Source organism: Labeo rohita, chromosome 16 (genome assembly GCF_022985175.1).
Source record: "Labeo rohita strain BAU-BD-2019 chromosome 16, IGBB_LRoh.1.0, whole genome shotgun sequence".
Lineage (NCBI taxonomy): Eukaryota > Metazoa > Chordata > Actinopteri > Cypriniformes > Cyprinidae > Labeo > Labeo rohita.
Window position 1 is genome coordinate 11652616 of NC_066884.1, and position 144179 is coordinate 11796794.

General features: G+C 35.9%; 6 protein-coding genes across 8 annotated transcripts in view; 5 read left to right on the forward strand and 1 right to left on the reverse strand.

The window, feature by feature from the left end:
* The first annotated feature begins 15642 nt into the window (after window positions 1–15642).
* Window positions 15643–32314, forward strand: capn7 (calpain 7). Its single transcript, XM_051131210.1, has 21 exons — window positions 15643–16045; window positions 16240–16348; window positions 17833–17990; window positions 19522–19589; window positions 19751–19957; window positions 20982–21068; window positions 21721–21847; window positions 23332–23417; window positions 23661–23754; window positions 23884–24030; window positions 24538–24644; window positions 25923–26043; window positions 26143–26287; window positions 26369–26468; window positions 26562–26697; window positions 26787–26862; window positions 26967–27112; window positions 27195–27257; window positions 27355–27485; window positions 28712–28804; window positions 31324–32314. Exons 1-21 carry the CDS (start codon window positions 15944–15946, stop codon window positions 31466–31468), a joined length of 2448 nt encoding a protein of 815 aa, XP_050987167.1. The 5' UTR covers window positions 15643–15943; the 3' UTR covers window positions 31469–32314.
* A 970-nt stretch (window positions 32315–33284) lies between these two features.
* On the reverse strand, window positions 33285–53160 carry sh3bp5b (SH3-domain binding protein 5b (BTK-associated)). The gene is made up of 9 exons (XM_051131212.1): window positions 52862–53160; window positions 52023–52085; window positions 49203–49331; window positions 38913–39077; window positions 38708–38838; window positions 38164–38206; window positions 37457–37676; window positions 36004–36315; window positions 33285–34776 (listed from the first exon to the last, which is right to left on the reverse strand). The coding sequence occupies exons 1-9, from the start codon at window positions 52940–52942 to the stop codon at window positions 34580–34582; spliced, it is 1341 nt and encodes a 446-aa protein (XP_050987169.1). The 5' UTR covers window positions 52943–53160; the 3' UTR covers window positions 33285–34579.
* A 3265-nt stretch (window positions 53161–56425) lies between these two features.
* On the forward strand, window positions 56426–66146 carry mrps15 (mitochondrial ribosomal protein S15). Its single transcript, XM_051131299.1, has 8 exons — window positions 56426–56701; window positions 61955–62017; window positions 62126–62201; window positions 62369–62417; window positions 62589–62673; window positions 62775–62833; window positions 65550–65741; window positions 65836–66146. The coding sequence occupies exons 1-8, from the start codon at window positions 56551–56553 to the stop codon at window positions 65947–65949; spliced, it is 789 nt and encodes a 262-aa protein (XP_050987256.1). The 5' UTR covers window positions 56426–56550; the 3' UTR covers window positions 65950–66146.
* A 1879-nt stretch (window positions 66147–68025) lies between these two features.
* oscp1b (organic solute carrier partner 1b) lies at window positions 68026–78168 on the forward strand. Of its 2 annotated transcripts, XM_051131298.1 has the most exons (12): window positions 68026–69469; window positions 70993–70995; window positions 71275–71313; window positions 71791–71945; window positions 72290–72457; window positions 72634–72714; window positions 73478–73581; window positions 74709–74837; window positions 75068–75137; window positions 75335–75474; window positions 76827–76890; window positions 77109–78168. In XM_051131298.1, the coding sequence occupies exons 1-12, from the start codon at window positions 69154–69156 to the stop codon at window positions 77226–77228; spliced, it is 1389 nt and encodes a 462-aa protein (XP_050987255.1). In that variant the 5' UTR covers window positions 68026–69153; the 3' UTR covers window positions 77229–78168. The 2 variants fall into 2 exon arrangements, with proteins under 2 accessions (XP_050987255.1, XP_050987254.1); XM_051131297.1 differs by lacking the exons at window positions 70993–70995; window positions 71275–71313.
* Window positions 78169–81939: 3771 nt separating this feature from the next.
* stk40 (serine/threonine kinase 40) lies at window positions 81940–104756 on the forward strand. 2 transcript variants are annotated; one of them, XM_051131314.1, is made up of 11 exons: window positions 81940–82136; window positions 85739–85865; window positions 86209–86294; window positions 87693–87836; window positions 88777–89001; window positions 89996–90048; window positions 95137–95252; window positions 99244–99388; window positions 99763–99882; window positions 100148–100232; window positions 101459–104756. In XM_051131314.1, exons 2-11 carry the CDS (start codon window positions 85748–85750, stop codon window positions 101675–101677), a joined length of 1311 nt encoding a protein of 436 aa, XP_050987271.1. In that variant the 5' UTR covers window positions 81940–82136; window positions 85739–85747; the 3' UTR covers window positions 101678–104756. The 2 variants fall into 2 exon arrangements, with proteins under 2 accessions (XP_050987271.1, XP_050987269.1); XM_051131312.1 differs by lacking the exon at window positions 81940–82136 and adding an exon at window positions 83023–83236.
* Window positions 104757–140354: 35598 nt separating this feature from the next.
* eva1ba (eva-1 homolog Ba (C. elegans)) overlaps window positions 140355–144179 on the forward strand; it is an 18318-nt gene continuing 14493 nt past the window's right edge. Inside the window, 1 exon segment of the mRNA XM_051131012.1 lies at window positions 140355–140644. The gene's annotated coding sequence lies outside the window, so the exon portion shown is untranslated.

The window sequence follows — 144179 nt, forward strand, 5'->3', positions numbered from 1 at the left end:
CAAAACAGATGTGTTCATGTCTGTAGGGAGTAGCATGTGTAATAACTTCTCTCGTAAATGTGCCATTGGTCATGTGTAAGTCATTACAGTAGGGTCTGGCTGCAGACATGCAATTGCATTTCAGACTTGCACTCTCAGACAACTGCACTTCCGAAAGTCTTTTAAATTTGTATTTCATTTTATTTATTTATTCATTTTTAATTAAATATCTCAACATTTTACAACAGTAGCCAGGTAGTGAAGACAAGAAAAAAGAAACTAAATTACAATGTCATTCGCAATCGCCATTTGCATTCTCAGCTACCTGCAACAACGCTTGCAATCCACACAAATCATGCGTGTTGCCAATTGAGACAAGACACTGTGGTGGTTAAACGATTAAAACTAATTTAACAGCATAACGTACAGGGTCCTGCAAGTCATCTGTAGGAAATAAAAACAAGACCCGCAAATCCGTGGCCACAGAACAGCAGAATATGAACGCAATGTGCAAAGTCTCTCATTAAGCGTTTCCCTCCTGTAGAAAATGATTAACACTTAATATGGATTAATGTATTGAGATAGTGATATTAAAAGATCAAATTTGATATACAGTTAAGTATATGTGATATACAGTATTAATATGTGACCCTGGGTCACAAAACCAGTCATAAGAGTTAATTTTGCAAAATTGAGATTTATACATCTGAAAGCTGAATAAATAAGCTTTGCATTGACTTATGGTTTGTTAGGATAGGACAATATTTGATTGAGATACAACCTGGAATCTGAGGGTGCAAAAAATCTAAATATTGAGAAAATTGCATTCAAAGTTGTCCAAATAAAATTCTTAACAATATATATTACTAATCAAAGATTAAGTTTTCATATATTTACAGTAGGAATTTTACAAAATATCTTCATGGAACATGATCTTTACTTAATTTCTTAATGATTTTTGCCATAAAAGAAAAATCAATAATTTTGACCCATACAATGTATTTTTGGCTATTGCTACAAATAGTTTTGTGGTCCAGGGTCACATATAATGTATATAGTGTTTTCCTTCACAAAACGTGGCACAATGTGGCATAACGGACGAAGACGATAGACTAAATCCAATATGCTCCTCTTCATTATTAAAACCACTACAGACAAGCAGGTGAGCACAGAATAAACATTTTCCCATATAGAATAATCTCTACAGCCCTTTTATATTATTGTCTTTGTCCATTATGCTATATTATGTGTTTTATTTATATTGATTTTCTTCTGGAGGAAAACGTCTATTTAACACATTGTGTTCTGGGCTCATCTGCTTGCCTGTACAGAGTTGGTCCTTTTAATATTACTTAATGCATTTCTTATTGCACGTTCACATCTGCTGGTATATAGTTTGCCATACTGAATTTGGTCTTTATCATCTTAGTCCGTTTTGCCACATCAAGCATTTGTTGGGCAAGTAGGTATAAAAGTGAATGTTTGTGCATTGTGTTCATGGCCATATGCTTGCCTTGAAGTACATTCAGTTAATAAACTATATATCAAAATTGATTTTTTAATGGCACTTATTCTAACTAAATACATTAAGCCATATTAAGTGTTAATGGTTTTCTATGGGAGGAAAATGCTTAACGAGAGACTTTGTTCTGTTCTGTGGCCACGGATTTGCAGGTCTTGTCTTTATCTCCTACAGATGACTTGCAGGACCCTGTACGTTCTGCTATTAAATCGTTTAACCACCGCAGTATCTTGTCTCCATTGGCAACATGCATGATTTATGTGGATTGCAAGTGGTGTCGCAGGTAGCTGAGAGTGCAAGTGGCGATTGCGAGTGACATTGTAATTTAGTTTCTTTTTTGTTGTCTTCACCACCTGGCTACTGTTGTAAAATGTTGAGAGATTCCATTTAAAAAATAATAAATAAAATAAAATAAAAATAAAAAGACTGCAAGTGACGTCAGACGGAAGTACAGGCGTCTAGTGCAGGTCTGAAATTGCAAGTGCATGTCTGTAACCAGACCCTTCTCCATATAGCTGGTGTTAAAACGACTAGTTTAAGTCAAGCAGACTGCATATTTCTTTGGGTTTGCACCTGGCTCTGCTTGAACCACAATGTACATTTAATGCACTGAAAAAAATGTTAGAAACAAATGTGAGATAAACAACACCCAGACCACCAGCTAATCATTGCCATATGAACGCTTATTTACATAAACCCAATGTGTTGCAAGGACCTCTCTAATTAGTCTCTGAATAGTTTCAGTCTAGTTTAAAGTTCTGAGTTCAGTTCTTCTCAGTGTTGCAAGACTTATATGGATACCAAAGTTGAGCGGTTATTAATCAAAATTTGAAAAGTCTGTCAGTGACAACCAATCACAATCAAGAAACCTAATAATGTTATAGTATAATGCAGCAATAAGGCACATGAGGCCATCCTGTAAAGTGAATGTACAGATACTCTACGTGGCATGGAATCAATAAAAGACACACATTATCGACACAGGAACTGTCTGCAAATTTTTTTATCTAACAATATGCAGAAAATCATTCTACTCACCAAAATATAACACTAACATATCTGTAAACAATAAAAATGCAAACCCTGTTTTAAATAATAGTGAAAAATCACTTTTTAAAAACTTGTTCCGTTATTACCACTTAGCAGATTTTTTATACATTTCATTGTACTAAAACAATACAATTAAGGATGTATTAACTGAGAATAATCTGTTTTAAAATATACATTCTAGTTATTGATATACACAGTTATTGATTTCACTGACACAAAAAAAAAATACTGTCCTTCAGGATTGTTTTATTTAAGATCTTTTAAGATAGCAGGGACATTCAGTGTCTCCTTAAACATTGTTCTCTGATTTATAGTTTTATTTTGTTTCTTTTGTGACATGAAAAACCCTCTGGACAATCTAAGAAACCAACAGTGGACAGTTTTCACAGCATGCATCTATTTTAAAATCAGTATGTATAGTTTGCACAAAGATGAGGCATTTGATGCAATTATTATTGTTGTTATTATTAGTTTAATTGTACACTGTAAAAATGACTGTGAATTTAACGGTAAAAAAAACGTAACATTTACAGTGAATAACCATAAATTGACATTCCCAGAATTTCCTGTTACATTTATTTAAATTTGATGGGGTTTTTCTGTTTATAAAATAACTCTTTCTTCTTAGTTTTTTCTTAGCAGTTTTGTACATTAGGGTTGTATGTTACATGTAATGTTGTTAAATGAATGTTTATTGCATTATTTCAGTTTCATGTGTGTTACCATGATAGTGTTTGTGTGAATGACACTGTGCTCCTTCTATATATGTTAATATTAAAAGCCGTTTGTGATGGACTTTGGCTCATCATGTGACTTTCTCATCATCACCTGGTTTCGGTGGTTATCAGTGTATTACAGAGGTACAAAACAGATTTTTAGTACTTCAGTAGGTTGGTACATTAACATTATATCAGCTAATAAAATTACAGTATTTACCTGTAAGCCGTAAAACGTTGCTACCTTATTCTTTATAGTAAATTTCCAGCAACTACTGCTGTTTTTTTACCGTATTTTTTTTACAGTGTAGGTACAGTAAAAACATCAATCAACCGAGCAACACAAAAACAGGTTAAACCAAATGCTATTTATTAATGAGTTACAGTAAATGCAGCCTTTGTTTCCTTCAAGCCAGATCTGAACCACTGTTGTTTACATTATTTATTACTTCATGTCTGTAGCAGTTGTAAAATAGACCTCATGTCTGACAGCGGATTTCCTTGTCTCATAAAAGGGAATTGTGGCTCTCACACAGAGATGAAAACATGTGAGGCAAACAGACCTAGAAATATTTAGCTGTAGTGTCAGTAACTTTAAATACTTTGTCTTCAACAAATGTGTTTAATATCATGCTTTAACAGCTCCCTGCCATACAGCTCATAAACACATTACTCAAATCAAATGACTTCTGACTTCCAGAAAAGAGTTTCTCTGTATGGCATGATGCCTTGCAAGATTGTAAAGACCAAAATGATTAAGATGTCAGAATAAAATTTTATGAAAACGAATGCACTGCACACTGCTCGTTTATCTTACAGTAGTGTTTTTTTTCGTCCTCCCTTGTGTCCTTACGTTGTCAGTGTAGCTTTGTTGTTCTCTATTATTCACGGTCTCTTGCTAAGCAATTCCTGGAAATTCAATCTTGAACTCCCTTATCAGCTTGCAAAATCCCTAACCCAGGCGAAGCCTGAAATTTGGCTTAAACTTTCTTGTTTGTCCTTTTGGATTTTGCCTGTAATTTATAGAATGACTTCATATTCCAAATGTGTCTGATTGGAGAATGTTAATCACTCAAAGTGTGACACTGAGCAGTTCTCCCTGTTCAGAGTCTGCTGCCAAAAGTTACTTGGCAGCTGAAGGATAACAGTCCTTTCCAACATTCTTTGCCTAGAATGTAATGTTATTTACTGTACTGTTACAGCTTAGTTGATGTTACAGCACCAACAACTATTTCTGCAAGGTTCCTTGGCATAAGATACTAGAAATTACTTTTTCTTCAAACGCTGGTCTTGTTTAAGCACTGTTTATACATTTGTCATAGCCCAGCTAAGGGATTGCTTTCTGGATCACAGATGTTGTATTAATTGGCTGCTGTCGCTATTGCAATTTGTTTTGTATTTGTAGATTCCAGAATTTGGAAGTTTTGTAGACAATGATTTAAGTTAGTATCTAATATGAAAATAATGTTTGTCTGGACTGAGGGCGGCCTAGGAAAAAAAACAGATGTGAGGCCAGTAAAAAGTGAACAGATGAACTGAATAAACAGTGGCTACATCCGAAAGCTCTAAGGCTCCAAGGCAGGAAGGCATCAAGACACATCCGAATCCAAATTCAGCTTCTTTTCCTGTCTCCGGAGGTACCTTCTTCTGATCGAATTTTAAAGGCGGCATTCCCTGCCTTCAACTTCCCACAATTCTGTGCGTTTCATTTCATGCCAGTTGAGCTTAAAAAAAATGCCGTCTGAAAGTTGCGCTTGGTGGTCAGTTTGTGTCCACAAACTTTCAGTTTTTTTTTTTTTTTTTTGCACTTTTGGTATTTCTAGCGAATAATGTTATTATAGTATTATAGTAATTAAATGTTCGTTTAGTTATCAAAGCTCTTCTATTTTGTTGTAGATCATTAAACCATTATGCTGCCTCAGAAGCTTGTCCGAAATCAGTTTCATGAGATGTCTTTGTGCAAAAACGCTGCCTACAAAGTCATTGACTGATAAGGTAGCTAGGCAGCAAGTCAGCTTTCTAGGTTTTCGACCACAGCTAGTGATTTATTTTGATGGATAAAAATAGCTTCGTACCTACATCAAAAAATAGATGGAGCTAAGGCAACAGTGAAACGGAAATTAAAATTCATTGTAATGTTGCTTGTTATCTTTGGTGCGGTTTGCTTTCACACCGCAAAGTTTTGCAACGGACCAAATTTGTCACGTGCGAGTAAACTGTTCTCTCATTGGTCTTTTTGGTCACGGTTTATTTTTCGGATTCCGCTAGCCGTCAAGCATCATTGAATTGAACCAGGAGAGCTTCGTTGGCTTATTGTTGCTTTTTTTTTTTTTTGGTAGGTGTCATTACATTATTTTATCATTTTGAGCAGGAGTCGGTGTTATATGAAAAGGCGCGCTTTGATTTTGAAAGCAAAGACGTGCTCACCCACAGACATTCACTGGTTCATTTTAAGAGGTACTAGCAAAACAACATAGCTACTGCTTTTCACTTAACTTACGTAATTACCCATCATACATTGTGATTCATACATGGCAAATGACATGGAAAAGTAAACAGTTACTTTATTACTTTATAACAGCCACCAGAATTATAGTTTCTAAATGTTTGTGGGTGTGTGGTTTGATGTCTTTCTTTTGGGGGCCAATAGTTTGTTGAGCAAAACAAATCATGAACCATGTTTATTGTTGTCGCAAATGAATCTGTATTTAATGCAAGTAATAGCTTTGCTTTTAACTTAATAACATGCTGGTTTCATTGCATAATTTAGCAAGCTTTTACCAAAGGAGAGATTTATTTGTGCCAAAATATTGTCAGAAAAAGAGATGGAAAGTGTGTTCTCCTCCCTTTTAAAATATTTAGGTCTATTTATTTTGCTGTCCTGTGTTCCATTTCATTTTTACTTGTATAGCGCTTTTCACAATATAATCGTTTCAAAGCAGCTTCTGAGAAAATGCAATTTCGATGATACAATGTGACTACGACCTAATGAACAGGAAACAATGTATTACATCAAGAAATTACCTTAAATCTTTTTGGGCCCCACTGAGCTGCCACAGTTGGCTGTGTCAAGAAAAAAAATGTGTAGTGCGGAAACTTTAAAGGGAATCAGACTCACATGGGGCCCATCCTCCACTGGCTCCAAAATCATCTCATATAACAATGCCATTTCACTGGATATGACTGTAATACTAGGATTTAGGTGTATGTGTTATTTGAAAGCTTGGGCTAAGAGATGATTCTGTAATCTAGATTTGATCTCGATTCAGAGTTTAGGAGCCAAATACAAGAAAGCTCTATTCCTGCTTTTGTTAACATTGTTATATTTTATTATTAACATTTAGCATTTTTTGCAGAAATACAATGTGCCGTTTGAGAACACTGTTCTAGATCATTCGACATGACGTAATTGTTTCTTCGAAGCCTGTCTGTAACCAATTAGGGGCCTGTGAAGTCACTTAATGACTAAAGCCCAGCTGGCCTTTTAGTTCCATGGTGAAGAAACAACATTTTGGAATTCTGAATAACCAAGTCACACAATTTCTTTTCAAATACTTGCAAAACATTTTTTTTTCACCATCATCTGTTTAAAAATTTAATGTTCAGAGAGCACCAAATGGCAAGGGAGATACTGAAATGAACATCTTTTTAGCCAGTTGAATCTTGTTTCAGTTGCTTCTGGTTATATGCCATCTTTCTTGGGCTTGGATGTCAACTGTTCTGTTGCATATATTATACTTTTTTCACACAACTGAGACTATCTTGTGTAATAACATCCCTGCATAGCCAAAAGAATAGTGAGAGATGTATTACTGTGGCCAGCAACTCGCTGTGATTCCACAGAATTTTGCTAATGCACCATCTGGCCTTCAAGTATGGTTTTGATTTACAAATGATAAATTTAAAATGATTATAATACCACCAAGCAAGATTAGCTTTCTTTTTTTCCTGTGGAACATACAATACAGTCATGTGAAAAAGTTAGGACACCCTATTGAATTTCATGGTTTTGTGTATCAGGACATAATAAAAAATGATCTGGTCCTTGGCAGGTCTTAAAATTTGGAAAATAAATCCTCAGATAAACATCATCACATGTCATATCACACTGTGTCATTATTTATTTAACAAAAATAAAGCCAAGAGGGAAAGGCCATGTGTGACAAAGTTAGGACACCCTATGAGTCAACTGCCTGTAGATCCACTTTTAGCAGCAATAACTTGAAGCATTCATTTTCTGTGTGACTTTATCAGTCTCTCACATCGTTCTGGAGGAATTTGGACCACTCTTCTTTTCAACGTTGCTTCAGTTTATTGAGGTTTGTGGGCATTTGCTTATGCACAGCTCTCACCACAGCATTTGAGTCAGGATGAGCTCTGGACTTTGACTGGGCTATTGCAACACCTTGATTATTTTCTTTTCAGCAATTCTGTTGTAGATTTGCTGGTGTGCTTGGGATCATTGTCCTGTTGCATGACTCAATTTTGGCCCAACTTTAGATGTCGGACAGATGCCCTCGCATTTGACTCTAGAATACTATGATATACAGAGGAGTTCATGGCCAACTCAATGAATGTGAGGTGCCCAGGTCCTGTGGCTACAAATGATCAGCCCCCCTCCAGCATGTTTGTCTTTTGGTATGAGGTGTTTGTGCTGATATGCTCTTTAGGTTTTCACCAAACTTGGCACTGTGCATTATGGCCAAACATCTCCACATCGGTCTCGTCTGTTCAAAGGACATTATTCTAGAAGACTTGTGTTTTGTTCAGATGCAACTTTGCAGACCTAAACTGTGCTGCAATGTTTTTTTTTGGATAGAAGAGGCTTTTTTTCTGCCAAGCCTTCCAAACATGCCATTTTTATCCCATATTTTTCTAATTGTATTGTCATTAACTTTATCATTTAACATGTTAACTGAGGCCTGTAGAGTCTGAGGTGTAGTTCTTGGGTTGTCTGCTGTTTCTCTGAGCTTTACACGGTCTGATCTTGGTGTGAATTTTTTGGGACGTCCACTCCTGGAAGGAGAGGTGTCTGTTTTAAATGTCTCCCACTTGTGAATAAAGGTCAGATTGTTTGGAAATGGCCGTATTACTCATCTCAGATTGATGGCAGCAACAATTGCTTCTCTAAGATGATTGCTGATGTCTTACCTCCTTGGCATTGTGTTAACACACACCTGAAGGCTCCAGACCAGCAAACTGCCAAAGCTTATGCTTTTATAGAGGCGCTCAGAATTGCCGATGATCAGTTAATCAAAGGTATTTGATTAGCAGTGCTTAATCAATGCACACATGGCTTTTCCATTTTGGCTTTATTTTTGTTCAGTAAATAATGACACAGTGCAATTTCCCATGTGTTTTTGTTCATCTGAGGTTTTATTTTCAAAATTTTAAGACCAGCCAAGGACCAGTTTTTTTAATGATGTCCTGATACGGAAAACCATGGAATTCAATAGGGTGTCCAAACTTTTTCACATGACTGTATATTTTGGTAATTCATGAAAAAAAACCCAGACATTTCTTGAAAAACTTCTTTTATATTTCACAAAAAAACAGAAAGCCATACAGGTTTGGAACGACAACATATGGGTGAGTAAATGATGACAGATTTTTCATTTTTGGGTGACCCAGCACTACCAGTCAAACGTTCTTGAACAGTAAGATTTTTAATGTGTTTTAAAGAAGTCTCTTCTGCTCACCAAGCCTGCATTCATTTGATCCAAAGTACAGCAAAAACAGTACAATTTTTTAAATATGTTTACTATTTAAAATAACTAAAAATAATAAATAACTAAAAATAATTCATTCCTGTTTTTAGCATCATTACACATGATCCTACAGAAATAATTCTAATATTCCAATTCGCTGCTCCAAAATTTGTATTATTATTATTATTATTATTATTTTTATGTTGTTGAAAATCTTTTGTAAAATTATAAATGTCTTGATCAATTTAAAGCATCCTTGCTAAATTTAAAAAAAAAAAAAAAATATGCATGTTAACTTAATAAATGTGAATTATGGGTCTTTATTTAATCTAATAATGACAATATTTCACTGATATTTTTGACACAAAACACTTGGCTGAATTCATTGTTAGAATTCCTCTGTAAAGCCAAGATGATAACACACATCAGTAATGTTCTGCAGATGTTTCAATTTCCTCATTAAGCCAAATATGGATAAAGTGAGTTGTGATGTTTGGATGGAGAGAAGCAGAACAAAGTTAGCTCTGAACACAAGTTTCTGTTTTGTCAAAAATAACTGAAAAAAGTAACAGAAAGTGATGTAGCAAAACAAAACACTGAAATTATACGATATATAGTGTTTGATGCACTTGAGAGGAAATATTTCAAGTAACTTAAAGGCTGCAACTAATTCTAGTGAGAGACAGCAAGGAAGTGTTTATGCTCTTTTGATCAAGTTTACTTAATTACAGCAATCATCCACTGCGGAAATGAGTTTCCTTTGTTTACCGCCTAACTTAGAGGATAAACAGTGAAAAAGAAAACTTCCCATTATTTGCATTTCCAGTTTATAGTGAATAGACTGAAGAGTTTAGTGTTTCCTTTGCAATTCTAATAAAGGATGAAATCCATCATGTTTGAGAGCTTTAATGAAAAAGATTAGGGATAAACTCGAAACCTTACTCCCTTTTTAAAAATACTCAAGTCTTGAAAACCAGCTTGGACATTTAACCTTATTCAAAGTCGTGTTAAAATTGATATTGTTATAAAAGGAGCAATTCTTTCAGCACTGTATGTTCTTCGTGCAGCAGTTGTTGATCTTGGCTTTTAGATAATACAGTAACATTTTGTCAGTACGACTGATAAATCAGTTTTGATTCCCAATCTGAAAATAAAATAAAGGTTGGAGATTTTTCTGTACTTAAGGTCACTGTATATATCTAACTCTTTGTTTCTTGCTCACAGAAAGAAAAGCACATGATTTCTTTTTCTCATAGTCTCCAATGGGTTGGGTCAAAGACATTGATTTATAAACCTCGAAGTGTTTCTTGTGTTCTCCAGTCTTTATTGTAAAGTCTGTCAAAGGAGAATGAATAGGCTTCTATTTCAACGTGAAATTCTTTTGTTGTTGTTGTTTATAAAGATTTGTTTCGCCTGATCTCTAACAAATGATAGTGTTTATAAAGTTAAATATGACGTAACCACAAACCAAACTTGGCGCAGCATGAACAGACCACTAATCTGGAAAGGCACAAAAAAGAAACAGAATTCCAAAAAGGGTCAGAGAACTAGTTTTAACAGACCTGGGGCCAGATTTACAATCTAGCAAAAACAGAACAACACAAAGGGTATAAATATTAGGCCTACAGGTCAAAGATGCATAAGGCCAAAAATGTAACATAAAATTTAGTTTAGTTTGCAGTTGTGCTGCTTAATTTTTTGTTGAAACTCCTACTTTGATATTCTTTTTTTTTTCTTTTTTTGTGTAATCTAAGTCTTTCTAGCACATTTGAAGGCCACCCAGAGAGTGCATGTTACCAGAAATGTTCCAAGATGTCGACCATATATGGGGCTGTAAGCTGTTCTAGATTAGGGGAGGCATTGACTGGAGATATCCCTCCCTCTCTCAGTCACTCTTGATAACTTTTTGCTACCTTTCTGTTTCTACTGAGAAAATCACCCAGTGGATTGCCCAAGTGAATTTCATGCCTAACCAACAAGCCGTGATTTATATGGTTCAAACAAAGTCTAGCGATTTGATGTTTCTCACACTGTTAAATGTAGCTTTTTGTTCTGTGTATGCTAAATTTTTATTTAGCATACACAGACAAAATGCACAGATGAAAAGTCGATTTCGTTTTTATCTTAAATTAAGCAACTTTTTTCTTTTTGGAAATTTTCCCTCGAGTTTAAAATGAATGTTTTGACAACGTCAAATCATTGTTATGTCTGTTTCCTCTTAAGTCAGAGGAAAAATGTAGACAAGCCATTTTTTCTCAGTGACATGTTTACAGTCTTAGAAAAGGCACTTATATAGTCTGCATTTAATGGACTAACAGATAATGTCTGAAAAAGACTGAAGGAGATTATAGACTAAGTGCGTCCGTCTGCTGTGGATATGTGTATATACTGTGCCTTGCAACAGTTTGACTCAGTTGGTATTTAAAAATCAAGAGATGATCTTTAACAGTATGGGTTAGAGTTGAAAACATTTTATTAATTTCTTTTTCAACATAAACAATAAAGTGTTTTCCTTGTTTATTTCTAATGAAATCATTAAAGCCACATAGAGAATCAACAACCGGATAACAAAGACCAGACAGATTTAATTGACATATCTTGTAACACTAGGGGCCATAGTTTACAAGTCCATTACTACCTATAAAACAACATTTATTGGTCAACACAGCTCCTTCATATCAAAAGCTTCCAGTTAAAATTACACAGCATGAGATGTGTTTGTTTATGGATGTGTGTGTGTAGGATGTGTCTACAGGTGGAATAGTTCAACAAGGTGAAATCAGGTGTAAGCAGGGCCTAAATCACACATACTACCAGATTCTGATGCTGCTAAAGCATTCTGTTGGCCATATTTAACTAGATAGATAGATAGATAGATAGATAGATAGATAGATAGACAGACTGATGCAAAACTATATAAAATATTATTTTGTAAACCATAATATAATATAGCCTAGACTGTGTTTTATATGGTACCGTACCAGTTGTTATTGTGGTGTGTTGAAAAACATTTTCATCCAGATTTTGTTTGAAGTTGAGAAATAAAGACTGTACACAAATTTTACACATCCAGTTTTATAGGGCATAATTAAACTAAATGGTTTACACATGCATGCTTGTGCACAGATGTTTTTGAACAGCTGCAACATGAGAGTAATATTTAGTCATGGGGAACTTTTAAGAATTTCACAAATGATGCATTTTATTCATTTCTTGGGGTTTCCCACAGTCTGCTACACGAATCACGACTATGTCCGATTCGCAAACGAATCGTTCTTTGAGTCGGATCTTTTCAGAGGATTTGGTTTACATTTGTTCATGAATCATACTGAACGTTTTGTTCAAATCGTAGAGAAGTGGTCTTCTCGAAAACTCATTGAACCAACCATTTTCTGTCAAACATGTTTTTTTTATAGTTACAAGCAGGGTAGACCGGGCAAAAAAACTTGACAAGTTAGCCCTTTTTTAACCACAAATGTTCATCCTGCACTCGCTCTGCGATGCGCATGCTCATCTTCACACATTACGTAATCACGTTGGAAAGGCCACGTTTGGTTAGTTCTTCATCTGTGTACTTCGGTTCAAAAAGGTAGGGTAGAGCGAAAAACTCCATCTCATTTTCTCCTCCAGCTTCACAATCTTCCGACATCAGTGTTTTACCTTTTTTGTTAAGGGCGTTTGACCTTCTTTGCACGTTCACTTTGTAAACACTGGGTTGGTTCTTCTGCTTACGTCACATGTGACCTTTCCAACATGATTACGTAATGCATGAGGTCAAGCTAGTGCAAGACAAGCATTTGTGGTTAAAAAGTATATAATTTTTCTTTATTTTTGAGAAACCGAACAATCATTTTGCTAGATAAGCCTCTTATTTCTCAGCTGGGATCGTGTTGAGCCCTTTTAAGCTGCACTGAAACTGCAATTTGGACCTTCAGATGGTTGACCACCACTGAAGTCCACTATATGGAGAAGAACACTGGAATGTTTTCCTCAAAAACTTTAATTTCTTTCTGACTGAAGAAGGAAAGACATGAACATCTTGGATGACATGGGGGTGAGTAAATTATATGGAAATTTTCATTCGGGAAGTGAACTAATCCTTTAAATCTCATTTGCTTTTACAAATAATGTGGCTTAAAAGCTACTTCTAATAGTATTATTGCTTTGTTTTAGTTTTAACCTTTGGTAAACATTACAGCATATTATGCCTTGATTTTTACGTTGATGACATTTACTGTATAATTTTATTCTGGAGAGTGATGGAGAGGTAACCCTTATGAAAATTTAATATGATTTTACTACAAATAAAATCAAAAAACCATGGTTACTATAGCTAAACCATGGTAACCACAAATTAACCATGGTCTTGTTACACTAATCATAGTTTAACCATGGTATTTGTAGAAAAACTATGGTTCTACAAACGGTAATTAATGCGGCAAAATAACATGGTTACTACACTATTACTATAATAAAACCATGGTTAATTTTCGTAAGGGTTAATATGGTTTTCTTGTATTTAACCCTCAGGTATTGGTAATGTGACCATACAGTTTTTTAACTATTTTTCAGTTAAATAAATGTTCTATATTTTAATTCAGTAATATTTATTTAATATTTTAAGGAGATAATTTAGTACTAAATACTATTTGTCCACGAATTATGGTCCATATATATATATATATATATATATATAGTACTGTGCAAAAGTATTAGGCCAGTAGTATTTTCATCAGCTAAAAAATGGTTTAAAGTAAGTTAAAGTCAGTCTTTTGCTGTAGTGTGTCAGTAGGAAATATCAGTTTACATTTCTAAACATTCATTTTGCCATTAATTATAATAATCCAGTGAGATTTTTATATGGAGCACAGGCTGTTGTCAGACTCCTTGTGCAAACAGAGATATGATCTCTCCATCATTCAGTCCAGTCTGTTTTAAGAAACAGAAAAAACGGAGACAGACTAAATCCAGAAGAACTGTGGCAATATCTCTAAGATGCTTTAAGAGACCTACACCTACAAAGCTACAGTACTGTTAAAATTTTTAGGCACATAAAATGAGGATGCTGTCAAAAACAATGTCATAAATAGATTTTCTTTATCAACTTTTTTTAATCTAAAATAAATCAGCATTTGATGTGACCATCCTTTGCATTTAAAGTAGCTTTTGCCCTAGGTGCACTTGTGCATAGTTTTTCAGGTAGCTTTGCAGGTAGGTTATTTGAAACATCTTGGAGATGTTGAAACAGTTCTTCTGGATTTAGTCTGTTTCAGTTATTCTGTTTCTTCATGTCATTCCAGAGACAGACTGGATGATGGTGAGGTCAGATCTCTGTGTGGAGCACTGGCTGTTGTCAGACTGTCTGTGCAAACAAAAATCTCACTAGATTATTACAATTAATGCCAAACAGAATGGAAATGTAAACTGATGTTTCCTACTGACACACTACATATATACATATAATATGGGTCAGTACATTTTTATTGTTTCTTTTTTTTTTTTTTTTTTTTTTAAGAAATTAATACTTTTATTCACCAAGGATGTATTAAGTTAATAATTAAAAGTTTATTAAAAGTTAATAATAAATAATTTACATTGTTATTAAATATTTATATTTTGAATAAACACTGTACTTTTTAAACTTGTTATTCATGAAAGAATCCTGAAAAAAAAAAATCACAGGTTCCAAAAAATATTTGGCAGCACAACTGTTGATATTATCCAACATTGATCATTCTAATAATAAATCCGCATATTAGAATGATTTCTGAAGGATCATGTGACACTTAAGACTGGAGTAACAGCTGATAAAAATTCAGCTTTTCATCACAGGAATAAATTCTATTTTAAAGTATGTTAAAATAAAAAACATTATTTTATATTGTAAAAACATTTTGCAATATTACTGTTTTTTTCTATATTTTTAATCAAATAAATGCAGGCTTGATGAGCATAAGAGACTTCTTTAAAGACTATTACAAGTCTTACTGACCCAAACTTTTGAACGGTAGTATATATATATATATTAAAATTAATGTAGTATTTAAGGTTAAGTAGAGAAAAGTGTTTTTAATTCCAATGCAAAGAGGCAAATTAGAGTCATTTTGTGGTCGGGAAAAAAAAATTCATTTGTAATGCCATGGTTGACCCACTAGGTACCTGTATGGCTCTTTACTAAATATACATGTATCTAGAACATAACAGGTCATACCAGTTTACTTATTTTTAAGTTTTTCATTTGAATAAAAATTTAGAAATTATTAAACACTATATTTTCAAATGTGAAATTTAAAAAGTTAATAACCTTTTCTAATGATACTTGTTTAAGTACACACAATGAATGCAAGCAAATACTGAATTTAATTCAGCTGCATTGTTATCCCCTTATATGTACAGTATATACATATAAATAGACATGGAATCAAAGCATCCTTGCCACTCAAAAAAAAAAAAAAAAAAAAAGAACTCACTCCAAGCTGAACTTAAAAGCTGGCAACCCTGTAGAGGTAAAAAATGTCGGGCACCATGTAATGAATGAAATAAGAACCACTGAGTTGTTTTTGAACCGAATCTATGACATATCTGAAGGAACCGATTCGCGGAAATGACTCGGACGCCATCGGCTCTACAAGCAATGACGTGTCGTGACAACGTCAGTACACGCCCACCGTATCCGGAAGTACTGCGGGCTTGAGGATTTGTTTTGATGTCATCATAGCAAGTTAAAGCGTTGTGTCTTCTCACCTTATATAGAGTAACTAAGTTTAAAAGCTGCTTGAAATCAGTATTTTTCAGTCTCGCCTCATTTTATTTCGGAGTTCGAGGTCGGGAAGTTCGCGTAACGGGAACAACTCAAGAAAGAAACGCAAATCCTCGGAGGAGCTGCTGCCTGTGATGAAGAACAGGTTAAAATGATTTGCCATACGCTCGTTAAGCTGAACTCAGTTATCAGCCATTAAACGTCAATCATGGATTTTGCGGCTCTTGAACTCGATGCTATTAAATTTGCCAAATCAGCTGTACTTCACGATCAGAAGGGGAAATACAATGAAGCTGTTTTCTTCTATAAGGTAAGATTCTCCCATTTGACATGTAGAGCTAATTAACCTTAAACTGGCTACCTTAAAAGGCTTTATTCTTTAATGAAATTATCCCATTGTCCTATGTTATGACAATAAAAGCAGCCATTAAACAACTTTCACTTTCATGTATATTTGAATTAAACCCATATCATATCACATATTTTCTTTTGGGTTCTAAACAGGAGGCAGCCCAGGCTCTCATCTATGCAGGCATGGCTGGATCCAAACTAGAGAACATTCAAGACAAGGTGAACGAGTACCTGGACAGAGTACAGACCCTACTCAATGCCGGTCAGTTTACGTGAACATATCTATTATGATTAACACCTTCTTTTTAAAGTTTTCTTTAGGGCTAAATTTTTTCTGACGTTCTCTGTGGTCAACAAAAGTGAAACCTCCTCGTTGTTGTAGATGGTGGAAATTATGCTCAAATTTTCCGCTGCCCAACCTTTAGAAAGCTTACATGGGTCATACCTCATTTGAAAGTGTTGTGACTAACACAGCATTTGGGAATCACCAGCGAATGCTGTCAGATTTTTTAGTACGAAGTTAAATGTAATTCTTTTCCTCATTTTTCTTGCGTTATGTAATTTGAGAACAGCAGTACAGCTGAGTAGTCTACGTTAATGTTCTCTCATTAATTACTCACCTTTAAGTCATCGCAAAATTATATGACTTTCTCCCTTGGAACACAAAAGAATTGTTTTGGTTGCTTTTTTTAACAATGATTGGATAATGGAGTTTTCAAGCTTTAAAATATATGCAAAAGAGCCATAGTATCATAAATCATATCATATCATAAAGTATCATAAAAGTGATTTTTACAGCTCATGTGCTGTATTTCAAATACTCTGAAATATTCTAAATGTTAGCTTTGCGTTAGGAACAAACTAGAACACACATTCATTTATTCACTTACAATCTGCATTTCAGTGATCTTTAATTATAATGCTAAAACACAGAAATCAAAATAAAAACTGAAATCAAATTTATTTTACACCCCCTTAGTGACTACTTTTTCTTTAAAGACATTACCAAATGTGACCCTGGACCACAAAACCAGTCATAAGGGTCTGTTTTTTTAAATTGAGATTTATACATCATCTAAAAGATGAATAAATACGCTGTCCTTTGATATTTGCGTTGTTAGGACAATAGGACAATATTTGAAAATCTGAAATCTGAGGGTGTCAAAAAAAATGAAAATACTGAGAATCACCTTTAAAGTTGTCCAAATGAAGTTCTTAGCAATGCATATTACTAAGAAAAAATTAAGTTTTGATATATTTATGGTAGGAAATTTACAAAATATCTTCATGGATCTTGATCTTTACTTAATATCCTAATGATTTTTGGCATAAAGGAGAAATCGATCATTTTGACCCATACATTGTATTTGTTGCTATAGCTACAAATATACCCGTGCTGCTTAAGACTGGTTTTGTGGTCCAGGGTCCCAAATGAGAATCCCGGCTCACACAATGAATCGTGATTTAAAAAATGTAGGTAAATATATACATTTTTCCAGGTTCTCTTAATGAAAATGTTTAAAAACAGGCAGCATTTTTATAAAAAAAGAAACATTGGACATAACTATTTCAGTGAATAAGAACCTAAATATGTTATTTTCCGCACACTTAGCCACCATATGACTTTAAAAGATTTAGAATATAGTACCACTTTTATTGTGTTTTTGCATACTTTTCAACGCTTAAAAGCCTAAGTCTCCATTCATTTTAAATTAACTAATATTTTGACTGAATCCATGTGATTAGTTCAAGCACAGAGCACTGACCCTCTTAAGAGTAAACATCAGCTGGATCTGGAGAGAGCGTACTTCCTGGTGACACAGGCTTTTGAAGAGGATGAGAAGGAAAACGCAGATGAGGCCATTGAGCTCTATACACAGGCTGTGGAGTTGTGTATTCAAGCGGTAAGTCATCACATAAGGGAAAATGCTTGAAGTTTAAGTTTTAATGATACTCTTTTGTTCAAACATATCAAAAAATGGTAATAAAGAGCCATTAAGGTTTTGTTTGAAAGAGTGAATACTTTTTTTTAGCAAGAGCACATTAAATTGATCAGAAGTGACACTAAAGACATATTTGCGTTGTTACAAAAATGTAAATTTCAAGTACAAGTACCAGTGAAAAGTTTTTGGACAGTAAGATTTTGAATGTTTCATAAAGAAGTCTCTTCTGTTTATCAAGCCTGCATTTATTTGATCCAAAGTACAGCAAAAATAATATTGTAAAATTAAATTATTTAAAATAACTTAAAATGTAATTCATTCCTGTGACCAAAGCTAAATTTTCAGCATCATTACTCCAGTCTTTAGTGACACTTTAGTATGATCCTTCAGAAATCATTCTAATATTTTGCCCTTTTTATTATTATTATCAATATTAAAAACAGTACATTTTGTTCAGGATTCTTTGATGAATAGAAAGATCCAAAGATCAGCATTTATCTGAAATAAAAAGCTTTTATAACATTATACACTATACCATTCAAAAGTCTGGAGTCAGTACAATTTATTTTTTGGGAAAGAAATTACAGAAATTAATACTTTTATGTAGCAATGATGCTTTAAATGGATCAAATGTGCTTATAAAGACATTTGTAATGTTACAAAGATTTATATTTCAGATAAATGCTGTTTTTTTTAATTTTCTACTCATCAAAGAAACCTGAAAAAAATCTGTTTTCAGCATAATAATAATAATAATAATAATAATAATAAATGTTTTTTGAGCAGCAAATCAGAATATTAGAATGATTTGTGAAAGATCATGTGACTGGAGTATTGATGCTAAAATTCAGCATTGAAATCACAGGAATAAATTGTATTTTAAAGTATATTCAAATAGAAAGCAGTTATTTTAAACAGTAAAAATATTTAAAATTTTTGCTGTACTTTAGATCAAATAAATGCAGGCTTGGTGAGCCGAAGACACTTCTTTAAAAAACATCAAAAATCTTAAATACTATTTATTTATTATTTTTTGTAATTTTTATAAATGAATTCTAAAATAATGTATAATGGTTCCCACCAAAAAATTAAGAACTCACAGTTAACAACGAATAACTATTCAGCTTTTCCATAACAGGAATAAATTACATTTTAAAATATATTCAAATATCAATGTATTTTTTATCAAATAAATGCAGTCTTTGTGTGCATAAAAGACTTCTTTCAAATACATTAAAAAAAAATCATACTAACCCCAAACTTTTAAACAGTAGTGTATATAAAGCACTGTATAACTACATCATAACTATACGTGTGGACTTAGATTCTAGAAGCAGTTCTGAAGTAATAGTTGTCAGTCTTTGGAACAGGTGGTGGTGTTAAATTGGTTGCTCTGGTTTCATATCTCTCACTGCCGATTATATGGGCTACTCTGTAACCAGAAACTGAGCCAAGCCCTGTAATCTTTGAACTCTTTCTCTCTCCCACACAGTCCAATGAGACGTCAGATCAAGCACTCCAGGGGAAACTGAAGCAGCTTGCTCGGCAGGCTCTGGACAGGTGCTTCACTGTTTACTCCAATACTGAAATACTAATACTCCAGTGTATTATTTATGAAATACCACATAATAAACAGCTTTTGAAAATAGAATAATGCACAATCAGTACAATGCACATTATACCCATAATCCTTTGTTTTCATCTCCATTTCTTTTTTTCAGGGCAGAGGGACTGAAAGACTCTCTTAGTAAACAAGCGAACCAGGACAAGCCCATCTCCTCAGCATCCAAAATCCCGGCTCAGGTGAGGCAGTTCCTTCCGCTAGGCCCAGACTTCTCCCTCCAGGACAAAGCGCAGCCGGTTCGAGCAGCGCAGTCCAGTGAGCCGCAGGGTCAACGTTACACAGCGGAGGAGATTGAGGTGCTCAGGTAGGCTCAAAGCAAGCATGATGTCTTATACTCTGTTGTGCTTTCTCAGTTACCCTGCGTGCATTTTGATCACTGTTACCTGGCATCTAACATTCACTAAAATTATTATTATTATTATTTATTATAGTGTAATCTTTTGTAAATCTCAAAAATTATTTTTATTTATTTATTTATTTATTTATTTTTTTGTGCTGTACATTTATAATGTTGTGATGCTTAAATTGACTTGTAGCATTTAAAACTTTTTTTTTATTTTTAATTTTAATTTTATTTAGACAAAATATTATAGAATTTCAATATAGGTCTTGTAGATTTTTGTAAATCTGTTTTGTAAATTTCAAAGTGAAAATATATATATATATATATATACATATTGTTTTTTTTTTTTTTTTTGTGCTGTATAGTTATAATGTTATGATTTCTAAATTGACTTGTTGCATATAAAATAATTATTCTTGTAATTTTTAATTTTTAATTTATTTAGACAAAATATTATATAATTTTAATATGGGGCTTGTAAATTTTTGTAAATCTCAAAATGAATATCTTTTTTTTGTTTGTTTGTTTTTTGTGCTGTACAGTTATAATGTAATGCCTAAATTTTCTTGTGGCATTCAAAATAATTATTTTTAAAATGTTTAATTTTACTTAGACTAAATGTTATATAGTTTTAATATGGGTCTTATAAATTTTTGTAAATCTCTTTTGCAAATCTCAAAATGAGTATCTGTTTTTTTGTGTGTGCTGAACATTTATAATTTTGTGATGCCTAACTTGAATTTGTGGCATTTAAAATAATTGTTTTTTTTAATATTTAATTTTATTATTATTACTTTTTTTTACTTTTATTTTACTTTAATTTATTGGTTGTCATCTATAACCAAAAAAGTGCAAAAATAAATAAATACATAATTAAATAAACAGCTCATTTATATCAGCCACAATTGTATTTTTTATTTATTTATTTTTTTGTCATTTTTAAAATGTAATCTTATGAAATTATATTCTTTTTTGTGTTTTGTAGGAAGACCTCCAAGATAAATGGAATAGAATATGTTCCATTCATGAGTGTTGACCTGAGGGAACGTTTTGCTTTTCCTGTTCCATTCTCGTGAGTATTTTATGTAAGACTGCAATTTTTTCAAGTGCAGCTGTTTTTTTGACATTTCACTGGTATTTTTGTACCCTGCAACAGCTGTATCTTGCTTTAACTTACATTACCTTTTAAAAGTTTGGGTTTAGGAAAAAGTTATTTTTTAAAAGAAATTAATACTTTTATTCAGCAAAGACACATTAAATTGGTCAAAAGTGAAATTAAAAACATGTTACGAAAGATTTCTACTTCAAATAAATTTCCATTCAGCAAAGAATCCTAGGAAAAGCAAAAGTATCACGATTTCTACAAAAATAATGAGCAGCACAACCATTTTCAACGCTGATAATATTAAACTAATTTTTTGAGCACCAAATCTGCATATTAGAATGATTTCTGAAGGATCATGTGACACTGAAAACATAAGTAGCTGAAAATTTAGCCTTGCATCACAGGAATAAATTACATTTTAAAATATGTTAAAATAGAATCCAGTTATTTTAAAATGTAATGATATTTCACAATATTACAGTTTTTACTGTATTTCTGATTAAATAAGTGCAGCCTTGGTGAGACTGCTTTCAAATATATCAAAAAAATCGTACCCATCCCAAACTTTTGATCAGGAGCGTACTCAATATTTGGGTAACATAATTATGTTTTTACATAGGGACAAATGTGGTAAACTGGCTCTGTCGCCGAAGCAGAAAGCCGTATTCTCACGCTGGGTTCGACCGGATGACATCTGCAATAACCCCACCATGATCTACACCGTGTCCAGCTTCAGCATCAAGCAGGTCACATTTTATGCACCTCTTTGCTATCTTTAGCAGCCGGAAAACGGGAAACAACTTAAAGGAGAACTCCACTTCCAGAACAACAATTTACAAATAATTTACTGAATGGACTTCACTGGTTCCCCCGATTTTGAACTTTCAAAATGCAGTTTAAATGCAGCTTCAAAGGGCTCTAAACGATCCCAGCCGAGGAAGAAGGATCTTATCTAGCGAAACGATCTGCCATTTTTTTTTTTCGAAAAATAAAAATTTGTATACTTTATAAGCTCGTGTAGCACAGGCTCTGGGATGCGCATCCACGATGCTACCAATTAGTAATGGGTCGTTCTTGAACGATTCTTTCATTTTGAACGAATCTTTAATGTGACTCTGGAAGAATGAGTCGTCTTGGGGAGTGATTCGTTCAGTCGCGCATGCGCAACATCCTATTAGGTTCTGTACTGGAATTAGTTCACTAGTTTCGAGTCTTCGGGTTTTTTGAGTCATTCATTCATCTTATGGGGCTGTCACATGATAAGCGAATGACTCAAACCCTAAAACTTGTCAGATAAGAGGTGAGGTTGAGCTAATCATAGACTAAGGACCCAGGTAAACAATGAATTAATCTTTTCTGTTTCTTATAGCATTATAGTTTTGTCTTGTTTGTGGTGTGATCAACATTTGTGTAAGCAGTAGATGTGTTAGGGAAGTAACACGTGACATTTTAATTATATTTTGCTAAAATGAATGAAGTACCTCAAAAAGATTTGTTTATTTTGCTGAACAAGACTCAAAGGTCCGAGTCGGTAAAATGATCCGAACTTCCCATCACTACTACGAATCGTGTAAGTTCATCGTTTGTGTACTGAGTATGGCGAAAAACTCCATCTTATTTTCTCCTACAACTTGAGAGGAGGACATCGTTGTACCTTTTTGTTTGTAAACAGCGTTTACAAACTTACTTGCACTTTCTTAGTCTTTGCATGATCGCTTTGTAAACATGGGTCTGTAGTTCTGCCTATGTTCCGCGTGACCTTTCAACGTGATACAATAGTACGTAGCGTCTTGAACGTGCATCCCAGAGCCTGTGCTACATGAGCTTTTGTGCTTAAAAAAAATATAAAAAAATTTATTTTCCGAAAAAAAAATTTCACCGATCATTTCGCTAGATAAGACTCTTCTTCCTCAGCTGGGATCGTTTAGAGCCCTTTGAAGCTGCACTTAAACTACATTTTGGAAACTCAAAATCAGGGCACCAATGAAGTCCATTATATGGAGAAAAAACCTGAAATGCTTTCCTCAAAAACCATAATTTCTGAAGACAGAAAGACATGAACATCTTGGATGACAATTATTTGTTTCTGTTGTTCTGGAAGTGGAGTTTTCCTTTAACCGGTAATAGCTAAGCCTTTTATTTAAAGCAGTTTTGCCATTCAGAAAGCTCTGTTGTTTGTTCATGTGACTTTTCGCTTATGTAACGTTCTTTTGTTTGTTCATGTTTACAGACGGTTGTGTCAGACTGTTCCTTCGTTGCCTCATTGGCCATCAGCGCAGCATATGAGAGACGCTACAACAAAAAGTTAATCACAAGGTATGGCGGGTGTGCTAGGCCTCACAATTTACACTAATAGTTTGTCTCATGTGTAGCCCTTGGATTATGAATCTGCTTTTTGGATGCTTCACGGACTGAATCATGCTTGAGAGTGTCAGGTGTCCTCAGGCTTTTGAGCATCTCTACTATAATTGATATGAATAATCATTAAATAAGAAGAATTATAGAAGTCAAAGGGAGGTTCCCTCAATGATAAATGTTTGTTTGCATGTTTGTTTGTAGCATCATCTACCCACAGAACAGGAAAGGAGAGCCAGAGTATAACCCTTGTGGGAAGTACATGGTGAAACTGCACATTAATGGCGTTCCGAGAAAGGTGCTCATCCTCCCTAAGCCTCTCCTTTACAAATAAACTGCAGTTTTATTCTATTGTCGTCTTCATTGTTTGAAGACGAACAGGTTCAGGATTGTATTGTTATAGTTCAGGTGTGTTTCTCTCTGTCAGGTGATTATTGATGATTTCCTTCCGGTGGATCGGAATGGCGAGCTGCTTTGCTCCTACTCCAGTAATCGCAACGAACTTTGGGTGTCGCTCATCGAGAAGGCCTACATGAAGGTCATGGGAGGATACGATTTCCCAGGCTCCAACTCTGTGAGTGGCACTTCAGACTCTTCAGACTATAGATGCTGCTCTAAACATTTCTGTCACCAAAATTAAATTAAATCACCAAAATTCAAAGGAAGATATTTTGATGAATTCCGAGAGCCTTTTGACCCTGTCAAGGCACAGAAATGTAGTAAGGAGATTGATTAAACTAGTCCATGTGACATCAGTGTCAACCATAATTTTTTAGGAAGCTATGAGAATGCTTTTGTGCACAAAGAAAACAAAAATAACTCTTTATTCAGCAAATTCTTCTTAATTTCTTTAAAAAATGTGCTGACCTCAAACTTTTAAACAGTAGTGTATACTATTTTTTGTAATTTTTGTAAAAAATGAATTCATTTATCACATTAACAACACTGATTTACACTTAAGGGTCTAAAATCAATCATTTTAAATGCTAGAAGTGATTTTATGCTGCATCAATTTGGGATTCTATTGTGCATTATTCTGAGTGATACTGTTTGGTGACACTTTTATGTTTTGTCTTTGTAGAATATTGACTTGCACGCTCTCACTGGCTGGATCCCAGAGCGTATCGCTATGCACTCAGACAATCAGTCCTTTAACAAAGATGACACTTTCCGCATGTTATACCAGAGGTAAGCAAACATTCACAGTACAAACACAATCCGCTTGTATGTATTGATTTCTGACCACTGTAAAGTCACATGTTCCTATAGATTTGATTGTATGTACACCGCCCTAGAAAAGTGGGGTTTTGGACAATATTGGCATGAATCCTTTTTAATTTGTGATAATTTTGCACTGATAAGGGACAACACAAACTACGAAAACATATTTTATTACATAAACAGTTTATACATCAAAAAAACTTACATTTTAGAGTCATCAAAATATCCTCCATTAGCAGCTATTACAGCTCTGCATAATCTGGGCCTAAATTCATTGTATTCTAAACTTAACTGGCAATCAATTGTTGAAGCTATTAAGGTGTGCTGACCCAAAAATCTTTTAAAAACCTGGGCCAAGTTTAAACCAGTAACAAGGCATCACAGCTGACAAGTGGGCATGTCTGACTTTGACATGTATATATTGCCATTATTATGTAATCAAAATGAAAATGATTATTGCTGGTCTTCAATGATAATGTCAAGTTACTTTAATGTATTTGCACCAAAAAATTATAAAGATTTATGCTGATATCGTCCAAAACCACACTTTGCCAGAATGTTTCCAAACTTTTGGAGGGCAGTGTATATAACATAATATTAGTAATATTTTTAATTAGCTTCTATTCTTATATCTTATATTATTGTAGTTTTAATTTTCATTTTCATTTGTAATTTTATGCTGTTGCCCTTCTTTTTTTTTTTTTTTTTTTTTTTTAGTTTAGCTTTAACTTATATTATTTCTGTTTTAGGTTAATAATTTTGGTACTTAAAATTAGGCTTATTTTATTTAATTTCTCATTTTTTAAATTCTTTTTTAAGTTGATCTAATTATATTTTATTTCAGTTTTCGATTAAAAAAAAAAATAAGTTTCAGTTTTAATTAACATTAATATGTAACAAAATATGTACTATTTTTTGATTAAAATATCCAAGATATGCTGACTTGTGTACTCTCAGCAGCCACTCTAGCAGCCTCGTTTTACTTCCACGGCTTTCAGCCCCACCCTGTTTCATACTACAGTGACGTTAATAAATCTTTAGTACATTAGCTCATCCATCAACATGATTTCTGCCCAAGTCCCGTTGGCTGTGGGGATGAAGTCGACAACTCCCATGATTCCATAATCAATCATTGCATCATTAAACTATATCTTTGTTTGTTCTGAGTATGCGCCATCTAGCGGCATAAATTACATACTGTGCCTCTAACAGTATTGTTACTGTGTTGGTGATCTATTCTGGCAGGTTTCACAGAGGAGATGTTCTCATCACCACTGCAACAGGGGTCATGACTGAGGAGGAGGGTGAGAAGTGGGGTTTAGTGCCCACACATGCCTACGCTGTCCTAGACATCAGGGAATACAAGGTGAAACTCACTCCCTGATCTGTATTAAAAATCTATAGCTTAGTGAAGCCTCATGACTGTAGTATCATCATCATCAACATCTCCTGCTTGTTCTCTCAGGGTAAACGCTTCCTTCAGCTGAAGAACCCATGGAGCCATCTCAGGTGGAAAGGGCGATATAGCGAGCGTGACGAAAAGAACTGGACACCAGATCTTCTCAAATACCTCAACTTTGACCCCAAAACTGCACAGAAGTTTGACAATGGTAAGAGAGTGCTAAACTAGCAATGACACTTGACAGATATTGCGAAAGTAGTTGTTTTTGACTTGTGCATTGTTCTTTTAGGTGTATTTTGGATCATCTGGGAAGACTTGTGCCAGTATTACGACGTCATCTATTTGAGCTGGAATCCAGCACTGTTTAAAGAATCCTCATGTATTCACAGGTCAGTCTCCTTGTCATTACATCTATGTGAATGTTTATGAAGTCTGATTATTATAAGATAATTAGAAAATGTATGTGAATTTTGCTATTGCAGTAGCTGGGATGGCAAACAGGGACCGGTGAAGGATGTCTACAGCTTGGCCAATAATCCTCAGTACAAGCTGGAGGTGCAGTGTCCTCAAGGGGGCGCTGCAGTATGGGTGCTGCTCACCAGACACATCACTGACAAGGTACTGCAACCGATTACAGTGCAGTGCATTACAGTCATTGTATTACAGTGAGTTCTTACGATTTTCTTACTTTCACATTGACTCTCAAGGATGACTTTGCTCAAAACCGGGAGTTTATTACTTTAGTAGTTTACAAGACTAGTGGAAAGAAAGTCTATTATCCAGGTAAGCACACAATTCAAGATGTCATATATATTCTTTATTCTTTATAGTTTATAATGTAATTCATATGCTTGATTTTTTTTTTTTTTTTTTTTTTTTTCCTGAAGCGGAACCTCCTCCCTACATTGATGGCATCAGGATCAACAGTCCTCACTACCTAACCAAGATCAAACTCACTAGTCCTGGAACTCACACCTTCACCCTGGTGGTTTCTCAGTATGAGAAACAAAACACCATCAACTACACACTAAGGGTAAGACACAATAAGTATGATGGTTTTTATTTTCATAGTAATTTAATTATGTTAACCATTGTCATGAATATGCCTATTCCAGGTGTACTCCGTGTGCAAGTTTAATTTCTCCAAAATCCCAACACCCTTTATCCACACCAAAAGAGTGAGTTCACACCTCTACTTTCACTGTTTAAAGTATTCTTAATGGGTGTTTTTGTTGGAAACTATTTGCAGATGTTTTAACATTTCTCTATGTGTAGATAAATGGCCAGTGGAAGGGGGCCAGTGCAGGAGGTTGTGGAAACTACAGAGATACCTTCAAGAACAATCCCATATACCAGTTCAATATGGACAAAGCAGGCCCTCTGTTGATCGAACTTCGTGGCTCCAGGTCAGAATGCTTCAGATTGTTACAATAAGAGTACTAAAATGATTGTAGTAAGCATATACACTACTAGTCAAAAGTTTTTGAACAGTAAGATCTTTAATGTTTTTTAAAGAAGTCTCATCTACTCACCAAGCCTGCATTTATTTAATCCAAAGTACAGCAAAAACAGTAAAATTTTGAAATATTTTTACTATTTAAAATAACTGTTTTCAATTTTAATATATTTTAAAATGTAATTTATCCCTGTGATTTCAGAGCTGATTTTTTAGCATCATTACTTCAGTCACATGATTCTTCAGAAATTATTCTAAATTATTCTAAACTATCCTAAATTTGCTGCTCAAAAATTTATCATTAGTAGATTTTTTTTTTTTCAGGTTTCGTTTATTAATAGAAAGTTCAGAAGAACAGCATTTATCTGAAATAGAAATCGTTTGTAACATTATAAATGTCTTTATCAACACTTTTGGTCAATTTATAGCATTCTTGCTAAATAAACTAGGGCTGGCAAACGATTAATCGTGATTAATCGCATACAAAATAAAAGTTTGAGTTTGCCTAATATGTGTGTGTACCGTGTGTAATTATTATGTATATATAAATTCACACAAATTAATGTATATATTTAAGAGAAATATGTTATGTATAAAATATTTTTATTAATATATAATATAAATTCTATAAAAATTATAACAAATATATATACTTGTAAATATTTCTTAAACATATACACACACATATATTAAGCAAACTTTTATTTTATATGTGATTAATCACGATTAATCGTTTGCCAGCCCTAAAATAAATCTTCCAAAGAAATTACATTTTAAAATATATTCAAATAGAAAACAGTTATTTTAAATAGTAAAAATATTTCAGAATCGTACTGTTTTTGCTGTACTTCGGAACAAATAAATGCAGGCTTGTTGAGCAGAAGAGATCTCTTTAAAAAACATTTTTAAAAATTTTTATTGACTGGTAGTGTATATCCCACCTATCAGTCATCTTTTGGCCATTAAAAGAGGGTCGGATTTCATGGGTTGTTGGATTTCCCTTAATATGACGTGGGCAGGGCCATCCTGTGCAACTACTCTGTTATGGAAGAAACACCTACACACATTCAGATCCCTTCTGTCTTTCTCTTTCTTTCTCTTTTGCTGGAGAGTGTGAGGATGTATGATGTAGCGTGATGCCTGTGAATATAAATGAGTTTGGCTTTCTCTCTGCAGGCAGTACAGCGTGGGCTTTGAGGTGGTGACCGTTTCTACTGCGGGGGATTCTGGATCATCAGGCTCTCAAAAGAGAGGGAGTGGAGATTATCGGTAAATAAATACTCTCTTTGTGATGGAAAAAAAAACTAGATAGAAGGTGAAGCAAAGCCCACTGCATTGCTTTAAAGAAAATCATAGTGTCAGAAACCTTATCTCAACTTCCTTTTCTCCATATGAGAGACATCGGTTGCTGTATTTAGAATGGGATGCTAGTGTACTGCTTATTGCATACTGCACTCAAATACTGCCTACTACAGTATACATTTAAAATTATTATGGAAAGTGCATAATGATTGCACACTGTTACATAATTCCCAATCAGTAGTATGCTAAATGTCGTAATTTACAAAACCTCAATGTTTCATTCTGTTCTTAGCACCTAGCTACATGTAAAATAAAGATGGTTATGTGGCCTTTTTTAAAAATCATTTTGTGGAAACATTATCTGTTTTGTGTGTAAAAATTAGTATAAATAATTATTTAAGAAAAAGCAGCACAACTGTTTCCAACATTTATTTAAAAAAAGTCATAAATCAGCATATCAGAATGATTTCTGAAAGATCATGTGACACTGAAGACTGGAGTAATGGCTGATGAAAATTCTGCTTTATATCACAGGAATAAATTCTATTTTAAAATATATTAAAATAGAAAACCATTATTTTAAACTGGAATAATATTTCACAATATTACAGTTTTTTTCTGTATTTTTGATCAAGTTAATGCAGCCTTGATGAGCATAAGAGAATTCTTTATAAATATTAAAAATCGTCTGATTCCAAACTTTAAAACGGCAGTGATTATATTTTCCCAGACCCATATAAGACTGCAAAAATAGCAAAAGAAATATGGTAGCATCAGGATGCTATTCTGAACATAACCTTGTATATTTTATTTTGGTTTATAAACAGTCTGCTGGCGTGTGTTCCACTTTAGAATAAGCATGCAAATGCTTGAAACGCACAGCCTTGTCTCACAGAGAAATCTAGGTCAGAGATAGTTGATGATTTATACAATACTCATATGACTGCAGAATATGTTTGAGAAAAATATATTTCATGGTTTATCCATAATCTCATCCTGATAGTAGCAGCATGGTTGATATCCTTGTTGATGGTCTGCAGTAGTTAAAAGTATGGAAGCCCATTTCCATCACTGAATAAAAAAATTAAAAAAGTAATCACATTTTTTTTTTCATAATTCTGTCTTTTTTGTTTGCATCTCGCAGTTCTGTCTTTATAACAAGCAATTGTGAGTTATTAAGTCAGAATTGTGAGAGATAAAATTTGCAATTCTGAAAACATATCACACTTTTTTCCCCCCTCGAAATTGGATAACTCGCAATTGCTATTTTTTTTTTATCTCAGAATTCTGAGAAAAAAGCCAGAATTGTGAGATATAAACTCACAGTCCCTTCGCAGGGAGATAGACAGACAGTAGAGTGGATTAATGTCTGTGGACTTGAACTTGACAAATCTTGCTTGAAAGACATCTTTCCACGGTTGAAACAAGATACCTTCTGATGTTCATTCATGTTTATTTTATGCTATAACGTGCCATTAAAGAGCCATAAAATATTTTTCATTGTTTAAATTTCTTGAAAAGTGACAAAATTCAAAAGCTGAGACTGTTTTATACCTAAAGTAACCTGCTCTCTTCTCTGTTGGAGCATTGTCAGTTTCCTTTGCCCCGCAATGTATTTTTCACTGTGTGAGGATATGATGTGTGGCATGAGAACGCTATGGCTTGTCGGACATAGCAACAGTAACGAAGGAGGACGGGTCTTTGCAAACAGTAAATTGCGAGTTTTTATCTCACAATTCTGAGAAAAAAAGTCAGAATTGCAATACAAACTCGCATTTGCAAGAAAAATGTCAGAATTGTACATTTTTATTTTTATTTGTACATTTTTATATCAAACTTAATTGAGTATATCTCGCAATTCTGACTTTATAACTCCCAATTGCAAGTTTATATCACGCAAATCTGACTTTATAACTCCCAATTGTGCTTGATATAAACTTACAATTGTGAGTTATAAAGTCAGAATTGCAAGTTTTTCTCACAATCCTGAGATAAAAGTCAGTATTGCAAGAAAAAATGGCAGAATTGCAAGATATAAAGTCAAAATTGCAAGGAAAAAACTTATATCTTATATAAAAGCTTATATCTCACAATTCCGACTTTATAACTCACAATTGCAAGTTTATATCATGCAATTCTGACTTTATAACTCGCAATTGTGAGTTTATATCTCGCAATTCTGAGAAAGAAAGAATTGCTAGTTTATATCTCACAATTTTGACTTAATTTCTCAGAATTGCAAGTTTATATATTGCAACTCTAACTTTATAACTCGCAATTGCGAGTCTATACCACACAATTCTGACTTTAGAACTCACAATTGCAAATTTATATCTCACGATTCTGAGAAAAAAGTTAGAATTATGAGTTTGTGTCATAAAAAAACATCACTTTTTTTTTAATTCATTGGCTGAAATGGGCTTCCATATAAAAGATTTAAACGTGTAACATTTTTATATAAACAAATTTGATCTCTTTATCCTCAGATGCGGTTTCTGTTATATGGAGGTGGAGAACATGCCTGCCGGGATTTACAATGTCACCCCCACTACCTTCCTGCCCAAACAGGAAGGCCCGTTCTTCCTGGACTTCAGCAGTGCCACTCCGCTGCGGGTTTCTCAGCTGCAATAACCGCCCCAGATCATCAGCCTACCCACCGGATTGTTCTGCAGCTATTTGATACTGAAAATGCTCTAGACAGTGCTCATTGCTCACTACAGCATGGATACGCTCATTTACCAAAATAAATAAGCACCACCCACAGATGCTACCTGACATAGTGCCATATTTGTCATGTTAGCATGTGATAGCTCTGCTCTGACTCCTCTGCCGTCGCAGTGCCATGCTTGGAGGAAGTGTGTTCAATCAGCCAAAAACACACTCCTCTAAGTTTTGCAGTCCAAAGTTGCATTCAAAGACGACAGTGTGTGTGTACACTTGACCTGAAATGACTGTTTTTCCACTCAGGAGACTGCAATAAAACAGGGATGTATATTAATGATATCTGATGATAGATCAGAGGGATCTATTTCTGTGTCTCTATACTAAGGGCTCTTCCTCTGGTCTGTTCGCTGATGTCCAGGTAGAAAGACTTCCAAGTTGCAGGGCTTCTCTATTCAGCAGGCACAGAATGAGTGCACTTTTATCAAAATGTAGAAAAAGAACAATGAAAAGAGATACGCATCTATCTAAAGCATCGTAGGTTTTTATTTTTATTTTTTCAGTTCGGTTTGTTTTTAGCTTTTTTCCCCCCCCATCATGTGAATCAAATGTCAACTTGCTTTGTTTGAGTCACTATATTACCAGCACAAAAGAGTACTATACGTTTACAGAACATAATGGCGATGACCTGAATGTTCTTGCATCATAAATTATGACCGAAGGTCTGTAATGGGGATTGCTTAAAGTCTATTTTCATTTATCTGCTTTGATGTATTTATTTGCAGAGATTAAAATGAAGGTGTACATGTTATCAGACATTATAACACTTTTTTTTTTTTGTACCTCAGTAACTCTTACAATAAGATTCTATTAGATAATTAATATTATCATTACTGTTTCACTATTTGTTGTTCTTAGTTAATTTCCACATTTACATTAATCCATGTGGCACGTGCTTGGTTTATATTTTGTCTGTATGTGTATTCCCATTAGTTTTTTTTTTTTTAGATAATTAATGCTTCTATTTAGTAAGGATGCATTAGACTGATCAAAAGTAAAAGTAAAAATATTTATAATGTTACAAAAGATTTTTTATTTCAAATAAATGCTGTTCTTTTAAACTTAAGACTGGAAAGTGGCTGCTGAAAATTCAGCTTTGCCATCATAGGAATTACATTTTAAAATACATTAAATAAATTTATCAATTAATTAATAAATATATGTTTATTACCCAAGTCAAATCTCTACAGCATGGCTGGTCGTTTTTAAGGAGTGGGAATTTCGACGCTACGCTTCTGTTTTGTATTGTGAGGTAAGATTAATATAGCTAAAAATTAAATATTTGACAACTGTTTTGTGTTAGAATGTTAAACAGCCAAAAGTAATTTTCTGTGATCTCAAAATTTAGCCATTTTGAATACTAAGTTAATTTCTTTAAAATAAAATGAGTCTGTCTTCCGGTCTCATTTGCATCCAGCTCTATAGCTGTACAAAACGGCTCGTTTTGCTGCTAGATATTGCAAATTGGCGTATCTTACTGAATAATTTTAATGTATTATCCTAAATATAAGCACACTGGTTTGTAGTGCAAACAGTTTTACCATTTGCTGCACGTTGTTATCTTCGTTATTTAACCGGAAGTCTCACCCATAGACATACCTTCGCTTTAAAGAATAAGGTGGGTAAGATTTACGTTATTCACAACATTTTGCTGTTTTGTGTTGTCAACATTACACACAAGTTCAAGAATTTTTATGCTTATTTTAAAATAATAATGCCTCAGGTATCATTTCAGGTATCTTTATTTCAGTCTGAAAACAATTACACAAGCTTTGTAAACAACAGACTAAACGCCATAAATCACTTAAATACTGCTACATGGTTTCTTTCCTCACCATCGGTTCTCAAAACGATAACAACCAAAGAACTAACAATACAAATGGGAGACGGAATGTTTCAAAAAGGCTAAAAAAGAAAAAAAAAAAAAAGACACAAGGTCACACAAAAACACCACGCAGCCTACTGTCTAGACCTGAAGCTGTGCCATCTGTCTCAAGACCAGTGGCTGCTGCACCGCAGAAGCTGGATGGTACATTCAGTAATCGTCCTCTTCATCAGTGCAGCAAGTCCCCCACCGAGACACATCCAATCATTCCCACAAGCCTTCTGCCCCCCTCACAGTGCAAGTACAGTAGATCCAGCTTATTCTACTTCCTGAACCATTGGTTTTCACAAAGGCTGTGAATCTGCATCTATTGCTGTTTTTCTATTTGTATTAAAAACAATAATTGTTCTTTACACAGAGAGAAAGAATTGGGCAGCATGCGGTGGATTTGGCTTGTGGAGGACGGTGAAAGTGACCAGTATGGATCAGCCTGTAGCTGCTGCAGGTCTCCGGATGACATTGAGGAGGTGACCTGCGATGCAGGTGGTTGGCTTCACTTCCTTGTGAATCACTGTTACAGCGCAGAAGATTCTCTGAAGACTCTTGAGTGCTTTTTGAAGATGGAAGTCTTTGTGAAAGACATGCAGGTGAGTGTTGAGCACCAGGCTGAAGTGAGATCATGCGCAGATGTCCTAGATATACAAGAACTCAGTAACGGTTGTAACATTATGTTGCCACACAAATGACTCTGTATATTCTCCATGACACGCTTACAAAGACATTAAAGACAACCAGTGGCATAAATCTAGAGCATAACGAAACTTATGCATTTTATAAGTAAAAAGACAAGTGCTCCTTATTAGAGAAGTGCTAACGCCATCCTTACGTGTCTTCAGTTTCTCTAGATCCGAAACGTTAATTGTGTTTCACAGAGATGTTTGTCTTCAAAGCTTAACTCAGTACTATGCCCCTCCAAATGGCAGATTTGTCTCCTCAGCACATTGCGTCACGGGTTGCTTTTCTCACACCCCCGTGAGATCGAGTGAAAGTTCAGTCTGAAATTTGGCGGAACATTCTAGACAGTGAGAGGAATGGGCTGGGATGACACACTGGTGAAGTGGAGGACGGGTGGCTGCCAGTGCCTCTCGCACGGAATGTGGATGAATGCATCAGATACGTTGGCGTAGGCATTGCGGTCACATCCCATCGAGTAGGATTGTGGCTGGGGAGGGGTGCTGAGCCAGACCCATGTTTTTTCTGCTTTCATTTCGGCTAAGTTTTAGAGACAGCAGGCGGAAACGGCTATCCAAGCCAAAGGTTGTTTTGGTGTTGCTGATGCTGTTGTTATTGAGAACATTGTCCAGTACGGCTTCGGCACCTTCTGCTCTGTCACCTGTACACAAAGATTAAACCAATTAAATCAACCACAATAATTCCATAGCAAAACAGAAAAAATTAAATATCTTTTTACGCTAAGGACAACTGAGGGACTTATATGCAACTATTAAACAAGGTTCAAACGCTCACTGGTGCTTCAGAAGGAAATATGAAGCGTTAAGGGGGGTGAAAACTTTTGGAATTTGAAGATCAGCGTAAACTGAACTTATTTTGTCTTCTGGGAAACATGTAAATATAATCTGTAGCTTCTGAAGGGCAGTAATCAATGAAAAAATAAGAAAAAATAAGAAAAAAAGTACAAATCTTCTGTTCTTCACCTCATAATGCATTGTGTTTCCTTCTGGAGCATCAGTGAGTGTTTGAACCTTCTGTAATAGTTGCATACGAGTCCCTCAGTTATCCTCAGTGTGAAAAGATGGATCTCAAAATTATACAGTCATTGCTGAAGGGTTCAAAAATGCAAAAGATGCTGGGAAACCAAAGAATTTGTGGGACCTGAAGGATTTTTCAGAAGAACAGCAGGCAGTTTAACTGTTTAGGACAAACAAGGGACTCATGAACAACTATTACTAAACCAAAAAACACAGCTGTGGATCACTCAGGTAGCACCACAGTATTAAGAAGCAAGCGCATGTAAACTTTTGAACAGGGTAATTTTTATAAATTCAACTATTATTTTCTCTGGTGGACCATATGTAAATGTCTTGTATGTGAAATATCTTCAGGTCAGTACTAAAAAAATAACATGCATTTTGATGATCCCTCTTATTTTGGTAAAATTATTAACATTTTACAGATTCTGCAGGGTGTATGTACATTTTTTACATTATGTAGTAATATTATATAATGTAAATTATTTTTAATAATTGCACAAAATGCAGTCTTAAATGTACTATAAATGTTAAAATAAATGTAACAATAAAATATAATTATTCTAGATTTATATAAATGAATGTATTAAATGAACAGCCCTACTTTAAAAACAGCAAATTTTACCAAATAAATTTGTTTTTCTGTTTTTCTTTTTTGCATTGAAACGCCATCCAGCTATCCATCAGTAAGATGAATGAACCTCTCTAGAGGGCACAGGTGCAAGCAGGCAGGAAAATGACATCGTCTCACAGGAGAAACAAAACCAAGCCTAAATACAATCCCTCACGTGCAAGTGCAAGCGTTATTTAGGTCCCATCCGTCAACGCAAATGTATCTAAGAATATCTCACCCCTCTCTAGGTCGCACTCGGGGGAGGAAGCGCCGCTGCATTCGCTGCGTGGGCCGAGGATGGGAGACATCAGGCTAAAGTCAGACAAAGAGACGGTGCTGGGCAGGTCCAGACTGCAGGGGCGAGAGGAAGGAGTGGGGGAGGTGGAGGTTGGAGAGCCAGAGGAAGAGGAAGATGAGGAGGAGAAAGGACAAGGCAGGTCCAGAGGGCTGTTTGGCCCAGAACTGAAGCTACTGTTGGACTGAGTGTCCGAGTCTTCCTCGGACATGGCACTGGTGCTGCAGTTTTCGTCCTCAAAGGACCCAGATGCCACTGCAGGAATACAGAGAGGAAAGATCAGACATGATGACACTCTAAAACATCCTTAGGTGGGAAATATTTGATTTTTTGACTGAATTGATTGTGGGGGAAAAAAAAAAAAAAAAAAAAAAAAAAACACAAATCTTTTAATCTTTATATATTGAATTATAAATAGACAGACAGACCATCACACAGTCAAAAGTTTACATACACCTTGAAGAATCTGCAAAATGTTAATTATTTTAATAAAATAAGAGGGATCATACAAAATGCATGTTATTTTTTTTTTATTTAGTACTGACCTGAATAAGATATTTCACATACAAATGTTTACATATAGTCCACAAGAGAAAATAATAATTGAATTTATAAAAATGACCCCATTCAAAAGCTTACATACGCTAACATACGTAACACCTGAATGATCCACAGCTGTGTTTTTTTTGTTTAGTAATAGTTATTCATGAGTCCCTTGTTTGTCCTGAACAGTTAAACTGCCTGCTGTTCTTCAGAAAAATCCTTCAGGTCCCACAAATTCTTTGGATTTTCAGCATTTTTGCATTTTGAACCATATTTTTTTTATTTAGTACTGCCCTTCGGAAGCTACAGAAGATACTTACATGTTTCCCAGAAAACAAAATAAGTTACATTTACCGATCTTCAAATTTAAAAAGTGTTCACCCCCCCCAGCTCCTAATGCATCGTGTTTCCTTCTGGAGCATCAGTGAGCATTTAAACCTTCTGTAATAGTTGCATATGAGTCCCTCAGTTGTCCTCAGTGTGAAAAGATGAATCTCAAAATCATACAGTCATTGTTGGAAAGGGTTCAAATACACAAATGCTAAAAAACCAAAGAATCTGTGGGACCTGACAAATTTTTCTGAAGAACAGTGGGCAGTTTAACTGTTCAGAACAAAGGAACTCATGAACAACTATCACTAAACAAACAAAACAAGACATCTTTTCTGTGAAATACTTTATTCAGGTCAGTACTAAATAAAAAAAAAAAAAACATGCATTTTGTATGATCCCTCTTATTTTGTCAAAATAATTAACATTTTGCAGACTCCACAAGGTGTATGTAAACTTTTGACCTTAACTGTATATAGTTCTGCTTAAATGAAAATCCAAGCACAAGATAACTAGGACTCACTTGAGATTCCATCAGACTCTATTTTGAACCCAGACAAGTCTTCACCAATGACACCGTCACCTTCTGCTCCCACGCCTCTCTCTCGCGGGCCTATGCCACAGGAACGTCTGCGCTCATGGATCTCATCAGAGATCATCTCCAGGTTTCTTAGGGCTGACTTATATTCCCCTTTAGCCTGTGTCAGCTTGGCCTGGAGGTCATCCACATTCTTCTTCAGTTGCTTAAGAGAGAAGCACAGAAAACATTGAGCTGACATAAAAAGTATGTGTAAAATATATGGAAACATGGCCTAATAGATTTAAAATAAAAACTGCATTAATGTATATTTGAGAAGCACAATTGCCAAGATTTGTTCTTAATCCAGTGGCAACATTTTTCCTGGTTTTAAATATATTTTTAAAGGGATAGTTCACCCAAAAATAAAAATTCTGTCATTAATTATTCACCCCATGTCGTTCCAAACACATAAGACCTTCATTCATCTTCAAAACACAAATTAAAAATACTCCTCTCAGATTTTATCAAAAATGTCTTAATTTGTCTTCTCAAGATGAACAAATGTCTTATGGGTTTGGAATGACATGAAGGTGAGTAATTAACGACAGAATTTACTAACTGAACTAACACTTCAAAATAAGATAAAAACTTTTGCCAACAGGGTAAAGAAACAAACTTAATTCAAGACATTCTCAGAAAATATGACTTACCTCAAGCTGCAAGTAATATTTTGCCTTCATTTCAAAGTAGGGCCTGAATAAAAAGAGAGGGAGAAAAAGCGATTAGAGCTACTGTAAAGACCTATAAATAGCATTGTACATATCACCATGGCAACTGTGCACATATGCTGACACATTAGGCAAATGCTGAGTGAGAAGATAAGTAGGGTTGAGCTCCCCTATGATCCTGCTGAGTCATTATCAGTGGTGAGAAACCCACCCTCAACTAAAGCTCCCCTCAGATATTCACAGTTTTAACATGAGCCTAGTGTCACAGACGCTTTACTCTCAACATAAACTAATTATGGACAAAAACTACCTACTCAGACTGGAAGACGCTATCTAACCAGCATGTAAAATGACTAAACCACAGTTAGTTTACTCTGAATCTATTAAGTCTGAACTACAACAAAGAAAAACCTACAGTTGCCATAAACATAACCGAGTCACCTTACATTTTTGTGCAGTATGCATCAGACAAGCTCAGATGGTTTCACTATATGCTTGTGTGTTTAACGAAATAATCAGTGCATACTTAGACTTGTTGATGGTGCGTTTGAGCTTCTTCTCCAGCTGTTTCATACGACTCATGGCAGCGGTGTATTTCGCAGCGGTCTCCTTGTGCAGTAGCTCACTGCGTGTTTTTATCTGCTCGGCCTCCATCACCTACAAAGCAAAACATGCATTGAGTTTTTTCTGGCACACCTCAATCTATCATCCCACACCTTTGCATCACTTACTCGCTGTGTTGCATGATTGAGCATCTCCTGCCAGGCCGAGTCAAATTGCCGCTTATCGTCCTCCAACAGCCTCTGTTCAGCTAGGGCAATGGTCTCTTTGGCTGCCCGCAGTACCTCCGTGGCCCTCTGGAAGTCTTGTGTGGATCTCTGTGCTTCCAGCTGAGTCTGTGGAACAGGTAAAGGGCAGGAGCATCAACCTTGCGTGTCTAATGACAAAGACAGCAACCAGCGCTCTGTCATGATTAAACTTTGAGCAGGACAGTGCTGGCAGACTGTAAACCCCCTGCTCAGAGTACCAGCTGGCTGAAGAGCACGAGGCTCAATGCCTGAGCACTTCTATCAAAAACACTGCCTGGATAATGAGAAATCCTTTGCAGCATATTATGGAAGAGAGAAAAAAAAAGAAAAGAATTAAGTTGTTATTTTTCTTTTCTTTCATAACATTACAGTTGAACCACTGATGACCTTACTACCTTTCTGGGCCTTGAATGTGTTAGTTGCATTGCTATCTAGGCAGAGTCCAAAAGCGACGACTTAAAAAATATCTTAATTTCTGTTCTAAAGATGAACGTTTACTTACAAGTAAACAAACACACAATGCAGTGCCTTAGTAATCAACAATGTGGGTAATCTATGAAGCAATCAGTTCAAGAGATGGAGAAACTGTACTCATGCACAAAACATCCTGTATGGTGACACATTAAAACCACCCTTGAACTTGAACTTACTTTATGGTGAATTAAAGCCAGCCATGCTAAAGCCTTGCCAACATAATCCTTTTCTATTCCTTCACTTTTTAACTTTAATCTCCACATTACTCCCACTGACAGAAAAAGCCTGCAGAAACCTCTTACCGACTCAGCCTACTTAGCCAAACAAAACTGGATAAGTTTTCCAACCAACAGCAATGAGGCAGTTTTACATTTTGAAATGGTTTACAGTGTAGAGAGACCACGAAAATAAAGTCAATTTAGAGAAAATCATACTGTAATTCATACAAGGTTGATGTTCTAAATTAAAGCAGAATATTATTATATTATCTGTCCATCTACCTATTTATATCTATCTACTCACTAAAACATGATCTGTGGGAGTTTTTCATGCCATTTTAAGTCTTATTTTGACAAAGTGGTTATATCTAAGTGTGGGAGTTGTTTAATTTTTTTTTTTTAAATTAGTCTTCCCATTAACGCCTTTGTATTGTTCATTCAGATTGATTTGTGAACGCAGAACGTGCACAAACACAAGAGGCGGGATTTATCGCATGAACCAATCACAGCCGAATATAAGCAATCATACCCAATCATATCACGTTAGAGGCATTGCCTCCTCTTACATGACTTTCTCCTATTCATTCTCAATTACCCCAAGCCAAACTCACCGCACACTTTAGGGTATCTGTTAAAACTCAATGGGCTCAGGGGAGGCGAGAGAGACGTAAACTCCTGCTGTAACTTTACCTACTTTAAAGTTTACGTTTTTATACACTTTTTAATGTTATTGTGTAATATTGGCGTTGTTTTATTTTTGTACTACGAATTTTTTCCTCATCCAATAAAGACATATGACCCTGGACCACAAAACCAGTCAAATTTTTTAAAATTGATCACCTGAAAGCTTAATAAATAAGCTGAATATGGTTTGTTAGGACAATATAGAACATTTGGACAATATTTGGCTGAGATACAACTATTTGAAATTCTGGAGTCTGAGAGAAAAAAAAAAAAAAAAAAGAGATCTTTTTTAGAAGAAATCACCTTTAAATTTGTCTAAATGAAGTTCTTAGCAACGCATATTACTAATCAAAAATTAAGTTTTGATATATTTCCGGTAAGAAATAGACAAAATATCTTCATGGAACATGATTTTTACTTTAAATCCTGATTTTTGGCATTATAAAAATTGGATAATTTTGACCCATACAGTGTATTGCTGGCTATATCCGTGTTACTTATGACTGATTTTGTGGTCCAGGTTCACATATATAAAACATTATATGGTGCCTTTTGAAACCAAAATTAAACCGATTATGTTGGAAAAAGGAAAGTAATACAGGCTAGTCATTGCAAACAGGGTGACATTCATTATCAAACTAAACATTTTGGATATGTATGTGATTCACACATCTACTATAAGACCTAGAATGCTACGAGACCGAAAACTGAATATGGACAGTATCACACACTGCAAATGGCAGTCCCAGGGATAATCCTCTATTGTTCTTCTTATCCGTCACATCATTGTCTTTCATTCTTCATTTAACACCGCTCAATCGATTTACTTTTTCTTTCCCTCTTTCTCTATCCCTTCTTCACGCACACACAGGCTATTTTTAGCTCAGGCTTCAAAGTTGATGTGATGCTGCCGCATTGCCACGGAGAGCTGACAGCAGGGGATCGCTGCAGACGCCAGGACAGACCTCCAATCCAATCAGTAAAGGACACAGATGGATGGAAGTGCTGGTTTGGTAAGTTGTGAAATTAAATGAAAATAAAATAAAATGAGGCATGTGTATTTTTGCAACATAAGACATCGATTACGTTACTGTGTATGACTTTAAAAATGGCCAGTGCATTGTAAAGAATGTCAAAACTTTGGAAGCTTTCATGTTCATGCAGGGGATTTTTTTAAAAAATATTCACTAAAATTATGTTCAGAGGTAGTCTGAGGTCAAAATTTTCCTGAGGAGTAGCGTGTTAATATTAAATGCTTCAAATTGGTTCCACTGCACAGTGAGGCATTGAAAACAAGTATATCTAACAAGGGGTGCAAAGTTCAGCGGACTTTTACATAGTTCAGCTGATTTTACTGCAAATAAATAGACAGAAAAAGTACTTCTCTTTGTTTCTGAAAAAGTCCCATTACATCAAAGCTTTATCCTCTTTAAACCCCTGATTTTATTGACTCCAGCTTTAATCAGATTCTGACCAAAATAATGCAGAGGCAGTCTCAAAATGAGATGTTTTGGGTCGAGGGCGACCCAGATGACATGCTGCTTTGATGTCTTTAATCAATCATCTTGGTTCTGACATAAAGTCATTTGCGATGTTTTTATGCATCTCATTGCACGTGACATAAAAACAAGGTCATTGTGACTCCTGACCTGGAGATCACCCACTGAAGACTAATGCTTTTATTGCTTCACCGCACACTGGGCTACTTAGGTCGAATTTAAACGTGACACTTCAAAGTTTATCATATCAAACGTTTCTGGAGTAGAAAATAAACTGATTGCAATAAATCTGCTTTGGTGTCATGTGGTCAATCATAACAGGTCATGAGGCCTCCTGCAAACAGACACCAATTTTCACCCTCGTTCCTCTGAGTACTCTGGTTTATTAACTTTTTGCCAACACATATACCATGTGAGGATGGGTACAAGAAAAATAAGCAATCAGAAAAAGAGGGAAACATTATACATAGCCACGGATGACAAAAAGGCATTTATAACCATCCCTCTTGACTTACAGCCAAACATTGCAGAATATTATCTGAGGGGTTTCATCACACTGCCTCATTATGACTCAATGTCTTGACTGCCAAAATGATGTAATAAAGGAGACTAACAGATTTTCCCCACATAACAAAGCAAAGAAAACTGAATTTAGCACCGTTGCCAGCAGATTTCAGAGCTTTAGAAAAGTCTAGAGTTCAAAGAGGCACTGAACGATCCAAGAAAGGCTCGTTGTGGTTAGTAGGTGAATAAAAGGTCTGGTTTAAGCCTAGTAGGTGCTGTATAAGGATTTAGGATCATTAGGATACTAGTAATGCTAGTATTGACTCATTCTTTGTGAGTCAAAAGTTTTAGAACAGTAAGATTTTTAATGTTTTTAAAGAGGTCTCTTCTGTTCACCAGATCTGCATTTATTTGATCCAAAATGCAGCAAAGCAGTAATATTTTTTTAAATAGTATATATTTTTTACTATTTAAAATAAATGTTTTCTATTTGAATATATTTTAAAATGTCATTATTAATGTGATCAACGCTAAATTTTCAGCATCATTACTCCACTCTTCAATGTCACATGATCCTTCAGAAATCATTCTAATATGCCGATTTGCTGTTCAAGAAACATTTTATTACTATAATTTTTATTACGATAATTAAAACAGCTGAGTAAATTTTTTCAGGGTTCTTTAATGAATAGAAAGATCAGTATCAGTATTAATATACTAATATATATATATACAGTTGTGTTCAAAATTATTCAACCCCCAATGCTGTAAAGGGTTTTAGGGAATTTAGTGTACATTTGTAATTGTGTTCAGAATGAAATCTTACAAGGACTTTTTAAAGAACCAAATGCACCTAAAATGACATCAATTGTTTTTGTAATACAGTATTTAATGTTTTTTTTGTGATTTCTTCATTGACACAATTATTCAACCCCTTAAAGACTACCACTCTTAAGAACAGAGGTTCATTCAAGTGTTTTCGATCAGGTATTGAAAACACCTGTGGATGTCAACGAGCAATAATCAAGCATAATAAGCACCAATTAAGCAGATTTAAAATGACTGTGATACTCAGCTCCTTCTAGACATTTACTGGTGTGTTTACAAACATGGTGAAGTCAAGAGAATGGTCCAGGAAGACAAGAGAACAGGTGATTTCTCTTCACAGGAAGGGCAATGGCTATAAGAAGATTGCAAAGATGTTAAACATACCAAGAGACACCATAGGAAGCATCATTCGCAAATTCAAGGCAAAGGGCACTGTTGAAACGCTACCTGGTCGTGGCAGAAAGAAGATGCTGACTTCGACTGCTGTGCGCTACCTGAAGCGGAAGAGGAACTGAAAAAAGATTTGTCAGATGCGGGTACTGAAGTTTCAGCTCAGACAATAAGGCGCACACTGCGTAATGAAGGCCTCCATGCCAGAACTCCCAGGTGCACCCCCTTGCTGTCTCCAAAGAATAAGAAGAGTCGACTGCATTATGCCAAAAGTCATGTGGACAAACCACAAAAGTTTTGGGATAGTGTTCTGTGGACTGATGAAACAAAATTAGAACTGTTTGGGCCCATGGATCATTGCTATGTTTGGAGGAGGAAGAACAAGGCCTATGAAGAAAAGAACACCTTGCCTACTGTGAAGCATGGCGGGGGTCAATCATGCTTTGGGGCTGTTTTGCTTCTACAGGTACAGGGAAGCTTCAGCGTGTGCAAGGTACCATGAATTCTCTTCAGTACCAGGAGATATTGGATGAAAATGTGATGCAGTCCGTCACAAACCTGAGGCTTGGGAGACGTTGGACCTTTCAACAGGACAATGATCCCAAGCATACCGCCAAGTCCACTAGAGCATGGTTGCAGATTAAAGGCTGGAACATTTTGGAGTGGCCATCGCAGTCACCAGACTTAAATCCGATTGAGAACCTCTGGTGGGACTTAAAGAAAGCAGTTGCAGCGCGCAAGCCTAAGAATGTGACTGAACTGGAGGCTTTTGCCCATGAAGAATGGGCGAAGATACCCGTAGATCACTGCAAGACACTTGTGTCAAGCTATGCTTCACGTTTAAAAGCTGTTATAACTGGAAAAGGATGTTGTACTAAGTACTAAGATTGAATGTCACTTAGGGGTTGAATAAAACTGATAATGATGTGAGCACAGAAAAGACATTTGTGGTTATTTCATTATAAAAGTTATGTTATATTTGTCTGACTTACAAGTGCCTCTTTGATTTAATTGTAAACAAGATGACTGAAATGATCAAAATCAATGTCAAACTGGCCAAAACACTCAATTTCAGTGGGGGTTGAATAATTTTGAACACAACTGTATATATATATATATATATATATATATATATATTTCTATTCTTCAAAGAAACCTGAAAATCAGCAAATCAGAATATTAGACTGATTTCTGAAGGATCATATGACTGGAGTAATGATGCTAAAAATTCAGCTTTGAAATCATAGGAATAAGTTACATTGTAATATATTTTAATAGAAAACAGTTCTCTTAAATAGTAAAAATATTTCAAAATTTTACCACTTCTGCTGTACTTTTAAAAGCAGGCTTGCTGAGCAGAACAGACTTTTTTAAAAACATTAAAAATCTTACAGTTCAAAAACTTTTGACTGGCACTGTATATACACATACAACCAGGAAAAGCACAAACACTGCTATAATACTGGCATTAGGAGAACACTAGGTCACATTTAGGCCATCTGAGGTAGTCATAAATTGAAGGAATTTATATTTAAACTCATTTTTATGAGAAAGCAGAAGTGCTGCATCGGCACTCTGAGAAAGTTTGATGACACTCACACATAGCTGCAAGTGTTGTAGCTGTGCCGCCCATCTGACAAGAGCAATGGCCACTTCTCAAACTGAAGTGCTGAGTGAGACCACTGAAATCATTATTGGACATGACAAATCGACAGCATAAAGGTCCTTCCCTGTGTTCAAGTGCGCTCTGAGGACACGGCAAAAGGATTTCCCTGGCTCTTCTGAAATGGAAGAGTTCAGTATCATATGTAGACAGAGTTTAAAGTTTACAGCATAAGCGTTGGTACTCATTTCCACACTTTGCATTATGGTTATATAATGATTAGCTAAACACGAGGATAGCAAATCATTATGCAAGTTATTTACACACCGGAGTCTCAAAGGTACAACAGCAAAAACAGACCATTTATTCAGACCTTCTATTCAGCGAGGATGCATTAAATTAATCAAAAGTGACAGTAAATTTATAACTTTACAACATGTTTCAAGGCTCTTGAATAATAATGTTAATATCCTTGTAAAATCATATACAAGCATTCTGGAAGAGCATTAAACAGTAGCTAGAAAAATGATGTGCATAGGAGTGTATATGAGAAGGAATATGTGCATTATTCAGATGAGCTCTTAATGAGAAATGCATTCTGAATTATTAATATGAGAACAGTGCTGAAACATCTTTCAACCTCAAATCAGCAGACCAGTCATACGCAGTGATGTTACGGTTTTCTGCATTCATTAAACCTCATCACTGATTCCGTCTAAACTCAAGAGCCTTCAACTGCTTTCAAAGCTGAGAGACACTGACAACTGCTGCAGAGGCCTTGTGATCCATGCATTTTCTGATGGACAAAGTAGGCCAATCTAAACACATCAAAGCATAGATAAGAAATCCTATGTGTGTGAGAAAATATACTCGGCTTAAGCCGTTTTAACTTCTGAAAGTTACAGTACAGCTTTATAGTACTTTACAGTACATCAGACTGACCCGTTAAAAATAAGACAATGCCTTTTATTCAGAGAGACACTGGAATGTACTAGATTTACAATATGCTGTAGTCTAAAACAGCCACCTGCTTCTCTGAATATAGCACAGTATAAAATCTGAAAAAGGGAAGTGATAAACCAAGAACAAGCTCAGAAGATAAAGAATTAGCTCTAAATAAGGTATCATTTGAATTGGGGGGGGATTTCCACTGATGCTTTTGACAAAAACTGGCAACATAAGTAGCTATTGGAAATTTCTAAATATACTGGAGGAAATTTAGGTGGAGATGGTCAGCAAGAGACAGTGCAGGGGTGGGGGAAAGAAAAACACAGCAAAATGCAGAGACAGGCAACAGTTAAAGCTTTACTGCAGTCAAGTTCACTGCAGTGAGACACTACAGAGAAGAGAAGAGAGAGACATGAGAGACTTTATACATATGAAAACCATATAAAATGACCAAATTTCACATTAGGAGAACTTTGAGGCTTTTAGTAAGGCTTTTTATGTTTTTTAGCTTTGTGGCTAGGGCTGCAGGATAAATCGCTTGCGATATCAAATGCGCATCTTGTCAGTAAAGCCGGTTCTGTAATCAGTAGTAAATGTCCATCACGCGTGTGCTTTCAGATAGAGCAGCATTAACTACGCAGAGCTGTAGTTCATTAACAAGCTGCGCAAAACCATGCAGATGATATCACCAAGCTCACACAGCTTGTCAGTAAACAACGGCTTTGTGTAGTCAATGCTGCTCTATCTGAAAGCACACACATGATGGAGATTTACTACTGATTACAGACTGGCTTTACTGACAAGATGCGCATTTGATATCGCATGCGATTTATCATGCAGCCCTATTTGTGGCCATCTATACAGTAGTTTAATTTATCATTTAAATGTTACAATCTTGTTTGGACATGTTTCTACATCTATTTTTTTCAGTGTAGCTTAAAGAATTAGTTCACTCCTGAATTAAAATTTCCTGATAATTTACTCACCCCATGTCATCCAAGATGTTCATGTCTTTCTTTCTTCAGTCGATTTAGAAGGTATTTTAAGGAAAACATTCCAGGATGTTTCACTATATAGTAGACTTCAATATGGTCCAACAGGTTGAAGGTCCAAACTGCAGTTTCAGCGCAGCTTCAAAGGGCTCTACACGATCCCAGCCAAGGAATAAGGGTCTTATCTAGTAAAACGATTGGTAATTTTCTTTAAAAAAAAAACAAAAAAAAAAAAAAGTGACCCTGGACCACAAAACCAGTCATAAGGGTCAATTTTTTGAATTTGAGATTTATACAACATCTGAATAAATAAGCTTTCCATTGATGTATGGTTTTTAGGATAGGACAATCTTTGGCTGAGATACAACTATCTGAAAATCTGGAAACTGAGGGTGCAAAAAAAAAAAAAAAAAAAAAAAAAAATTGAGAAAATTGCCTTTAAAGTTATCCAAATGAAGTTCTTAGCAATGCATAGTACTAATCAAAAATGAAGTTTTTGTATATTTACAGTAGGAAATTTACAAAATATCTTTATGGAACCTGATTTTTACTCAATATCCTAATGATTTTTGGCATTAAAGAAAAATCAATAATTTTGACCCATACAATGTATTTTTGACTATTGCTACAAATGTACCCATGCTACTTAAGACTGGTTGTGTGTTCTACGGTCACAAATACTCATCTTGCATTAACTCTGTGATGCGTAATCACTTTGGAAAAGTCATGGCAGTTAGTTAGTCTGTGTACTTCGTTTCAAAAAGGCAGTGTAGGGTGAAAAACTCTCATTCTCAACTCTCATTTCACATCTCATTTTCTCCTCCAACTTCAAAATCGTCAAACATAATTGTTTTACCTTTTTTTGTAAAAGCCATTTGACTTTTTTTGCAGAAGTCGTGGACACAGAGCTAGTGCAAGACGAGTATTTGTGGTTAAAAAGTATATACATTTGTATTTTATTTTAGAAAATGACCAATCGTTTCATTAGATAAGACCCTTATTCCTCAGCTGGGATGGTGTAGAGCTCTTTGAAGTCCACTATAAAGGAGAAAAATTCTGTAATGTTTACCACAAAAACCTTTTTTGACTGAAGAAAGAAAGACGTGAACATCTTGGATGACATGAGGGTAAGTAAATTATCAAGAAATTTTAATTCAGGAGTGAACTAATCCTTTAATGCATGACAAAAAAAAAAAAAAAAAAAAGTCTTGCAAAGAGAAAACCAGTGTATCAAATTAAAATAACCTGTCAGTATGAAAGCACATCCTTTAACAGAATGAAGACAGTTTAAACCAGTTCAAATGTATCATCACCACATTTTTCATAATAAAGGACCTTGACAACCCAGACAGGACTGTTTCCGTAAAAAACACCGGCGTACGTCCCTGAGGAGAACAATAACTTCTAAGGACACATCGCTCTCTTTAACCACCAAGGAAACTGGCTAAAAAAAAAAATCCAGTGCTTTGTCAGTGAAATTAAATGGGCCATTTATAATTCTTCCTTCATGGAGTGAAAAACACAACACTCTAAACTACCTTGCCCCAGTTTTAGAGCAGGTCAGCGCTCACAGTGTAACTGATTCAGTCAATTAAAGTTCAGAAAGTGTTGTAAAAAACAAAACAAAGAACTTTGCTTTTATAGAAGTATAAGCAAATGTGACATTTTACACCCCTTTTCTTTTTTGAAAGCTTCAACACCCCAGCTGCAAAGGCGCTAACCGAGATAAACTGATAATCTGCTCTTAAAATAGCACAGGCCCTTGAAGAAAAAAAAAAAAAAGAGAACTGAAATTTGAGCATTTAAACATCCACTTTCTCTCCCTCTCAGCAAAGTCCTTTATGCCCTGCCGAACGAAGCCAACCACCTGTGACAAATCTAGAGTTAATGCTACTGTGCCATCCAGCTTATAGCAGATAACAAGATGATAGCACAGCAATCTCCAGAAAGGGATAAAAGAAAACAAACCACAGACAAAATGGTGGCATGCCAACTAAAAACAGACGTTGTGTGGGTGAAGTTGGCTTTAGAAAGATGATACCGGGTTTTTGTTTTGATTTTCTTGGCCTCACCTGCCGTGCCACCCGCCGGGCCTCCCAGTACGGTTTCGAGTCCTCCACCGCTTTCCCAATCTTCTTCACCAGCTCGTCTAGCTTTAAAGTGGCTTCCACCAGCACAGAGCGAAACTTTTGCCTGGCATCCTAGAGACAGACCAAATATAAACAATAGTTTTGTTATCTTTGCGCACAAAAAGTATTCTCATAGCTTCATAACATTACAGTTGAACCACTGATGGACTATTTTAACAATGTCCTTACTACCTTTCTGGGTCCTGAACGTGTCAGCTGCGTTGCTGTTTATCCAGGCTCAGAAAGCTCTTGGATTTCATCAAAGATATCTTAATTTGTGTTCTCAAGATGAACGAAGGTCTTACAGATTTGGAGTTATTAGAAACAAGGAATGTTATGCAACTACATTAATATTAAACACTCTAAGAAATTATGATAAGAATCAATTGTTTTGGAAATCTGGAAAGGTTTTGATTTGTCATGGCATCCGGGTCAACTGCTTTGCACATGAGAGTGCTATACATAAAAAGGGAGTAAAATCTGTTTATCTGTAATCTGATTTGCAAGAAGATCTGTGAAAATGTCTAAAGCACACAGAAAATGCTTTTTACTTGTGTTGTAAACAAGTTTCTTCATGAAGGTAATTCAATCATTATTTTATATTTATTGCCCAAGGCAAAGTAATTAAATTAAATTCCATTCGTCAAAAACACAGATTGATTATTTACAACGGACAAACATTCCAGGAAAAATAAAACACCAAGAGGTAAATCTTTGAAGCGCAATTTGGCCACTGACGCAAAAGCAACACTAATTTGGTTGACAGCCAAATAGCTTAGTTGTGGGATTCTCAGAACAATCAGAAAAGTTGGATTCATGAAACTCTGCATAAACAGAGCTAACATATTTCTACAGCATGAACTACTGGCATTTGTGTGTAAAACAACCTAGAAGCTGACCCTGATGTCTTAAAGGAGAAGTTCACTTCCAGAACATGGTTCAAAGATGGTTCATGTCTTTCCTTCTTCAGTTGTGAAAAAATTATGTTTTTTTTTTTTAAGGAAAACATTTCAGGAATGTTCTTCATATAGTGGACTTCTATGGTGCCCGCAAGATTGAACTTCCAAAATGCAGTTTAAATGCAGCTTTAAAGGGCTCTAAACAATCCCAGTCGAGGAAGAAGGTTCTTATCTAGTAAAATGATCGGTTATTTTCTATAACTGCCTTGACCCGGAATACACAGAATTCACACAAAGCTAGACAAGATGAGCATTTAAGGTTAAAAAGTATATAAATTGTACTTTTTTTTTTAGAAAATGACTGATCATTTCGCTAGATAAGACCCTTCTTCCTCGCCTGGGATCGTTTAGAGCCCTTTGAAACTGCATTTCGGAAGTTCAAACTCACGGGCACCATAGAAGTCCACTATATGAAGAGAAATCCTGAAATGTTTTCCTCAAAAAACAATTTCTTTACAATTGAAGAAAGAAAGACATGAACATCTTGGACGACAAGGGGGTGAGTACATTATCTGTACATTTTTGTTCTGGAAGTGAACTACTCCTTTAAGATGGTTAGAGAAGTCTCGGGCAATGTCTACAAGTCTCTCGTATTCTCATAAGTTAACATATACCCTACTGTATTTATTTCATCTAAAAGAAACAACTTGCTCATATGTTTAGTGTGGAAAACTGTGCTTTTGCTGATGTTTCAATATGAAGAACACAGTAAGAGTTTTGTTTAAGCCAAGTAAACAAAGCTGGACTGCAAACAGCAAACAACTGAGTATTTCTCCTTCAGCCTCTGTTTTTGACTTACAATCAGACTAGCCAAGTCATCTTATTAAGTTATTACATTAGGACATGCCCAAACAATAAACTCAGTGGCATTGGGACAATTCAGTGCGACCAAAGTGACCACATGACTGAGCCTGAACAGCTGAGTGTGTTTTTGTCTTAACATGTCCTTGTTTACTGCGTGCAGACAGTGTGTCTAAAAATGCTCTGCATGGGAAAAAATTAAAAGGATATCACAGCAAATAACAACACGTCATATGTGACCCTGGAGCACAAAACCAGTCTTAAGTAGCACAGGTATATTTGTAGCAATAGCCAACAATACACTGTATAGGTCAAAATGATCGATTTTTCTTTTATGCCAAAAATCATTAGGATATTAAGTAAAGATCATGTTCCATAAAGAGATTTTGTAAATTTCCTATCGTAAATATATCAAAACTTAATTTTTGATTAGTAATGCATTGCTAAGAACTTCATTTGAACAACTTTAAAGGCGATTTTCTCACTATCTTGATTTTTTTGCACCCTCAGACTTGAGATATTCAAATAGTTGTATCTCAGTCAAATATTGCCCTAGCCTAACAAACCATACATTACTGGAAACCTTATTTATTCAATTTAAAAAAATTAACCCTTTATGACTGGTTTTGTGGTCCAGGGTCACATATTTCTTGTCACTTCGTGACTGTGTATTCTTTTAATCAAGTTTACTTTTTACAGTGTGTGAAGCACGAAATTCTCTTTTTACTGGATACAAGTTCCAGTCATTTATGCTCAAAGAACACTTCATCTATTGCATAACCCGGACATAATGACACATTCCGTTCCTTAGTGTACCATGGTACAAAATCCAAACATAAAACGGATGACAGATTAACAATTTACCAAATGATATTATATTTAAACAGAATATGGATATGAAACTAGAATATGGCATTTTCCTATTATAAAAAGACTAGTTAAAATGGCAACATTCTTGTCTTTAGGAGTAAAAAAAACTTTTGGATATTGTGTGCAATCATACCTCAAGCTCAGTCTCACATCTGTTGATGTCATCTGTGGACTGATTCAGCTTCTCAAGCTCTCCCTACAAAGAAAAATCAGAGTCAGAAATATGAAATACAGACATATCCCAGGAAATAATCAATTTCTGTTGCTCACAGACTGCGGAAGAGAGACAATGCTACATATATTTTGATAAGGGAGAACTCTAAGCAGTAAGGCTCTAAAAGGCGACAATTAATGCAGTGTTGCCATGTCCACTTATTATAATCAGCTATACAAATCATTAAGTCGCTAAATGGAGTGTCTCAATTTGCATTTTTAAAGTGGGAATTCCTAGCTCTTTACATCAATGGTAGCCTATAATGAAGCATGATTAACCAATAACTATAGTTCTCACTATATACTAATAGCTATAATCATCATTTTATTCATGTTTCTCGGTTCTTATCTGAATTATGCATTATATAGTATGTTTATTCATCAAAATTTAATAAGGATATTTTCACTGCGATAAAAACCAAGGGTCGCTTCTTACAGACGTATTGTTTGTTTTGTCAGAGCAGGTGGCTCGTTTTTCCACTGAGATCTGGCAACACTCAATTGGGGCACCAGTGCACTCAGTGCCGCAGACGAGCCGTCAACAAAAAGCAAGTTGCGGCGAATTAATCAATAATTCCCCTCAGGATCAAGGAGTTAATATAGGGATTAACATGCAATCTCACCGATAAGCAAAATGTGATGTTAACTAACCATCTAAATCAATGTGTAAATGTAATGAGTGCATTTGAAACGATCTCTCCTTTCATCTCATTCGATAAATTGACATGCCTTAAAGCACAAATATAAATGCCAGTCTACCTGAATTCTCGGGTCCACCTCTTCTTCCTCGGGTGATTCAAATTCTTCATCCGACCTGTTCTCCTTGTCTGAGCTGTCCATTTTATTTTATTATCTTGCTATAGAAATTAAAGGAATGCTTTCCTGTGAGATGAATGTTAAGCGTCCGTTAGAGACTAGCTATTACACATGAATCGCCGAGATCATTCCTTCAGACAGTCTGGATTTCTCTTTTATAGAGATAAATGCAGAGAAGCACACGCGTGTCCGAATCCCCACACGCACAGCTGTGCCGTATGGGAGCCGTGAAGACAAGGTGAAGTTTGTCCCCGCCCCCTTTGCTTTTCACACTGACTCTCTCCAGCTCAACACTTACAGGCAGTGAATGTCAAATTGTTGACAATGACAAAAACGCTTTGTCTGAAGAGAGAGCGCCGGGCTTCCAGTGTTGGTACAGGTGTCATTCCGAACGAAATGTTGCCTGTTGTGAATATCATGAATATGAAAGCGAAACAATATAAAAATGAATAGCTCACGCAAACTTTTACAATGCTTTTTACAGGCATTATTACTAATATGTGACCCTGGATGTTCTTCACAGCGATGCCATAGAAGAACCATCTCTTTCTTACATTTTTATAATCTGAAGAACCTTCTTTTGCCAGAAAGAACCTTTGGTAAAACAGAAAGGTTCTTCAGATGTTAAAGGTTCTTTATGGAACCATTTAGACAAAAAGGGTTCTTTTTTTAGGAGTGTAGCATGGGTATTGTAGCAATAGTCAAAAATACATTGTATGGGTCAAAATGTTTTATTTTATGCCGAAAATCACGAGAGTATTAAGTGAAGATCATGTTCCATGAAGATATTTTGTAAATTTCCTACCGTAAATATATCAAAACTTAATTTTTGATTATTAATAACTTAATTTGGACAACTTTACAGGTGATTTTCTCGCTATTTAGATTTTTTTGTGCTCAGATTCCAGATTTTCTAATAGTTTTATCTCGGCCAAATATTGTTCTACCCTAACAAACCATATACATAAATGGAAAGCCTATTTATTCAGCTTTCAGATGATGTATAAATGTCAATTTCAGAAAATAGAGCCTTATGACTCGTCCAGGGTCTAATATAGCATCCGCAATATAAGGCAGAAGTGAATATTTCCTCTTTTTTTTATAACATTATCTTTTACATTTGTCATTTGTCATAGCTAAATCTCAACCATTTTACTGTTTCAAAAGAGAAGTTCACTTATAGAATAAAAATTGCCTGATGGTTTACTCACCCTCATGTCATCCAAGATGTTTGTGTCTTTCTTTCTTTAGTTACAAAGAAATAAAGGTTTTTAAGGAAAAACATTCCAGGGTTTTTTTCTCCATATAGTGGACTTCGGTGGTGAGCAACGGGTTGAAGGTCCAAATTGTTTCAATGCAGCTTCAAAGGACTTTACAAAATCCCAGCCGAGGAATAAGGGTCTTTTCTAGCAAAACCATTGGTCATTTTCTTAAAAAAATTAATATTTATATACTTTTTAGCCACAAATGCTCATCTTGCACTAGCTCTGTGATGTGCAAATGTGTAATCATGCTGGAAAGGTCACACGCAGTTCTTTCTTTGTCTGTGTACTGTTCAAAAACGTAGGGTAGGGCAAAAAACTCCCATCTCATTTTCTCCTCCAACTTCAAAATCGTCCAACATCGTTGTTTTACCTTTTTTTGTAAAGGGAGTTTGACTTTCTTTGCACATTTGCTTTGTAAACACTGGTTCGGTACTTCCACCGCCAGATAAGACTCTTTCGCTAGACGTTTTGCTAGGTAAGACTCTTATTTCTCAGTTGGTATTGTGTAGAGCACTTTGAAGCTGCATTGAAACTGCAATTTGGACCTTCAACCTGCTGGCCACCACTGAAGTCCACTCTATGGAGAAAAATCCTGGAATGTTTTCCTCAAAAACCTTAATTTCTTTGTGAATGAAGAACCTTCAAGGCAGCTATGTCCCAACGAATATTCATTAGCAACTGAAGGCCTTAAGGCCTTTAACAATCATCTTTTCAAAATAAAAAATGCACTCATTGCAGAAAATGACCCTTCGGGGAAGGTTTCCATAAACATTAATCATTAATATCTTCATTATATAATCATATATCTCTAATGCCAAAAAGTTCTAAAACACATAAGATTAGATGTGCCAGACAGTTTTGTTAACCTTCTTAAGACGCATGACATTAAAATCAATCTCAGAATGGTTTGACTTGTGATTAAAGGCCAACTGAACTTTATGTACAGATTTGCAGAGCAGCACTTCAAGTCTTGATATTAATGTACTGCAAAGTTTTACACCACAAGAGGGCAGCTTATGATGATATGCCCCCATTTAAGTAAATAATTAAAACTATTACACTTGTGTTAGTTTGGATATATTAGGTTTTTCACTAAGGCAATCACTAGTTCACTTTCCTGTCTCGTGTCTGTTGTCCATGAAGTGTAGTTTCTTCTGCACATCTGATCTCAGATAAACAGAAGTGCATTAATAATATCATTACTCAGTTGAATTTCTGATATTTTTCATACTCCAGCCACATCAACTATTGGTCTCTTGAAAAAGATGCACCATCCTCTGCTTACACGAGCTGCTTTAAGTGCAATCCTTTATTTGGTTTCTCTTAGTAAACACTGTATTTTCAGATCCTGTGTGTCCACTGTATTTTGTGATCCTGTGTTTTTTAAAGAACTGCTGAATCACATGTGCTGTTTGGGGACTGAAAAGCCCCAGGGCCCTTTTAATAGCTCAAAAAACAGCTGATTGTAAACGCCTTTTGATTCACGTTTTAATACATATCAAAACATCGTCCATTAAAAAATTCAACATCCTTCTTTCAGAGACTCCATAAAACATAAATGCAATGCATTTAAACGTTCAAAGCCCAGAAAGGAAGCAAGGACATTGTTAAAATAGTCCACGTGACATCAGTGTTTCAACCTTAATTTTATGAAGCTACACGAATACTTTTCATATGCAAAGAAAACAAAAAATAATGACTTTATTTAATAATTTCTTCTCCTCCATAGTGAAGACTGATTTGACTGAATTGTTGTTATTTTTGTTTTCTTTTTGTACAAAAGTATTGTTGTAGCTTCATAACATTACAGTTGAACCACTGGTGTCACATGGACTAGTTTAAAAATGTCCTTACTATCTTTCTGAACCTTAAATGTGTCTATGCAGGGTCAGAAAGCTCTTGGATTTGATCAAAACTATCTTAATTTGTGTTTTGAAGATGAACAAAGGTCTTACGGGTTTGTAACGACATGAGGGTGAGTAATTAATGACGGAATTTTCATCCCTTTAAGGCAAAAAAATTATCTGTTTAAAAAAACATCTCTGAAAGGACAAGTGTGGAGTGTCCTGGCCTTAAAAGGACGAAAGGCCAGATAAAAATAAAAGATAATGACAGAACTATACAGTCATTGTTCTGTTCTTTTTCTAGGTCATAAAACGGAAAACAAGGCGTATCTACATGAACACGAATGTTCAAAAAGCAAGGCTACATCGATTCGATCGTCACTCGATTATTTGATCTTACATAGAATTTTTCTGCGCCGATTACTAATGTTTGTTTAAAGATGGCGGCTTACATGAACTGAAGGGGCAAATGCGTTCTGCAAGCCTATATACAAATTAAAGGCGATTCCTATATATAATCACAATGGTTTTAAAAAACCTTTTTCGCTCTACAGTATTGGGTTTACGGACATGGAGTGTATTTTCAAGCGTGAGGCAGGGCAATTCTGTCTTGCCTGTTTCTCAATGCAGATTTTATGCGAACTGGACGTTAACCGGTAACGTTATTTGTAAACGTAAGTATTAATTTTTTTGACACCCGAGCTCTGACTCGACGACTTAACGGCTGCTTTATATACACATATTCACAGACACACGAGACTGTTACGGCCATTGTGATATTGATGGGTCATCTCAACGTTTATACGTTTTTCATTTTTAATTCGCAGACATAATTAAGCAGTTTCACTAATTTAAAGGTTGAGTTTTCATTATATTAGTCCAGATGGGGATTTTATTATGGTTGTGTGTTTAATTTTAATTTGTTTAGTGACGTTTTATACACAGTGTGTGCAGTGACAGTATTAACCCCTAGTGGGCTCCAAAAGCCCAGCATTTCCTGACTGAAAAGGCATCAAATCATCAGTTTCATCATGTATGACCTTTATGTTTTCTCATGTCCACATACTTTTAAGCTCTAGAGCTTGTCCTTTATGATCCTATAATACCTGTCTTTTTTCAAATTGTGCCTTTCATCGTTTGTTTGGCAAAAGCTATTTTCGTCAGCTCTGCACATATCCAGTTAATTTCTATATCAAAAAAAAAAAAAAAAAAAAAAAAAAAAAAAATATATATATATATATATATATATATGTGTGTGTGTGTGTGTGTGTGTATATGTATATATATATTATTTTTCATTTAATGAATGCAGCATTTAAATAAAAAAAAAATAGAGCAAAGATATCTCAAATTCAATGAGTGGAGGCAGATTAGTGCCATCTGGTGGAAATATAAATAAATAAATAAATTATAAATTTTATTTATATTACAATAATAATAATTGATTACATTTATATTAGTTTTTTATCACTTATAAAATAAATTAATGTATTTTATTTACTGAAATGTAATACATTTATTACTAAATAAATTCATTATTAAAAAAATACATCATATTTAATGCCACTAGATGCCTGTATACCTATATAGTCTATATATTTGGAAACTGTCAAAGTTTAGATTTTTTGTTTTGTTTTTGCTGTTTTCTGGTGTGGTTTTAATAATACAATTTCTTAATATCTTTAGGTCTAAACTGATCAAAGACCACTAGTGGGTTAAAACAGAAAGTGGTTAAGACAAGTTGAGGGAAGCAAAAGATGGTCACATGTGTGAGTGAGTAGCAATATGACTAAGTGTGAGTTATCGTCCTAGCAATGTGAGAAAATGAACGATTGTGGGTCTAATTTGATGTTGCAGACTTGTTAAGGGGGGCTGGTGTACATTTTCTTTTTGAGTTATTTAGTTTGAATCCCCCCATGGTAATATTATAACAATATGATCACTGTTTGCTACTAATGCATCAAGAATTAATAATTTATGTTTTGGAAAAGCACATTTTGGTTTACCAGTAATACTTAACTCCAAATTATTGTTATCAATTCGCTAGTTTTATTAGTGTATTTATGGGAGTATTGTTATAGTTTAGCTCTAGTATTTGTGTTCTTTATCTCCTTTTTAGGTAGTTGCTGTCTCTAAAAGATTACAAGCACTTCGCAGTACAGCCTTCACTAGACAGCATGTATTGTGTAGGATGATAGACAGGGTTATGAAATAACCATTCTCTTTATAGGTCGTGGTCTAAGTTTCTGTTGTGGGTTTTTTACTATTAGCTGTGCTTTTACGGATTATTTCTTATTCAAAGTGACTGTACACGTATTCAAATTGTACTGTACACCTACTACAGGGAAAGTCCCTCTGGAGTAAACTGGGCTCGCTGCGAAGTGATGGCTCATGAATTATTCTTTTTTTGGTGATTTGAAACATGGGTTATCGACCTAGCTGTTTAATCACCGAGCTACGCCACCACAATTATAAAAGTTACTAGTAGTAAACTAATGTTTTAAAGTTTGGGGTTAGTTAGATTTTTCAAAAATATATTTTAAGCATATTTTAATGTATTAAAAATATTAAGCAGCACAACTGTTTAGAAAGAAATATAAGAATAATTTCTATTCTAACGATTTCTATTATATGTAAGAAATATTAGAATAAGTTTTGAAGGATCATGTGACACTGAAGGCTTGAGTAGGAATAAGATGCATAAAAAAAGTAAACATTAGACTTAATTAAATCGTTTTGGTGAGCGTAAAAGACCTTATTCAAAAACATTAATAAATCTAACCGACCTCAAACATTCAGATGGTTTCGAATGATTTATCAGATGATAAGTATGCAGTATCTTTATTACAGGGGTAGTCCCGAAGAATATTGTGGTGTGTTGTTCATGCTGGCCTTTTTTCTTTTTTTTTTTTTTTTTTGTGGTTCTCAATCTGGCAACCCAGTTACAGGTCCTGAGCTTTGCAAGAGAGGTTGGTGCCAGTATATTTCGCTAGGGTTACATCTTTTTTTCCCGCGCATGTTTTCTTGTTATTGGGGCAAAAAAAAAAATGTGTGGGGGGAAATGTGTTATATTACCAATTCCCGCAAGACTTATGAACTATGAAGGAGTGGGTGTATAGGTGATTTAACACCCTAAAACATGTATTAAGCTGTTTTGCGAAACTGAACTTTGGAGATTTTCCCAAGAATTGAATTTGTAACTCACTCACATTTGCATAGAAATACAGCAGCAGATGTCTTAGGCATCAGCAGAAACACTTACCCATTTTTAGTGCCTGAAAGTCTTTTTCTCAGTAATCAGAGCTAAGTAGGTCACTGGTTTAGCATTCTATGACACTTTACTATTTTAGTAGTACAAGTCCACCCTAAAATGAAATTCTGTCATCATTTATTAACCCTCATGTTGTTGTTCCAAACCTCTTGTGACTTTCTTTCCTCTGTGGAACAAAGGTTTTTTTTTTTGTCTCTACTCTGGAAGTCAGTGGTAAGCTAAACTGCCTGATTGCGCAAGAAAGTCATTCAGGTCAGGTTTTGAATGACATGAGGTTGAGTAAATGATGACAGTTTGATTTTTAGGTAAGCTATTTGTTGAAAACGCAGGGTTTTTTTTATTCAGTATTAACATGGGCAATGTATATTGCACTTATCTGAGAAAGGAAGAAATCTGTTTAGAAAATATTTATAATAATTACATCATGAAAACATTTTGATAGTGATATTAAAAATAAAAAAGATGACAATAACTAGTAGTGCCATTTACAAGTGTTAAAGAGAGTGATGAAAAGACCTTCAACGCAAATTAAGATATTTTTGATGAAATCTGAGAACTTTCTGACCCTGCAAAGAAAGCAACACAACTACCACGTTCAAGGTCCAGAAAGGTAGTAAGGACATTGTTAAAATAGTCCATGTGACATCAGAGGTTCAGCCGTAATATTATAAAGGTACGAGAATACTTTTTGTGTGCAAAAGAAAACAAAAGCTGTTGAATTTCATCCAAAATATCTTAATTTGTGTTCTGAAAATGAACAAAGGTCTTCTGGGTTTTCTGGGTTTGGAACAACATGAGGGTGAGTAATTAATGACAGAATTTTCATTTTTGGGTGAACTATCCCTTTAATGTAAGTGACTGGATAGAGTCAAATATAAAATCCACTTCCAAAACAAAGATTCACATATAATGTACTCACCCCTTTGTCATCCAAGATGTCTTTTTTTTTTTTTTTTTTTCATTCGTAAAGAAATTATGTTTTTTAAGGAAAACATTGCAGCATTTTTCTCTATATAATGGTCTGATATGGTGCCCTGATTTTGAACTTCCAAAAAGCAGTTTAAATGCGTCTTCAAACGATCCCAAATGCTGTTGTAAATGATCCCAGTCGTGGAAAGGAGGGTCTTATCTAGCAAAATGATCTGTAATTTTCATTAGAAACAAATAAAATTTAAATACTTTTTAATCTCAAACACTCGTCTTGCCTTTCTCTCCCTGAACTCTGTGTATTCTGCCTCAAGACTGTTGTATGGTATGTCGAAAAACTCCAATCGTATTTTCTCCCTCAACTTCAAAAATCATTTCAAAATCATCCTACATTGCTGCAAAAGTACCGACCCAGTCTTTGGAATGTGAACATGCAAAGAAGATCAAACACTCTTAACAAAAAAGGTAAAACAGCGATATAGGATGATTTCGAAGTTAAGGGAGAACATGAGATGGGAGTTTTTCGACATACCCTAACTGTCATGAACCGGAACAAAAACAGTCCAAGCAGAGTGAGACACGACAAGCGTTTGGCATTAAAAAGTATATAGATTTTATTTTTTTTAAATGAAAATTACCGATCATTTCGCTAGATAAGACCCTTCTTCCTCGGCTGGGATTGTTTACAACCGCATTTGGGATTGTTTGAAGCTGCATTTAAACTGCCTTTTGGAAGTTCAAAATCGGGGCACCATACCAGTCCATTATATGAAGAAAAATGCAGAAATGTTTTCCTCAAAAAACATAATTTCTTTACAACTGAAGAAAGACAGACATGAATATCTTGGATGAAAAGGGGGTGAGTAAGTTACTTGTAAATTGTTGTCCTGGAAGTGGACTTCTCCTTTAACATGTAAAATCCAATAAAAAAAAGCACATGAAAAGGTTTTCAGTACATATTCATCTATGCTAAGAAAACTTTTATGGTGGTACATGACATCATTTCACATGTTAGATGCATCTCTGGCTGCAATACTATTATTTAACCATCAGGATGTAAAGAGGCTGAGATCAACTACAGATACACAGTTTACTTGCAAACCACTAAATCTCTAAATAGAGCTGTTTTTCTTCATGGTTTGGTAATAATTGTCTAAACCAGATGTATTTAAGACATTTTAGGAACTCCTTAAAATATATAGTATATGTAAAACTGTGTACATTAGAATGCATTGTTTGCCGGTTTGTGTAATTCTGTCAGTGCAAAAGTAATAAATGATGTAAGAACATTTTTAAGACAACAAGTTTGTCTTATTTTATCTCATGATGATGACACCTTTTTTTTTTTTTTGATGAGGTGTCATGATAGTCTCACAGACGTGTCTTTTCCTTGAGTGGGTGTGCGGGAAGGATGTGGCCAACCATATCACCCCCACCCTTGGTGACACTTTGTCACTACTGACGTGTGTTATACTCTTGAGCTGCAGAGACTATAAAGCTTTTTGACTATCAAATACACCTCCTGGTTAAAGGGTTCTGCATTATTAATAATTCTAATTATTAAAGCAGACCTGCAATGATACAACATGCACTAAATAAAAACAACATTTTCCTTCATTCTTGGAGCTCAGGAAATGTGGTTTCTTCACTTATGCATTATAGTTTGTTTTATTAGGCAATATTAAAGTACCTCAGGCTATACACACATTGACTGTACTGTTCATTTCAGGGGATGAAACCCTCCTAAACCAACCGGTGAGGCAGTATGCTCGGCCCTCTAGAAAGAAACAAGGTAAGAGGAAAAATAATGAAATCTCTACATACAGTTCATTTGATAGCCTGGCCATTTGATGTCAATTTTTGATAGGACTCATTGGTTCTTTTCTGATTTTCTTCCCAGAATTCCCAAGTCAGCTTCAGGACCTGCATCCATCCATGCTGAAGCATGAATATGCATCTGTCCCACTTGCACAATCGTATGTGTTTTTTTTTTGTTGTTTTTTTTTTTGTGTGTGTACTTTCCGTTTTTGCATTGACCCACTCATCCTTGTGATATTTGGGTTTAGGAAGTACATGATTTCTTCAGACTTCCTTTATGTGCTTGAGTGCACAACAGTATCAGTATGATGTCATATCTTTGCAGGGTAGACGATGTTGTGAAGAAACTGCTTACGCTGGAGCTTGCAAATCATGTACGGGGTTTCCTTTTGATTCTTTATTTAATATTTTTTAATAATTCAAAATAAGGTGGAAAACCTCAGCTGCAGTGCAGTTGTGGCTTTTTATTTTGCAAGTCATGATTGACTTAGGAGCTACAAAAAATGTTAAATCAATGTAATTATCTGTCATAATGTTTTCTTTAGAGTGAAAAACTGCGACTGAAAGAGGAACAGCTTATTGCCAAGGTCCGAAGGGATGAGAACGACCGCAGCTCAACAGAAGTCAAGGGCAAGTTCTCTTTTTTAACAGTTGACAAAGTCACTGTTTTAACCATACTAGAATCTCAGAACATGACTCAATCATGCGGACTGTCCTTGTTTGCATTACAGTGGCGATTTTGACAGCACGTATTCGCAACTTCCAGGAGCACTTGCACAAGCACCCTAAGGTAAACATAAGTTTTCAACAGCATGACTTTTTTTTGGGCCTTTAGTAAAGGTGTCAAAACATTTGTTCCCACTCTACTTGATTAACACCCACAGAGGCAAACAGGATATCCTGTGTATAAGCTCATGTGTTTAATAGTAATTGAAGTATATACACTGATGTTTGAAAGTGTGGGTACTTTACTTTTTTTTTTTTTTTTAAAGAAATGAATAGTTTATAGTTATATAGTTTCAGCAAGGACACATTAAATTGATCAAAATTGACAGTAAAGTCTAATATTGTTCAGTTCTGTTCTTTTGAGTTTTGTATTCATTAAAGAATCCTAAAAAGTGTATCACAGCTTCCGTAAAAATAACCAGCACAACAGTTTCCAACACTGATAATACAGTAGTCAACATTTGAAATGGATCAAAGAAGTTAATTAAAGTTGTCCTAAGATAAGAACGGGTATTGTTTTGGTTTTAGGACAACTTTGACAAAAGGTTTTAATCCACTTCAGATGTTGAATGCTGTAATAATAATAACAGATGTTTCTTGAGCACCAAATCAGCATATTAGAATGATTTCTGGAGGAAAATGTGACCCTGAAGACTGGAGTAATGGCTCATGAAAATTTAGCTTTGCCATCACAGGAATAAATTAGATTTTAAAATTAAATGAGCAAAATAGATGGTAGCTCTTCTTTAAAAACTGAACTTGAGAGGAAATTACTTAATACCTCGCCAAATAATAACCTTAGTAAAACGTTATTGCGAAACGGTTGGTAAAACGTTGCGAAAATAGCTGAAATAAGGAAGTTAGTTGTGGGAAAACTTTAGAAACATTTGTTTGCAGATGTTACTTTATTTCATATGTTTAAGTGTATAAATCATTGTATATGCTAGTTTATATGAGTAATTGTAAACACATTCATGTCATTAAACAAAGTTTTCTGTTCCTAGTCCTGTTATTTAAAGGGATAGTGATTTACTTGCCCTCATAAATGATTTACTTGCCCTCATGTTGTTCCAAACCCCTTTTGTTCATCTTTGGAACACAAATAAAGAGACTTGTTAGATAAATACCCATTTATTAAAAGTCTGTCCAAAAACAGTCATGTAATTTTAGAAGACTTATGCTAAACGGCTTGATTCATATGGATTACTTTTACAGTAGATTACTTTTTGTACGTTTTAATGTGTCAAGGTTTTGTTTAGGTGGACTTTTAATGGTTGGACAAAATTAATGAGAAAATAGTAAAAATATTTTTGTTTGTGTTGCTGAAGATGAACAAAAAACTCTTTATAGGGGACATCAGATACCCATTTTCCAGTTGGTATGATTCTTTAGGATTTTCATGAAATGTCTGCAACATACTTGGATTAAAAAAATCACTGGTTGTGTAAAACAGCTTTTTACCTTGTCAAAAACAGCTCTGTTCACAGTGACCCATTTTGGTAGTTTTCAGTTCCTAGTTCTGTTATTTAAAGGGATAGTTCACCCAAAAATGATTTTCTCAACCTTATGTTGTTCCAAACACCTTTTGTTCATCTTTGGAATACAAATAAAAAGTTTTTAATATTCCTTCATCAAATACATCCATCCATTAAAAGTGAGTGCAAAAGCTATCATGTCTTGCACTATGACTTGCTTAACTTTTACAGTGGATTACTTTTTGTAATTTTAATGCGTCAAAGTTTTGGTTGTGTGGACTTTCAGTGAATGGCCAAAAAAGGATGAGAGAATAGTAAAAATATTTTCATTTGTGTTCCAGAAGATGAACAAAAAACTCTTTTAGGGGACATCAGAGGCCCATTTTCCCCAAGTTGGTATGATCCTTTAGGATCTTAATGAAATGTCTGCAACATACTTTGATTAAAATTCCTCACTGGTTGTGTAAACAACACCTTTTTACCTTGTCAAAAACAGCTGTTCACAGTGACCTGTTTTGGTGCATGTCTCTTTAAATGATAATGAGCTACTGCTCACTCCGCCCCCTCAGTCATTTTTTCTGTATTCGGTGGTGTGTTACCATCAAACAGTAAATAAATCCACTGCGTTCCTCAGTGACTCTGATGTCGGGAGCTGCTTAAGCGCAGAGAAAATGGCAGACAGCATACAACTGGCTGAGGGCGGGAATATGCTAATATGGGACAGTCTGTCAACAGTTGTGGGTGGGGCCTGAGCAGTATGACATCATATTGCTCAGAAAATCTAAACGGCTTGATAATTGAGACTGTTTAGGTTTTTGGTGGTTTAAAAAAAACGTATTTTTATCGTTGTAGGGTGGTGCTAAGACACATTTATATGCAAACACCATGTAAAAGTTATGAATTTGGAACGACATAATGACAGAATTTCCATCCAACAGCATCAAAGCTAAAGCTGTCAAACGATTAATCGTGATTAATCACATCCGAAATAAAAGTGTTTGTTTACATAAATTGTGTGTATACTGTTCATAGTACATGTATATACACACACATATACACCCAATATTTTAAAAATATTTACATGTATATATTTATATTCATATAATTGACATTATGTATATTTTTAATATATAAACAGCATTTTTCTTAAATGTATACATTCAGCTGTGTGCATTTATATATACATAATAAATAGACAAAGTACACACATATATATCTTGTAAACAAAAACTTATTTTGGATGCGATTAATAGCAGTTGTTTGACAGCACTGATCAAAACCTCTTTTTTTTCCCCATTACATTAGGATAAAGCCAACAAAAGATGGATGCTCATGGCCATCGACAGCAGGAAGAAAAAGCTGAAGCTTCTGAGAAGGACCCGTTATGATTCCTTCGAGAAGGTGTGTCAAGAGCTCGGGATCACATATACGTTTCCTCCCGAATACTATCGGCGGGTCACCCGACGTTGGTTGGCCAAAAAGGCCTTCTGCAACAAGGTAATGTTCTCAGCTTGGCTTAGCCAAAACCTCTCAATGTTTTTGTAGGGTGTGTGTGTCACATGTTGTTTACATAGTATTTTCTTCCTCTCAGATCTTTCAAGAAGTCCAGAAACAAAAAGCAGAGCAGAGAGAGAAACAGAGAGCAGCGGAGGCTAAGGGAAAGGAGCCAACATCCTCTACAGAACCACAAGGAGCTGCAGCGTAGTGAGGTTCAGACAGCTGACAAGACTCGTGTGCTGACATGTCCAGAAGAACAATCTGATATATCCTCTTTTGATGTTACTTTCAAAGAAAAACTAAACAGAAACCTCAGACTCCACATCAAATTATTTGCATGCCACTTAGTTTCTCTGATTTTTTTTTTTTTTTTTAGATGCACCAAATAAAAGATCTTAAAATTCATTCTGTGGTCATTGTTTCTCAAAATACTGATAATTGTGTCAGAATTACTTCACAGAAATACTTTGATGACATTAGTTTCACATACTCAGGAGTTTTGGATTGACAGCTGATGAAGACCTGTGTCATATGCAAGACTGATGCATTGTGGTTCTTCGGCGTGTGCAAATAGTTAGGCTGCTCTCAGTTCCCTGAACTCTGTAATTTTACAAGAAATGTATGACAATCAGGTGAACAATCTGAGGTCAACTATCAATTCTTTACTCATGTGAGATTGTATATTGATTGTTAAGAATTCTGGTAGGTCGCATTTCCTATTACAACGCAGACCGCCCCCCTTTGCGATGAGCCTTTTGTGAAGCTTATATGCGTAAATCGGAAACGCTGCATACGAGAGTAGCAAACGCGGTGTGCTGGTGTGTGTCACAACTTCCTTTTCAGCTGCCCCAGATCAAGAGGCTTAGAAGAACACGAGGTACTTTTCGGAGTCTACTCTTTTATATTATGGAACTTTTTAAAGATATAAAAATACCACTTTCATAGCCTTAAACACGAAACTGTTTCTTATGTTACAATCAGCTAAAATGATTTATTTTGATATTACAAATTGGTGGGATATAGACTGTAAAAATCAGTTAAAATAACCAGTGTTGGTAGATCTGGTCTAGATTTGTTTGTTTTCTATAGACAGAAACACTTTTTACATATCAAAATGTCTATGGGAATGTATAATATTCTGTGCTGTAAGAATTAAAAAAAAAAAAGTACAGTTCACCCAATCTGTATGATTTTCTTTGTAAAGTGGAACACAAAAAAGATATTTTGAGCTGTTTCAACTACTTTTTGCAAAAAAAAAAAAAAAAACGCAGTGGGGTTGGAAACAATAATTGGACACCTTTGACTTTCATTGTATGTATAGAAAAAACACTGAAAGGATTTGTATAACCATCTTTTGTTGGGACGAAATGCGACAATTATGAGCGAATTTTCATTTTGGGGTGAACTGTTTTTTTTAGCACAAAGTACTCAAAAAGTAGAATGGAAAAAGTGATAAAATAAGTCTTTTTCTTTCTAAAATGGTGATTAACTGGCAATACGTAACTCTTATTTGTGTGCAACAACTGATAAGATATGCATTTGTCACTCTTCTTACAAACCATCTAGGAAGGAAACCTCACAAGCCATTTTCTCTTCTTCTTTGCTGGACTGTTTATTCTGACTAACATGTCAAACCCAGTCATCACTCAGCCCGGTGCTGGATCTTATGGTACAAATGTGCAGACTGGAGAGTGGAGCACCGGTCTTTGTTCTTGCTGCAGTGACCTACTTGTCTGTAAGTTCTGAGAGGAGTCAGCAAATCATCTGAAGCATATGCAACGTGAACTTCAAAGATACCGTATTTTAGATGTGGTTTAATATTTAGCCAAGGAGGACTCATAACGTTAGTCAGTTTACTGGTTTTATCAGTCGCAGAGGCATGTGGTCCATATAAAATGCATGATCTTTAAGCAATTTTCTGTATTTTCACTCTGTCTAGGTGCACTTGGCTGTATCTGTCCAATAGCTCTCAGCTGTTACGCAGCAAACAAGTATGGTGAGAATGTATGTCTAGCATGTGTACCTGGAGGAATGGCTGCAATGAGGACACACATGCGACTGACCTATGGAATACAGGTAATTTATGCTACAAATTAAGGATATTTAAGAATTATTATCCATGCATTTATTGCTTTTTTCCCTTGGTTTGTACATATTAAACAACCGCATTCATTTTGTTTCCCTGCAGGGCACAATATGCAACGATGCTTTGATGACCTGTTGCTGTGGAATATTTGAAACATGTCGAATGACCAGAGAAATTCGTATCAGGAATGGAGAGACCTAGTTACTGTCTTTACTAATAACTCTTGAAGATTTTTTTAAAATAAGTTTAGTACTGTCAAACAATTAATCATGATTAATCGCATCCAAAATATAAACGTTTTTGTTGAGATGCAGTCAAATCAAAAACTATCCAGACACCAAATATCATTTTTTTTTTTTTTTTTTTTTTTTTTTTTAATTAATGGGTACAGGACACTGTAGTAAGTGAGGATAGCAAAATAAAGTAAACTGTGACATATTACACCCAAAAATTCTTCATACAATGGACTACCAGTAAAAAATTTGGGAGCAAAAATTATTTAGACACTTTGACCAACCAAGTGTTTTTTTCTTTAATCGTTAATGCGACCTTTTTACACCACAGTCTAAACAAAATTAAGCATTGTTTGATAATTGGTCAACAAAGTATTAATAGTTGTGTAAATATTGTCACACTAACACTGTAATCCATTGCATACCTTTCTATCAGTGTTATCTGACATTATCAAGATGAATTTGTCATATTTTACCATTTTCTAAACTATAGTGAATGAACTGATAATGTGAAGGTGTCTGAATAAATTTTGGTTTGACTGTACATAATAAATATAAACCATTCACACAGAAATATTATGTGAGCAAAAAACTTGGATGCGAATAATCGTGATTAATCGTTTGACACCACTATTTTTACAAGCATTCAAATTCATTGAAATCAACTCTTGCCATTTGTTAATATTCTCTTAATTACTAAAAGATTAAAACCAGGATCGAATTCATAAACATACATTCTTTGGAAAAAAAAACAAAACAAAACAAAACAAAAAAACAACAACAAGTAAAACGTGTTACATCATTCCAGTTTATATTCAGTATTCATTAACACATTGTATGTGCTGACAATTTTGCTGTAATGCTTAAATGTGCCAATCTACAGCATTAATAAGTTACTGTACAGGAGCTGTGTGTCATATTTAATAATCAGCCAAACAGTACAGTGGGATCAATCATACTAAATCATATTAAATAAAACTATTTAAAAAAACACAATTTTTGTACGCTTAGTGTTTTGACTCGCTTATTGTTGATTCTAATACTTTTTTTGTTTGTTTTATTTAACGACCATAAAAATACATATTTGATTTTCATGGCGAGACGTATTACGTCACCGTCGCGCAGCAGTACGAGCGCCTCTGATTGGCTGTTGTTGGCGGTGACCTGGCAACCGAGAGAGGGCTTACAGACGCTTATTTATTCTGCAGGATCTTCAGAGAGCGCAGATCGCGGCTTTTTATTGACAACCTGTGATTGCTTACCGATACTAGCTGCTCTTCATCCATCTCCTGAGAGGATGTCGACGCGAACGCTTCCTCTTCTCTTCATTAATCTGGGTGGAGAAATGCTCTACATCCTGGATCAGCGTCTGCGGGCTCAGAATATCCCAGCAGATAAAGCGAAGAAAGGTAGATGGCAGCTAATATGACAGAGACTTGATAAAGCAAGTCATATAAAAACGTTGTATTTATGATCGTGGTTTAGTATCTTTCTAAAGAAGTTGGATTTTCTGCTATTGCTGTACGTGATTAGCCAGTTAGCCTGTGTATTTGAATACAGTGATCCAGTGGCCCAGTTTAGTCATAGGGTTTATGCAGGAAACGTGATTTTTTTTTTTTTGCAGTGTTATGTCATTCTTTGTAGATAACAGACACTAGACACACAGACAGAAACACTGTTTTTTCAAGCCCTGGTCAATTCTGATATTTTGGGCTATTTGGCTTCATAATGTGTCGTTTCAGATTAGGGGAAGGAAAACATCAAATACACCTTTATGTTTATTCTATTAAACTTTATCTATTTCTGTAGATTACAGTACAGTTTTTTAAAGGTCGTGTTTTCAAACTGAGGGTTTTCTCATGCACTGAGCCAGAAATATCTGTAGTTACACAGAATGCAGAGTGAATTTTGAATTAAATAATACCTCATTTTCACATTCATATATAACACATATACAAATATAGCACCAACACAGAAGATTTCACAAATAATATTTTATTTTAAATACATATATAAAATATATTTTTTTTTATTTCATATATTTTATTTTAAAAATAAGTAATAATTTTATTATATATATATATTTTGATTATTATTTATTTTAAAAATAAGTATATAAATTAATTAATATATAAAATGAATGATTTATGTATAATTTATGTAAATATATATTTACACACACACACAAATATACAAATGTAGCACAAGCGCAAACAAAAGATTTCACAAAAATAATTTTATTATATATATTTTTTTTGATTATTATTTATTTATTTTAAAAATAAGTATATAAATTAATTAATATATAAAATGAATGATTTATGTATAATTTATGTAAATATATATTTACACACACACACACAAATATACAAATATAGCATAAGCGCAAACAAAAGATTTCACGAAAATAATTTTATTTTATATACATATATAAAATAAAAATTTATATATGTGTGTGTGTGTGTGTGTATATATATTTTTTTTGTTTGTTTGTTTTGTTTTGTTTTGTTTTGTTTGTTTTGTTTTTGTAACTAAACAGAACACACAAGAAAAAAAAATGTTCTGGTAATTTTCTGCCAGGAAATTATCTGTTAATTTTATGTTAACCCTAAAATACAACCCAATGCAGTGCAAACTTAAGAATACAGGTTAATTAACAAAAACAAACAAACAAACAAAAAAACTATATGTAGTATTTTTGTAGATTTCTTAGTGTACTGTCAAAATACAATAGATGTGAACTACAGTATGGCCAAATATGTTGAGGGCCACTATACAGTATTAATATTAAAAAGTCAAAAGCGTTCAGTACATACATACTTTTGTAGTTTATAAAAACTTGGATGTCAAATGGACTGTGTGTGTGTTTGCGTTATTTCTGTTGCAGGCAACACTGTGGCTCTATTACATTTGCTCAACAGCTTGTCAGTAGTCAGTATCATGGTTTCCTGTTTAATATATGTTCCTGTATCAGGGTTTCCTGTGTCTTTTCTGCATTTTGAAATATTCTTAATTAACTTAACTTTGCAGTTTTGCCGACATCACACTTTCGTATCAGTTGCTGCAGAGGTCAAAAAAAACAAAAAACAGAATAAGTTGCTTAATGCTTGCAGACTTGATGTCTACACATGTAGCTTAGGCTATACCTGCTATTTAGTTAACTTCCTGCAAGGAACATTTTAAATATGTCCTTTTTGATTTGCAATCTTTGTAGCCACTGTAGCAGATTGGCTAGAGGAGGACAGAAAAAGAGGTATTGTTAATATTCTGCTTGCTTTGCTACTGGCTGTAGACCGAAGTAGTGCGCGTGTGTGCACATGCCACCTCTCATAGGCACTCGCTATGTAGAGGGAGACGGGGTTTCTGTGCTATTTTAATTATAATTTAACATTTTTGTGTGAGCAAAGCACTACTGTAGAATGAGAACCCCAAAGATACAGGAAGTAAATAAAAATCCTCCATATGGCAGTATGTTTATAGCACTTGTGTTTTCCTCAGTCAACATTTGATGACAGTTTCCAGCCCGCTTCTCTGTGAAAACATCTGCCAAGCCAATAAAGCTTGGTTTTTAACTACATTTTGATTTATGTTATTTTTGTGTATCTATGTTTCCTGGCAAACCAGCTTTTCACAGCACAGACTGCATTCTGCTTGCTTGGTTTTCAGCTTCATGTTTGCTCAGAATTGCTTTTGACTCATTGCAACTCTTTCTGTGTTTGTGTTGTGGTAGTTATGAATGATATCATTACTACCATGTTCAATAAGAAGTTCCTGGAGGAGCTGTTCAAACCACAGGAGCTGTACTCCAAGAAGGCCCTGAGGACGGTGTTTGACCGACTGGCTCATGCCTCCATCATGAGACTCAACCAAGCTAGTATGGACAAGGTGAAGACTAAAGTCAAGGATGCATTGTCATTTCTTGAATGAACTGACATCTTAGTGATATTTTAGTGCAATCCTTTCCACAAATTTCTCAATCTACAAGTATTCTTAGTAAACATATCACTTCTTCAGTCAGTCAGTTTTCTTTTTCACTTTTCTTTTTCACTTACTTAAGACAGCAACTTCCGTTAAACGATTATTGTATTTTGATTTTACTTTAAAATTCTCTTTAAATACTATTGCGTTATAATAAGCAAATAGTGTTGAATGGCTCCCTCTGGTGTGTAATATGATAAAATATGTAATGGCAACTGCATCAACTCATATTATGCTTGTCCTGTACACAGCTCTATGATTTGATGACCATGGCATTCAAGTATCAAGTCCTGCTATGTCCTCGTCCTAAAGACATCCTCCTTGTGTCCTTCAACCATATGGATGCCATCAGGGACTTTGTGAAAGACACTCCCAGCATCCTCAGCCAAGTGGATGAAACAAACAAACAACTTATAGAGGTAGCAAGGTCTTTTCAATCTCTGTGTAATGGTCCTACTGCTTTTCAATTATTTAATATGATTAACTATTTTTTTTCATTGTCAGTAAGTAACTGGTAAATGATAAATGATCATTTATATGAACTAGCACTGCTGTGATTTTGGATTTGAGAGTGTCTTTTGCTTGTAACTCCTAGATATATACCCCTTTATCTGGTGGAGAGTTTCAACTAATTAGACAAACACTCCTTATCTTCTTTCAAGATATGCATATAAGAGTAAGTCTTTTCTCTATTTTGATACATGTGCATTAAAGGGATAGTTCACACAAAAATGAAAATTTTGTCATTAATTACTCACCCTCATGTTGCTTCAAATCTGTAAGACCTTTGTTCATCTTTGGAACACAAATTAAGATATTTTTGCTGAAATCTGCAGGGCTTACGGGTTGGGAACTACGTGAAGATGAGTAATTAATGTAATAGCAGAATTTTCATCTTTAGTATAGAATACTTAAAAATACAATATGTGACCCTGGACCACAAAACCAGTCATAAGGGTCAATTTTTGAAATTGAGATTTATACATCATCTGAAAGCTGAATAAATAAGATTTTTTGTGATGTGTTGTTTGTTAGGATAGGACAACATATGGCGAGGTACAACTGTTTGAAAATCTGGAATCTGAGGGTGCAAAAAAATCAAAATATTGAGAAAATCACCTTTAAAGTTCCTTCTTAGCAATGCATATTACTAATCAAAAATTAAGTTTTGCTATATTTACGGTAGGAAATGTACAAAATATCTTCATGGAATATGATCTTTACTTAATACCCTAATTATATTTGGCATAAAAAGAACAATTGATAATTTTGACCCACAATATATTTTTGGCTATTTCTACAAATATACCCAGCTACTTAAGACTGGTTTTGTGCTGTAGGGTCACATATGTAAATTTAAAGTCCAAAAGTATTGGTCATGTTTATGAAGTTGCGAAAAAGCCATATATTTAAATATGACGTGAAACTTGTTTTTTTAGGTATCAATTTTCCTAAAGGACAAAGTACAGAACTCCAATGGGCGATTTGTTCTCCCCACATCGGGCCCTGTTCCGTATGGGACACACACCCCAGGACTCATAAGGTTAGCAGTATAGGATTCTGCTAGTGTTTCTAGAGTTAAAAGGAGAAGTCCACTTCCAAAACAAATATTCACATATAATGTACTTACCCCCCTGTATCCAAGATGTTCATGTCTTTCTTTCTTTCAGTCGTAAAGAAATTACGTTTTTTGAGGAAAACATTTCAGCATTTTTCTCCATATAATGGACTGCTATGGTGCCCCGATTTTGAACTTCCAAAATGCAGTTTAAATGTGGCTGTAAACGCAGCCCATTATATGGAGAAAAATCCTGAAATGTTTAACTCAAAAAACATAATTTCTTTACGGCTGAAGAAAAAAAGACATGAACATCTTGGATGACAAGGGGGTGAGTACATTATCTGTAAATTTTTGTTCTGGAAGTGGACTTCTCCTTTAATGGAGCAAAACCAGATTTTTCAAGTATTGACGTAACTAGAGCATTTAAAAAGGCTGAAAATGTCAGGATTTGATTTGAACATTATGAATAAATAGCCTCTAAATTCATAGCTGAAACTGTGCATATGTTTGCTCTGAAATCACTTCCTTCATTTAGAACTGACAAAGTCTGCCGGTAAGGGTTTATAGTTAATTGCATTATCAAGAGACTGGGACATTTTCTAAATATAGCAGGGTCTGTGCTTAGACTGTGACAGAAAGCAGTTATTTTAATAGAGGTTAGTGGTAGTTGGCAAATAAGATGTCCATGAACTGTTTTTCATCAACATCAGTATTTAGCTGAATAAATAAAGCTTTTCATTGATGTATGGTTTGTTAGGATAGGCCAATATTTGGCCGAGATACAACTATTTGAAAATCTGCTAAGGGTGTAAAAAAATCAAAATATTGAGAAAATCGCCTTTAAAGTTGTCCATAAAGGTTTTTAGCAATGCATATTACTTATCAGAAATTAAGTTTTGATATATTTATGGTAGGAAATTTACAAAATATCTTCATGGAACATGATTTTTACTTAATATCCTAATGATTTTTGGCACAAAAGAAAAATTGATCATTTTGACCCATACTTTGTATTGTTGGCTATTGCTACAAATATACCCATGCAACATATGACGTTGATTTATTCATGATTTATTAAATATTTTTTCATCGCTGTGTTTAATTTCCAGGCTGTTTAGCTGTAGTGGTGAGGAGGTGAGAAGGATGCAGTTCCGCGACTGTGGCAATTACAGCGCCGCTCTCCGTGAAGGTTCTTTTGAAATGTATGGTGATCGAGTCATCAAACTGGGCACAAACATGTGAGCATCATCCACCTTCTAATAATACTCACTTCTACTAATATTCAATAGGGAATCATATGACTCACACCTGTGGATCTTCAGATACAAGGTATAATTCATCACGGGTTACGGTTTATTTGTCGCAAATCTCATCTCTAATTGATATGTGAATAATTTAGCTGTAAACCTGAGCCAGGTAGCCTTTCACTGGAACATCATTTGTGCAATTGTCCTGTTTGTTCTTTCAGGTACAGTGTGAGCCGCCCTGTCGAGACACACATGTCTGGAACCTCCAAAAACTCCTCACAACACACCAAGGTATGATTATGAATTAATTATACTTTGTTTAAAAATCTAGTTGACAATGATGAATTTGATCTTTTTCATATATGCATGTATTTTGGAATGTTGGTTCATTAAATAGATCATAGAACATATGGCTAAAAAACTACTGAACATGTGTAATGCTAATATAGTTAGCATGCATATTTGACATGATTCATACTCTTCTGAAGGTCAACACAACTCCAAATCCTTTGGCAAAAGAAGAGCTCAACCTGCTTGCTAGACTAATGGGAGGTCTGGAGGTGCAGAAATCAGCTAACACTGACTCTGGCTTCCGTGTGAACCTTTTTGCTACCGACGAGGAGGAAGAGTGAGTCTTTATTTGAGTTTTGATACTTTTTTCCAAAGTCAAAATAGAATTGACTGTCAGTAATAGATTTAAGGCTGTGTCTCACTGAAACAATGAGTGGTATTTCACCCTAAAAATAAAAGCAAAATTATTAAAATTATTTTTAATTATTCTTATTATTCTCAGTAATTATTCTCATTAAACTGTTTTTTAGAAGATTTCTTTTTTAAATCAATTACAAATATTTTTTTTGTCAACAAGAATGCATTTAATTAGTCAAAAGACATTTATACGGATAAAACATTTATATTCAAATAAATTACAATACCAGTCAAAAGTTTTTGAACAGTAAGATTTTTTATATTTTTTTGAAGAAGTCACTTCTGCTCACCAAGCCTGCATTTATTTGTTCCAAAATACAGTAAAAGCAGTAATTTTTTGAAATATTTTTACTATTTAAATATGTTTTGTCTATTTAAACGTATTTTAAAATGTAATTTATTCCTGTGATCAAAGCTAAATTTTCAGCATCATTACTGAAGTCTTTAGTCCATATGCTGATTTGCTGTTCAAGAAACATTTTTTTATTATCATTATTATTGATATTTTAAACAGTTGAGTACATTTTTTCAGGATTCTTTGATGAATAGAAAGATCCAAAGATCAGTATTTATCTAAAATAAAAAGCTTTTGTAACATTAAACATTATACTATTCAAAAGCTTGGAGTCAGTATTTTTCTTCTTTTACTTAGCAAGTATGCTTTAAATTGATCAAAAGTTATGATAAAGACATTTATAATGTTACAAAAGATTTCAGATAAATGCTGTTCTTCTGAACTTTCTAGTCATCAAAAAACCTAAAAAATATCTCTCAGCTGTTTTCAATATAATAATTATAATAATAATAATAAATGTTTTTTGAGCAGCAAATCAGAATATTAGAATAATTTCTGAAGGATCATGGAGTAATGATGCTAAAAATTCAGCTTTGAAATCACAAGAATAAATTACATTTTAAAATATATTCAGATACAAAACAGTTATTTTAAATAGTAAAAATATTTCAAAATGTTACTGTTTTTGCTGTACTTTGGATCAAATAAATGCAGGCTTGGTGAGCAGAAGAGACTTCTTTAAAAAACATTCAAAACTTACTGTTCAAAAACTTTTTACTGGTAGTGTGTATCAAAAAATAGACTTTTAAAACATTTTATTTATGCAAAATATAATGAATGACTTTTTATTGTGGAGTAACGTGACCCTGCCAGGTTTTGTGAGTCAAACGTCACTGTACGAAGAAAGTGCAGTTAGACATGCTGTTTGTTTTGCACTCGATTTCATACAAATATTGAAATACAGATTATCCCCACAGGGAAGCTTTGATATCAAGACCTGATGAGCTTTCCTATGAAGTTATTAATATCCAGGCAACAAAGGTAAGGCTTCATGTTTGTATGCTTGTACAGTAACACACTTTTGATCCTTGGCCTCAGAAAACATTGTAATGCCAGATTACCAGATCCACCCACACTGAGACCAAGCTCTCAGTTTGTCTAATTGGTTTTTGACAGGCTAAAGATTTTCAGTCTTAGGTTAACTTGAAACTACCAGAGGACCATGAGAGTAACAACGCACCTCTCATTTTTCATTTCAGGACAAACAGACCAATGCAGAGCTGGCTAAGATCATGGGAGAGTTTGGAGAGACGGGAGAACCCGCCCCCAGTTCTAGCAGCAAGGGTGACGACCTCCTGGCCATGATGGATGGACTGTGACTTAAACTTGATGTTCCCTTTGACTGAGCAGAGTGACTGAGCTGTTAAGCAGGATAAAGTGCTACAGTGTCTTACTCAGCAAAGAGGCCTTTTGTCTGGAGCTACAGTGACAACCGTATATATTTAGAACGACAGCTAAGCTCAACGAGAAATTCTCTCTTTGAGAATTTCACGCAACGCAATTTTTGTCTCCTGCCACCCACCGAATGTGAGAAATGCAAATAGCAAGTGTAGAAATGTAATATGTGTCTTGATGTGGGACCATATTCAATTTTTCATATTCGTTCATATAAGCTTGGACTCACTGAGGCGGCACAGTCTATATCATCACATACTTCAGCGAATGGTTTGATATCAGTCTTCATAGACAGATCTGTGAGGCTTTGATGTCACAGACTCTTTTGTGACATTTAGATCTGTGGACAGAATAAAACGCCTTTTTTGAACTCTCTCAGTTTAAGAGGACAATCCGTGCACATGGAATTCATTTCAATCAGTTTGATGTGCAAAAACGAGGTGTGGGATATGCATGCACACAACAAGCGCTGATTAAGACAGGGTAATGGGGGAAACCGAAGTGCACTTGCGGTAAATATTTCGTGCAGATCCCAAAACTAGTTTACAGGAAGCCCCAGGACAATTGGTGTGTGTTTGTTTGTGTCTTTATTTAAAGGGAGTGCAACAAAGTCAGGTTTTCAAGCTCAAGAATTTAAAATGTCTTAAGAGTGTGCAATTGTTGCATCATGTAAAAAGGGAAACTGTAAACATGAAACCACCTTCCATGGAAAAAAAGCAATGCAATATGTATGGTGGATAAAACTGTCTATTTTTCATAACCATAGTAGAGCTTATTTATTGAGGTTAATGTACTGAATGTTCATTTGTGTCTGTTCACTGTTTCATTATATTGAAATAGATTTGAATGTGAAATAAAGTAGGTCTTTTTTGCAAATACTGCATAGACTGGTCTGTATACCAAAGGTTCATGTTTGTTTTAAAATAATACATCACAGAATTTGTAATGGTTCTACTGGTTACTGGGAATTGTATTGGTAGCAATGGAAAATGTAATGGTCACTGTGGGTCTCTACTGGTCATTTGTCACCTTCTACTGGTGGCTTGTTAATCCTAATAGAATCTGTTTCAAAACACACTACAGGAACCCATTTTTAGTGGTTTTGATTGTTAACAGTTGACGGTTTGTAATGTTTGAAATGGTATTTGTAGTGGAAACCATTAGAATTTCTGTGATGGTTTTGTTGTTTTTCCTTTTTTCAGCAGGGATGTAGGTGAGTTTGTTTCTTCAATGGTACAATTTCTAAGAAATTTAGCATTATATTACTTGCTCACCAATGGACGAATGGGTGCCGTCAGAATGAGAGTCAAAACAGCTGATAAAAAATTCACAATAATCCACAAATAATCCACACAACTTCAGGCCATTAATTTATGTTGTGGAGTGAAAAGTTGTTTGTTTTTAAGAAACATATACATCGCTAAGGCATTTTAACTTTAAACTGTTGCTTCTGAATAAAATCTGAGTCCACAGTCCATAATTATAAATGCTAATAAGCAGCGTTTGATTGCATATTTCTCTTCTGTTTCATACAAGACAGCTTTTTCACTGGAAGCATTACACTGGATTGAGCACTCGTATTTTAGCCGTATTTTTTACGTTTTAACGTTTTAATGATAAATTTATTTCTTACAAACATGCAGCTTTTAACATTAGAAGACTTTAATAGAGGGTTTGCACTTACGTCATGGTTTGGTCAGTTATGCGGATGCGTGGCCATATTGGCGATACTCGGATGTAAAAAACAGCACAGATTGCACATTAAATGTACTACTGAATACACTGTTCTGCTTATTTATGCTGTCTAAACTATGGGAAAAAATCGTGTGGAAGCTGCTAAATCATATAGAGAAAGACTACCAGGAAAGTGCAAAATAATTTGGCAAACTAAAGTTAATAGGTGGTAAAGATATATATGAGCACTATTAATTAAGATATTAGCCTAATATTTCACCTGCCTGACTGGAAATGATAAGAACAAACACGAATGTTGTCAAGATTCTTGCCCAGAAAATCCTGGTTCAGTTTGGCCAACTACAAAAGACTTTTGTTCCTCAGACAGTTTTTTGGCACTCTTCTCCTTGATTTGTTATAACTTTTAGCAGTCTGTATTGCTCCCAATGTTTTTCGTGGTCTGGACAATTAGTACAGCCCAAAACCTGACAATAATTGACCATTTTAAGCAGCAATAAGCAGACAAATTTGTGAGTTCCGTTCGGTTCAGTGGCATTTTTTTACATTCAGTGCCGCCAATATGGCTGAAAACATTCTATTGATAGATGAAGGCGTGTGGATTAAAAGTTGTGAATTATCGTGATGTTTGTATTTTGACATTTTAAATTTGTTTCAAAGAAGAAACAAACTCATCTACATCTTGGATAGCCTGAGGTGAGTTAAATCACGGGTCTGGCGGTAGCACTTTTAGCAAAGCTTAGCATAGATCATTGAATCCGATTAGACTGTTAGCATCTAGCTCAAAAATTACCAAAGATTTTCGATATTTTCCCTATTTAAAACTTGACTCTTCTGTAGTTACATCGTGTAAGACGGACGAAAAATGAAAAGTTGTGATTTTCTAGGATATGTATTCTTATTTCGGCGTAATAATCAAGGAACTTTCCTGGCTTACCATTGGTGCAGGAAGCGCAATAATATTGCGCAGCTCCCCCTCGCTGGAGGTAATGGGTGGAGATAGACACCTAACCACACCTTAACCCTACCCCTTACCCTATCCTAAACATAACTCCACCCATTAGTTCACGCAGAGGTGGAGCTGGACATCCAGGGGGAGCTGGAGGCCATTAGAGTCTGCAGTGAGCAGTACTTGACTCTACCGGCTGCAACTCTGTATCTACACAAACTTAGTGCCGGTCACTTTCAGGCGCTGCGTAATATTATTGCGCCTGCTGCACCCATGGTACGGCAGCAAAGTTCCTTGATTATTACGCCAGAATGAGAGTATAGTTCCTAGTCATATCAGCCTAGAAAATCATAACTTTTCATTTCAGTCTTAGTACACGATGTAACTACAAAAGAGTCAAGTTTTAAATAGGAAAAAATATCGTCATTATATATGGTCATTTCTGAGTCACATTTGTCTAATCTGATTCAATGATCTATGCTAAGCTATGCTAAAAATGCTAACGTTACCGCCAGACCCGGAGATCAGCTGAACGGATTCGAAAACGGTAAAACTCAACTGTTTTACGCTAAAGGAGTTGGAAAATGAGCCTATTTTCAAAAAAAGTGGAGTGTTGTTTTAAAAGTCACACAAAATCAAACAAGTTAGTGCTTCTATGTGAACACTAGATGGCGCAATGGAATAATGCAGCGTTGTTGACATTTGGGAAACATAAAGATTACCTTGGTTATCACAAATGCAGTGTTTTTAGCAGAAATAATTATAGAAATAGTCACCAAAAAGGAGTCGCTTCAATGTAAGCTTGTGTCATCAGATACAGTAGAGTTTTAGTGTGTAGGCCTACATTTAAACATGTTGAACACCCATCTGAATTTTGTAATTAGTCTTAATGTGGTTTTATGTGAAGGGAATTTAAACGTTATGAAAAGAAGCTCCTGTTGTTGCATTTTCCCCCTAACCCTCCAAGTCTCTATGGCACATGCTGTATAAGCACTTGAACTGTTATGACTTTTCCAGGCGAGCAATACTGAAAACCCCTGTGTTCATCTGAATAGTCGTGGGAGACGAATCTCGCACCCACACAGTTATGAATGAATCGCTGTCACATTTGTTCCTCCATGGGAACGAGCTTCTGTTTTAATTACCTGTGCTTTTTTTGACTCCCACAGCACAAAATATTTTGACACGATGCGACTGTGCACTGCTGCATTTGTGGGACACTTGATCTTCTAGGATATCATGATATTATTTTCACATATACACCGAAGAAAAAATACTTTGAAACTATTTGGGCTCAGAAATTGCACAATAAATATGCTAATAATATTAAAATAAAACAAATTATACAATTATAGATTATATTAATATACAAATGAATTATAAACTGTTTAATTGACAAAAAATGATGGCTTTCATATTTGGACACATCTCAGACCTCAGTACATTTTAACTTCTCAGAGAGAGTAAAGCTATAAAAATGAGTGACTTAATATTTCTTGGAAATACTGTGGAAATAAATTACATCATCCTATTTTGGGAAACCATCAGAAGGGTCACACAAAGCCTCCATGTTATACAAAACTGTGCAAAAACATACAACATGCACATTGAAATGTATTCATAATTTTATGATTTTGCAGGATAAAATTACAGTAATATTTTAAGTCACACAAATAGCCTCATTTTAAAATTTTAAATATATTATTTTCCCAGTAAAACACTAATTCCAAGAACAAGAGATGGTTATTTTAAGTAAAGAAAAGTAACGAGGAGGAATATAAAAGCTAAGTCCAGACATTATAGTAAGGTGTGCGCTCGTGAAATTTTCCTTGCAGTCTTTTTCAATTCCACTGCTTCTTTATCAGACATGGGCACTAGTAAAGTATGATTCACAGTTTCCACCCCACACACCGTGGGTTGGCCAATGTTTAGCCACAGGCTTATAAAAGTGTTTCATGTGGTTTAAGGCAAAGGCCATGCTGAGTCAAGACAGGAAGACAGCACAGCCTTAAATCAGTTACTGCCCTTTAAAACACTCTCTGTTTGACATGCTCTGCACCAGCCCACTGAATTGAAACTTGCTGTAGTGGGTGAAGCTGGTTAGTTTTGGGGGATCTAAAATTGGATACGATCTCGAGGGTCTTGTGCATGCAAGAAACCCCGGAGGTGTGCTGTACTCGCATGAACAGAGGTAGATTATTATTTATCTATTTACCCTTTAGTCTTGAATGTAATCATTGTGTCATGTTTATTTCACCTGGCACTGATTCTTGAGACACGTCCAACAGCTTTATCTGCAGCTTCTTAAAGTAACATTTCCACTATTAAATTAATTAAACATTATTTCTAGAATGTTTTACCACAAATGCAACATATATTTATGAATTCTCTCTCTCTAGCAAAATTATGACATATATGATAACTGTCCTCAATGTCCTCATATGTCAAAACTTTAATATTATAGTAATAGCTACTTGCATATTTTAAAGAAACGTTACTATGATGGAGCTTAAACTATCCTACACCGAAAAAAAAGTTGGTATATGAATTTTCACTCATAAATTTTTAGTAAATTTCACAAATTACAAAGAAGCAGCAGGTAATATATTGAATTATATAAATTCTCCAACAATCTGTTTTATTTATGTTGAAAAAAAAATAATTTTAATGCATTAATTCAGTGAGTGATTATTATATTTCTAAATATTTAGAATAAATATTTGCCACATTATTTTGTTTCTGGCAGCTGTTGAACCATATTGTGTGATTATAAGCAAAAACAAACGTGAGGAATATACGTTTTTGTTAGTATTGCTTATTAAGAGTCAGTTTTTTATATTACGTATGGCGATTGGTTTCCGTCGTAAAGCATTTAAAAAACCCTGCATATTTATCAAAACTTGACTGAAGTTATGCAGTAGTACTCTACTGCTCATTTACATAGTGCGTACGTTTATCATTCCACACTAGTCGAAGAATGCCAATCTCAAGAACGCACGTAAAGGGGCGGGAACACCAAACAGCGTTTTCTATTGGCCGCGGCGCTCCGTCACTCACAGCATGTGCGTCATTTCCGTTGTCAGGTGGTGCTGCTATGGAAAGATGTGATCAGTTGTCCTAAGAAGGCTTTTCCCTCAAAACCTCTGTCGGTAATCGTGAAATTTCTCCAGTTCGCTTGAAACAAACCGCGTCGTGGTGGAGTGTAAATGTCGGTGCACCCCTGCTGAACATTTAATCGGCCCGAAATGAGTGGGAATTAGTGTACGACAGAGGATTCCCTCGGTGGTTTTGGTAAGTTGTTAAATGGCCCGTCGGTCGGCTGAGGAGATTTTCACAGTCCGTTAAAGGGACACGGTGAACTCTTCAGCTTTCTGGGCTTTCATTTCGTCTTGAAATTCGTACAAACACGCTTTTGCAACGATTAAGCTGTCGTCTTTTTAAACATGCTGCGACGTAGACTATATAAGCACGAATACAAAGTAAAATAAGCAAGTTTCGCTTGCAAATACTGACGTTAGACGACTCGAGTAGGCTTGTTGCTTTGTTTTCTTACACACGCTTGTACAAGTCATTTATATTAGTGATTATTGTTATAATTTTACTTGTAAGTTAACTGGTTGACAGCGTTCGTCAGTGTACGCCGTGTACTCGGTTGTGATCACATTGCAGCGCTCCTGTCTCTATTCCCTTCGCTGTCGTTTTAGCTATAAATGGAAACATTAGTCACTTGTTTTTACACATCACAAATTCTAGACATCCAAATATCAAACAAAACGTGTGCAAAAACGCGCATCTGATACGGGTTGCATCGAGCTGCCAGCCGGTGCATCGGAGGTTGCCAGGTTCTCAAGTTTGCATGCAGTGACAGCTAGTATATTTAGATCTAATAAAATATTAAATGTTCTGCTACTGTGTGTATCAGAGCGTTTAAATCCTGCAGGGGTGATATTTCACTTCCCTGATGACTGCGATGTGTGTATAATGCCATAAGATGACCACACTGCACCCATTCAGTCTGAAAGCAGTATGAGTAATCCTTCATATATAGCGTGATTTCATCATCAGCATGTTGATGTTTAAGGGGTGGTTCGCCAAAAATCGTATGGTTGTTCATTGTTTAGTGTGATTTTTATTAGTTCAGTCGAACACAAAAGATGCTAGTATTATAGACTAAGCCCTGGTGAGACGTCTAGCATCTCTTTTTGTGTTCCACAGAAAAACGTCGTTTGAAACAACAGGAGGGTGAGTGAGTAACTGATGTGTGCTTCCTGAGAATTCCATTTATTAGCTTTGAATTGGATTCAAGATTGTATGCATATGTGCATCTTACGGTTGGTGAGAGAATTTGAACTGCATTTAGATCTGGCATGACGTGAAATGATTACAGATGGTTTATTACCAACCATGGAGTCTTTCGTTTCCTTTGAGGTTACAGGTCACATTCTCAGTCTTGGTTGTGCCAATGCAAAGACACGGTCTTTGCAACGAGCTGTGGCGTTTTAAAGATGTCAGATCTCCAATAATGCGTGTCAAAAGGGTTGATGAGAAAGCAATCACGTCTCTCACCCCCGTCTGTCACATTGTCAACAGTCTAGGTCCAGAAAGACAAAAAGCTGCAAACGTGTGAAATGATCTGCAATAACTGCCAACTGTACCCCCTCCTACGTCCTCGAGACAAGCTGTGTGATCTGTTGCAGAATTACATTTCAATATCTCTTTCATTCAAAATTACGATGTGACCAAGCTTATAGCTTAAATGTGAATCACAATTTAAAATTCATATGCCTTTGCATGTATTTGCTATTGCACACTGATTGTCATTTTATCAATGGGAATTCATGCCTAGTCTCTGTATTGTGCCTTAATTTAAACAGAGTTGAGATTGATTTTGAACAGCCCAGGCCCCAAGGGGTGCAGAACTGTCTGTGATGCTAAATGCGCTCTCCCACTCCCTGCTCGCATCGTGATACGATGTCTGGAGGCTGCGTGTGTCACGCTACCATTGGTGTCAAACAGCAGCATTTCATATTTCTGACAAATTGCTACCAGTGCAAACCCCAGGGCTTGTGTGAATCACGCTGTATCCTTCCATAGCACCACTTGCCTTTCTGTAGAACCACAGAAGCGATCATCAGTTTATACAAGAAGGCGTTATTTTGAAAGAACTCTTTCATCCCGAATGTTTGACCATAATTAATGCACTTCTTGTGATATCTGAATGTTTTTGTTTTCGAAACGCACCGGTCAGTATTGCAGTCTTGTAATATGCAGATTACGCCACAGAGATTTGCAGATAAACCCATGCAGATTAAGGAACGGAAGGATTACAAATAGTGAAAGGGAAAAAAATGAATTGCATCAGCAGAGGTTAAGATTCATGGGCTATTTTAGTCCATTTGAGAGCCGAAGGTGCTGAACGTTTGCCTTTCTCGAGCGACTTGTGGTCAGCGGCGCCATTTGTGAATGGGCTTCTGTTGTCTATCATGGATTGTCTATCATCAACAGTTCACACCTGCTGCTAATCTTTGCTCATGCAAATGCATGTGGACCTGATGGGTTGTCATTCATACAGGGACAGAGTTGTTAATGGCATCTGACTGTTTTGAGGTGTCGGGGAGGGCATGACTTTTGCTAGATCTCCTTCCCCCACCTGTTATTTGTCCTTTTTATAACTTACACCTTTGTGGTGGTGTACTGAAAGACCTCAGTGGATTGGCTGTTGAATGGAATGCATGTATGAATCTGGTTGCATGTATGAGTTAAGTATTGACGATTTCCCAAACCCTTTTTCAGATCTGCAGAATGTCTAAACGGCGTGCTTCGGAACGAGGGGCCGGAGAGTCATCCGGCAGACCCAGCAAGCTCCTTTGTCCTGGGATATCTGGCAACAATGCTAAGAGAGCCGGTCCCTTTGTTTTAGGTAAGCCGCCTAGGGTAATGCAAGTGAATCTTTAACATTAGCCCTATCTTTTTGTGTTTCTATGCAAGTAAGAGGAGGCCTCTGTTTGCAAAGAATTGCAGGAATGTTTTAGATTGACGGCTTCACTTTTGAATCCGCAGGACTTTCCCTGTATGCCACTATCACACTGCCATCTTGCCTTTGAAATGCACCCGTCACACTGCTATTTGTCGGGTGCTGGTGGTCTAGGGTGCTGTGATAAGAGTGTTTATGATGGGCCTTGAGGGGAATTGCTGTGCTCTGTACTGACTATACATTTTGCGTCTGTTCACACTTTTTTTTAAATTCCTTCCCATCTCAACAGGCCCACGGCTGGGAAACTCTCCCGTGCAGAGTATAGTGCAGTGTCTAGCCAGAAAGGATGGGACGGATGATTTCTACCAGCTAAAAGTGAGTACTTTTTTAGGCCTTGTTTACATGGGTGTTAACATCCAGCACAAGTGGTCAGGCGAGACAGATCACCGTTTATATCTGGCCCCAAATTTATGTCTTGTGACTATTTGTGATCAAATTGCATTGAGGGGGGGAGTTTGTTGAGTGATACTATCATGAAATGGTGGTGCTGGATATCGATACAGAGTTCCTGATTCAACTAAAAGTTCAAAAGTTTGGGTGTTTTATTTTTTATGTTTTTTATTCTTATCAAGGCTGCATTTTTTAAAATTAAAAATACATTTAAAAACTGTTTTAATAACTGTTTTCTGTTATTGTGAAAGCTGAAATACAATTTCAAGTTTCTAAGAATAGAACATTCTAAAGAACAGCATTTTTATGCGTTTTATTAGAAATGTTCTATCCACCTTTTTCCTCAATGCGGAAGTAAGCCTATGGGTGAGACTTCCGGTTTACTATCTGCTATAGGGAATAATGAGAACAACAATGTGCAGTAAACAGTAAAACTGTTTGCACTACAAATCAGTGTGCTCATAATGAAGATTATGCATTAAAATAATATGGTAAGACACACCAATTTGCAATAGCAAGCAGCAAAACGAACTGTTTTGTACAGCTAAAAATAGCTGGATGCTGATGACACTGAAAGGCAGATCCATAAAATTTACAAATGGCTGTGGCCACTCTTACGGGAAGAAAAAGGTGGATAAACATTGACATGTTGATGTTTATTCAGTATCTGCTATGATGGATTCAGTGAAAAATCAACCAGACTTCTATCTGAAGATCTAGATTAACCAAAAAAAAAATCAATGTTTTTAACCCAACCCTACAAAATTTTGTCTCTGTTTACATCTTTATTGGTTATTGGATCAGCCAGAATGGCTTTTAAAAACAGATGTGAGGCGATACAGAAAGAGACAGTTTACAGAACCCCTCCCATGTGATTCAAACGTGTCCTGGCCAGGGAAGTGAGACTGCTTCTGCACACAAAAGCCCCTGTGTGTCTCACTGTTTGCATGAACCTTTGACCTGCGTCAACAAATCTCCACAATACTGTCCAATTCATGACTGACTCTGGTTTGGAGATGACCATCAAACCTCTTTGTTTATGGACCAGAATGTTTGACTGAAAGGTGCTTGTCAACCTGGCGTCTAACCTTTTGACCCCATTCTTCCATGCCCCTGAGTCTAGTGTCCCTCAGATGTGTTGAAGGACATGTGAGGGACTTATCTTTGTCCTCTCTGTAGATAAAGCCTTTAATGGACCCTCTGTATTGCCTCAAGATCATTGATAGCTTAGTATGCCATCACAGTGAAGATAAGAGACTCCCAGGAAGGTTTAGAACAGGATCTAGTGGTGTGGTATCTTCTTACCTTCGACCTTTGTTGTAGATTCTCACCCTGGAAGAACGTGGGGACACAGCAGGAGAGACGCAGGAAGAAAGGCAAGGGAAAATGCTCCTGCATACAGAGTATTCCTTACTGTCACTGCTCTCCAACCAAGAAGGAGTGGTGCACCATCACGGCCTCTTCCAGGTAAGACCAATGCTTCAGTTCTGGTTTGAGGAACACAATTTTTTTTTTGTGTGTGTGTGTTCAACTTATATAGGCTTGGAATGTGAGGGTTTCGAATCTTATATTCATTAATTCTGTTTTTATTAGCTGATCAGCGTACACATCTGTCCACAATCCGCTTTCAAAATTGCACTAAGAGTTGTTTTGGAATCTGGCTGTGCGTCTTTGAATCAAAATTGAATCGATTTGTGAGATGCCTAAAGATTTCCTCCCGCACTGTATGTTCTCAGTCCCACGACTTAATTTGTTTTTTCATTGTTCCTTCAGTTGTTTTCATTTTCATCACAAAGTGTTCACAGTGACTCACCACTTACTTTCTCTTTAAGCGAGACGGTTTCTTTTTTCTCTCGCTCTCTTGTGGCTGTTTTTCAACTATATCTAGACCTCTCCTTTCTTCCCCGGTGGAAATCGGCTGCAGAACAAGCCGTACTGTGCTGTCAGGTCCATTCATTGAAGCTCACGGTATTGATTGGTTTATTATAGCTTTTCTCTAGAGTGGGCCAGTTAATTATGGATCGCCTCTTGTGTTCGAAGGCGCAGTCATTGCAAACACAAACCACACTGCCGATCGATTCGTGGCCCTCGTTTGACCCTGGTCTCAGGTGACCGAAAAACGGCTTTCATCATTCAAGCTGTTGCACATGGCGAGGCATACAGGAGAATCGCTGCTGTGCTTTTTGTAAAACTAGTCCATTAGCTTCATCTTGTTCTTTAAACCCCGTATTTTCTTCTTTCGCTCCATTCAAAAGCTTAATGGTGCGGCTATGTGGTCGTTTGCTTTGTTGCTCATTGTTAAATGCACTGCCGGGTTGTATGAGGTAAGGTCTTTTATGCCCTCCCTGCAATTATTCTCTGCACAAAACTTTTCTAACGCATTATCTCTTTCACTTCTCCGTCTCAGGACCGCTCCTGTGAGATTGTCGAGGACATGGAGGCCAACAAAGTGCGGAAGATGAAGAGACGAATCTGTCTGGTGCTCGACTGCCTCTGTGCCCACGACTTCAGCGACAAGACGGCCGACCTCATCAACCTGCAGCATTATGTCATCAAAGAAAAGCGACTGAGCGAGCGAGAGGCCATCGTTATTTTCTATGATGTAGTGAGAGTGGTGGAGGCATTGCATAAGGTGAGCTGCCAACTGGTTTGAAAGTCACTGTGAAATCAAAAGTTTTTCTTGACAACTTTCTTAATGGTGCTAGCAATCCCAAATTAAGGAATTTGTTTTCCAGGGAATGCAGGAACTGATAAAATGTTAGTTAATATATAGAAATTGTTTAAATCATTATTTAATCATTGTTTATTATATTTTGAATTTTTTTTATATATATTTTATTTCTATTTTAAGTGTTAGTCATTTTATTATTTGCTTTTTGACATATTTAAATATATCTCTAATTCACTTCACGTTTAGATTGTGTAATTTTAGTGCATAAATATTTATTTCAGTTAGTTGCCTAGGCAATATTTTCTAATTTTCATTTGCTTTTCGTATTTTCATGTAATATTTACACTACCAGTCAAAAGTTTTTGAATAGTAAGATTTTTAGTTTTCTGCTCATCAAGTCTGCACTTATTTGATCCAAAGTACATCAAAAACAGTAAAATTTTGAAATATTTTTACTATTTAAAATAACTAGGAGTAACTTCTATTTGAATACATTTTAAAATGTAATTTATTCCTGTGATTTTAAAAAAAATAAAAAAAAATAAAAACTGAATTTTTAGCATCATTATTCTAGTCACATGACCCTTCAGAAATCATTGTAATATTCTGATTTGCTAAAAAAAAAAAAAAAAAATATATATTATTTATTTATTTATTTATTTATTTATTTATTTATTTATTTATTTATTTATTTATTTGATAAAATGTAAAAGTGGTAAAATCCTGCAGTTTTTTTTCCTCATTGAAAGTTTTGTTTTATTTGGAAGTTTGTCATATTACAGAAGTAAAATGGTTGCACATGACATTTTATGTTTACTGTGTGACTCACCCTGAATTAAGTTGGATGACTGTACATGGCGTTTTTCTGTACTACACTGTAATGGTAACTTTTAGGTTGCATGCTCTCCAGAGTTTAAAAATATATAGTAACTGTTCACTGTTTTTGCCTTCGTAGAAGAACATCGTGCACAGAGACTTGAAGCTTGGAAACATGGTGCTTAATAAAAGGTAAGACTCCTCTCTTCCTTTCTCTTTTACCTGCTGTGCTGGTAGGGTTTTCTGTGCGCTCAGCCCTCTGTTGGGGTTTCATGGAGCACCGTCTGGCCTCATTGACCTCCCTCCTCTTGAGCTCTTAGCGAGAGTGTGATTCATCCCCACAGGCTGAAAAGGGAGGGGGAGGGAGCAGTGGGAAACTATCCCAGTTAAAACGAGTAGGCATGGAACGTGCCCCTGGTTCGTTCCCTGGAAAAAAGGAGAGGATGATGGAGCCAGGAAAGGGGGGCGGGCGGGTGATGAAACCGCACATGCTGGCTCGAAGGCAACTGAGGTCGGCAAGCATGGTGAATCGGATAGGCCTAGCGGAATTCCCAATCCCTCATCCATAAAGACCCTCTCCAAACACCATATGCGCCGCGTGCGTTTGTGTGTGTTTTCTGCCGCGTGTGTGGAACGGGTACGCTTCTAACCACAGTTCTGTTGTCTCTGCCATTTCAAATGTCCCCAGGAACGAGAGACTCACTGACTAATTGAAAATCTTCAGTTCTGCCTGTCACATTTGCCAGCATGTGCTGCTCGCTGCTGAGTTCTCGCATATTGTAGTTCGGTCACATAAGTGCACAGCTTGTCTAATTATGAAACCCGTCACACCGTATAAGCTCAGTGGCATGTGTAGTGAGAGGAGGAGCGGAGCTTGTTTCTTTCATCTTCTCGTCTTTCCTTGTCTCTTTACGGGCAACTGTACTACTTGCGTCCTGGCTGGTTGCATTGAAGGTATGCGTTATGTACCCTTTTTTTGCCATTACCCCTTATCAAGCTAAGATAAGGCAAAGCCTAGAGTTTTTCAGTCAGTAAATAATTTTTAGAGCAATTTTTCTTTCTTTTTTTGAGCAACTACCATGCTTTTGACTACACTACTTGACTTATTATTTGCGGTACGAGAAATTCCAAACTAAGTCAAATAATTTGCGATCCAGCACTAAAAGTCCTGATCTAAATTGATTGATCGTGATTAATTTGAAAGACATGTTTGATAAGTGAGATCTGTTTGAAGTCCTTGAAAATCAAAAAAGTAGTCCTGAAATTTCATTTTACAGTATCTATACGAAATGATTTAAAATAGAAACTGTTTTTCTGTATTTTTGATCAAATAAATGCATCCTTGGTGAGCATATGCAAATTCTTAAATAAAAAAAAAAAATAAAAAAAAAACCCTTGCAGACCCCAAATTTTTGAATGGTAGTTTACAAGTAGACATTCAAGGAAGAGGATGTGTCTTGGTGGTTGTTTTTGTGGTGTGTTGTGTGTGTGTGTGTGTGTGTTTTTTTTTTTTTTTTTTTTTTTTCCCCTCCTCATCTTTCAGAAATGCACCTGGCAACTTAGTGGGCAGCACCTGGCAACTTAGTGGGCAACACTTTGCAGTTTATTTATAGACCTGTATGCCCACAAATTACTAAAGCTGGTTTTTGCACTAGAAATCTAATTTGTAAATGTCAGAGCTGTGGCAGTGCAGTCTTGGGTGAGGAGAGATTGTGTCACTTCCCGTCCCACTTCCTCTCTCTTCTAGTCCTGTTGATTTAAAAAGTGACAGGAAAGCAAAATACACTGGGTAGAATAAAATTCAAAATATAGCTAGGCCAAAAATAAAACAGCTTGGCGAAGTTTTCTCCGAAAGGAGTTGGGAAATTATGAAATATGAAAATTGAGTAACACGTGAGTTTCAGTGCATTTGTGCCTGGGGTTTTTCTACTTCAATTTTTTTTTTCCATCTTGCATGTGCCGTTGTTGAGTCAAGCATTTTATGCCTGTTTCATGGAAGTCAATTAAAAGGATAGGCATGGACCAGTATATCATTGCTGAAAAAAGAAAACTTCCACACATACTCACACTCGTCATTGGACCCTATGGTGATGAAACCGAGCAGTCTGGTCTGTCTGCTTCAGTTCAGCAAGAAAGCAGAACACTGTGTCCCAGCTGGAGATAATACAACCCTCTGCCAAAGGATCCATAGCTCAGAGCTGAGTCACACTCACGTAACGCTGGCAGAGCTCTCTCTTTCTCTTTTTCACTCTCCAAATACCCCTCTGATCCTACTGTCTGTGTGACCCTGCCCAGCCGGCAGACTGTTGGCTTTGGGTGGAATGGAAAGTACTTGGTATTAGTCATAAGTGGTCCATGAAATGTACACTCTTTATTTTATAAATTTTTTGGGGGGGCCTTCAAAAACCACTGGTCCTAATCAACCTGTGCAAGTTATTTTGTCAGGCGTTTGTTGCTATTACTTGCCATACCCTTTTTCACTCCTTCACTGCGTATACACTCTTCAGAGAGCACCATATGGCTGTCACCTCTACAAAAGTGAACAAATTGCCTGATCTGCACATTTGCTTTCACTATTAGCTTTGTTCCTCTTACAACCTTGCTTACCCAAGCAAAGGAACTCCAGTACCAAACAATTGCATCAAAATCCCACATTAACCTCACCCAGCAGGGGCAGTTCTGACCGGATTTCAGCATCAAGACTTCCTCTTGCGTTTAAACCATTTAACTTTTCCCATCAACAGGGGCTAATTTTAGCAGCACTGAGAGACCGGGAGGCTTCTGGTCTCTTCACATGAGCAGGAAGAAGAGAGTGAGCAATAAGAATGTCCTGAGGAGAAATGCTTGCTGACTCTTTTGCTTTTGCTCGGGGAACCGAGGCACATGGTCATGATGAAGCCATATATTAAGGCTAAAACTATTAAGAAGATGAAAAGTAGCAGGAGTTAAGTGCAGCTTGTCAAAAACAAAACACTTAAGCCCTGTTTACACTAGTGCGTTTTCATTTTAAAATGAAGGCTATCCTCATCTACACTGGTGTTTTTACTGCATTTCAGAAACGTTCTACACAACCAAAAATGCATGTCACATGATCATTTCGTAATGAGCATGATATTGTTGTTTACACAGATAAGCCAAGCGAATGTGGCCAAGCACGCATTGTTTTCAAAAGTCTCTGTTTTGGTCCGTTTTCACTGAAACGCAACCCTAGAATTTTCAAACTAAAACGTGTCTGCAGTGTTTTCGAAAGTCTACAATTTCAAGGGTCGAAAACACTGGAGTAGTGTAAACTACAGGTGAAACTGTAGCAAAGGGTATGTGTAAACATAGCATTGAAACTTTTGAAATTGTTGACACCACAAGAAACTGCTATGCTAAAAGGCGCAGTTATGCCTTACAAGACGACACTCGTTACACGAGTAGTTCACTTCCAGAACAGATAATTTACAAATAATATGCTTACCCCTTTGTCATCCAAGATGTTCATGTCTTTCTTTCTTCAGTCATAAAGAGATTGTGTGTGTTTTTTTTTTTTTTTTTTTTTTTTTTTTTTGAGGGAAAACATTTCAGGATATAATGGATATCTGTGGTGCCCCCAAGTTTGAATTTCCAAAATGTAGTTTAAAACCAGCTTCAAAGGGCTTAAACAATCCCAGCCGTGGAAGAAGGGTCTTATTTAGCGAAACAATTGGTTGTTTTCTAAAAAAATAACTTAACTTTTTAACCACTAACACTCGTCTTGGTCTTGCTATGCGTGAACTGTGTGTATTCGTGTTTATGACACTTAGGGTATGACGAAAAACTACCATCAAATTTTTTCCTCCAAGTGAACCTGCTAAGATTAAACGCCCTTTACAAAAAAAGGTAAAACAGCGATGTAGGACGATTTTGAAGTTGGATGAGAAAATGAGATGGGAATTTGGGAGCGAACTACTCCTTAAGTTTGCTTCATCTAACCATCATTTAAAAAAAAACTTCTGAATATATTATAATCCACATAAACATTTAACAAATCATCAACCGTTTGTCCTCTAGTGCAAGCCATCTGAAGCTTAGCAGATCTGGTTTATGCATGAAAATATTTGTCGTTTTGGCTATTAATGCAGCATTAAAAATAAACTGAAATTAAAAACTTGAACCATTTATAACTGGTACAGATGCAACGTAGGATGGAAAGCCTAAACGTGTTTTCCACACAGTCAATTGTGACTAATCTCTTTTCTCTGTTAATCTAATTTAATCATGACCCTCCTTTTTAAATGAAGATGGTAATCAGCCGTAAATCAGTAAAGAAACTCTGCTGGGAAAAATCAAGCTTCAGGAACGGGCCTGTTTGTAGCTGTTAGGCGTAAGTGTGACAGTCACTTTCAGGGTGTGAAAGTGAGAGCGTAACTGGGGAAGCATGGGAAAAGAGGATGTAGCTGTAGTGGTAGAGGTTGTTTTTTTTTTTTAGTGGCGGGAGATTACAGCTGTGACTGTGTGAAATCTCACATTGGAGGTCCCCCAGTTCATCTGTCTGCTGACGTGTTAGTTTTGCTCATTGTAAATGTGAATGCATTTTTTACGTGAAAGCATTCTGTATGTTAGAGTGCTTGTTTTCATTGCATGCCTGTCACTGAAAAAAAGTGTCGTTCTTTCCTTTCTGAAGTGCAAAGATTAGTCATCCCTGAGCTTGTGAGAAGCCACAGGTGACTCACTTGTTTGTCAAGTGCAGTCACGGTGTGTTCTGTCATGTTGGGTTCTGCTTTCTGGAAAGGCAGAATGGCTCCCTGCCACAGATTAGATTTAATGACACAGACAAAAATATCAGAGGCATGTTTGCGCAGATACAAAAACGACTCGCCTAACAACAGTTAGAGTTTCGTTTTGATGTGCATGTGTAGTGTAAAAAAAAAAAAAGTGTTTTTATGTATATACCCACATTGTATTCCACTAATCCAAACAGCAGGACTGAATTGAATGTTGGCATCCAGAGTGATTATTTGAGGGTGAACCTCAAACATGCACATGTCTATCACAGTCATATTAAAGTCATATAACGCCACAGAATTCAAGGGAAAAAAATATTTTATATTATTTTGGTTGATATTACCAAACTCTGTCCCCTCTAAACATCTGCATTTTATTTTTATTTCTGGACAAGCTAAGTCACATCCCTGGACGTGTGTACTAAGATGCACATCATGGATTTTACAAGCTATCTTTTTAATCTAAACAGTGTGACTTGATGCGAGAATTCATGCTCGTTCTTTGACGTCATTGGTGTCTTGTGTTCTGCAGGACCCATCGGATCACCATCACAAACTTTTGCCTTGGCAAGCATTTGGTGAGTGAGGAAGATCTGTTAAAGGACCAGCGAGGCAGTCCAGCCTACATCAGCCCAGATGTCCTGAGCGGTGAGAATTCAGCTTCTGTGTATGTGTGTGTATGTTTATGTGTGTGATTCACATGACTCACCCTCCATGTCACCACTGTAATCAAAGCTCATAAACCCAACCACCTACACGGCCCTAATCAGGACAGCAGTCACAAACCGTCAGCATGGATGAGCAATAGTTAGATTTATTGAAGTCATTATTTTTGTTGTGTGCCGCAAGACTTGACCTGTTAGCTCATCAACGACTCGATACCAAAACTCTTCCCTTAAGCTCGTTGTCAAGGCCTTGAGCAGATCTCAGCAGTGCGACGGATCAAATTAACAGCAGTTGTATCACGAGGTGTATCTTTCCAAACAATCACTCTCTCTGTGTGGAATTGAAGTTCACTCAAGTGATGTAATTTCATTACATGGGGACTCGCTGTTTATCTTACGTGTCAAACGTTTATGTAGCACAGTCCAGTTAGCCCTACTCAATAGTTAATGCAAAAAATATTTTGACCTTTTTTGGTCTCACAAATTTAGGCTACTTGATATTGTTTTCAGAGATTAAAAAAAATCAAGCCTGCTACAGATACTGCCAATTGTGATTAGCTTGTGTTTAACCAAAAATATTTCTAAAGATTATATATATTATGTGTACTTGTAAATATACACAGTACACACACATATAATATGTAACTGCAAACTTTTGTTTTGGATATGATAGATCGTGATTAATTTGTTTGACAGCACTTAATTTAAATTTTTAATTTCTTTGCCTTTATCAGGATAGGACAGTATGTAGACACACACATAATATGTAAACAAACTTTTATTTAGAATGCGATTATTCACGATTAATCGGCTTGACAGCACTTTATTTTAATTATAATTTTTATGGGTTTTTTTTTGCCTTTATTATGATAGGACAGTATGTAGACACATAAAATATGTAAACAAACGTTTATTTTGGATGCGATTTAATCACAATTAATCAATTTGACAGCACTTTTTTATATTTATTTTTGGTGGGGTTTTTTTGCATTTTATTATGATAGACACTATTATTATGCATTTTATTATGACACTATGTAGACGCACATAATATGTAAACACAATTTTATTTTGGTTGCGAGTAATTGCGATTAATCGATTTGACTGCACTTTTTAAATGTATTTATTTTTATTGGGGAGTTTTTTTTGCATTTTATTAGGATAGGACTGTATGTAGACATGTGTAAACAAACTTATTTTGAATGCGAGTAATTGTGATTAATCGTTTGACAGCACTTTAAAAAGTGTATTCAATATTTGTGTAGATGCACATATAATGTATAAAACTTTTATTTTGGATGTGATGTGTTGTTTATTTGCTTTTATTAGGATAGGACAGTATGTAGACACACATAATATGTGTAAACAAACTTATTTTGGATGTGATTAATTGTGATTAATCGATTTGACAGCTATTTTTTTTTTTTTTTTTTTTTTTTTTTTTTGAGGGGTTTTTTGCCTTTATTAGGTTAGAACAGTATGTAGACACACATAATATGTAAACACAAACTTTTATTTTGAATGCGATTAATCATGATTAATCGATTTGACCGCACTTTTTTTTTTTTTTTTTTGGTTGGGGTTTTTTGCCTTCATTATGATAGGACACTATGTAGACAAACATAATATGTAAACACAAACTTTTATTTTGGTTGTGAGTAATTGCGATTAATCGATTTGACGGCACTTTTTAAATGTATTTATTTTTGGTGGGGTTGGGTGGCGGGATTGGGAAAGGTCTTCAAACTTGGGACACCCAAAATGCATTGGCGCTATACGTAGGCTATTGCCGCTGATTTGGCACTTTTTTTTTTTTTTTTTTTTTTTGTTACATTGCAAAGTGAGTAGGACTGTCAATAATGATGCATTAAGCATGCAAATACATTCATATGGTTTCAAAAACCTGTGTATTACGGCATCACAGTCACCTGCTCTCTGAGATGCTTTTTGTTTTGAAGACACAATCAGGTCAGTGTAAAATTTAAATGAAGCAATATGATGTTGATTTTAAGTGCATAACTCATTTAATACTGAAACCTCATTTAAAATGTTTAAAATGTCTGTTCTATCCAATAGTTTGTTTGTGGACTGTGTGTTCATCACGTGAACTTTGCGTGCAGGGTGCTATGACACAAAGAACCCTGCTTTTAAATCTTGTTCGTTTAGTTGACTCACAGGCTAAAATATCAAACAGCACCACCTTTCCAGAACTGTCTTTCATGTGTTTTCGGGGTTTTTCCAAGAGCTGTATGGATGTAGGCTATGGTAAGATGGTGCATTCCGAGCATGCATGTTAAATAGAGGCGCAGTCAAACTCTTGTTTGCGGTCTCCATTCACAGTAAAATGACAGAAAGAAACCGGGAGTAAATCAGTCGAATATGACAGCAGAACAAAGGGAGAGCTGCTTCAGTGAGTCATCACAATGAGTCATGCCGAGAGGAACTACTCTTCCTGCTCTCTCTCTCTCCCTATCTCTCTTCCTCTCACTGTTTTTCCATTGCTCACTCTCTCTCATCTCCCTCTCTTTCGCTTTCTCATGCGTAGGGTCAAAGTAGAAGCAGAGAATGCGTACCTTACAGAGAAATATACCATATAAATCATGCTGTTTACCAAACAGAAACCTACCCAATTAACCCCTCGTTTAAAAGCTCCCATGACTCATTTGTACTCTTCTGGCACATTGTGTTCTACCCATTTATGGTGGTAAACAAAGCAGTATAGTGAGTGTGAAGAGGTTTTGGAGACTTTAAAGGATTTTGACACTATTGATCGCATATGTTTTATATTTACACTTCCATTCATTAGTTTTAGGTCAGTTCGATTATTCTAATTAGCTCGTTGTTTGCCAACGAAATTCCTTAGTTGTCTTGTCAGACTGGCGCTATCTTTATGGGCTGAGTCAGGGGTACTTACCGGCTCCCTGACAACAAAATATTATCTTCTTCAACATGCATAAGATTGTCATGCTTTTTAAAATGCTTTAATTGTGTGTAATCACAACTTCTGATATTTGTTGTTCCTATTGTCTGTGTATAAGCTGCAAAGCTTGATTGATAATGTATTTCATGCTAGAGAATGAATGCAAATGCTTCTTAAAACATGCGTCAGTGTTCTCTTTTATGTCTTGCTTTAGCAAAACAAGTGTTTAGTAAAGTCAATAGCAGCTGCTTACTTGTTTATAGTTAACTACCGGAAGAACACATCCTGTTTTAATAGCACAGAAAATTTAACGTAACTACCAGTCAAAAGTTTTTGAACAGTGGGATTTTTAATGTTGCTTTTTTTGTTTTTTGTTTTTTTTTGTTTTTATAAAGAGTTCTCTTCTGCTCTCCAAGCCTGCATTTATTTGATCCAAAATACAGCAAAAGCAGTAATATTGTGAAATGTTTTTGGTATTTAAAATAACTGCTTTCTATTTGAATTTTTTTTTAAATTTATTGAATGATAGTAAATTATAGAAATTAAAGAAATTAATAATTTTATTTAGCAAGGATGCTTTAAATTGATTGAAAATGATGATAAAGACATCTGTAATATTACAAAAGGTTTCTGTTTCAGAGAAATGCTGTTCTTCTGAACTTTCTATTCATCAAAGAAACCTAAAAAAATTCTGCTCAGCTTTTTTCAACATAAATGTTTTTTGAGGAGCATATCAGAATATTAGAATGATTTCTGAAGGATCATGTGACTGGAGTAATGATGCTAAAAATCAGCTTTGAAATCACAGGAATAAGTAACATTTTAAGATATAATTAAATAGAAATCAGTTATTTTAAATGGTAAAAATATTTCAAAATTTAATGTAGGCTTGGTGAGCAGAAGTGAAAAAAACATCTTACTGTTCAAAAACTTTTTGACTGGTAGTGTACTTGAGTAGGGTTTGTTACTCAACTAAGAGAAATTTCCAGTCTGATTGAATAAGCAAATGGTTTTAAAGCTTCTTGTTAAAATTGCACTTTGTGTTTCCATGTAGGTCGACCATACCGCGGTAAACCCAGTGATATGTGGGCGCTCGGTGTGGTGCTGTTCACCATGCTCTACGGCCAGTTCCCGTTCTATGACAGTATACCTCAAGAGCTCTTCCGCAAGATCAAAGCAGCAGAGTACTCCATCCCTGAGTGAGTCTCGCCATTATTTCTCGAATCAAAATTTTTAATTGGCAAATACTGTGGTGGCCCTTGTTTTAAAAAGGATAGTTCACTCAAATATAAAAGTGTCATTGTATATCAAAATTTTCTTTGAATTGTGATTTAAAATGTTATGTTCCTCACATAAAACTGTATGAAAAGATGTAAGGACCACTTTTGTGGTACTTTTGCGCACCTAAAAATCACTGGTTCATTATTAATAAATGTTTTGTGTTCCATGGATGAAAGTTAGTTATATGGCTTTGGAATTATTATTTTTTTGGTGAGCTGTTTCTTTACATAAGCCTCTAAAATGTTTTGCAGATGGAAATGCTTATGTGTTTGTATCTGTTTCGTTTGTGCAGGGATGGGCGGGTATCAGAAAGTACAGTGTGTTTGATCAGGAAGCTTCTGGTGCTTGACCCCCAGCAGAGGCTCACAGCCACCGAGGTGCTCGAGTCTCTGAGTGCCATCATTGCATCCTGGTGCGTCCCGTCTCTAATGTGAACCAAGATTGACTTTATAGTTCCATTTTTAGCCGAGACTTCTTGTCAGTGTTCACATAACTTCTTAGGAATTCATGTGATAGGGTGATGTCATTTTAGGTCAGCGATGCTGTCTCGCCACATTTTTGCAATCCAGTGCAGTTTTCTTTCAGTCATGCATTTAAACATCCCTTGGACGTTGATCTGAAAATTCCGATTTGTCATTGACTGGTTTTGTTTTTGTTTTTTTTTGTTTTTTAAACAGGCAGTCTGTGTCCTCACTGAGTGGCCCTCTACAAGTGGTGCCAGACATAGATGATCAGCTTAACCACCCTGAACATCTTCAAGAGGTCAGTATCGCTTGAAGATGTTACAATAATACGAAGGTTTAAAGGTGAAGGACCTTTTTTATGAAAAACAATGTGTAAATCATTCTTTAAACCAGTGGTTTTAGTTGGTGCGTGTATATAGTTAAGGGCAAAAGTTTACATACACCTTACAGAATCTGCAAAATAAGAGGGATCTTACAAAATGCATGTTATATTTTTATTTAGTACTGACCTGAATAAGATATTTAACATAAAAGACATTTCCATATAGTCCACAAGACAAAATAATAGTTCAATTTATAAAAATTACCCCATTTAAAAGTTTTCATATGCTTGATTCTTAATACTGTGTTGTTACCTGAATGATCCACAGCTGTTTTTTTTTAGTAATAGTTGTTCACGTGTCCCTTCAGGTCCCACAAATTATTTGGTTTTCCAGATTTTTTCCACAAGATCAGGGTAAATGTCACTTATTTTGTCCTTTGGGATACAAGTAGCTTCTGAAGGGCAGTACTAAATGAAAAAAGTATGATATTTAGACAAAATAAGAAAAATATACACCTCTTCATTATGTTCAAAAGTTTACACCCCCGGCTCTTAATGCATCAGTGAGCGTTTTTTAACCTTCTGTAATAGTTGCATATGAGTCCCTCAGTTGTCCTCAGTATGAAAAAATGGATCTAAAAATGATAGTCAATGTTGGAAATGGTTCAAATACACAGAAATGCTGAAAAACCAAAGAATGTGAACCTGAAGGATTTTTCTGAAGAACAGCAGGCAATTTAACTGCTCAGGACAAACAAGGGACTCATGAACAACTATCACTAAACAAATAAAACCAAACCAAAAAAAAACAGTTGTGGATTATTCAGGTAACACAGCATTAAGAATCAAACGTATGTAAACTTTTGAATGGGGTCATTTTTATAAATTCAACTATTTTCTTTTGTGGACTATATGTAAACGTCTTTATGTGAAATATCTTATTCAGGTCAGTACTAAAACAATTAACAATGAACATTTTGCAGATTGTGCAAGGTGTATGTAAACTTTTGATATCAACTGTATATAAAGCTATGTTAATAATGTGGTTTATAGGGGGCATTTGAATATTGCGTTGGACAGTGGGGTAAAAAAAAAAATGCCTTTAGTGGCATTGAATCATGGCTGATAATAGAAACTTCCTCTTTAAACTGCATGATGAGTTACTTTCTGGCACTGAAACAGTCTCTCATTGTCCCCCCCAGGCGAAAGTGACAGAGGAGTCGTCTCAGTACGAATTTGAGAACTACATGAGGCAACAGCTCTTGTTGGCGGAAGAGAAGAACACTATTCACGAGACCAAGAACTTCCTCAGCAAGAGGCATTTCGGTAACGTGCCTCCGGTGAGGCGCCTTGGCCATGACGCTCAACCCATCAGTCCTCTGGATGCCGCAATACTGGCCCAGCGCTTCCTCCGGAAGTAGCGCCGTCATTCCGCCCACAGGCGGGGGTCACCGGGAGTGGAGCGAGCCACGGAACTCGGGCGCACACTTTTATGTACTTTTGCGTGTGAGAGTGAGTGTGTGTGTGAGCACGCAGCATGAGTCTGGCAGACACAAACACGGGCCAAGGAACAGCTCTGCGCTCTGTTGCTCATTTGTCGGCCCAGGACACAAACTCTTGCCTATGGGCGGCACACACAGGTCTAATGAGACTCTGACCACCAACACCACCTCCACCATGCCAATCCTTGCCCTCACACATACACACACACACACACTTTCAGCAATACCCCAACAGAATCATGTAGCAGATCTCACACAACCACCCGTTTTTCCATCCGCCTCTCCCCCAGCACTTTCTACAGGAACGCCTCGGATCACATGATCAACCCTTTTGTTCTGTTCCACTCCCATCTGTATCTATGACTGCAAATCTACCTCTTACCATTTTTCTATCTCTCCATTTCCTCCTTAGTCAGTTTTTACCAACGCTCTCCGTTCTTACGAAAGCAGGACTCATTATGTTGAGGGGAGACAAGCACAGAGCATTAGCATTGTGGTTGTGTAACTATTCTGTGTCAAAACCAGTGATTGGTTTTTCCTCACAATCTAAATAAGCTTTTCCTCCTTCCTCTCCTACTAAAACGGTAGCATTTTAAGTAAGATTATTCTGTTTTTTCCATTGAAGATGTTAAGTATCACAAGTTAGAAAGCTAAAAACCTCATATTACTGAAATCATAGCATCGCATGTTTCTCCTTCCTCTCTTTGAATGGGTTTCTGTTGGCAGCTAGCATCTGTGTCTGGATGCACTCAACCAAAAGCATAACTTGGCATCCGAAACCGGCCGATACGGTACGTTATTCTCAATCGGAAGGCAGCAGAAAGACCAAGACCACCATTTCCTCTACATTCGACCAGCGGACTCTCAAGAGCTGGGCTAGGTGGTACTTTTGTGGGTGTCACACAGGGACTTCTCTTTGAAAAAGACGAGGTACGGGACAGCTGGTGATGGGATGAAACTGTCAGGAAGCAGGGCGGCTGAGCCGGCAGTCATGCGGAAGTCTAAGCCAAGATAAGCCCCGTAAGCACAGCCCTTAAGCCCTCCTTTCCTTTTGTGTCCCTCCGTCTAGAGTGCTCACCCTCTGATAGCATGCCAAGCCATCAAAGTGCATCTTCTGCCGTGTCCTGTATCTCCGGTGCTTTCGTTCCCCACACAGATTTCAGCTGCAGCTCAGGGATCGAGGATTGGCCGCTAGGGAACGTTTTTGGCCACAGTGATACAAGGAAACCCATTGCAATAGGGGATTGTTTCTTTTTGTTTTTCCTTCATATTCTCTTACCTACCGCTCATTTCCTTGAATGGTTATTAAACGCTTCATGATCACCAGGAAGGAAATGCCATGAAATTCACTCCTCTCGATCTGTTTCTCATGCAAGGAAGCAGATTCTCAATGACTTTCAGTCCTGTTTTAAGCTACCCCATGTGTATAAAGCATAACTGTGGGATATCTTGCCTTAGATTATCAACAGAACTCAACCGTGAGCAGTGAATATGTACTTTTGATGCTAGAATATATCTTAGTATACTAGGCGGTTGGCTTGCATCGACCTGTGGACCTGTGGCTTAGTTTGCAATGCCTTTATGTCTGGCTCCACTCATGTCATTAGATGAAAAGGTCATTCAGTACTGTAGATCTCTGAGCTCCTCTAGCTTGGCTCGTCCTTTTAATCTCCACTTTAATTTCCTCTTTTGAAGACGTGCAGCCTGGTAGTATATCCGTACCTTTGTTTTCCTTTTAATTTATTTGCCGTTTTAAATTTTTTTTTTTTTTTTTTTTGATCTGCCATGGTAAATGTAGAGATCATGTATCACTCAAAAGCATTGCTGTGATCTCTCACGTTTTTTTCCTTCTATCTTCAGTGAAGGTTTTGTTTTATTGACTCTTTCCCTCTTTTTTTTTATTTTAAATTTCTTGAATAATTATTGCAACAATCCTGTCGGTATATTAAGCTACACTAATTAGGAGACTGACTTTGCATAGCTCAACTAAATTATCGTGCACATTAGCATGACATGTAGAGTTTATATTGCGAGATAAGGATGATACCGCACTCTGGCCAGTGTGAAAGACATCGTAATGGGCGTCAATAACGAACCCCGATGTGGGGTATTATTATTTCGAAAGAATCGCACCTATGTTTCCACACAAGCCACCATTAAAAGCATTAGTTTTTCCCACCTCAATGTGAATATATTTGGTTGTAAAGCAGTATTGTAGTGGATAATACGCTTGACTTGAAAGAAAAGGACTTTTTGTGAGCAAATCGGGAGTCCTTTCCTTATTTTCAAAAAGTAGTGCCTCAAGGCTCTATCCTAGGTCCACGTAGAGTTCTCACAAAAGCCATTATAACAGAAAATTTGTATAGTTGCAATATGGCTGCTGTTGATGTGGTTACGTAGTCTGTACCCAAAACTTAGACGAAAGAAATTAGTAAATATTTCTGTTTAATATGCCCCCCCTTCCCCCCTTCCTTGCATAGACAGTTTCGTAATGTCCAAATTCTGTCTGCAGCATGAAAAGTGTACGTTTTTCAGCTCTGTATACAAGCAATTAGTGCATGATTCTAATTAGCAAAGACGTGCCACAAGATGCAGCAGAAATTGGAATGGATGTGGGTGTTTTGCAAATGACGAATACTCCAAAACGAAGATATTGCAAGGGAAGATACGGAACGTTGAGTTTGATTTGGATTTTCTTTTCTTTTTAGGCCACTTTGCAGATGTTTCATAAATTGGGAGATTTCTCTTTGGAATTGTTACTTTTTTTGATCTTTTACTAAAACTGGAAAATCTAAATCTGGTGTAAAACAAAATATGATGATGAAACTGGTCAAAAGCCTGAACGTTTGATGTTGTAAGCTGCTCGGTTAGAATGGTGTCAAAGAAAAAAAAACTGGGTAATTGTACAGAAATGAAAAACAAATTTGTATAAAAGACATATTTTTGTACTTCATCAAATCTCTACATGCATGTCAGCAATAAACTTTGATATGGAAAATCTTGTGTCTCTGTGTGACTTAAGTTTGATTTTGCATTTATTATTTGAAAGCACTTTTTTAAACGGTGCATCTCTTTGATATTAACATTAGACTTTCAGTCAAATAATCTTTTTTTAACATTTATTTTATTTAATTCTCAGTTGCCCTTTATTTTAGGTTACGTTTTTTGAGAGCAAAATCCTTGCATTTTAGGTGCAGTTCTGCCCTCTTGTGGTAAACCTGTTAAATAACATTCAAGACTTTTTACACCGATGCCCAGACAAATTTGATCTCTCATCTCAGTCTGAATTCAATGGATTTGTTTCGATATGATATTGAAAGCAATTACAAAGTGTTTCATTGTAATGTCATTCTGACTAACACTTAAGCTACAAACGGTTTTGTTTAGTTTAAAAAGACTGTTTATTGACTTGAATGCTATATTTCATCAGTTACTCATCGAGTATCAACAATTCCCCTTTTACAGAATACTTTTACCCCAGGACTTTGTGTATTTGTGCTCATTAATCATCTGAATCTCTGTGTAGATGTTGGATCTCTGAGGTTGCTGGTCATTATTCACCTTTCTCTCCTGAATTAAGATGTGTGCCAGAATAAGCTTCAACGTGAATCAAACCTTATTAATCAAGACCTGGACACGTAGGACTGCTTTGAAGCTAACATTGTAAGTCCAACGCATTAAAATACACTCCCTAGTGTTGTAAAACCAACTTTAGCTTAATAGCTTTCAAGCCACTTAATCTGTTGAAAGCATATTTTGACTGGAACTACTCCTTCAACCCATGAGTCCTCTATCGTTTTGAACAGCAAACAAACATGATGCACACAAGGCATCCATATGAGCTCTCGAACAAAACTCTGCTCGCAAAGCAAATTCCTCAGCTATTTGTTTTCATTTCGCTGTGCCTGTCCCTGGTGTACTCAAAACAACACGTGGGAGTTTACATACGAGATTTCCAGAGCACATTGTGAACATCCTTTATTGATGATTTCCTGTTAAAACATCCTCAGAATGCAATATGTGCAGGTCCTGCTGTTTTATAAGATTTTTGTAATGGCTCAGTCTGCCTAGGGTTAATGGAGCAAATTTGAAGTGTTTGATAAATGATGTTAGTGCTCCCCTGGGGTTCAGCACTAGTTTTACCACTCAGAATCACCATTAAATGTGTGAACCGCTACGCCTTACAGCAATGCCCACATTAAAGACAGTGCTGGCTAACTCAAGACACTAGGGTTAAATTGGAGACATTTGTAGTCAAAGCTTTGTTGTGGGTTGTGTACTGCAGGCATTGAAGTTTCTAATCATATGAAGCTTAGTTGGCAGTGGTTCACATTTGGTTACATTTAAATGTTATTTTATTATGATCATATATTAAACTATTTATGTTAGTTTTTTCATTGTTACTTTTTAAATTTTAACATCGCAATGTGTATTTTCTTATTTTTATATTATATTTCAGTTACATTATTCCACCTTTAGATAGCACAGAGTCAGCAGTAAAGACTTTTATATTGAAAGAGACTGCAGCAGGGTTGTAAACTAGGGCTGTTCGATTCCGAAAATTTTGGAATCGAGTCTGATTCCGATTCCTGGTTCTGGAATCAATGGGATTCGATTCCAAGAATCGATTCCTCACTGTTTTCGATTCTTGTTTTTTTTTTTATTTTTTTTTTTTTTTTTTTTTAGATCGGAGGAACCTAATTTCGCCATCACTGTAGGATATAAAATCTTAGAAAGTAACTTTTTCATAGCTTTGTTTTTAAAAATTATGATACATTTCTGTGTTTAAATTATTTTTATCTGCATTGCAATTAGTCATACCCCACAGCAATGTACATGCCTTTATTGCATGAATAAAACAAGAGGCGTACAGTTCAGCTGAATGATGTAACAAACTGTACACTGAAACAAAATAACCAGAACATTAACAGCAACATTGATATAAGAGCTCGTGTTTATCTGTCAGTCAAACGCGCTCTCATCTCGGCCGCTTGTCTGTGCTCTCGGTGCTTTCTTTCAGAAATATCACAGGCTGATAGAAAGGTTAAAAATGGCATTTATTTAAGATGGAAATAGGATCAAGACCCTCGAAGTGAAACCGTCTCTGAATAGGGAGTCGATTCCCCCTGACGGAATCGATTCCAACCTTTGGAATGCTCTGATGTCTCTATAGTGGTTAAGCATGAGATGTAATGCATTTTGGTTAAATATAATGGACAGTCTTTAGTCTCATTAATCTATTATTTGTTCCAGAGCAAGTAGTTTTGGCTGAGAGCAAAATCTCGTTATATTTGTAACTTAAATTCTGTATATCAGAGGGCTGCCTTTGTACTTTTGATTAAATTGATTAGCAACTTTTATGATGGTTGTTGATTATTAAATATTATTATTCAATAAATTATATTTTATATAAACAAAAGTTTCATAGTATTTAACAGTAGTATTTAGTTTTGAGAAATGGTGTCTGTGTTCGTGATGGTGATTTTAGTTCCATTGTTCCACCATTAGATGGGGACAAGAGACTGTTTTTACCAGTCAGCAGTCATCGGAAATCATCCTTAAAGGGGTCATCGGATGCAAAGGTTTTTTTTACATGTTGTATGAACATTAATGTGTGTTGGCAGCGTATGTACACATCTACCCTATAATGATAACAATCCATGCAGTGGTTTTTAATTAATCTGTAAAAATAATATTCCCGTTTCCACATCGAGCCATTCTCAGATGCCTGTCGGTGTGGCGTCACACCAACAGAGGGCGCTCTCACGATAGTTGATTGACATGGGCGCCTTACCTCAGACCCGCCTTAAATCAGCTGTAACAATCCGACCTCCATTGTTTCGATGCTGGAGCAGGGATGTAAATTAGACAAGAATATCTCCGATTGAGCGATTGAGGTGTTGTGTTGCTGGATGTAATAATGAACGTAGTGGTCGTCATTTACTCCCGACATCTGAGCCACTGAAGATGCAGTGGATTACGTTTGTTTGTGAATGGAATGCGCCTCCCGATCTGCATATATCCGTCTATGTTCACACAAATAATTTGTGATCTAGCTTCACTTACAGCAGAGGTGAGTATAAGTTTTTTTTTTTTATGAATCTTTGCGATCGCCTTTCCTAAAAACATGCTAGTTAGCAAGTTTAGCGGCTAAACGCGGCTAATGCGGCTAAAGTAAATAGGCTCGTCACTCCGCAGAGAGAAGAGAGGGGCGGGGCGAGCAGAGCTCATTAACATTTAAAGCAACCTGGACCAGAACAGGATGATTTTTGCAGAGCTGATTTTGGCAAGGTAAAAAAGGTGTTGGTTTACACAACCATTGAGAACTTTTAACTAAAGTATATTATAGACTTTTCATTAAAGAATCATATCAACTTGTGGGCATCCGATGAACCCTTTAACAGATGAAAGGATAGTAACTTGTGGCAAAGATAGCCTATCTCTTGACTGAGCGGATATTCAAACTAACGTTTTATTGTGAATACGAGATTGAGCTTTTAATACACTAATACAATAAGCTTTTAATGAAGCAACTCAATGTTCCTTCGTTACTAGTTCTAAAGTGACGTTTTCAAATTAGTAACGGACAAAGTCTTTGTATAGGAAGACTGAGCACTCCTATTACTTATGAATGGGAGAAAGCACAACGCTCAATATGGCGAATAAGCCCCGCCTTCTAAATGAAAGAGGCAATCATTGATTAGTACAGTCATTGCATTACTGCACCTGCCGTTAGACCGTTTGGTTCCTATAAAAACAGGCAGTGTTCACAAACTAGCGCTCATGACTGTGCATACACATTGGCTGGTCTAGCGTCAAAAACAAGGTTTTTTTAAACAGTATTTGAACATAAGAAACAAGTTTTATGAGCCTTGTTGTCAAATTTCATTGGTGTTTTCAAATATGAAATTTAATCGTGATCTTTGTGAACAGTTTTGTAGAATTTGATTTTTTCCTATTCAAAGAGATAGGAGCTGCACTTTCATGCCCGAGAGGCATTTCAAGGATTGCAGCAGAGTGAAAAGACATGTCTTTAGGGGACTTTGGTAATGGAGGCTTGGGCTCAGCTGTCAAACTGAGCTTTGATTTCATGGCGGAAGGAAGTAGTTCTGCACTGTTGTAAATATGCAATATCACACTCCTAGCCATGTGATATTGCTGCATTTCGGCATGCTTTGATTGCCTACGTCACTCAGCTGCTGAATCACAGCCAGGCCGATTTACGGTCACGTCGCACTGCTACTCTTATAATTTATAGTAAAATATATATATATATATATAAACAATTATTCATACTGTTGTTGCCTGACTGTCAGCTTTCAGTGTACAGCACAGCATGAGAAATCTTCCAGATGTCTTAGAGGTTTGTAACAATGTGAGGGTGAGTACATGATGTCATTTATTTTTGGGTGAACTCTGTGTTTGGTCTATCACCTGCTCTTTCATTCCACTTGAACACGTAGCTCTGGCTTTGACAGGATGCAGGGGATTCATGACAGGATACATTTGTTTCCCCCTATGAGCAGCAGTGGAGTTTTGTGTTGTGTAACTCCCTGAATACTACGAGTCTGTCTCAGTGACAGCTGAACATGTGTGTTGTCTCTCGGGTGAAGTCTGACGTCTGAAGGCCTTACTGATTTCTATCAACCATTTTTGTACCCAATTAATTGCACGTGATGATACACAGTGCTCTCTCACAGTCCCTAATCCCCAGTTTTTAAGTGTAAACGGGAACATTCTCCTGAAGTAATTGTTTTCTTGCTCTGTCGAATCAGGAAGGTCGCCAAGCTGTAATTGAACTTGTGATCCTCCAGAGAGGATCATCTTTGTTGTCCATTCCATTCTTGTCTCTTTTTTTCCCCTCAGTACCCCATTCTAGGGCAGTATCCTCCATCCGACCCGGGAGCCCCATTGATTCCATTATCCGCTGGATGAGATCCAGACTCTGTCAGTTAAAGCCTTCTGCCGTAGTGGAGGACGTGCTGAGTAACCCGCTGTGTCTCTGTCTCAGAGGCCTTTGTATCCTTGACCTTGAGTGTATGAGATACGACCGCTCTCACTGCTTTCCCAAAAGACTTGACACTGATTTATCTGCCACCCTGCAAGGACTGAGCCTGTTTGCTTATGTGAGTGTATCTGCCAGAGCCTAATGGCACACAAGTTCCTTACAAGTTTGTTTCTGTATTAAATAAAAAAAATACAGCAACTATATGTGGTTTTGTGTATTTTTGCAACTTTGGAGCCCCCTGCAGTTAATTGAGTGGAATTCACAGTCGTAAATATCCACTTTTTCTTTAATGCAGCCTATGTGTGAAACTTCCAGTTCATTATCCGCTATAGGGAAATGATGAGAAGAATAACAACGTACAGTAAACGGTAAAACTGATTGCACTACAAACCAGTCTAGTCATATTTAAGATAATACATTGCAGTAATATGGTAAGACACACCAATTTGCAATATCAAGCAGCAAATTAAGCTGTTTTGTACAGCTAAAAATATCTGGATGCGGATGAGACCGGAAGCCAGACCAATGAAATGTACAAAAGGTTGCGCCCACTCTCATGGGAAGAAAAAAGGTGGATATTACTGTCGTAATTATGCACAAACGTTGTACATGTGCGTTTCCCTGGTGAAAAAACCAGCATATGCTGGTGGGTATGTTTTGATGCTGGAATGCTGGTTAGGTAGGTTTTGATGCTGGTTTAAGCTGGTCCTTTGCTGGTTTATGCTGGTCCTTAGCTGGTTTAAGCTGGTCCTTTGCTGGTTTTTGCTGGTCATGTTGCTGGTCAGGGACCAGCATGAACCAGCATCAAAAACTTAACAAAGCAGCATTCAAGCATCAAAACATACCTACCAGCATTTGCTGTTTTTTTCACCAGGGTTGTTATTGCCGTAAAGCAATCTGCCCTTTTTAGTGGAATTTCGTACCTGTCCATCAAATTTAATAGACGTTTAGAGAACATTCGAAGCTATTCGCTTGGTTAGAAGTCAGTGGACCATCAGAATGATTTTGAAACTGATATTTTAACTTTTTTAAATTCAGTTGCTTTAACTAACCACATACAGGAAATATCAAGGGTTTTTAACAATAATGAAACTAACTTGTCTGTTTTGTAAAGTGTTTAATTAGCTCTAAATCACCTGATGCAAAACAATCAAATGGTTAAAGATGGTTCTTGTATTAAAACATCACATCTCACAGAATCTCCAGTGTGACTCCTTGTGTGATATTGCAAATTTTAACATGAACTTCAAATCACAGACAGGTACCTAGCTGAGTTGTTCATCTGTTGTTAATTTTTTCCAAACCAGACTTCATTTCTTTTCCAAAATGTTATTTATTTTATTGGTGGCACAACTGTTATTTATTTTTTATTGACATAATTTGAATTTAACCGAATTTAAATTCAATTCATTACAAAACTGCTTTTTTTTTTATTAGTAACAAATTAAAATATAAATTTGTTCCCAAAATCCTATTTATTTATTTATTTTTTTTTTAATTAATTTATTTATTTTCAAATTTCATTTTTCCCTTTTTAAAATTTTTTGGATTATTTTTTTTTCCGTTTTATTTATTTTCCCCTAGACTTTGTTTTAATGTTTAAAATAAAAAGAAAATAATCAAAAAGCATGTCTGATTAATTGAAATTATGAAACTTACACAATTTAACAGCAATTTATTAAAAGTTTAACAAAAATTTAATTTTTAAGGCCCTATGAAATTGTTTTATTTTTATTATATTATTATTATTATTTTATTTTTTAACCAAATTCAGAATCACATTGTTGTGTATTTACATTTTTCTGGTAAATAATTTATAACAAAATATAAAACATTATATTTATTCCTTAAATATAATGTTTTAACATTCATTTTAATTTTAGAAGTAGTACTATCTTTATATCAATTAATATATTTTTGTCACAGTTACTTCAAGTTAAACCGCGAACTTTTATTTTGACGGATTGCTATTAAGACCTTTAAGTTTCTGTCTGTGCATGATATGACGATAGATTTTCTCAGAAGAAACTGTAAAATACTCATGAAGTGACTCTCAGAGCAGTTCCTAGAGATTATGTTTATGTGTTATATTGAGGCGGCAGAGGCTGAAAACACCTTTAGTTTGTGTGTAGTAAACAAACCTCGTGTCAACACCATTCATTCACAAAGAGATGCACAGAACATGCAGGTTCGTATATTTTTGCAACGTGATATTCACAGACACTAATCTATATTGCTTTTTAATTTAAGTGTACTGACCTACTTTTAATTTATTCATCACAAATTGGGAAAATTCTGTGGCATTCCGCGTTATACATTAAACATTCCATTTTATGACTGGATTCCATAATTCCATCCGCGTTTTCATAGGGCCCTACACACAGAATTTAGACAACCAACAATTCTGAAGGTTTTTTTGCGCTCTATCTGTGTGAAGTGCAATATTTCTGTAGAAACTGTACACACTATTCTCCATTCCCTTCGTTTTTTCTTGTCACATCTGCTTATTTCACGTGTCTCTGTGTATTTGAGGAATTGAAAACAGGCTGAGAGTGAGGCTGTCTTTCTGCACTTGCCTGCTTACTGTGAACATCTGGTTTTGGGGAGAGGGGTGACCTCTTCAGTGGGAGTCCTGGTCTCCTCTGTCAACACTGAGGGGTGCCAGAGCTGAGAGATGGACAGGGATGCCTATATAACTGCATATTTACGTGTGTCAGTGTGAATGGCCAGTGCGTTCAGTACCCTGAGCATTCACTTTTGTTTTTATTTAAGCACTCTTTCTAAAAAAAAATTCTGGGCAATCTCAGAAACACTTAACCGAAGCTGTACTAGAGTATTTTAAATGCAAACTGTGCAGGATGAGTAATGCTGAAGATACATATTTGGGATTGGATGTTAGTCCTAATGTCCAGATTGAAGATTAATGCTGTACAGTAGTAACCTTGTAATTTTTCCTGTCTAACAGGAAAAAAGCAACTCATTAAAATCCCTCAGAGGTTACAAAACGGCTAAAGTGTGTGTATGTGTATGTTTGTGCATTTAGAGAGAGTGATTACGACTGTAACAGCTGTCCTCCCTCATACAGGCATATCTGTATGGAGAGACGCTCAGAGGAAGCACAAGTTCAGCTTCCAAGAGAAGTGGGAAAAAAACGGGCAGGAAAGGCATCTCGAACTCCATGCTGGATCAATCTCACCGCTGGGAGTCGAAACAAGCTTCGGCAAAACACAGCATTGACATTCCATTCGAACTGAAGGCAGGCAAACGCTGGTGTGCAGTAATGTTTTGCCATGCGATGTGTTGAAAACAATGTTCCACCACACCCCTTTCATTTTATATCCTGGCAACCGATGTCCTGTTGTTGTCATTGCCTTTGGCTCTTATGCAAAGGCAACTGTTAATTTAAACTGATGAATGACTGAAGTTTGGTAGAAGAAAACACGTTTGGTAAAACCATTACACTTAGGAAACTGTTGAAAGAAACATGATTTTTCATTCATCTGTTCCACAGGTTACCAAGGATGTTGTTTTGTTTTGGGACAAATTGATGTGCAGCAAATTTTGCTAGAAAATAAAATGTTTAATGTAGTTAAGCTGTTTTGAAAAGGTATTAGCATGTTGCTCTGGTGTTGTAGGTGGTTGCTTGGGTGTTCTGAAAGTTCCTTATGGTATTGTGAAAGTCTTATGGGCAATCACCCAGAACCCCTTAAAGGGATAGTTCACCCAAAAATGAAAATTCTCATCATTAATTACTCACCTTCATGTCGTTCCAAGGCCGTAAGATCTTAGCTTTCTGATAGAGATATCTGCATAGCAATGCAACTACCTCATTCAAGGCCCAGAAAGACAGGACATTGTTAAAATAGTCCATGTAACATGAGTGGTTCAACTGTTACGAAGCTACGAGAATACTTTTTGTGTGCAAAGAAAACAAAAATAATCAGTTTATCCAACAATTTCTTAATGCTTTAACATGCAAATGGTTAATGAATGCATTATTTTTGTTTTTAAGAATAGAATAAGATGCCCAATGTCACATCTCATCCATACTTGTAGCTTAACCCTTAACCTAATTAATATAATAGTGTATTAAGTGAGTCACGATTTGCTGTCTTTCTGATCTTTGATTTCTTCTGCAGGTTTCCAAGGAAATCTTTTTGTTTTGGGACAAACTGATGAGCAGCAGTTAATGCAGGAATGCAGAAACAGCTAAAACATAAACAAGCTCAGATGTCTATTGATGCATTTGAAATGCAAGTCTTGCTGTGTGGCCATTAACGTCCTGGTAAGCCTAGGACTTTCCAGTCCTTTGCTTTTCCACATACTTGCTTCCTGTTCTCCCCAGTCTCTCCCGAGAGATGAGGGGGGCATTATTTAACTTTCCTCTGTGTCTAAAGCTAGCTTTGGTGTGGGTGGCTGAAAAAGTCTTCCTCGACGTGCTATAATCAGAGAGCTAAACTTCAGAGAACCTCATAATCTTAGAAAAGCCCATCTTCATAGGACTGGATAAGTGTTCTGATGTTGGCATATCAGATGTTGACAAAGAAAGCAGTGTGTGTGTGTGTGTGTGTGTGTGTGTGTGTGTTCTCTGAAAGAGTTACTCATCGCTGCTTCCAGTATTGGCACTGCTCTGACTTATCAAACAACCCTTCCAGTCTTTATGAGTAAAACTTCCTGTTCTGAAGTACAATGTGGTGAATATTGTTCTCGTTTGAACTAAGTTGTTGCTGTTTGAATGTTACTTTATGAAGTGTGACTCCCACTTTCCTGGAATGCTTTTCATCCAGGAGAGCCAAAGAGAAAGAGTGTTTGGTAATGTACTCGCACCAGCCTAGAGAGGAATGGCAACTTTGTGGTAAACAGCTATTTTTACTAAGCTTTTCCTCTCCGGCCTCTCAGTGATGGATGCTGCTACATGCTCATCATGGGATAATGTGGGAAATGCTAAATAGTGATGGGAGCTGTCTAGGTTTGGCCAAACCACGTAGAGTGACAAACTGCCTTGCAGGGTGCAATTGTCCCTCTCCCAGCCTGACCGCCATGAAACCAGGGTGGAGTACCGACGGCTTCTTTTGTCACAGTTTATGAGTAGAGATGCCAGTGGGACCTGCCTTTTGCCAACCACATAAGAAATAAATTTAGACTCCATTCCGGTGGTCTGGCACACAGTACTGATGTCTGCTGAGGCTGGACAAAGTCCCTGCTGAATAATAAAAAGTTCTATTGAGTTGCTAAGGTGTTTTAAAATTTGAAAAGTGTTCTGGGTAGTTGCCATAGAATTTTGTGGTTGTTAAGGTGCTTAATGTTTCTAAGGTGTTCTTGGTGGTTGCTAGGGTATTGCAATGTGGTTGTTAAGGTATTTTAAAAGTTGAAAAGTGTTCTGGGTTGCTGAAGAGTTATGTGGTTGCTAAGGTGTAAAAAAAGAGATAGAAAAAATAAAATAACAGATTGTGTTGTTCATCTTTTATGACATGGATATATTGTAATTTTACAATCTGTTTAATACAAACAATGCAAAAAAAAAAACATGTTGCTAAGGTGTTTTTGTAGTTGCTAGGGTATTGCTATGTGGTTGCTAATATAGTTCTAGAAGTTGAAATGTGATCTGGGTAGTTGCCGAGGAGTTATGTGAATGTTAAGGTGCTTAAAATGTTGCTAAGGTCATTCTTGGTGGTTGCCAGGTTAATGTTACGTGGTTGTTAAAGTGTTTTAAAAGTTAAAATGCAATATGGGTAGTTGCTAAAGAGTTATTTGGTTGTTAAGGAGCTTAACATGTTGCTGAGGTGATCTTGGCGGTTACTAGGGTATTGCTATGTGGTTGCTAAGGTGTTTTAAAAGTTGAAACGTGATCTGGGTAGTTGCCGAGGAATTATGTGGTTGCTAATGTGCTTAACATGTTGCTGAGGTGTTCTTGGTGGTTGCTAGGGTATTGCTATGCTGTTGCTAAGATGTTTTAAAAGGTGAAATGTGATCTGGGTAATTGCTGAGGAGGTAAGTGGCTGCTAAGGTGCTTAACATGTTGCTATGGTGTTCTTGGTGGTTGCTAGGGTATTGCTATGTGGTTGCTAAGGTTTTTTAAAAGTTGGAAGTGTAATGGGTAGTTACCAAGGAGTTATGTGGTTTCCAAGGTGCCTAACATGTTGCTGAGGTGTTTTTGGTGGTTGCTAGGGTGTTTTTATTTAGTTGCTAAGGTGTTTTAAAAAGTTTAAATGTGATCTGGGTAGTTAACGAGGAGTTATGTGGTTCCTAAGGTGCTTAGCATGTTGCTAAAGTGGTCTAGGTGGTTGCTAGGGTATTGCTATATGGTTGCTAAGGTGTTTTAAAAGTTAAAGTGTACTGGGTAGTTACCAAGGAGTTATGTGGTTGGTAAGGTGCTTAACGTGTTAAGGTATTCTGAGTGGTTGCCAGGGTTTTTCTGTGTAGCTGCTAAGAAAGGTTCTTAGAATGTTGTTTAATGTTGTTTTGTGTGATTGCAAGGGTATTGCTAGTGGTCTCTCTGGGTGTTTGCTAAGGTGTTCTGGGTAGTTGCTGGGTGATTTTTCTTTAATGTAAATAAATGTTTTATTTTTTGCATGTTTTAGTGTTCATCAAACAAAAATTGTATACATGGTTGATTATGAAAATAATCGCAATAATAGAAAATAATATTTATAGTACAACCATGTGCAATAGCAGTGATACTTGTCGAAGCATGTGGAAAAAATCTGAAATATATGTGCATAAAGTATATAGGGGAAAGTTGGAACAGTGAAAGGAAGGAAAAGCACTCATCTCCGCTTCTGTTGGTGAGTGCAGGCCAAGTTTTTTTCCCCAAAGGTTGTATATGTACTCAATAGCAGCATATTTGTGAAATGTGAGAGTGTGTGGGAGAAGCCAGAAGTCTTTTCTGGGTGAGATATATGAAACACCATAAACCGCCATCTGCTGAAAGGGCTTGGATTGGATTTTACAGTGTAATATTATGGGCTGTAAAAAATAACTCTGGTGAGAAGTTAACAGTACAGTACAGAAGTGACGGGTGGATGTCGATACCACATTCTGCTCTCTAATTCACTCACTTCTTTGAAGGCTCTCTTACATTAAACTATAATCCTTGTCCCATCTCAAAAACACATGAAGTTCAGTGAAATCACTGTCTTTGGGGAATTAGGCAATCGTTCTGAAATCCTGTGAAATTGATAGAAATGAAATCCAGTTCTTATGACGAAATAGCGGTAATCACAACACAATAGGATTTCACAAGTGTCCCTCGAGCGCTCAGAGAGCTTCAGAGAGTGCAGTCATAATCACGCTTTCTCTAGTGTCATCCTCATGCTTTGTCATGAGTCACTGGGAGCATTTCTGTGTGATGATGTTTTGGACCCCGGGACCTTTTTATTTTTTAAAGGTTTTCAGTTGGTCCCAGTGTGGGTGGGTGGGTGGGTGTGTGTGCACACATTATAAAATTGAAAGAAACAAAATTAGGGGAGTGAGATAAGCTCCTAGGCAAGGATAAATGAGGGATGTAAGTAATACGGATATGTACTATCAACTGAAATTAAAATTATTATTATTCTCTATTTATGGCCCTAATATAAATACAAATTCAACAAATGTGGTCCAGTGAAAAAACAAGCTGTTAACCATGTCAAGTTGATAATTTCACATAAAATATAACTTCTCATACTGTTTTAATGCACATTTCCCATCTTACTGTGCTGAACAATTTTCAACATTTTGTAATATATATTGAATTTGTAATAATCTTAGCTGAAGCTTTGACACAGTTTTCTCTGGAGCATCTGATACAATTTGGGGAAAATGCTTCATTTAGCCATTTGTGGCTATTCTTTAGCCAAGTAATTAGATTTGTTTTATTTCATTAATAATTTAAAGCTGCATTACGTCACTTTTTTAGTTAAAAATGATCCAAAATCAATTACTGAGCAAGTACATAACCAATCACTGTTAAGAAATCTCCATACTTTAGCCCGATTCACGACAGTAAGCTTAAGGTTTTTTTTTTTTTTTTGCAGGTGGTGGATCTTTTGTATGGAATAATTAAACTTGCCATTTTAGAGAACAAGTTCTAAAGAACATTCAGTTGTTTTTTTGTTGTTTCTTTTGATGGCATTCAAATGGTGTGACAATTAGAGACTGAACACTAAATACACATAGTCGCACAATGTTGATGTTGTTAACATTAACAATTTGAGAACAAAGTATGACAGTAATTTGCATGGTTTGACGTGATCAGAGCTAACTTCGATCACTAGATTTAATCACCATTGGTAGCGTAATTTATTGTAAAACTTTTTTTTTCAGTTGGTCACACTCATAACAAAACTGACAGGCATGTTACAGATGACATTTTCAGCTGAAATTTCTTATTTTGGACATACTTCTAAGACATAGTATCTGTAATTCCGAAGTAAATATCCGCACAGATGTGTTGACTGACAGCCCATACAAACACCTCAAAACATTAAATTCATCTGCACTGAGTCGTCGTGCAAATGCACAACCCATGTAAAGAAGATAATTCTGCAAATAACTGCAATTGCAGATTTAAAACAGATGGCGACAAAGAGGCAAAAATTAAGTAATGCAACATGTAGGTTATGTATAAACTAGATGTATAAATTACTTCTAAATAAATGGCAAATAAATATAAATTGTACTGATATGAAATAAACTGATATGCAAACAATATTTTAGCAAAGAAAATCAAAGAAAAGCCATTTTCTCATGAACATCTAGCAGTCATTAGCTCTTTAATATATGGTCTTGTAACAAATTATATGCATTTTGCTAGATTACCACTGACACATCTTACCCCAGTCTGCCCTAATTATACTTGTTCTTCGGGAATTAATGTATATTGCCCTTAAACAATGACTTTTTCCATGTTTAACCCTTATGCGTCAATAAAAAAAAAGTTACACATAGGTCCTTAGTGGACAAAAATGTCCATGTCAAAAAACTGTCATAAAAATTTGAAGCTTAAATTTGGTCTCATTTTAAAGAAGGCCCATGCCAGATTATTGTTGAAGCAGAAAAACTTTAAAAAATGAAACAAAAAAAATTATAGAGGTTTAAGTTTATGAAAATGCTTTATGAACAATATTTTATATAAAATATATATTTTATGAAACATGTTGAACACTAAACCTGCTAGAAAATCAAAGCCATACATCTAAACAAGTTGTGTTCCAAATTTGAGGTTGATATCTCAAAAAATGATTTTTCAGGAAGATTTTGTTTGGGCACAGTACCAATTAGATGCCAGCAAAACTCAGCTGGTGCACACAGTGGTTGGATTTGTGATTTGCAGTTTTTCTCTCTCAGATATTACAAGCACACACACCATTTTTTTATGACACGTATACAAACCACACTCTGACATCCATACTAACACACCCACACAATTATAGCTGCATTATTTATCCAATTGGCTCTGTAATATGCAGAAGCAGAAAACAGAAATAAAGTGAGTATTTGCTTTATTGGCCAAACCAAAAAAAAATGGCACCATCTGGAAAAAATTGTAAAAAAAATTTAATTTTGAAGCCTTGCCAACAGAATGAAAGTCTGTTAACAAAAATTTCATTATCTTACAATTAAAAGCAACTGTGATTAAAAATAGCAGTTTTAATGGGTTTCATTGGGGACATTTTTGTCCTTACGGTCCTGAGAGGAACTAATTTTTGTGCCTAGTGCAAAATAGATTTATTAAATGGGGGTGAAATAGTAAAATTACAATAAAAATACACACCTGTGGCAAAATTTATGCAGCTGGCAATAACACAGGCAAAATGATTAAAAAATTATAATAATAAAAAAGACTGAAATGGACAAAATTGTCCAAAAGGTCGCACAAGGGTTAAGTGCTGTAATTGGGTCCTCAGTACATCTACCAACCCAGTAACTTTGTTTTGGTAAGCCTTTTTCTGCAGGCATGTGAAAAAACAAGCGTGTTAGATTTCACAGTTTGACATTTTAAGCGCAATAAGACATGAAAGAGAACTTAGTTTAGTACTCACATGCCGTGTTAAGCCGCTTTTTTTACGCATGCTTCGGATGTGTGCGCTCAGATAATACTATATTAAAAATTTGAACTAATGTGCTTTAAAACTAATGATTTCGGTGCGATAGACATGTTAATCAAAACCAAACAGATGTTTCTGCTTCTACTTAAAATGGATTTGTGGAGTATTTGTGGAGTATTTTGAGCGGAAACTTCAGACACATTCTGGGGACACCTGAGACTAATATTACATATTGTAAAAAGGGGTATAATAGGTAGGTATAGGGGTATAATACTTTAATTTAGACTTCTGTTTTTGTTTTGCAAGATTCCTGACTGTGGCATGTGCTCTTGCACAGAAGATGACAATTTTGGAGTTAGCCTGCTTTGAAGATAGAGGTATGTTTGTTTCGAACAGTTGGTGTATTTATCACCTGCAAACATAATATTCTTGTTGAAACATTATGGCTGTTGAAATTCTGAATGAAAGTGTGTGTTAATATCCTCTGTGAATGGTGTTTTATTTCCGAAGGCCAGAAGCTGCATTCATTTGTAAGAGATCCCCCCCTCCATTTCCTGTCATAATGCATTTATTTGAAATATGTGATAGCAGCTGTATATCTGTAGGGTTTTATGGAAGCTTTGCAGACGGTTCAGATTAAGAAGTCTGAAATAACAAGGATAGAGGAACTGTTTCAGAAGTCCATAAAATTAAACCGATAGTATCTTTTCCTGTGTTAATTCTATTCAGCTACCAAAATAGGGTGGATTTTTTTGGACTCCGCAGAACCGCACAGCACTTTCGAAATATTTTGTTTGAATTAAAAAGCCAGAGAATGCAATATGGTGGAAAGTTCAGCTATCACAAGTATGAATATGTGATTTATATTAAGCTGGACCAAATATGCAAACAATTTGTCATTGCACGGTGAAGAAATTTGCAAAGGAGAGAACCAATGAGACTCCTGGGAGAAGGAATGGAAACACATGACCTTTCTAAAAGGCAGGCCGCGAACTCTTAGCATCAGCCAGAGTCACAATTATTTTACCTTCTCCTTTGTTGGAATGTTTTTGTCACTTGGCGCCGGCCCTAGACTTGTATTGCTCAGCCTGGGCTTGGGTGCTGAAAACCTTTGCCATAAAATGAACTGTAAAGGATGAAAGTGGTGCTTCTGTTATATATTAGCCGCCCCACATGCCTTCATCTACTTCTCTGCATGGCCACCAGCTCAACATATGGGTATTTTAGCAGAAAGAGGAGCATTTTGAAATCCTAAAACCAGTAGATTCAGAGTGTATTAGACCAGTAGGACCCATAAATTGTTCACAATAAGACCAGGAACATCCATTAAGAAAGTAAACTTTCAATTCTTATTTTCAATTGACTATAAAATGTATTGTGTGGGACACAGAACAGCACTGATGGATAAAACAGTGTCATCAATGCATCTGAAGTGGATGTATTTGATTGTTTGTTTCATCTGAACCATTGCATCTTTTGAACAGATCTCATACATGTTGCAAGGTTTGTGTATGTTGCTATGTATGCTACATGTGGTTTCCCCTCAGATGTAGTTGTTTACAAGTCAGTAGAGCCCAGACAGGTGGAAGGAAGTTTTCTTTTTTCTCTTTAGCATCAGCTGTGTTTACACTTGAACTCATAAATGGGCCACACACCCATCTGGAGGGCTGGATGAATATAAACCCTGTAATATCTATCAGCACCAGTACTACACTTTGCTTTTCAAGTGTGCATACAGTGCTGGACAGTTTGACCAAAAATCTGTATCGTGTTTTTTTAGGATTCTGGCAAAGCAACTGCGGTTTAATCTCGATTCAAACAAACATGCTACATATCCACCTTATTTTTGCTGTAACAGCAGGTGTGGCCATTTGTAAATTTTATGGGTCTGGCTTCCGGTCTCATCCACATCCAGCTATTTTTGACTGTACAAAACAGCTTGTTTTGCTGCTTGATATTGCAAATTAGTGTGACTTACCATGTTATTTTAATGTAGTTTCTTAATTATGAACACATTGGTTTGTAGTGCAAACAGTTTTACTGTTTACTGCACGTTGTTATAGAGTGTTTTCACAACGCATCATCAGTTGGTCATATTGGCAGCACTAAATGTAAACAGTGCCACAGAACCAAATGAAACTTGCATATTTTGCTGATTATTACTGCTGAAAATGATTAATTATTGTCATGTTTTGGGCTGTACTAATTGGTCAAACCAGGAAAACATTTGGAGTACTATAGACTGCCAAAAGCTATAACAAATCAAGGAGAGGAGTGCAGAAACTGTCTGAGGAACAAAGGGTGTTTGTGGTTGGCCAAACTGAACCAGGATTTCCAGGGAAAGAACATTCATGTTTTTTCTTAGAATTTCCGGTAAGGTAGGTGAAAAAGTAGGCTAATATCTTAAAGGTGTCATTGGATGTAAACTTCACTTTTGAACATTAATGCGTGTTGGCAGTGTATGTACACATCTACCCTATAATGATAAAAATCTATGCAGTGGTTTTTAATTAATCTGTAAAAATAATATCCCCTTTTTAAAATTGAGCCATTCTCAGATGCCTGTCGGTGTGCCGTTACACCGACAGAGGCCGCTCCCATGATAGTTGATTGACGTGAGCGTCTTACCTCAGATCAGTCAGCTGTAACAGTCTGACATCCATTGTTTCGATGCTGGAGCAGGGATGTAAGTTAGACAAGAATATCTCAGACTGAGGTGTTGTGTTGCTGAATGTAGTAATGAACATAGTGGTCATCATTTACCCCCGACATCTGAGCTGCTGAAGATGCAGTGGATTACATTTGTTTGTGAAGGGAATGCACCTCCCGATCTACATGTATCCGTCTATGTTTGTGCGAATCATTCAGGATCCAGCTTCACTTACAGCAGAAGTGAGTATAAGGGTTTTTTTATGAATATTTGCGATCGCCATTCCTAATAATGTGCTAGTTAGCAAGTTTAGAGGCTAAACCAGAACTGGATGATTTTTGCAGAGCTGATTTTGGCAAGGTAAAAAAGGTGTTATTTATACTACCATTGAGAAATTTTAACCAAAGCATGTTATAGACTTTTCATTAAGACCCTAAAGAATCACATCAACTTGTGGAAAATGGGCATCCGATGACACCTTTAATACTTAAAATAATAATTAAATAATTTTAGTAATTAAATCTTTACCACCTATTAACTTTAGTTTGTCAAAATCTTGCGCCCTTTCCTGCTTACTAAGTCCTTCTCTATATGATTTAGCAGCTTCCACACATTTTTGTCCATGTGGTTTAGACTGCATAAATTAGCAGAACAATATCTTCAGTACAATTAAGCGCTGTTGTTTACATCCGAGTATCTCCAATATGCTAGCGCATCCGGGGAAACTCTCCAAATTGTGACGTAAGTGCAAACGTTCTATTCCTCTGGTTATTTCTGTATAGGCTAATGAAGTTTTGTCCATAGGCTTCCAAGTGTAAGAAAAAGGTATGATTAGTTTTTGATGTAAATTAGATTGTATAATTTTAAAATTTAAGGCAAAAACAGAATGGTCTGACCTTAGCTTTGTGAAATGATGTTACATAAAACATATCTGCATGAAACAAACAGCAGACGGGATGAATGAGATGCAAATTCATTCTCTGCCAGCAGGTGGCGCTTATAGAATAGAAGCAAAATCGCATTTCCTTCTTATCTGTAAACAACCCTGGTGAAAAAAACAGCATATGCTGATAGGTATGTTTTGATGCTGGAATGCTGGTTAGGTAGGTTTTGATGCTGGTTTAAGCTGGTCCTTTGCGGGTTTATGCTGGTAGCTGGTCCTTTGCTGATTTTTGTTGGTCATGTTGCTGGTCAAGGACCAGCATCAAAGGACCAGCATGAACCACCTACCAGCAGCAGCATAATAGGACCTGCATTTTTAACCAGCATCCCAGCATCAAAACATACCTACCAGCATATGCTGTTTTTTTCACCAGGGAAAGCAGCATTGCGCTTCAAAATTTTGCATTAATATACGTGATGAAGGTAAGATAAAAAAAAAGAAAATACCATCTAAACTTTTATAAAGACAGTCAGTTTCCTCAGAGATGCATTCATATGAACCCCCAATTCATTATTTATGATTTCTTTCAATATTTCACGCATCGTGAACAGTAGGTTTGCTACAGTATTTTCTCTTTTTGTGTTGGTCTTCAGTGTCTCTGGCTTCTGTTAATGTCCGTTTACAGTTGGTTTATTTGCCCAGTTTAAGTACTTGTGTGATACTAATATTTCTCTCACCATTAGCCAGAAGTGCAAACAGTTAGGCTAACAGGGATTTCCTCTCAATTCACAACGCTATCTACGTTGCTTAGCCAATGCCACACCGGTTTATAAAAAAAATCATAATGTGTATGTAATTCAAACCGGTTTACAGTTTGAACCGGTAAATTGCTTGTATCGCTTACACTAGGTGCAAATTATGCCTTTTTTCCCCTTAGTAAAGTTGTCCAAAAGAAAACTCTGCCCGAAACACTGTTTGCAACTCCATTTTCAGTGAGACCAGTCATTTTGAAATTACTAATGAGCACATAGTGTGCTCATAAGAATCGGAATGCCCATCATTTATCAAATTCCACACGTCTTCCCATCCATGTGTGTTTGTTAAGTTAATATTTTGGCTAATACGATTATGCGTTCAGCTTCCAAATAAAACAGATTACTCAGTTTTCAACACATTTATATTTCTACAGAATTTCCATTTCCTTTTGTCCACAAAATGCGATTAAAAATCCACAGATTCCATTTGAGCCTTCTGATGGGTTTTAAATGTGTAATAGAGCTAGCTTTGTGGAAAACTTTGTCATGGTGATTGAATGAGGCTTCTCTGTGCAGCATGTGAGCTGACCCATCTGCTTCATTCCACAGTGTGTAAGGAGAGAAAAGGCTGCTATGCATCACGGACCTGTGTGATCCATCTAACCTCTGAACCACAGCTGTGTGACTGGAACAAGCTGTGAATGAAGACGTGTCTGTCACAACCGTTTCAAGAATTTCAGGTTTGGAATCATAAATGTAGTATGGAGTTGAAATGTCCTATTAGCATCTCTAGTTCATGACCATAAAAAGCAAACACAGCATATGGTGACTCAAAAACCTAGGAGGGGCGCATAGTTGATAAATGGTATGTTGAAGGGTTTTTTCTTGTAAGATATTAATGTAAACAGCCTGACACAGTAAATGCAGATTACAAGCCAAGAAGATAAGTTAACGTGGCAGCTGAATTCTACTGACCATATTTCTGCATTCCGCTGTCACGGAGTGTTACTTTACTTAAAACATTGCAGCTCCACTATGAGCATGTACAACATGTCTTTTAAGCATGTTTGGCAGGCTTGTGTGAATATCACTTTTGTTTGTGATGAAAGGGCCGTTCAGAATATGTACACAGTCTTCAAAAGTTTTGAGGCGGTAAGATTTAAAAATTTTTTTGAAAAAAGTGTCTTATACTCATCAGGGCTGCATTTATTTGACCAAACATTGCATGTGCCGTGGGTACTGTCATGAATGCACTTCAAAGACTGACACAGAACAGAAGAAATTGCTGAATGAATTTGTTATTTTTGTTTTCTTTGCGCACAAAAAGTATTCTCATAGCTTCATAACATTGCAGTTGAACTCTGGGCCTTGAATGTGGCCTTACATTGCTGTCTATGCAGGTTCAGAAAGCTCTTGGATCAAAAATATCTTAATTTAAAAAACATCTTAAGATGAGCAAAGGTCTTACGGGTTTGGAACGACATGAGGGTGAGTAATTGATGACAGATTTTTCATTTATATGTGAACTGTCCCTTTAACGAAATGAAGGTTTGACTCGTCTCCTAAAACATTAATAAATAATAAATGGATCAGAATGTAAGCCTTTAATTACTCTCTAATTATAGTATTGAGCAACAAAGACTACTTCAACTATGCAGACAGACCTATTTGTTTGTCTAATGTAGGAACCAGTGAGATTTGATGTTAGTTGAAATCTGAAGGCTGAAATTTCAATTTGTTCATCGTACAAAGTGACTTTGCCACTTCAGAAGACTTACCAGATTCATTTTGGATATCTTTTTGAAGCTCTAAGGTTCTGTTGACTTTGATCATATGAACAAAAACAGTACTTCAAAATATCTTTTGTATTCTACAAAAGTAAGTCAGTCATACAAGTTTGTAATGATGTTAGGGTGGCTAAATGAAAGAGAATCTCCAGTTTGTAATGAACTATCACTTTAAACTATTGAAATAGTTTAAATTTCTCAGTTTAAACAAGCATTTTAGCCTAAAACAGAAGCTCTGGAAAAGCAAGCTGTGCATGTTTGTTCTTGCTGAGTAGCTGTTTCGGATGGAGGGGGGAATAATGATTAGTCATTTAATATTACAGTGATGTTTAAGGTGTCCTCACCTGTGAGAATGCAATGTGAAAGGAGATACCGGGTTTGACTGATGTTTACTTCATAGACAGATGTGGAGGCAAATGGCACCCTTTCAAGAGAAACACAAAACTGTCTAGGTGTGTTGAGGTAATCACAGACTACATATGCGTTTTAACCACCATGATTTGCATGTATCATTCAGGAACCTCATTTAAAATTACAGAGTAGTAGCACAAAAAGATTAATCACTGTAAAAGTGACTGTAAAGCTGACACAGTGTTTGTCAGCCATTGTATTTTAGGATATGTAGCATTTTAGAGTGACTTTATAGTTCGCAGTTCAGAATTGCTTGATATAAACTTGCATTTTCAAGTTATAAAGTCAGAATTGCAATAAAAAGTTAGAATTTTGTGATATAAACTCTTAATTGCGAGTTATAAAGCCAGAATTTAGAGCTATAAACTCGCAGATCTGACTTTTTTTCCCCATAAGAATTACACGATATATACTTGTAATTGTTAGTTATAAGGTCAGAAATTCAGGGGGGGAAAATCTGACTTAATAACTCATTTTTTTGAGATTTTGAGATTTTTTTTTTTTTTTTAGAATTTCATGTCTAAATTCATGATATAGACTTAAATGATATAAACTTGCAACTGTGAGTTATAAAGTCAGAATTACGGTATAAACTCACAATTCAGTTTTTTTTTCTTGCAATTGTACGTTTATATCTCACAATTCTGATTTAACTCGCAGTTCAGATTGTTTTTCTTAGAACTGTGTGATATAAACTTTCAATTATATATAAACAATATAAACAATACTACAAAAAAGGTCAGAATTGCCACTTTATATCTTGCAATTCTGACTTTATAACTTTAAATCTCACAATTCTGTGAAAAAAGTCAGAATTCTGAATTTGTATCACACAGTTCTCAGAAAAAAGTCAGAATTGTGAGCAAAAGTCATAATTACCTACTTTTTAAATTTTTTATTTAATGGTGAAAATTGGTTTCCATACAAAGCAGCACATTGCATTTCTTTAGAATTTTATGCATCGGTTAAGGAATCATCCACAGTGAGATTTGAAACTACTAGGCAGAAAAAAACCCAACTTTTCCATTGCAGCTAATTTTATGGTTTTCTTTTGATGCAGATTAGATAAGGAAAGAAACAGGCCTTTATGAGAAACAGTATCTTCAGTTTTAATTATAGAAAGACTCCCGAGAGATCTTAACCATGAGATAAACTAATTAACTGGCAGTGGCTAATGCTTGTAGGTTTGCTGTGTGGTTACAGCAACCCCAGAGTACTGTGGTCAGGCTCAAATTGTTTGTTTTAATGAATAGTGAGTCACTTGTAGAGGAAGTGGGTGACATGGCATTGGGTCTGACTGCATCATGACACATGTTCCTGCTGTGTGTAGCAGGAAGTTATTGTGTAGATATGTCCTAATGCACATGTTTCTGTATAGATCATAGCTTCCAGTTTATCTTGAAATAAGGATGAGTATAAAATATTAAAAGTTGGATTTAAAGTGTGTTGTCAATATAAAATTTTTTTAAATCTCACAGTTCTGAGTTCATATCTCACAGAGTTTATGCCTCACAGTTCTGAGACTCAAAATTTCAAGGAAAAAATGAGAGATGTAAACGACAGTGGAATATCCCATCAGTCTGTGTTGTGTCAGAGGTTGTGCTTGTTGGGCCCTCGGGCAGTGCGAGCAGCACTAACCTAATGCTAACCTGCAGTAAAGCTGCCAGCCTGGCTCCTCTTGACTTACCCCATCAGCACACCCCTGTAATATCCCAAAAGAGCATCGTTCACACACTGCCTGCCCCCTGCTTGCCCTCGATGACCCATAAATCTGCAGCACTGCTTCTCTTTTATAGTGCTGCTCGAGACTAAACATGCCACATGCACAGGATTTAGCTTAAAACACCTTCTGTTCTTTCTTTTTGAAGCTGTAATTTCCTGCGTTTGCTTATTTAAGCAATGAATCTTTGTCACTTGCTGCGAAATAAGTGACTTCCTGATTGCACAGGCTGTATAGTTTATGCCTTGTTGCAGAGGCCACATTGATTATAACAAAAAATAATTTAAACTCTTTTTTTTTTTCAAGGCTACAGTACGGCACTTACAATGTAAGTGAAAGGGGACCATTTCTGGAGGTTTTAAATGCATAAACGTGAAACTTTCATAAAAGCACTTTTTACACTAATTCTTTTAAAACTTGTGAAAGTTCAAGCCCCATTTACTTTCGTTATATATTTTTATACAAATGCTAACTATTTTTTGTGGTAATCAACATTATACAAGAATTTGCCGTCAGTTGAGCTTAAATTGTACTCAACTGGGAATACTTCTTTAATTTGATGTCAGGGTAGGGGATGGTGGGGGGTTATGCTTTTTGTGCTCCAAGAATATGTCCTCTCATGTCATGAGAAATGAGAATTAATAAAAGAGAATTGAAGCTCCCAGGTATATAATTACGTTTTTCATCTGCAAGAACGCTTTTTGGATGACAGGAGTCAGACAGTAAGTCTATCTTCTTGTATATACAGCACGCTATAGCACAAAGGAAAGGATTGTGTGTTTTTACAGTGTGGATGTCTGTGAGGACAGGCATCCTTTGGGAGGACAGGGGAACCAGGAAGCAAAGCAACAGAGCAGCAGAGCATGGAGGTTTTTGCGGGTGATCTGTGTTGAGAATTTGACATCTGCTGGCCAGGCTATATGTCCCATGAGGGTAACCGTCAAGATCTGGGGGTTTTATCCAGAATGAAACCTTGTTAAAGGTGTAATTCACCCAAAAATAACAATTCTGTCAGTATTTACTTAGTCTCAGGAAACGGTTTTCTTTGAGTCTGCATGAGCTACTATAATCATCAGGAAAAATACTGAACTTTTACTTTATATAATGACTTATGGAAGGTGCATAAAGTCCATTTGTCCATTCAAACCGCTTGTTATGTTACACCAGTTAAAAATGTACATTTAAAGCCCCACTGAAGTGCTTTGAAATATGCAGCGTTATTCTATGTGTTGACATAATTTCAACTAAAATAGGAAGACAGGACCAGGAAGTGCAGGGTGATATCAAACAAGTCCCGCCTTTTTTTGCCAGTAGCATTTCATTTATATCACAGTTTGGCCCAGAGCCATTACGCTCAGTAAAGTCGACAGCTTGTGATAGCCACAATCTCATCCATATTGCTATAAATTATAGCATTCTGTATAGAATTCAAATGGGTCAGATACGTTTTGGTGTTCTGTGCAGACTGCACATATTATTTGCTCCATGTTACCGTCTTTCTGGACCAATGCAGAGCACAAAAACAGACTTCTTTCGCCCCAACAGAAAGTATATTTACTGTCTGATTCGTTCCCTATACCCTATATAGTGCACTACGTGCCATTCACCATACAGAAAATACAAATTCTATGAACAAGTGACTGATTTCAGCTGCAGCTTCAGTGTCTATTTATAATGTAGGGGGCGGGATGCTTCGGATTCTAGAAAGCATTTGATTGGACAGAAAGTTTGATGAGAAACTGAAGTGCAGGCTGATGTCATTAAAATCATTAATCCATATTGGCAGAAGTCGAAGACTGTAAGTTTTGCATGCTTATATCTTCTAAATGCAAATTTTGTCATTGTTTTGGAGCACACTAGCTTATAGATAACCTTAAAGGGGTCATCAAATGCAAAGGTCACTTTTACAGGTTGTTTGAACATTTATGTGTGTTGGCAATGTATGTACACATCTACCCTATAATAATAAAAATCCATGCAGTGTTTTTTTAATTAATCTGTAAAAATAATATCCCCTTTTTAAAATCGAGCCATTCTCAGATGCCTGTTGTTGTGGCGTCACACCAACAGAGGCCGCACCCACGATAGTTGATTGACCTGAGTGACTTACCTCAGATCAGCTGTAACAGTCCAACCTCCATTGTTTCGATGTCAGAGCAGGGATGTAAGTTAGACAAGAATATCTCTGATTGAGCGATTGAGGTGTTGTGTTGCTGGATGTAATAATGAACATAGTGGTCGTCATTTACTCCCGACATCTGAGCCGCTGAAGATGCAGTGCTTTACGTTTGTAAATGCACCTCCCGATCTACATATATCCACTTATGTTCGCGTGAATCATTCGTGATCCAGCTTCACCTACAGCAGAAGTGAGTAAAAGGGTTTTTTTTCTGAATCTCTGCAATCACCTTTTCTAATAACGTGTTTGTTAGCCAGTTTTGTGGCTAAACGCGCTAAATGAAAAGTAAACAATCTCTCAGAGCACAGCTCGTCACTCCACAGAGAGAAGAGAGGGACGGGGCAAGCAGAGGTCATTTGCATTTAAAGGAACAATCCATCAGAATGGGTTGATTTTTGCAGAGCTCTTTTTGGCAAGGCAAAAAGGGTGTTGTTTTACAAAACCATTGAGAATTTTTAACCAAAGTATATTATAGATTTTTCATTAAGACCCTAAAGAATCACATCCACCGGTGGAAAATGGGCGTCTGATGACCCCTTTAAGGCTAACATATTCATACTAAACTTCCATTTTGATTTCATGGGAACTTTAAGATTTGATTTTATTGATATCATATTTGATGAAGCAACGTCTTTTTGGTTCTAACAGGAAGTTTTTCATTGCTTTGATTTGCAAGTGAAGTCCATTACACTGACCTTTTTTTTAATGTAACAGGTTTTTTCCCACTGACATTTTCAGGCACAAATAGCAGTTTTTCATGAGAATGTGCCTCATAATACAGCCTATTATGCTGCTATAAAACCGCAACAATACGACAAATTGTAATGAGTTTCTGCAGAATGGTTGCCCTGATAAAGCCAAAAGCTGATAAACAGGAACATTAGGCTGGAACTCAGTGTAGCAATTGTTCCTGTGGGGCGACTATGTTAACACAGCTGAAAATCACTTCCTTTAGGTAGCGTTTGGGTCTTTTCTGCAAGAACCAGAAATAACCAGTGATTACAAACTGACTTGAACTGGTTTCTTGCTGGCAGACTAACTTGTTTACTCTTTAACCAAATTACAGCCCAGAACACCACAAGGCATCCACAAACGGTGTTTCCCTCTAAGCAGAGACTTAGTGACTCCCAGCTGTGGCATTTTTTTTGGGAAAGGTTCATTTTGGGTCTTGTACCTCTTTAACAGTGCAGTATCACAGACAGGTCAACTCTCAGAGAATGAAGATCTGTCTCCGGTTCTGCTCAACAATGAAATCTGCCCTGAGGCCTGCTAGTGAGCGCTATAGAGAAACATCTTTGGTAGTGGTGTTTCATTAATCTTGTTGCAAATATGGCCTTTTGGTGAAGATATTTAGACACACTATGTTCATTTGTCTTCGTGTTTCTCCACATGTTTCAGATTGAGGACTTTTAATGGATTTTACGCACTTATTTTATGTTGTTTGCATGGCTGAAACTATTTATTTTGCCTTCAGGCATAGCTTTTTAATGCAAGGTTAGACCAGGTCACTAATGAAAATGCTGTGGGAGATTCAAGAGGAACATATGCTTTTGCATTCCTAAAAAGTAATAATTAATGGCTGGTAGTGCCGTTTATTTGCATGTGCTGTTTCTCCAAAAAAAAAAAATCATGCATGAAATACATCATGAAAGCTGAATAAATAAGCTTTCCGTTGATGTATAGTTTGTTAGAATAGGACAATATTTAGCCGAGATACAACCTTGAAATCTGGAATCTGAGGGTACAAAAAAAATCTAAATATTGAGAAAATAAAGTTAAAGTTGTCCATATTCTAAATAAGTTCTTAGCAATGCATATTACTAATCAAAAATTACGTTTTTATATATTTACGGTAGAAAATTTACAAAATATCTTCATGGAACATGATCTTTATCTAATATTCTAATGATTTTTGGCATAAAAGAAAAATCGATCATTTTGACCCATACAATGTTTTTTTGGCTATTGCTATGAATATACCCATGCTACTTAAGACTGACTTTGTGGTCCAGGGTCACAAATGACAGTAGATTAATTTTTTTTCTTATGGTGCAAGATATGGTGCACATTTTTTTTTATTTTAAGATGGCATCTCTTTTACCACAGATCTTTTGAAATAAATACAGATGTGTCTGAAATATCACGAGAAGTTATTAGACAGAAAGACATCTTTGTTAGGAGTCCCTCATGTCACCGGCCTCTAGCTTCTCACAAGATCTTCAGACAAAGCTGGTCTAGATGAGGATGGAGTCACATGGCTGGCTGCCGGAGGCTGACTTTAGTATTAGTCCCTTTGTCTCTTGAGACTAGCAAGTTAATATTTTGTGTCAACATTTATTACCGACAGTAGTTACACAATACAGAAGCATAGCTGAAGTCTCCCATGTACCCTTTCACATCTCACAGAGAGAACAGAAATGATAATGAAATGTTTCAACAACCTAATTCATACAAAACAGGTATTTTTGAACCTTAGTGTGAGACATCAGATGTAAAATGTGAGTTTTAATGATTCATTTCTAAAGATTGCAGTCTGTCAGTACACCCTCAACTGCCTTTCCCTCACTGTTGGCATAATTACTGGTTTAGCCTTGTGACACCAGAGCCCCATTAAGTGCTGATAATGGCAGGCCCAGCATTCCTACAGCTGGAGCCTCAAGGCTGACTGGAGAACTACACACACAGCCTCCCTGCACAAACATTGCCATTGCGTTTGTAGTGTGTCAACAGTATGTGTGTTTTGTGGAATGGATCTGTCAGGTCATGTGTTTTATCTCGCTGCCAAAATTTTGCCTTATAAAAACATCTTGGGGCAGTTTAATTTGCATTTAAGCACTCTTAAGGGAACATTTGCCTTATCTAGATTACAAATTATGTTGTTCGTGTGTGTGGTTTGCGGTAAAGATTGCTTGTGAGTTGGTGTTACTGATTATTTTATCAGTTCTGTCTTTGGCAGTCAACATTTGAAAATGTTAAACAGCTTGAATCTTAACTTGAGGTTAATATCACTAATAATATTGCTTATGGGAACAAATGCACAATTTTAACAGTTGTGCTGCTTAAAGGGATAGTTCACCCAAAAATGAAAAGTTTGTCATTAATTATTTACCCTCATGTCGTTCCAAACCTATAAGACTTTCGTTCATCTTTGGAAAAAAAATTAAGTTATTTTTGATGAAATCTGAGAGCATTCTGACCCTGCATAGACAGCAATGCAAATGAAAAAAAAAAGAAAAAAAAAAGAAAGAAAACAAAACAAAAATAACGACTTTATTCAGTGGTTTCTTCTCTTTATTTTTCATCTGTATTTTTGTTACCCTGGCATCATGGTGGTGAGTTTTCCACACTAAAGAACCACTTTCATTGTACTTAAAGCAATGTTCAGAAATCAATTTCCCCATAATGTAGAGCAGCACAATTAATCGTTAAGAGATTCGATCAGAAACGCTGATTCATTCAGTAATGAAACAAGTGAAGTATTTGTGAGTGAGTCACTGAATAGTTCATCTCAAAAGATTTGATGAAAAAATGCTGATTCATTCAGTAATGAAACAAGTGAAGTATTTATGAGTGAGCCGTTGAATCATTTATCCAAGAGATTTGTTCAAAAATGCTGATTCATTAGGTAAAGAAACAAGTGAAGTATTTATGAGTGAATCACTGAATCATTCATTCAAGAGATTTGTTTAAAAACGCTGTTTCATTCAGTAATGAAATAAGTGAAGTATTTATGAGTGAGTTATTGAATCGTTCATTCAAGAGATTTGTTTAAAAACACTGATTCATTCAGTAATGAAACAAGTGAAGTATTTATGAGTGAGTCATTCAATCGTTCATTCAAGAGATTTGTTCAAAAATGCTGATTCATTCAGTAATGAAACAAGTGAAGTATTTATGAGTGAGTCATTGAATTGTTCATTCAAGAGATTTGTTCAAAAACGCTGATTCATTCAGTAATGAAACAAGTAAATTATTTATGAGTGAGTCACTGAATCGTTCATTCAAAAGATTTGTTCAAAAATGCTGATTCATTCAGTAATGAAACAAATGAAGTATTTATGAGTGAGTCAATGAATTGTTCATTCAAGAGATTTTAAAAAAAAATGCTGATTCATTCAGTAATGACATAAATGAAGTATTTATGAATGATTCATTAAATCAAAAATGCTGATTTATTCAGTAATAAAACAACTGAAGTATTTATGAGTGAGTCTGAATGGTTTATTCAAGAGATTCATTCAAAAAACGCTGATTGATTCAGTAATGAAACAAGTATTTATGATTGAGTCATTGAATCGTTCATTTAAGAGATTTGTTAAAAAACACTGATTCATTCAGTAATGAAACAAGAAAAGTGTTTATGAGTGAGTTATTGAATCATTCAAACATTTAAAAAAAAATAAATAAGTCATTCAAATTAATAAAACCTTTTTGAATAGACTGCAGCAATTACATTACATGCTATTTTGCTTAGTTCAGAATTGTGTCAGAATCGTGATCTTTATGTGAAACCAAAAACTGTGATTCTCAATTTATCTAAAACCATGCAGAATGCCTCCATACTTTCATAATATCTCCACCATCAGAAAGGAAGGATACAAAGGAGGGTTGTGAAAGTATGTGAGATCTTTCAGAAGCTGTAGGTCTTGGCCCGTGTGTTTGAATCAGGGGGAGGAGGAGGACTCAACGATGCTTGGCTGCTAGGGTGTTGAACTGTTTATGTAATCCAGCCAGCCATCACCCCTCCCAGCCTTTTAGTCCCGCTCGCTCTGGTTTAAACCTCATACACCCTTCATCCCCCTCCTGTAGCACGAGGAAGAAACACTGAGGCCTTGTACTGGTCCAGGCTTGGGGTTCCGGGACCAGTGCCGACCATGGAGGGACCACGTCAGTCTCCCCCGAGCCATTTCCTGTCTTAACCCTCCCATCTAATACCAAACAGACCTCATTCTGCTTGTGTTCCCTGTCAAGACTGAGCCAACGGGTGTGCCAGAACCCTCCATGCTCTTTGCACTTATCAAAAACATCAGAAAACAGAAAAGGTCAGTGTGGAGTGTTAAACAGTCTCCATAGTTTCAGCTGCTATGGCAGCATTGAATCTTTCGCCTCATAGTTGTCGAGGGTAATGAGGTTATTCTCTTTTGCTATGAACAACATCTGCTTATTAATGGGTGTGGCAGTTTCTCACTGGGACTGTGGTGGGAAAAACGTATGTATGTATTTGTTTGTTTCATCCTTATATAAGAGGGTGGTGGCTTTACCTGCAGGGAAATGTGAAATGGGATCAGTCCTTAGGCATTAAAGAGGGTAATTAGTAGGTAAGAAGTTCCTGGAATTCTCCAGCACATATTTGTGCATCAAAACAGTTTTCCCCCATCCCAATTCTTACTTATAAAGATTTTAGTAATCATGTTAGTCATGATTTTGTTTAGCTGAAAATAAATTGAAACATGAATTTAGTGACTCATGTTTCAATGTCATGTAACCACCGAGCAAAAAGTATTTTTAACACCTTGAAAACAGTTGAGTGTACACATCTTAAAAGGATAGTGAAAATGAAAATTCTGTCATTAATTACTCACCCTCATTTTGTTTCAAACCCATATGACCTTTGTTCATCTTCAGAACACAAATTAAGATATTTTTGATGAAATCCGGAAGCTTTCTGACCCTGCGTAGACAGCAATGCAACTACCACGTTCAAGGCCCAGAAAGGTAGTAAGATAGAATGTTTTGTTGTTTTTTTTAATTACCTGGAAATTCTAATTATTTTAATACATCAAATTAAAATTATATACTCATAAAAGATTTGTTCAAGTCATTGTATGAGTGGATTGCATTTTTATTGTATTTTGAACAAATGAATACCGGAGATTAAAACCTAAGATTTAGACATTTTCATCTTTTTCTTGATTCAACGGAGCCGTGTTAAACTCCCTCCTGGAATCCTTGGCATTTATCTCAGCACACGGTATTTTTTATGCAATAGAATTGGGCAATTTTCTATAGTACACACTTGCTTCTGTTGCAGCATCTGAAATAGCATACTTATTCTTCGCAACTGTAATTATCTCAGTCAATTATCAGATTAGCGGTTGGCTGGAAAACTAGTAACTTCTCTACAGGAAACTGCTCACAATTAAAGACCTACTGTAAAAGGAGACAGTATAGAGGCAGAGTTCACTGGTGTACGGGGCACCCTCACGGCTAACAATATTTAGTCAATTATAGTGGGTTAAATCGGTTCAATTTGCTTTTCTTGAGTTATTTTACTCTGAATAGAAGTCGTATAAATGTTGCAGATTTACTGGAAGCTTCAACAATTTGGGGTCAGAAAGTATTAAAACTTTTATACAGCAAGGACACATTAAATTGATTTTATAATGTTATTATAAAAAAAACAACTTCAAATCAGTGCTGTTCTTTTAAACTTTCTATTCATCACAGAATCCTGAAAATATTTTTCCACAAAAAAATATTAAGAAGCACAAGTGTCTTAAACACTGATAATCATTTTGAGCACAAAGGTAGCATATTACAATGAATTCTGAAGAATCATGTAACACTGAAAACTCGATAGCTCCTAAAAATACATTCTAAAATATATTAAAATAGAAAAGAGTTATTTTAAATTGTAATAAAAATTTACACTGTAAAAAACTATTTGTTGAGTCAACTTAAAATGATTTGTAACCTGGCTGCCTTAAAATTTTAAGTTCAGTCAACCCAAAAAAAGTTTATTCAACTTGAAATGTTAAATTATACTAAGTGACAACTTAGATATTTGAGTTGAATCAACTTAACATTTTAAGACAGCTGGGTTACTTACCCATCTCTTAAGTTTAGCAAACACTAATATCTAAGTTGTTACTTAGTACAACTTAACATTTCAAGTTGACTAAACTTATTTTAGTTGATTGAACTTAAAATTTTAAGGCAGCAGGGTAACAAATTATTTTAAGTTGAATCAACAAATTGTGTTTTTTTTAATTTTTTACAGTGTTGGTGAGCATAAGAAACTTATTTTTAAAAAACTCTAAAAAATCTTCCCACATACTTTTAAGTGCTAGTGTATGCTATATTTATAGATACTTAAAGATATAGATGTATATAGATATAGATATGTATCACAAATCTGCACACACAATGAATTCTTAATGACATTTACATAAAAGTTGCTATAAACAGTCTTTATCATTTGTATAGGACTCCATTATAAATCTCAAGCTGGGTTAACTGAAGTATGACTTTCTTTTCATGCACATTCATCAGCTAACACACCTGGTGAGCTTTATCACCTCATTTCACCTCGGTCATGGTCTCAGCAGACATGCACGATCTTGCCTGTGATATCCTTCTGTCTCCACCACCCATTACAGCAGCTTTCTCACATGCGCACATTTGTGCATCTTCAGACCCAGTGAACTGCTTTTGACAAATATGCCGTTGATAAGTGCACATCGCCCCACTTGTTAGCTAAGCTTTGGATGTTCTTGTAATTCACTCCTTTGTGGTGCTGGGTTTATGTAGGACAGGTCCAACCTAGACAGCCTTTGCCTCCCACTGGTCTGTCTCCAATTTTGCTCCCCCATGTTCCCTACTGACTTTGAACAGCCGCTGCACTGGAGTGTAAATCAGCCTGTGGGACAGGAGGATATCTGCCAGTTGTGTGGAGATCCAGGCTGGAATGTCATAGGGGACAGAGAACTCTGGTAAAGATCACTGGATCTTCTCTAAAAGTGGGGGGAGAGGTGAAAATGATTGAATTGGACATTTATGTGTCTATTACATCAACACTTATGATGCAAATGTGTCTGGCAGATAACACTGACACCTAGATCTGTATGTTTTCTGAGGAAAATGGGAGTGGTGCTTAGATAGTGTTGTAGTAAACGAGCCCAACAAAACTGAACTCAGTGTCGTTTCTGAGACTAGTCAAGATCAAATCCAAATACCCTTGAAATTGTGGTCATTGATGTTTTTGTTTCTGAAAGATGTCTCTTATAGTCACCAAAGCTACATTTTAAACAAAAATGTGAAATATTTTTACAAATTAAAAATACTGTTTACTGTTTTAATATACTCTAAAATTTATTCCTGTGATTGTAAAGCTGAATATTTGGCAGCCATTACTTTAGTCAGTTTCACTTGATCTTTCAGAAATCATTCTAATATGTGACTCTGAAACACAAAACCAGTCATAAGTAGCACAGGTATATTTGTAGCAGTAGCCAACAATACATTGTATGGGTCAAAATGATCAATTTTTCTTTTATGCCAAAAATCATTAGGATATTAAGTAAAAATTGAAGATATTTTGTAAATTTTCTACCGTAAATATAGCAACATTTATTTTTTGATTAGTAATATGCATTGCTAAGAACTTCATTTGGACAACTTTAAAGGCGATGTTCTCAATATTTAGATTTTTTGCACCCTTAGATTCCAGATTTTCAAATAGTTGTATCTTGGCCAAGATACAGCAAGATAAGCTTATAACACATTTATTCAGCTTCATATGATGTATAAATCTCAATTTTACAAAATTGACCCTTATGACTGGTTTTGTGGTCCAGGGTCACATATGCAGATTTTTAAAACTGTAATTAAAAAAAGGATTTATTTGAAATTGAAATCTTTTGTAACACTGCAAATGTCTTTGCTGTCACTTTTGATCAATTAAATGTTTTCTTGCTGAATAAAATCATTCATTTCTTTAAAAGAAAAACCTTACTGACCACAGAATTTTAAACAATGGTGCATATATTATAAACATGCTATCTTTGTGGGAATTTTTGGTAACACTTTATGTATAATGCATTATAAAAGTAGTTTAAATGCATTAATTATGCCTTGTAATGCACATTATAATGCATTATACAGTCTCATGAATAATTGTAACCACAATTAATATATTATAAGACATTAATTCATTACACTTTGCATTTTAAATTTAGTTTTAATTATGACAAGATACATTGTATTACAATGCACATTATGAATAATTATAATGCATCATACCCTTTAATAACCCTTTATAATGCATTATACATAAAGGCTTCAAAGGGGTAGTTCACCCAAAAATGAAAACTCTGTCGTTAATTACTCACCCTCATGTCGTTCCAAACATGTAAGACCATCGTTCATCTTCAGAACACAAATTATGATATTTTAGATGAAATCTGAGAGCTTTCTGATCCTGCATAGACTTTTATCAATGTTTTACTACCTTTCTGGGTCTTGAACAGAGACAGCAAGGTCCAGAAAGGTATGAAGAACATAGACAAAAACATCAGTGGTTCAACTGTAATTTTATGAAGCTACGAGAATACTTTTTGTTGCGCAAGAAAACTAAAACAACTTTATTCAACAATTCCTCTCCTCTGCATTACTATGCAGGGTCCGAGAGATCTCGGATTTCATCAAAAATACCTTAATTTGCGTTCCGACTACGAGTTACGGTCTTATGGTTTTAGAACGACACGAAGGTGATAATTAATGACAGAATTTTCATTTTGGGTGAACTGTTCCTTTAAGTAAAGTGTTACCAATTTTTTTAGTATCTTTTTAGTAGTTATTTGTCAGTTTGAGGGATGTGGTTGTTTCTCCTAAACCTACTAATGGCTTTTACTTACTTCAAATGGCTAGTTTTGTGTACTATATAAAAACAAGCCATTTATTAAAACAAAGTAAGACTCTAAGTTAAGATTTTTGTGTGTTATGTGTTATATTAAATGACAGGCTTAGCACAAAGTAAGTGTTGGGAAGTATCTTAACTAAAAAAATAAAAATGAGGCTAGGCTATTTCAGTGTAGTTAGCTGCTTAAAGTGTTGCTAACCACTTTTTCAAAACAGTGGATTCAGTGTAGTTCTGTACTGTGAACTGCTTTCAATTATGATTAGCATGTAGCTTGGCAAGCTACAGTTTCAGAGTAACTTCCCCAAACTGAGGCAAACGCTTTCTGTTCAGTCAATGATTCTCTCAAAGGCTCTTTCATTCTTCTGTTCTCCCATGTTTTATTCAGTGTGGAAAATGTTAGTTAATTGGTCTGGAGTTGGCTTTTCATGGCTGTTGCCTTAACAACAAGGGAAAGACCCCTTCTCCCTCCCTTTTTTCTTTCCCAAACCCTGCCCATTTAAGGCTGTACCACTTTTTTCCCTTTTCCTCCCTCTCCCTCTCTCACTCTCTTTCCATGTCTTTCTCCCTTCTCCGTGTGAGGACTCTGTGACAGCTTTTCCTGCTGCTTGTAGCGAACGGCTGAAAGGGAGTGAACACGCGGCTGCTTGTAATACAAACTCAAGCCGAGTCGCATACACTGCTGAGCAGTCATTGGACAGGACTGTGAAGGCTCTTCTCAGTTTAGGCTGTATAATGTATTGATGAAGTCAGTTCTGGACTAAACTTACCAAAAAGTCTAATGAAGTGTGTGATGCTGTAGGAAAACAGCTTTGAGATTTCCATGAGGTACGTTTCTGACCTTTAATGCTATATTTAGTAATATTATGTTGATATAACTTTAGTAAACCTGTTGCACTTTATAAATTGGTCTGTGATGTTCTGTACTTTCTGTTTTGCTGTAGATATCTAAACATCCTTAAAACAAGTTTTCTTCAGAGGCAAAAAAAGTCTCGGAAAGGCTTTTTTTTCATAAAGCATGTCTTGAATTCAGTTTATTTTTTGTATTGTTATTCTGGTTTTAAGCATAAATCTCACTTTGTCAGAATGCTTAAAGCCAGGAAAAAATATTTTAAGAATAAAATAATTATTCTCTATTATATCCTAAAGCAATTTTGCTTTTATGGAAACATTAATCTTTTTTTTTTGTTGGTTTTGTTTGTTTATATGCTTCTAACTTTTGTTTATTTGTTTATTTATTTTTCAATGAATGTGATGCTGAGTGTTGTAAATATAGAGCTCTGGCACATGTCACATCACTGAATTTTTTGACTCATATGCTCATGAATCATGTCCTGTAAGGTTATGATTTATGAATCCACCAATCAGAGATATCATCTGTGCAGATGGAAGTTATTTTAGATGATTTTGCACTGCATGAAATGTGTGTGCGTTTGTGTGTGTGTCTTTGGACGTTTTCTTGCATGAGAGTTTGATTTAAGTTCTGGACGAAGCATCCCTAATATAACGGAGTTGCATTAGGGCCAAAGCAAGAGCTTAAATTAGCTAACGTTTTATACTTATAAAAATAAACACCTAGGCTCATTGTGCACTTATCTGCGAAAAGGTCCATAATAATGTAACTTGACCGGGCGGCAGAGGTGAGGGCTTCATGCATGGTTGATGTGTTTCGTCAACTAAAAGGGGTTTCCTGTGCAAGAGCCAAGTGAGTAGTTAAAAGCCCCTGTGTTTGCATGCCACACCTTTATAGTTATTAAAAATAAACCATTTAAATTTACCTCTGACATGAAAATCGATTCAAAGTCTCACACCTTGTGCAGCTGATTGTTAAAGTCTTTGTTTGTTTTGGCATGCAGTGTTAGTTTTGATTTATATCCCCGATGGAAAGATGTGCAAAACTCGCAGCTGCTTTTTGTTTAGAGATGGCTGACTTGTGTTCAAATCCGTTCACCCCTGCTCTGAGCATCTGCTTTCTTCCGCAGACGCTGTCTACTGTTGATCAGTAAGGCACCTTATCTTCTTTAGTGCTGGTAGTTAACATAGTCTGCCGATTTAGATTTAGGGAAGGTCAGAGGTCAGTCTTTAATCTAAATGCATTTGTAAATCCTGCTGTATCCACATTTTTGTAATGAAACAGATTTCAACAGAGAGGATGACTTGCAATTTTTTGCCCAGCTAAGTTTAGTTGAACCAGAATATACAGGCGATAAACTAAAAGAGATCGACGTTCTACATGCATGCATGTGTCGTGGTACTCTTGTGGACTTTTCGCACAGAAATTATTCTTGTAGCTTCATAAAACCACAGATGCCACATGGACTATTTTAGCAATGTCCTTCCTACCTTTCTGGGCCTTGAACGTGGTTGTTGCGTTGCTCTCTATGCAGGGTCAAAAAGCTCTCAGATTTCATAAGAAATATCTTGTGTTCCGAAGATGAACGAAGGTCTTGCGAGTTTTAAACGACATGAGAGTGAGTAATTAATGACAGATTTTTCATTTTTGGGTGAACTATCCCTTTAAATTAAATATGCCACCATTAGATTGTGTTGCGATTTGATGTCAGTGACATTTGGTCACAAGCGTCAGTGAGATCAAATGATAATGATTTGAACTTTTTATAGTCTGAATTTGTCTCAGAGGTTCTGAAAATGGCTACATTTTCATATATAATTTAAATTCTGCACACTCTCATTGGCTCTCAAAGGTATCAGCTCTCAAACGACTGCTCTAAAGACAGGGTAGGGCTTTGACTCCGCTATGCCTTATCTGAGTTTGATTGATTCAGGGAAATATTTACATCGACACTCCTTTTGCTCTGAAGATTTGAAAAGTTTAATGACTATGTCAGTCTGTGCTTTTGAACGCCTCCCCAACATTCTTTCTCTCCCCATCTCTGTTTTTATGAGTTTGTGGATTTTGATTGCGAGAATAAATCCCTAAATCCTCAATACAGCAAACCCCGGATAATATAGCAAGAAATCTCATCTGAGTGGTATGTGTTTGCTCAGTTAATGTGATTGGCTTGACTTACAAATGCATTGAGAGTGTCAGTCTCATTTTATAAAGCAATAATACAGCTAAAGGGAATTAGTAAATCCCTTGGAATGAGTTAGAACATGGGTGTGTTTAAGTTAAACATCATTCGTTCTTTGTATTCTGTTCTCTTTGACTATGGAAGCCCGTTTCTGCCACTGAATAAAAAAACTTTTTATCTCACCGTTCTGACTTCTCACAATTGTGAGTTTACATCTCAAAATTTGGACTTTTTTTCTCAGAATTGCGTGATACAAACTCGCAGTTCTTACTTTTTTCCTTAGAATTGTGAGATATAAACTTGTAATTGTGAGTTATAAAGTCAGAATTGTGAAAAATAAACTCCCAATTCTGAGAAATAAAGTAAAAACTGTGAGATATACACTCCAAAAAATGCTTTTCTTAGATTTTTTGCCTTGTTTCCAGCCAAAATATCTAAAAATTCTTCAATTCAAGAAGGATTTTCTAGACAAGCGAAAATTATTGTCTTGTTTTCAGAAACAACAAGTCAAAATTAAGTGAATTTTGGTTGAAACAAGCAAAATAATCTGCCAATGGGGTAAGCAAAATAATCTTGTTTTCTGCTTGAAATAAGATTATTTTGCTTACCACATTAGTAGATTATTTTGCATGTTCTAAGCAAAAACTCACTTAAATTTTGACTTTTTTCTGAAAACAAGACAATAATTTTCACTTGTCTAGAAAATCCTTCTTGATTTAAGAATTTTTAGATAATCTGGCTGGAAACAAGACAAAAAATCTAAGTAAGAAAAGCATTTTTTTTTTTTTTTGCAGTGTAAACTCACAATTCTGACTCTTTTTTTTCTCTCTATATCAAAACTATGATTTTTTTTTTTAGAAATCTGGACTTTTTTCTCACAAATGCAAGTTATTAAAGGAGAAGTCCACTTCTAAAACAAAGATTCACATATAATGTAGAAAGAAGGGTCTTATTTAGCGTAACATTTTTCATAAAAATAATACAATTTATATACTTTTTAATGTCAAACACTTGTCTCACTCTGGCTAAACTGTTTTTGTTCTGGGTCATGACAGTTAGGGTATGTTGAAAAACTCCCATCTCATGTTCTCCCTCAACTTCAAAATCGTCCTATATCACTGTTTTACCTTTTTTGTTAAGGGTGTTTGATCTTCTTTGCATGTTCACTTTGCAAAGACTGGGTCGGTACTTCTGCAGTGATGTAGGATGATTTTGAAATTATTTTTTAAGTTGAGGGAGAAAATATGATTGGAGTTTTTCGACATACCCTAACTGTCTTGAGCGAGAATACACAGAGTTCAATGAGAGGAAGGCAAGACGAGTGGTTG

What these genes read in the sequence shown, in the direction of transcription:
- capn7 (XM_051131210.1), top strand. Translation starts at nt 15,944, where the DNA reads ATGGATTTTGCGGCTCTTGAACTCGATGCTATTAAATTTGCCAAATCA. An exon ending in GCTTTTCCTGTTCCATTCTC is followed by an intron (nt 21,069 to 21,720) that starts GTGAGTATTTTA and finishes GTTTTTACATAG; the next exon opens with GGACAAATGTGGTAAACTGG. An exon ending in TTAATGGCGTTCCGAGAAAG is followed by an intron (nt 23,755 to 23,883) that starts GTGCTCATCCTC and finishes TCTCTCTGTCAG; the next exon opens with GTGATTATTGATGATTTCCT.
- sh3bp5b (XM_051131212.1), bottom strand. Translation starts at nt 52,942, where the DNA reads ATGGACAGCTCAGACAAGGAGAACAGGTCGGATGAAGAATTTGAATCA. An exon ending in TCAATCATGCAACACAGCGA is followed by an intron (nt 38,839 to 38,912) that starts GTAAGTGATGCA and finishes TTTGCTTTGTAG; the next exon opens with GTGATGGAGGCCGAGCAGAT. An exon ending in AATATTACTTGCAGCTTGAG is followed by an intron (nt 37,677 to 38,163) that starts GTAAGTCATATT and finishes TTCTCTCTTAAG; the next exon opens with CAACTGAAGAAGAATGTGGA.
- mrps15 (XM_051131299.1), top strand. Translation starts at nt 56,551, where the DNA reads ATGGTTTTAAAAAACCTTTTTCGCTCTACAGTATTGGGTTTACGGACA. An exon ending in CGGTAACGTTATTTGTAAAC is followed by an intron (nt 56,702 to 61,954) that starts GTAAGTATTAAT and finishes TGTTCATTTCAG; the next exon opens with GGGATGAAACCCTCCTAAAC. An exon ending in CAGCTCAACAGAAGTCAAGG is followed by an intron (nt 62,674 to 62,774) that starts GCAAGTTCTCTT and finishes TTTGCATTACAG; the next exon opens with TGGCGATTTTGACAGCACGT.
- oscp1b (XM_051131298.1), top strand. Translation starts at nt 69,154, where the DNA reads ATGGCGAGACGTATTACGTCACCGTCGCGCAGCAGTACGAGCGCCTCT. An exon ending in AGAGGAGGACAGAAAAAGAG is followed by an intron (nt 71,314 to 71,790) that starts GTATTGTTAATA and finishes GTGTTGTGGTAG; the next exon opens with TTATGAATGATATCATTACT. An exon ending in ACCAAGCTAGTATGGACAAG is followed by an intron (nt 71,946 to 72,289) that starts GTGAAGACTAAA and finishes TCCTGTACACAG; the next exon opens with CTCTATGATTTGATGACCAT.
- stk40 (XM_051131314.1), top strand. Translation starts at nt 85,748, where the DNA reads ATGTCTAAACGGCGTGCTTCGGAACGAGGGGCCGGAGAGTCATCCGGC. An exon ending in ATGATTTCTACCAGCTAAAA is followed by an intron (nt 86,295 to 87,692) that starts GTGAGTACTTTT and finishes CCTTTGTTGTAG; the next exon opens with ATTCTCACCCTGGAAGAACG. An exon ending in ACCATCACGGCCTCTTCCAG is followed by an intron (nt 87,837 to 88,776) that starts GTAAGACCAATG and finishes TCTCCGTCTCAG; the next exon opens with GACCGCTCCTGTGAGATTGT.